The sequence below is a fragment of the Adiantum capillus-veneris genome, chromosome 24 (genome assembly GCF_014529385.1).
Source record: "Adiantum capillus-veneris isolate H3 chromosome 24, ASM1452938v2, whole genome shotgun sequence".
Classification (NCBI taxonomy): domain Eukaryota; kingdom Viridiplantae; phylum Streptophyta; class Polypodiopsida; order Polypodiales; family Pteridaceae; genus Adiantum; species Adiantum capillus-veneris.
The window spans coordinates 50,446,962-50,568,999 of record NC_140954.1 but is presented as its reverse complement, the minus strand read 5'-3'; the positions used below and the strand labels follow the sequence as shown (position 1 = coordinate 50,568,999).

The 122,038-nt window shown below is 43.8% G+C and overlaps 1 protein-coding gene across 6 annotated transcripts; it reads right to left on the bottom strand.

The window, feature by feature from the left end:
- Positions 1–6,027: 6,027 nt before the first annotated feature.
- LPXK (tetraacyldisaccharide 4'-kinase family protein) lies at positions 6,028–76,107 on the bottom strand. 6 transcript variants are annotated; one of them, XM_086499275.1, is made up of 8 exons: positions 75,836–76,105; positions 75,440–75,563; positions 75,005–75,334; positions 74,760–74,909; positions 28,823–29,080; positions 28,677–28,736; positions 6,672–6,752; positions 6,028–6,602 (listed from the first exon to the last, which is right to left on the bottom strand). In XM_086499275.1, the coding sequence occupies exons 1-8, from the start codon at positions 76,036–76,038 to the stop codon at positions 6,453–6,455; spliced, it is 1,356 nt and encodes a 451-aa protein (XP_086355401.1). In that variant the 5' UTR covers positions 76,039–76,105; the 3' UTR covers positions 6,028–6,452. The 6 variants fall into 6 exon arrangements, with proteins under 6 accessions (XP_086355401.1, XP_086355405.1, XP_086355402.1 ...); XM_086499279.1 differs by having other exon boundaries at positions 74,760–74,857; positions 75,208–75,334; positions 75,836–76,104; XM_086499276.1 differs by having other exon boundaries at positions 28,823–29,077; positions 75,836–76,103.
- Between the last annotated feature and the right edge of the window lie 45,931 nt (positions 76,108–122,038).

The window sequence follows — 122,038 nt, the reverse complement described above, 5'->3', positions numbered from 1 at the left end:
CAACTTACACATTCAAGACACTATCACGCTTCTTGGGTGGACCGGTGCTGCCCAAAAGTGCAGATAAAGTCATTCTTATGGACAAAGTGTTTGCTAGAGATTGTTTTGGTTACTGCCCAGGCTATACAGGTGGTCGGGCAGCGTATTACTACACCTACACAGCAATGGCACTAGCTCTTGGTATACAAAACCCAGATGAACTTTTAGAGTATGGCAAACATCTCATGATTCGTTACAAGGGTGACGTGCCAAAAAACAAAATTGAACCTTCAAAATCTTGATACACTTCAAGTAGCAATTGTATAAGATCATGTATTACATAAATTTTGTACAATGTCATCCACTCAGAGTATCTTTCTCTACTTGTGATTCACATACACCATTGTCTCTCTCCACCTTCGTTGACTTTCACGAGCTCCGGAGTTGTTGTATGCCATTGATCTTTTAACTTTTTGTTGTTGTAAATGTCTGATGGCTTGTGCTGTTGCTGAATTTGCCAATACTTCTTTTGCCTGCATTCGATGAATGATTCTACGATAGAACCATTCAAATAGTTCTCTCAAACTGTTAGCCTTGATTCGAGAGCCACCATGTCGTGTGTGCCTGAAATAAGCATTTCTCGCCATGTAATGAGACTTTTCCATCCCTTGGGTATTCCATATTGCCGGGTTCCCATACTTCTGTATAAAATATGGCAAATGATTGAAGATGATGTGCTGGATATGAAAACAGATTAGTTAGAATGTTTTACAGTCACATATTTGCACATAATAGAGAAAGAAATACATGATAATACCATGTAGTGAGTAATCTGGGTGTCTGTCCATGCTGTCTTGAATGATTTTTTCAGAAGGTTGAGATTTTCCTTGAACTTGTTCATATCACCTTGTGACCAGTCATCTTTGTCGCACATCAAAAATAGGATGTCTATTGATCGCCAAACCTCAACCTTCGCGTTACGAGTAGTTGGTTCGTGGTCCTTGACTGCAATATGTAGCTTTTTCCAGCTCTGATACTCTACCTTGCTAACATAAGATGTGTTATATATTTTTCCATGTTTTGTTAGCTTTGGATCTCTTGTACCTTGGGGCTTAGATAAAAACCTCCGTGCCTTCACCCCACCGATGGATGGTTTGCATAGGACATCCTTCTCAACAGTTGATCTCTTTTCATCCCGCTGGATTTTCACATTGCCACCATGAAGCCCCATATCCGACAGTACCATTTCTAAGCACTGCAGGGCTACTTGTCGTTCTGCGGAGTTCTTAATCTTCCAAGCAAACCCGATGTATAAGTAGACCAATTTCTCCACAATTCTACAAAGGGCATGCATTGTACAAATGTGGACATTCACAAGTGGTATTTTCAAAACCGGTCGAAAAGCAGGATCCTCAATGTGACGTGTTGGAGCTTTTCTCCACCACTTTGGGTCCATGACCTTTGCAGGCTCCATGCAGAACAAACATGGTGACTTTGCCATTGCACCCATTCCACAATTATACATGCACTTTAATGTTTTGAGGTCACCTGCAAGATGCCACTGAACTTGAAAGTCTCCCCTTCCATCTAGACGTAGTACCTCTCCTTGGTTAGTCTGTCGATCAATCACCTCCGGAATATTAGTTCGATGGAACACCCAATATAGAATCTCATGATCTTCTTTCTTTACCTGCAACACAAAATAAATGAGACTTAAGTAGATATGAACATTTGAGCTTACTTGAGAATCTCGCTTACCTCAAACGCACCAAGCCACCATATGTTAGATTCTGATTGAACACTAAAATATAAAGGATCATCACTGGGACACTTTGAGAGAGCTCTATTCATTAAAGTAATAGTAACACGCTCTAGCTTTTTCTCTTTAACAAGCTCACACTCATCCAGTTTTAACACAAAATGTAATACCCCACGTGACTCTTCAAATGTGATGTTGTAAAACTCCACCATTCTCTTCTGTAATATCCGCAGGTCCATAAAAATATTGTTGAACTCATCATATGCCATGTTTGCTCCATGGCCACTGTAAGTTGCTTTAATATGAAAGGGCTGTCCAAGATAGTCTCCCTGTGCCTCGTTAAGCTGAAGCCTCTCTTTCCAAACACTTGAGGCTGATGGTAGAAGTTTGGATTTTATACCCTTCCTAACAAAGATGGATGAGACAGACTTTTGGATAGCCGAATATCCTCTTTTGCTTACACCAAGTGAATCAAGTGTGCCTTGTATCTCTTTTGCAGGCACTGAGTTCTCTGATATAAAGCGGTCCACTACATTTCGTTGTAGGACCTTAAACTTCTTGTCATGTACTATATCTGCTGCCAGGCTTCTACTTATAAGTGGCTTCAATCTCTTTCCTATATTGGCTTTGGGGTCAATGTTTTCCTTGTCAGGATAGATTGAATCTCTACATGAAGACAATGCATAAGTAAATAACAGAAAATTTGCTTCACTAACACTATTTAGGCACATGAAAACAATGCATAACAAGAAAAAACAAAAAGATTACTTAACTAAGACAATGTAACCAACCAAGAAGCATCACCTTAATGCTCGGATTCTTTTCTTCAGACCTCCTGATGCAACCTGCAATGTTTCAAGATTGCACAATTTCTTCTTTCGGATACGACCACCCAAGATGGTGTCCTTCATTTGACAACTTCGCACCTTTCCTTTCAGTTCTTGTACCTCTATTTTATGTTGCAAAATGGTAACCTGATCTGTAGAATGTAAATGTGAAAGGCGAACAATCTCACATTGTTGAGCTTGGAGAATGCTCTTGTAAGTTTCAGCTTCTCTTGTAAGAGATTTACAATAACCCAGAAGGCCCTTTTCTCCATCACCAGCAAAGGTCAATAAGCTCGTAGGATTGACAAACGGTGGAGACGCATTAGTCATTGGATTCTTAGGGTAGAGAGAGCCTCTTGTCCAGATATCTATGTGTTTAGCTCCCTGAGGTCTGAGCGTGTCTATGGAAGCGGGAGGTATATGTGTGTTTGTTTTACTGCGCTTAATCAATGGTTGGTACTCATTGTCCAAATCAATGTGAAGGTGATATTTGGCTCGTTTCTGGGTAACATTTGTGCCATTTGAGGAGTGCGCCATTAACCAAATGTGCAGGTTTAATGGAAAGTGAATAGCGGCTGCGCCTTCGTCCCTCCATGTTAGCCTCATTCCCTCCATATTGACGAGGTTCATTCAATGCAACTGAAAAGAGGATTATCCCTCAATCACTACGAACGAATGTTCAGAAGAGTAAGGAATCTACTTAAAGTACGCTTTTTGAACTTTTACTATGAAAGACCCAGCTTTTTTATTTGCCATTTTTTCTAGAGAGAGAGTGCAAAAAATACATTTTCTTAGAAGGCCCTCCAAATGACCTCCGAAATTCCCTAATGACGATGTTCTAGGAGTATGCTCCAGAATAGTTGGTATGATGAGGAGTGTAGAGAGACAAGAGCCACACTCCGCTAGGAGCCACAAATAGCCTACCGATGACTAGACCGAAGGAAGAAAAGGACTTTTCTTGCTCTGTTAGAGGAGTTGTACCAGCTATCCTTGCGTCAAGACTCAGGTGAGGCATGGACATCAACATTCTCCCCATTGGCTATCACAGCAACCGAGATTTGAGGCGCATATGCAACATCTCTTTACACAATTCTAGGACAAGCATCTCTACCAAACCCTCCGAAGCCATGCCCACAAACATGCACTTTCTTTACCGCTAAAATGGTAGAAGGCCATTGACAAGATGAGGACCAGGAGACCATATTGATCATGATGGATTGATGGGAGAGCACTTTATACGTGCTAGAGATACGCTTGCAGAGCTTCTTGTAGTAATGTTCAACCGAGCCATGTGTGAGGGTTTTCAAGATACTTTGAGTATGTATACTATTGTGCATATCTTCAATATAACAAAACCCCATGATACTCAGTAATTATTGTTCTATCATAATTGGACACACATTAGTTGGGTTATATGCATACATTCTTGAGCAACGACCGAGTAAATGGGCAGAGAGATTTGGGCATTAAGCTAGGTAAGATCCAAGAGGGGTTTTTCTACTCTTGATCATATATTGATACTCATAGCTGTTATTGAGGAAAGCATTTCACAATTTATTATACCTTTATGGATTTTTGCAAAGCATTTGATACAATTCCCTGAGCTCGATTGATGCAAAGACTACAAGAGATGGGAGTATCTACAAAGCTAATATGGGTAGTCATGGCCTTATATAACATTTGTGGACAAGTTCATACTCTGGAGGGGTTATTTGAGCTTATTTACACCATTATTGGAGTGAAACAGGGATGCCCAATCCCCCCTACATTGTTTGGTTTGTATGTAGATGAGGTTTTAGATCATATCGAGAAGGGAGGTGATAGAGGAGCACAACTAGCAGGGACTTGGATCTCATTACTACTATGTAGATTATATTGTGTTGATCTCAGATTCACCACAGGGGATGCGGCGACACTTGGATGCATTGCACACTTTTGCTAGTGATAGCCGCTTTTCAGTGGAATGCAACCACACTTGGATGCATTGCACACTTTTGCTAGTGACAACGGCTCATCCATAAACCAGATATTGATGTTCACAACACTTTGGGTCAAGCGATCTGCACTAACCCTCACATATGATCAACAAACGGTTTAGTATACAGACTCATACACTTACCTGTGAGTGGTCTTTAGTGGTCCAAATGCGAAGTGACAACCTTCCAATCAACAATCAATAAGAGAAGAAGTAAAGGGACACCAAGAATGTGTCCTTCGAGCTTCCCAAAAATAACATCCCAATAAGTCGATTTCCAATAACCAAAAGATGGGGACAATGTGCGTACACAAATCTGGGACCATAAGAGCCCAGAGTTGTTGCTGCTCCACCAAAACTGGCAACAGCATAGCTTTCCGAGCCAAAACATGACATCTCAAGGCCAAAATACTTAACCCTCCAAGCCGCTTGGGAGAACACAGCTTATCCATACATAAAAGCCGAAGACCCTTCGTGCTAGACGAGGTCCACTAAAATACTTGACATGAGGGATTGCAAGCACAACCGAGACCAGGATAGCAAAGGCAAGTAAAACTGCACATAAGCCACAAGAATGCATTGGACAATCCTTAGACGTACATGTAGTGGCCACGTGGACAGTTTCCAATAATTTAACTTGGAATGCAAACGTTGGAGCACCCAATCCAGTTTCTGCATAGCCGATACATTCCAACCCAGTGGATAGCCCAAATGGCGAATCACAACATGCGGAGGAACAATCTCCCCAAGCCACAATATCTTATGCCAATCACACTCTTTTAGAGGCAGTAACTTGGATTTACGAAAGTTAACTTTGAGGCCTGCTGCCATTCCAAACAGGTGAAGAGTATGCATAATTTGTTGTATATCATCATAGTTATTGCGAGGCATAAACAAAGAGTCCTCCACATAGGACTGACCAGCAAACTGCCGTCCAGAAGGTAATGTCAGGCCATGTAATCTATTAGTGGAAGTCAAGGAGTCCAAATACATAAACAAGGGGTGAGTAGCGATCGCATAAAGCAAAACACTAAGAGGGCATCCCTGCCTTACTGACCGTCCCAAAGGCCAAGATTCTGTGAGACCCGTCCAACAAGCCTACTGAAGTGCTGTGTGCATACCGAAAAAGTACGACACGGAATAGCCTAGGCCGAAATCCAAGTGTTGCACGGTATCCGCAATGTAATCCCAAAGAATGGTATCAAATGCCTTTTCAATGTCAACCTGCACTAAATCAGCACCATCAATTCATAAATTGTCTTTTTTTCAAGTCAGGTGCCAGAGTTAAATATCCGAAGTGGGAGGAAACTTGAAAGGGGAATTGATGCCCCCTCTGCCAAAACTGTTACCTTTTTTATGTAGTTAATAAATGCAATCAGGAAGCATCGAAATATATATGCTCATTTCCCATTCTTCCACCCACACAAGTTCTACTCTGCAGCCCAAGGATAATTTCCGTTGATAAGGAAAGAGGAGGTGAACTGCCCGAGGCTAACTTGATACTTGAGATTCATGAACTATCAATAAGTGGAAGTGTCCTTGAAACCTGGTAGGGCAAAAATGGGTCCTCATGCAAGACATAAATGCATACTTTACAAGGCACTCACAATATGCATGATTGGTGCATGTCATCCAATATGCTGAAAATGTCAATTTTTTCGTCCCTTCACAGAAGCAAGAAGATAAAAAATGCTCGGTCTCCTCCCATATGCTGCAAATGTCCATTTCTTGTCCCTTGTCAGTAACCAAGAGATCGAGGCCACTCTTGAAATGCACCTGTTCTCAGTTGACTCTCTCTCTCAAAAAAGCGTAGAGTATGTGCTACCATGCAGTGATTGCTGTGCTATGAGCAACTGTAATACAGTACCAAGTAGCTTTTGGCATTTGTACAAAAACAGAGCATAATATCCCTTCACCCCAGCCACCGCTGAAGCTTCGACACAATCAGGCTACTAAAATCTTCTGCAGAACTCGAATCATCCATGATCTCTAGCGTCGACCGAAGAATATACACTTCATAATCCTCTAGTCTCCAAAAAAAATCGGGAGACCTTGCATAATCCTGTCAAAAATCTCATGACGAATCAAGCAAAACGACATAAATGTGAGAAATTACAAGTATATACTATACCTTTTCAGTGGAAACAATAACAGGATCATTCTCAAGCTTTGTTTTCAGTTCATGAAGTCTTTGCTTTATCGCAATGAAATCCTGAAAGGAATTTGTATCAAAACTTTCAACATCCCTGCTTCTACAAAGTAGACCATCACCACAATCAGCCCGATAAATTAAGCATTTGCATGCCACTGGTGTTAATCTTGGCAGAAAATTCTTGAATTCTTGCACTATTACTTGGTTGGCCTTATCAGAAGGCAGGCACAATATTGAGCCACTTGGCAATTTCCTAGCCATTGATCAACAACGGATCCAACGAGGTGTATACTAAGCAGCTTTTTTTACCCATCGTACGCTGGCATAGCTTTCCAAAGGTTAATTAAGTCGACTGCCCACGCTTTTCCCTGGCAGTTTATATCACCTGCACACAGCCGTCTAAGCCTCATCAAAATCTCTTCCTTCCGGTCATTACACCTGCAGACTGCAGCGTTTTACTTCAGCTGGAACCCAACATCAGCTTTTTGTTAAAAGAATCAAAGAGGATTGCGCTGAGCTTCCTGAGTACGGAGCTTGAGCATGAGGCGAGGAACGACACAGAAGCAATGGTGATGGTAGACACGGTAGCAGAAGTGAACGTGAAGTCGACACGATGGCATAAATCATGTCTACCACGATCGCCATCATGGTGTCGATCATGTCTACTGCAATCTCCATTGTCATCACTTCTGAGATTGACACGAGAGAAGTACCAAAGATGAAGAGACCATGACAAAGAGGTTGAATATGTGAGTTGTTTGGTATGCCAAAGGTCAAGTTCGACACGCATAGGAAAAAACCCGCTGCTGCTCACGCTCACACTCCTCCCTCGCCATCGCTAAAACCCCCCGCCCAGCAGCTCGCGCTGCCCCCTGCCCTTCGCCTTCGCTGCCCTCTACCCTCGCGCTCTCCCCGTCTGTCCCAGCCAGCCCCGCACAGCCTGCCTTCTGTCCCAGCCCAGCCCGCCCGCCCGCCCGCACAGCCAGCCCGCCTGCTCCCACTCCCGCCCGCTGCCCACCTGCGCTCGCGCTACCCCCTGCCCAACTGCATTCGCGCTATCCCCTTGCCGCCCTACATTCCTCCTGTTTCCGTTTTCCCCCTCCCCCCCTTTTTTCTTTCGTTGCTCGCTGGTCTACTCACCTGAGCCTGGCTTGGGTGTTTTTCCAGTGGCAGTGGCTCATCCATCCCCCCCCCCCCCCCCCTTGTAGCCTCTTCTTCGACGCTCTCGTTCGCCTTCGTCCTCGCCCGTCTTCACAACAGCAGACACTGATGGAGGATTCTGCTCCTCCAAAGAGGGACTCCACTGAAGCCCCCTCACCCGACCCCGCAAAACCCACCATCTGACTTGCTCTTTCGCCGACAGAGCAAGCAAGTTTAGAGGCAAAGGTGGCGCGCCTCCACGCCACCTCTGTTATTTGCAAGATTCTCGGCACCAGACCCAGCAGAGGGGAAGTGCGCAATCTCCTTCAAGCCCACCTTCTCGCAGAGGTGGGCAAGATTCTCGATGTTCAGCTTCTCGGACGTGGCTACTACCAGATAGAGTTTGAGACTCCCGAGATGGCATCCAAGATCATTGCGATGAGCCCCCTGGTCATCCGTGCAGTTCGAGGACATTTTCGACAGTGGCCCCACGGTTTCGACCCAACTACCGACGTTCTTGTCGAGGAGGCAGACCTACCCATCTCAGTTTGCTTCCCCGGCCTGAGGAGGGAGTACCTTTCGCTCCTTTCCAAGATAGGATCAGCGATTGGGACTGTCTTGGAGACACCACGCACGGCAGCCTCCGTAGCTGCCAAGGCGGCCGGCATCCCCACAGTACGTGTTCTGGTTCGGGACACCCACACTCTCCTGAAGGTCATCCTACTACCTCGGGTAAGCGGTGGTTGGTTCCGATAGAGCGTGGAGTATTCGGGCCTCCCGAACCAGTATTTCATTTGTCGACAGATGGGCCATCTTAAGAAGGCATGTCCACGGAGGAGACCCTGACCTACACCACAGGCCCAGCCCTAGCTCACGGGCTGGCCAATAGCAGCAGGCAGAATCACAAAGTACGCAAACAGAGCCACCCTCCGAGCCTGGGGCTCAAGCAGAGGAGGACTGGCAGCAGGTTCGTGGTCGACGTCGGCAGGGGCCACCGCGCCAACCTGGCACTCAAAGTGGTCCCCAGGCTCTTGCCCACCAGCAGTGGGTTCCCACGGGGAAGCATTCCGACCCTCTTCAGCAAGACGAGGTCCCTGCCCCAACCTCCACCTCAAAAGTCCCTCCTCCCCTCGAGTTCCCCCCCTCTTCCCCACCTCAGCCTTGTGGGAGGAGAGATTGACCTTCTTATGCTATAGGAGCATCATTTGTGTGAGAGTTACATTAGACGTTGTGGTCAACTTTTGTGTGGACAATATAAGACTTTTTGGTCAGCTGCATTTGGACCTGGAGGCATCTAGGGCGGGGTATGTATGACTATTGTGGACTCTTTGCAGCAGGCCATTGTGGGCAGAGGGATTATTGTGCCAAGCAGGGCTCAGTGGATCACTATGCAGGTTCAGGGTTGCCTCGTGGGCTTCCTGAACATCTATGCGCCCAATGTGGCGAGTGCACGTACAGGGTTTTGGTCTCAGGTTGGTCAGTCTCTACCGCAGGCAGAGCAATGGTGCATAGGGGGTGACTTCAACATGTTGGAAGACCCCTCTGACAAGATTGGTGGTAGCCATACTACTGTGCATGGAGTTGAGTTGGCAGCTTGGAGAGGTTTTATATGACTCTGCAGGTTTCACATGTGTGGCAGCATTCTAGCTTTGTGAGGCCCCTAGACAGCCTGGCCTTCTCTCGTTCGGACCGCAGAGTGGGAGGCATGAATCTATCTCGGATAGATCGCTTCTACACTAGTGACCATTTATGTGACTTGGGTGGGTCAGTTGGCATCCTGGCTGGGACTTCCTTTCGGACCATGCACCAATGATCCTCACAGTGACTGATAGGCAGAGGAGGGTAAGCATGATGCTACGCATCCCTGAGAGGGTCTTGCTGGACTCTGCGCTCAGAGAGCGAGTGGAGGCTCTTTGGACAGAGAGCTTAGACATATAGGATTCTCTTGCTAACAGAGTGGCCTCATGACTTGCTCAGCTTGGTCGACTCTTTTCTTTGGGAGTCTTCGGCTCGCTTGGCTATAGCGAGAGAGGAGCAGCAGCGTCTTCAACGGGGCGTTGCTTCCTTGCAGAGGATGCAGGAGCAGCATCCAGACAATCCTTGGTTGGAGGAGCAGGCTCACCAAGAGCTCGTTAGCACAAAGGAGAAGCGCCATGAGTTTGCTTTCCATCAACAGGCATCTTAGAGGGCCCAGGTGGGTGACAGAGTGACAGACGCTTTCTTTGGCAGTGAGGCCCAGGCATACGCATGCCAAGGTCGGTCAGTCGCGGAGGCCCGACGGGTCAGTTGCTTTCGAGCCAGAGGACATGCGTGCATGATCTATTGTCTACAAAGCCTCAGCAAGAGCTGCAAGATGCATGCAGAAAGCAGGTGAAACCGACCTATGGGGCAGTAGGCTTTGGCTTTCACCCGAAATTCTTTACTTTAGACATACACAGAGAGAACGTGCAAAGGGAACCTGTGATGGGAATTAACACCTAAGCATATACACGGCTCGGAAGCTAGAATGCCCGGAGCAGACGCCGACAACCTATAGACCCCAAAATTGGCGCCCCTTTCGGTATTTCTTTATACTTTGAGAGGGTAAATTACAAAGTAGAGTCCTGGGAATCCTTTACCTGTATCCCGCTAGATACTACTTGATTTGGCCAAATTTAGGTAGCATAACAGCCCCAAAACTTGCACGAAACCAATTCCCCTGCTAGAACTCACTTCCACTGACGTATACCCTCTGATTCCTGCCCAAAAACAGTAAATTCAGCACGTTGTATTTACTGATTTTTGCCCTGTTTTCAGCCCCAAACAGTCCCCTAGATGTCCTTTGCCAGTGGGGCACGATTCCCAAGTGTTCTGGCGTCCGTATGGCTGAAAAACAGTCAAATTACAACGCATAAACAGCGTTGATTTCGCCCCTGTACGGTGAGGGTATGACCCTCACCGGTGCCTGCATTGGAGTAGCAGTTAGCTACCCCTATTCCTGCTCAAGGAGGCTCTTGCATCCGCACAAAAGCGTGAACCCACACAGCTGTACATCAGTCAAATGAAGAGCCCTCTTGTGGGGCATCACATAACTGCACGTAGGGGGGGGGAGAGAGCAGTGTGTAGCATGCAGGGCATCACTCCTAGCACCACACTGTACATGAGAGGGAAAGAAAGCACTCCATAGCTCTTAACCTGTGACAAAAACCAAATGAGGCCTCTTCCCAGCTTAAAATTCAGCGCATAATTTTCTGAATGAGCCAAGTGCATGAAAATTTACCACTTGGCGCGATTACAAGCTTTTGCCCATTTCGGGGTTGCCGCCTAAAAATCTCCCGACTGGTTGCCCAGTTGACTGCGCGGCAAAGTTGTTAAATGTTCCCTTGGTCATACCGAAGGTAATGACGCGAACACATTTCATGGCCCAAAATAGCAGTTCCCTAATTTTTAGGAGATGCTTCCGTTGGGCTCCCACTGGTCATCTGACCATCTATCCTCATTGGGACCGCATCCAAAAGTGCAATGTGGCCCAACTGTCGGATACTTTCTGTTGGTAGTCCCAACTTGACTTTATGCCTTTATTGAGTTCACTTCCTAGTATCCACCAACTTGCTAAGTGCCATGGGGGAACCTACATGATCTTGCTCTAAGCCTAAACATCCTCTTACTATATGAATTCCAGTGCCGACCGCTTCCCGTCTGCGGGTGAAACTACCGTTCACATTGGCCATACAATGTCCGACCGTTTGCTGCTTCAAAAAGAGGGTCTCAAAAATAAAACAAGAATCATTGGAAAGAAACCAACAACTAAGGTTAGCAGTTGCCACGTCCTCGTGACATAGTTAACAGCTGCCACGTCCCTGTGACATACCCCCCCTTGAAATCGCAAACGTCCTCGATTGCATACCATAAATACACGTCACTGATGATCTTGTGCTATCAACACTCTTTTATCATCGCATGTATCCGCAAGAAAGGTCGTAACACAGATACAAATGACTTAATGAGACCTCCATACTTTTGTCATTTCCATCTATTACACTGAATTCATATGTACATTTGATGTACTAGCTCTATCATTATCCCTCCTTTGCACACGTTGGGTTGGGGCATAGGTAGGTTGTAACCCAAAGGCTTCAAGGTTCATGCTCTTCCATCCAGTTTGCATCCATAGGCAGATAGTTTTTGAACTTCACCAAATAACGTCTTGCAACCTGTTCTTTAGCTTTTTTGTCCTTATGTGCCAAAACTTGCTCAGGTACTAGGATCTCATTAAGTTCCTCAACTTTTGGCTGATCCTCATCTGGCATATCTTCTGGCACATCACCCACGAAGGGTCTTAGAAGACTCACATGAAACGCATTATGAATCTTCCACGCATCAAGCAATTTCAGCCTGTAAGCCACATCGTTGATCTTGCCGTTCCTTGCTCTTTCTTTTGCAAAGCGTGAAGAGGTGATGCTATCTCTGCAAAATTCCTGATAAACCTTCTACAAGAAGGAACGCAATCCCAGAAAGCTTCTGACATCGTGCACACTCTTCAAGTCTGGCCATGTCTTAATAGCTTCGACCTTTGCGGGATCCATTCTGACACCATCCTTTGAGACTATGTGGCCAAGAAAATGGATTTCTTCTAGGAAGAATTCACTTTTCTTAGGATTGACAAGTAGCCTGTGACTGCGCAGCTCTTCGAACACAATGGTTACGGCTATGCTCCTCTTCATTCTTCGAATAGACTATGAAGACCGTCCCAACAAACTGTTGATGTGAGCGGAAAATCCGGTCCATCATTCTGTTGAACGTGGCAAGAGCATTTGTTAGCCCAAACGGCATCACTAGGAACTCATAAAGACCAAATGTCGTTCTGAACACAGTCTTGTACACATCCTCTGGCCTTATACAAATCTGACGGTAGCCACTCTTAAAGTCTATCCTGCTGAAAATTGCAGCACCCTCTAAATGATCGAGAATATCATCAATCCTAGAAATAGGAAACCTATTCTTGATGGTATTCTTATTCAACGCACGGTAATCAATACACATGCGCCATGAGCCATCCTTTTTCTACACTAGGAGCATTGGGGAGCAAAAGGGTGAAGAACTAGGCTGAATCAACCCCTTCTCTAATAACTCCTCAACCGGGCCCTTAATCTCTTTTTGTTGCGCCGCGCTAACCCTGTAGGGAGGTCTATTTGGTGGGCTACACCCTCGCAACAAATCTATCCGATGATCCTCAAGTCTCTCCAGCGGCTATTGCGACGGTAATGAATCAGAGAAACAGTCATTAAACTCTCGCAAAAATGCTAACCTTTCTTTATCTAACACAGATAAATTTGACTAGCAATTATCTGAGACATCACGTGCAAAAATCAAGTACACAGAAAGATGATTCTTTATTACAGAAGTGATAGTAGAAGCAGATACAATTGGGACAGGCTCCCCTTTGAGCTTTACATCCAAAACATGAGTTTTGCCCCTATGCTGAAGGGTGATCGTCTTGCCGAAGGCATCCAGCACGCCATGCACTCTGAACATCCACGGAATTCCAAGTAGCACATCGCACCCTTCCAATGGCATGATATAAAATTCTTCAGTGTCTACATATGACTGAATATGCAGACGCAGCTTTCCAATAATGGGAGTAACACACTCTGAGTAGCTAGGACATGCCAACCCTGCCTGTGCTGTGTATCCCATCTCTTCAGCCCTGATGCCCAGCTTCATAGCTAACTCAGGTGAGATAAAGTTTGCTTTGGCACCTGGGTCAAAGAAGATAGAGTGTCGTCTGATCCCTAACTTTACCCCATGCCCTGCATAACTCACTGGCATCTGTATTGGGCCTGTCACCCACCATATATGGCACCAAACCTGCCATGGGTTTAGGCTTCTCGCCTTTCCGGTCCTCTTTATCATTTGAGTCAGCTGGTCTTTTCCTTTGTGGACAGTTGTTACAAGGCTGCTCGCATATAAAGCATTTATTTTCAGCCATTAGGACCTTTTCCTCGAGCGACTTGCGCACAAAAGGCTTCCTTTTCTGTTTCTTTGCCTCTGCTCCACAAGTCCCGGTTGAATCCTTGTCTTTGGTGGCCTTTTCTGACCCCTATGACACTTCACGAGCCGTTTTCACAAAGGGCTTCTTCGCTGAATTTTTCTTTTGCTGCCCTCCTTTCTCGTTGCTCGGAAACCCATTGTCCTCTCCTTTCAACAAGGCAAGACCAGTGTTAGCAACTTCCATAAGCTGAGTGAGGATAGTCACTCTGTTCTTGGTATAGTAATCGCGAAGCCCTTTAGGCAGCCCACAACAGTACTTCTCTATCTGCTCTATCTGCTCTGTCAATGGCACAAATCTGTTGGAGGTCACTGAGAGTAACGCTTTACAAAACCTCCGATTATACTCCACCAAGCTCTTGCATGTAGCCGAAGTAAGTTGGTGCCAATCTGTCATGACGTCGGCTTCAAATTCATTTGACAGCCAAGCAGATGCAAACATTTGCTTGAAGTAAACCCAAGTGGCGGGTGCCTGTCCTTGCATTAACAATGTCGTCCACCATGTAAGCGCATTGTCCTTTAAAAAAGTGGCAGATTTCCTGACCTTAGAGGCCTCTATAAAATTCCCTCCTACATAAGCTGTAGCAAACAGCTGGAGGAAAGTGAGAGCCTTTTCTTTATCCTCGAAGCCACTGAAAGTGCTGAACTTTACAGCTGCACCACCTTCTGTATAAGCTTTCGGCTTTTCCAGTGCCCCCAGTTGTCATAAGGAATGGTCTACAACATGGGCACTGTAGTAGGCATGATCGGCACATCTTGGCCATTAACATTTTGCGTCAGAGGTGCGATATCTGGCTGCTGTCCAAATAAACCAACCATGCCAAAATGACCCTGTGTGGCACCCCAAACTGGCCTTGGTTGCACTGAAAACCTTGCTACATGCCGATACTACCATATATGGGGTTTGGCATCATGCCTTGCATACCCCTGAACACTTTTCCTGGCATGTACGGCTGACTTCCAGGCGCATAACCAGCCATACTTTGAAACACTGATCCACCCCCGAAATACCCATGATGTACCGTGGGTGGTGGAAAAACTGGGTGCGGGGTGCATTGCCCAGTACCCAGTTCCCTGTCCATTCAAGACAGCATGCGGGCTCTGACAGGTGGCGGGCTGAACTGGCATAACCTGTGGAATAGGCGTTCTAGCCACCTGTTCAAGCACGCGAGGAACCTATTTTGGAGCCCTTGACTCCGCAACATGCGAGTGTTCTCTATCCTGCTGAGTCGCATGAAGTACTTGGGCTTGAGCCTCAACAAGCTCTGTACGCGGTGTAGGTTACCTATTTTGCTGTTGCACTGGTGGCGCTTGCAAGAACTCCATAAACCTTGGATTTTTCACCAGTTGCGAAAAGACATTCACCGCAGCAACTGACTGAGTCCTGAACGCATCATCCTCAAGTTGTCCAGTCATAAAGCCCTATACTACTGGAGGGACATTCACATCAACAGGAGGTACAGTCTGACATGGCCGTGAGCTCTTGCCAATCTCGAAGACCATAGGAGTTTCCTGCATGTCCTTCGAAGAGGAACCCTGTTCCATAATGCCCTTCCCTTTGTCGGCCATAGTGTAATCCCGCGTTCCTGTACTCTGTCTTTACCCAAAACAACCGAGGCTCACTTCTTGAGGAAAAAGTGATTGATGTCCCGGCAACGGAAACTTGAAACCGGCCCGTGGGGAAGTAGGCTTTGGCTTTCACCCGAAATTCTTTACTTTAGATCCACGCAGAGAGAACGTGCAAAGGAAACTTGTGACGGGAATTAACACTTAAGAACACACACGGCTCGGAAGCTAGGATGCTCCGAGCAGACGCCGACAACCTGTAGGCCCCAAAATTGGTGCCCCTTTCAGTATTTCTTTATACCTTAACAGAGGAATAACACCTGTGATTTCCTACGAGCTGTCCCACATAATCCGGGCTGAAATCCACCTGTTCTGGCCCGATTTCGGCAACATGACTGTACTGGGATGCTTCACAGACAGTATCCCCACGCAATAGATGACTTTCCCGAAGCATACGGACACTTTGCAAAACCTGGCAAAAATCTGCAGCACACTGAATTCTCTGTTTTCTGCCCCGAAAATGCGCCAGATCACCGCCACAGCAGTCCGCTCGCGTCCCCGGACCTCTTGGGGGTATTAGGGACTGTTTAGGGCCGAAACCCTAAACCTGCCAAAATACACAGCAGGCTGTAATTCCCTGTTTTGGGCTCCGTTTCGCGAGCCGGTCGCATCCGTAGCAAGTCCTCGAGCTCCCGCACCTGTAAGGCTACTTGCCCTTTGAATTGAACGAGATTCTCAGGTGAAACCTCTCCGAATTCACCTGTACCTACAGAGGATTAGCAACTAGCTAATCCAATACCTGTGCAAGAGGCTCTTGCCTTGGCAATCGTGCATGAACCCACACAATTGTAGATTAGTCAAATGAAGAGCCCTCTTGTGGGGCATCACATAACTGCACGTAGGGGAGAGAGAGAGCAGTGTGCAGTGTGCAGGGCATCACTCCTAGCACCACATTGTACATAGAGTGGAAAGGAAGCACTCCATAGCTCTTAACCTGTGACAATTGCAAAATGAGGCCTCTCCCAGCTTAAAAATCAGCGCCACTTCTTGATGCAAGAGGAAAGTGCACAAGAATGTGCCACTTGGCGCGTTTACAAACATTTTCCCGTTTCCGGGTTGCCGCCTAAAAATCTCCCGACTGGTTGCCCAGTTGACTGCGCGGCAAAGTTGTTAAATGTTCCCTTGGTCATACCGAAGGTAATGACGCGAACACATTTCATGGCCCAAAATAGCAGTTCCCTAATTTTTAGGAGATGCTTCCGTTGGGCTCCCACTGGTCATCTGACCATCTATCCTCATTGGGACCGCATCCAAAAGTGCAATGTGGCCCAATTGTCGGATACTTTCTGTTGGTAGTCCCAACTTGACTTTATGCCTTTATTGAGTTCACTTCCTAGTATCCACCAACTTGCTAAGTGCCACGGGGGAACCTACATGATCTTGCTCTAAGCCTAAACATCCTCTTACTATATGAATTCCAGTGCCGACTGCTTCCCGTCTGCGGGTGAAACTACCGTTCACATTGGCCATACAATGTCCGACCGTTTGCTACTTCAAAAAGAGGGTCTCAAAAATAAAACAAAAATCATTGGAAAGAAACCAACAACTAAGGTTAGCAGTTGCCACGTCCTCGTTGCTCTGGAATCACACCTACTCGAGCCGGAATTCGTCATAATTCCCGATTCCCTGACTCTCGAGCCGAAACCCGCTCCAGAAACAGTTTTCTCTCTCGAAGTATGAGTTCGTGAGCTTATTCTAAGTTATCAGTTACTTTCGCTGAGCAGTCAGCATCGCCGGAAAAGAAATTTCCGAGAAAAAGATCCTTCTATTAGTTAATGAAACTGCCCATGGGGCTACAACCACCTCTGCTAGAGAGGGCTACAACAATCATGATGGGCGACTCCCAATGAAAAAATAGCATATGTAGAATGAGGCTAAATCAGGAGATGGGAGGAGGGAAAAGCCACACAAGTGGACAGTAATGCCATCTGAGTACACCCTGGACCATGGTGAAGAAAGGCCTCGGACGCCAGAGTCAAAGGAAAGCCTCTCTGTGCACCCGCATGCTGTCAAAGCTGCCCTAGAGTCTCTCGAGCTGTCCTCTGAGAGTATGGATCAGCTCTAGCCAAAGATCCCGAACAGTCTTTGTTGGTGGTATAGGGCGAGCCTCGAAGATGCGGAGGCAACGGGCCCGCCAGATGAAGCAGAGTGTCAAGCCACTGATGAGCTCCCAGCACTCCTCTCTCTCACTGCGCCACTCTTGTGGAGTAAGCTCCGTGGCAGGCTGGAGTGTAGGTCGACCCCCCTGCATCACTATCACCCTGCTGGTGGAAGACAGCTCAAACTGAAGTGCCGGGCCCGTGAGAGTGGACCAAGCAACTACGCCCCAAGTGTACTGCCGAGCTGTGGAAAGAGCTAGCATCAACCGAAGAACACAAAGCCATACCTGCTGTGCCAAAGGACAGTCCCAAAGACAGTGACGTTGACTCTCCACAAGATGGTCACAAGCTGCACATTCGGCCGAGAGACCCCTATGAACAAGCCAACTCCCAACTGCTGTAGCTCTGTGTGCAACCAACCACTGGAACAAAGTGACTCGTCTCGGCTGTCTAGAGTCCCACAACCTCTCCCAAAAAGCCGCCAAGAACTCAGTTGTGAGACCCTCCTCCTGCCAGTGACGTGCTGCAACAGGACGAGCCTCTCTCTGTGTTGCCAGTATGTGATGTCCCAGGCGAACAGTGTACTGAAAGAAAGGGACACCTGGGTGGTCTGCACAGAAGAAAGGGTCCCCCCAAAGCCACTCTGCAAGATCCCACTGTACTCGTGCCGGTGGACAACTCTCTCAAGCCAACAGTCTCCAGTGTCCAGTCTCTAGAGCTGCTAGGTCAGGATCGATGACACAAGTCCTCCCACAGAGGCACACCACTCGGATCCTCTGAAAACAGCACTCTGCAACCTGTGGGGCCTCTACTGCAACTCAGTGTAAACATCCCTCACCATGTATCTCGAAAAACACGGAGCGTACAGTCTCTAAGCAAGCCCAAACTGAGATGAGGACCTCCAGTCGCGTGAAGGTCCCATCCATCTGGGCGCTGCTGACTCGAGAGATGTGAGCCACTCAGCTGGTACTGCCTCTGAGATGTCCTGACACATGCTCTGCACCCCTCTCATGCCCTGTAGCTGAAAGCCCTGAAGCTCCTCAAACAAGCCTAAAAACTGTAAACAATCACCTAGGGAGAGTGTTGGACCCTCTGCCAGGGGACCCCACGAAACATGAGGCCGACTACCATCCAAGTGGCCTCTGCTAATCATCGGGTTCCAAAAAAGGGGCTGTCTCACGCGCTCCTCCGTGCAAGTAGGTTGACGCTGCTCCAAGCCTCGCCGTAGATGCTCCCAAGATCGGAGCAAACTCACAGCGAAGCGGTCCTCCAGTCTCCTGCTCAAGCCAACTCTGTGAATCTCTGTGAAAATCCGTCTGGTCAAAGGTCGCCAGGGGCCTCCAGCCAGAGGCACCCTAGCACGAAGCCGCTGCAGCAAGAATCCTTCCAGGTCTCCTCCCTTGGAAGAAGTCCTCTGACGATGAACTTCCCAAGAAGGGCTCTGCTTTGTTGTGCTGGGTCTATGATCCCAAGCCCTCCCTGAGAACAAGGAAGAGTAATAACCTGCCAAGCCACTTTGGCCCGGGCTAGCCGAGTGTCACGCCCTGACCAAAGGAAGTTCCTGATCAGCCTCTCTACCTGACTGATGAAAGAACCCCAAAAGATCCAGCAAGAAGTGATGTACCACGTAGTAGCCAACAACACCTGGTTGGCCACTACAACTCTGCCTGCCAGAGAAAGTCGTGCGAAGCTCCAGTGTAACAACTTCCTCCTGATAGACAGGAGGAGGGGAGCAATCTGTTGCTCGGGAGACAAGTCCAAACCAACCTGACAACCCAAGTATCGAACTGTAGTCCTTGGGGGAATCCACCTCAAACCCTCACCCGGCATCCAATCAGGCATAGGAGCACTACCAACTGAGAAAGCCACTGTCTTTCTCCAGTTGATCAATGCGCCAGATGCGCAACAGAAAGTCTCAAGAGTCTGCTCACACCTGTGAAGGTTGGCCTCCTGGCCATCCAAGTACAAGGTTGAATCGTCTGCAAACTCAGCGTCCAATAGCTCATCTCCCTGAATAGGGAGTGCTAAGCCACGTAAACCAACCTGCTGCAACACCAAATACCTGCTCATCGCCTCAGCATAGAACAGGAAGAGGAAGGGGGCAAGAGGGCAGCCCTATCTGACCGAATGTGTGAGCGTGAAGCGATCACCTCTACCTCCTGACAAAAGTACCTGACGGTGTGTCTGCCTGTACAAAGCTGACACCCCTGTAATCCAAGCATCTGAGAAGCCCATCTTGCGTAGAGCGCCCTCCAGAAAGTCCCAGTCAACTCTGAATCTTCAAACTCAGAGCCTTGGCAAGAATTTTGTAGGCTGAGTTGAGGATGGTGATGGGGCGCCACTGTCGAATCTCATCCAAGGAGCCACCCTCCTTGGGAATGAAATAGATCAGGCCCTCACTCATGTTGGCAGGCATCTCTCCTCTGTGCAAAATGTACTGAAAAGCACTACTGAGATCTGGGCCAAGCAAGTCCCAGTACTCCAAGAAAAACTAGGAGTCAAGCCATCCTTACCTGGACAGCTACCACGGGGGAGTGCACTAAGAGCCGTTGTCATGCATTTTTTGGATAATCATGAAGTCACTAAGTCATGCCAAAAAGCTTGCCCACTAGCCTCATGTATATATGTGTACATAGCCCTGCAAGTTTTGGAAGTCGTCTTGTAAAAATTCATGTCCAAAGGTGTGATTTTGCCAAGCTTGAATCTGATGTTTTGGGTTGTTTGAGACTCCAAAATATGGTTTGTAATAAGTGTTTTGGCGGTGCTTTATAGCTTGTGAATCGGACTTGTACATCAGGAGTTATGAGCATCCGAAGCGGGCGGTCTCAACTTAAAAGGTGATTGCGGCCGAGGTGATGGACTTCGAGCCATGTGTTGCGGTGCGTCGGTGACCGGAGCAGCAAGGTATGCCTCGGGGAAAATTGTCGAGAAGTCCTCTCATGCTTTGGGAGAAGCTGGGAATTTTTGGGGAAGTTGGGAAGCTTGGGGAGAGTTGCCAAGTGGCAATGGAGTAATCCCACATGAGGGGAAGAAAGTGGAAATTGGAGGGTATAAGGGGGGGAGTGGGTACCCCCTAAGGTTGTATCAAAGGGGAAATTGGAGCTCTCTTGTCTTGCTAATGGGGCTCGTGGGTGTTGGGGGAGAGAGGGGGCGTCCATTGTGAGTTCCCATTGCCTCGACAAGCGCCTGGCCACCTTTTTGGTCCCCGGACACTTGCCCCCACCCCATTCCTTGGTCAAATAGTCACCAACATCTCATTTTTCAACCAAAAAAGGCCAAAATTGGACCAATTAAAAAGTGCCCAAGGAGAGAACCATGTCGGCTAAGAGGAGAGAGAAAATCCTTTGGGATAAGAGCCAAAAAATCCCCCTTTAATAGCTGCAATCCTCTGCACACCCTTTTTCCTAACAAAGGCTAGCTTTTTTGGAGCTTTTGAGAGATACCCTAACTTCAAAAGCTTGTAACTCTTTCTTCTGTTGTCGAAATCAAGCATATGGATACTCTACGGAGGTCTACACGGCACAAGCTTCATCTTTATGGTCTTGATTTTCATCAATTTTAATCATGGTTTGGGTTAGGGCTGTTTCTCACCCGACTTTACACGTGTTCGACATAGGCGTTTTCCGCAACTTTATGGTGTTTCCTTCCGACGGTGTGGTGTGTGCAAGGCTATAGAGGTTCTCATTTTCCTTCTTGTTTGCACGCTAACATCGTTTTGGTGCCCCCACGGAGGAGCAAGTGCTCCTATGCTCCAATTCCTGTGAAATATGTCTATTATGCAAACAGTGAATGTAAAAGGGATGTGGGTCCTTATGGACAACCGTTGCCTATGTATGTGCAAATTGTGGACAGCACTTGAGACGGTCGTATAATTGGATTGCAGCCTTTGGAGGGTCGTGAGGTTTTGTGAAGCCAAGCACTGGGGGCCGGGTTACCCAGTGTGAGGTGGATTAAGTACTGGAGTGACATTCCTTGAGTTTTCGACGTCACATGTAAGTGTTTTTGTGGCAATCAAACATGGCAGACGAGTTCCCACAGTTTCATGGATTGCCTAATGAGAATGCACAGACGTTTATTAAAAAGTTGGAAGTCAATTGCTTCCTGCGCAATATACTAGACCAAGCTAAATTGTTGCGGCTGCTGCAATATAGTTTACAAGATGAGGCAAAAGTTTGGTTACACAATTTTGAGGAGTTGATGTAGGCACAAAATCCAGGGGTGGTTTTGGACTACAATCGTGTAAAGAAAGCTTTCCTGGCACAATACCGATCCATTGAAGTACCTGATGAAGTTTGGCATGAAATTCTGGGATACACTTAGAGGGCTAATCAAAGTGTTGATGATTTTGTCATGCAGTTAACCCGTTTATGGGATAAATGGGCCCGGGCTTTGGGAAACGAGATCCCTCCATCCATGTTAAAGAAGAACCGTTTTGTGGCAAACCTAAAAGAAAGTCTGAAGTTCAAAGTTGAGTTGAAAAGGCCCGCCATCTTCGAGGAGGCAATCGCCATTGCCAGAGAGAGAGAATGGAAAGCTCAAAGACTTAATGAATATGGAAAAGCGGTCCCGAGCAAAATGATGGTAGCCCAAAGGAGGAGAATCAGGCAGAAACTCGAGGCCAACCTATTCAAAGGGCTGCTAATACCGAACAGTTACAACGAAATATGCAAGACATGATGACCGTGATGCAAGAATTACGACTTAGTGTTCTTGGTGGTGGAGGTGGTCGGGGTCGTGGACGTGGGCGTAGTAGAGGAATGGCTCAGGCATGTGAAGCTCAACCTAATGCGAATGCTGGTCGTGGACAAGGCGGCTTTGAGCCACAGGGGAGGTTCATCCCCACTTGTTATAATTGTGGTGAACTTGGTCATATTAGCACTTATTGTTCAAAGCCAGTAAGGATGGGAGGGGATATGTTTCCACTTCCTCAGCAGATTCCTAACAAAGCTAATGATTATGCATTGGATATACGGAGAGATCAAGGTACGGGACAGGAAAATCAAGCCTCAACCTCTGGTGGTCATGTGGGTATTGTGCGAGTCGAAAAGAAAGACGCAGATGTGTTGCCAGTAGGCAAAAGAGAGAGGGAAGGTTATGCAGCACCAGGGCCTAGCAGAAAGAAAGGGAAGGAGGAGGAGGGTGAAGATGCGAAAGCCAAGAGAAAGAGAAAGCCTCGTACACGATTTGAAGTGGTAGATTTGCCTTTAGGAGAAGGCCAAACAGCTTACGGTTTAAAGAAAGACCTGATTGGAAGGAAAATAGATTGTACTTTTGGACAGTTGATGAATATGGTGCCCAAACTTAAAAGGCAGTGGAAGTCATTAGTGAATCCAAAAAGAGAGCCGAAGCATGGACAAGTTAGAGTGTTGTCTGTGGGAGAGTTACCCGACATCTGTCCTGTGGTGAACGCTTGGCACAAAGGTGTGGGCATGGGAGAATCCTACATTGATGGAAGTGCTCAAGTTTGTGTGATCACACAGTCATGTGCGAGAGACTGGGTCTCATTACATGCATAAGCTCTGGGTTTCGGATTCGACTAGCAAACCATGCCAAAGTGAAATGTTTGGGAATGATCAAGAATTTGGAAGTCGAAGTCTTTAACGTGAAGGTTATGGTGAACTTTCATGTTATGCCAGCTGGTCTGGGAGCCTTTCCTCTCATTTTGGGACGACCTTCGTTGAGAGCTGTTGGTGTCGTGCAAGATTGGGGCAAGGGCACAATCGGTGTGCATGGCAAGAAGGGTGAAAAGAGAGTGTTTGATATGACTACCAAACAACCTATGGCACTTGAAGATGTGAGTGAAAATGATGAGTCTGAAACTACTAGTGATGATAGTTTTGAAGACACAGTAAGCAGCACGACTTCGAGTTCAAGTGATGAGGATGAAGTGTCATTCTTGCTGTTGGATGAGGAACAGAAAGAAATTAGTAAAGTGTTGCAAATATCAGGGAATATAAATGCTTCAAGCCGTTTAGAGCAACTTGAAGAGTTGATACAACCTAAACAAGAACTGCCAGTAAAGACAGAGTTGATCCAAAATATATTGAGTACTGATTTGATACAAGGAGAAAGAAGGGAGTACTTAGCAATGTTGGACAGATTTTCATATCTTTTCATCACCTCATATCAAGAAATAAGGGGTTTTGTTGGGGATCCTGTGAAGATCGAGTTAGTTGAAGGGGCAAAGCCAATACGGCAGAAATTAAGAAGGATGGGTAAGGAACAAATGAATGCTTGAAAAGAAGAAGTGGATAAGCTTTTGGATGCAGGGTTCATTGTGCCAGTGGATAATGCTAAATGGGTGAGCCCTGTAGTAGTCACCCCAAAGAAAGATGGGCGTTGGAGAGTTTGTGTTGATTACAAGCCACTAAATGCAATAACCAAGAAAGATCCTTACCCTTTGCCTTTTATTGATCAATTGCTAGATGTAGTAGCTAGTTTTGATGAGTATTCAGGATACTTTCAGCTTATCCTTGCTCCTGAAGACCAAAAAAAAACTACTTTTATCACGCCATGGAGTTGTTTCTGCATTTGATGCCTTCCTTTTGGGTTGACAAATGAGCCTGGAGCTTTTGAAAGGAAAGTGGATTGGATCCTTCCTTGGGAAGTTTGTCAAAGGGTTCATCGATGATTTTTGTGTATACAGTTCAAGGAAAGAGCATGTTCAAAAACTTGAAATGACTTTTGCAAGGTATGATAAATGCGGGGGTCAGCTCAATCCTAAGAAATGTCATTTGGCACAGCCACAAGTGAAGCTTCTCGGGCATGTGATTTCAGAAATGCAATTGAAGCAAATCCAGAGAAAGTGGAGGCTTTGTTGTTACTGTCACCTCGAAAAGATACCAAACAGTTGGCCACTTTCATACAAAAGGTTAAATATCTGTTTCGTTTCATACCTTTGGCATCACAACTATTGTATCCATTGCAGCAAACAGTTAAGAATGATCTCTTGGAATGGTCTCGTGATTGTGCTGATGTTTTTGACAAAGTTAAAAGAGGTTTTGAGTACGTTAACTATTATGCAAGCTCCTGACCGGGAAAAGGAATTTTATGTTAACCCATCAGTGGGAGATGATGCCATTGGGGCAAAAGGGGAAGGAATCTCAGTATATTTCATTATGCTAGCAAAGTGAAGACTCCTCATGAAAGAGATTTTTCTGAAATTGAATTGGTGATGACCAGTATGGTTTATGCTTGTAGGAGATCCAGACACTACTTGCTGCAAAAGTCATTCACCTTTCTTACCAGTTATTCATTGCTTCCCTAACTGTTCAATAATTCAAATATATCAAAAACAGTGATGAGATGGGTTATTGAGCTCCAGGAGTTTCAGTTCACCTTTTTGGTGGAGGAGAGTACTCGAGCTACCCTGGCAGATTTACTCACTTATAAAGGCACTCCTGTTTTGGTTAAATAAGAGGTGGTGCGGAAGAAGAAAGTCGAGACTCTTGCCATCTCTGATGCTTCACTGTTATACTTCAATGGTTCTTACCGAAGAAGTCATGATGCAGCTTCAGGAGGCATTGTCATATATGATGCACAAGGGAAACTTGTAAGAAAACAAGGGCTGAAACTTGATGAAAGAGTAACAATGAAGCAGAATACATGGCTCTTGAAGGTGGTTTGCATATTTGCTTACAATCGGGAATTAGACGCTTGCAGATCAAAGGAGATGCCTTGTTGATCGTAAAGCAAGTATTGGGAGTGTGGAAGAATAAGAATCCTAAACTGAAGAATTTATGCTTCAAAGTGAAAGCGTTACTTAAAAAGCTTGAAGCATGGAGTTTGCAGCATATTGAGAGGTCTCAAAATGAAGAAGCTCATGATGCTGCCCAAGAAATGATCACTTGTGTGTGTGTGTGCTAAAGACAGATGCTCCTTTATATCATGGAAGAAAAGTCTTATCAAAGGAGATGGATTTTCTATTGACAGGTATCCTACCTGAAGATTTACCATCCTCCAAAAAGTATGCGTTTATAAGAAAATCCAGGAAATACAAAATGCTTGATGATGTGCTTTACATGAAAGGAAGTGATTTAGTTTTGCATTGTATGTCCTGGAAAGAGGAAATTTACAAGATTTTGGTAGAAAATCATGAGGGATCTTGTGGAGGCCATTTTGCCATGAAGGTCCTGTTGCATAAAATTTTGCAAGAGAGCTATGTATGGCCAAGCATTCAGCGGGATGTTCATCATTGGTGCAAGTCGTGTTTGCCTTGTCAGAAGATGGGAAAGAGAATTTTAAAGCCCAAATTGCGACAAACAATTCTAGCTTTTGATGTGTTTGAAAAATGGGGTCTTGATGCTATTGGAACCTTACCTATGACTAGCAAAAGAAATGCTTACATCTTGACAACAGTAGATTATTTGTCACGATGGACAGAAGCCAAGGTTGTCAAACAAATTACCAGTAAAGAGATGGGGAAATTTGTTTATGAGCATATATGCTGCAAATTTGACTAGAGCTACTTTCTGATAGAGGACCAGGATTTAGAGGAGAGTTGTTTGATTTCTTATGCGAAAGCTCAATATACAGCACAGGTATAGTTCTCCTTATTATCCACAATGCAATGGTCTCAATGAGAGATTCAATGGAGAGTTGGTAAAGATCTTGACAAAGATGACCCAAACACATGGGAAAACGTGGGGTTCAAAGTTGCCATACGCATTATGGGCCTACATAACTGCAATCAAAACGAGCACCGGACTTTCTCCTTATCACTTGGTTTTTGGCAAGGAAGCTTTGTTGCCAATTGAGGTGGAAATTCTTGCACTTAAGTTATTGTCATTGGGAGATAAAGAGAAAACAAATGCTTGGCGGTAAAAGACTGTTGGATTTACAATGTTTGCAATTGGACAGAGTTTTAGCTTTGAGCTACTATGAAGAAGTATCAAAGAAGGCTCAACTAAAAGCCAATGAATGCGTGGAGGACAAGAAAATTGAAAAGGGTGATTTGGTGTTGCAATACAATAGTAAGTTGGACAATACCTTACAGAAGAAGTTTCAATTTAAATGGGAAGGTCCTTTTACTGTTGTCAAGAAGTTTGATAATGGCACATATCAGTTAGCTGATTTGAGTGGTACTCAACATAAATATCGCGTTAATGGTTATAGATTAAAGAAATACTTGGCACGTTTGATGACAATTGTGACAGATGAGATGCTATCAATAGAGGGAGACAATGTGGAGACATCTGAAAATGTAAGTGAGGTTTCTGGGGATGAAATGAAGCAGTTGTTCACCCTAAGAACCTCTGCTTGTCATGAATGACTAAGCAGGCAAGGGGGGGTTGGCAAGCTATGTCAAGCATTTTTTGGATAATCATGAATCGGCTAGGTGCCTCAGTAGAGATGCTCTGGAGTCTGCCCTCTCCCTATACATCGACGAAACTACAAGACCTTATGGCTGTACAGGCTCTGACTGAGATGAGGACCTCCAGTCGCATGAAGGCCCCCATACAGCGGGGTGTTGCCGACTCCAGAGGGGTGTGCCGCTCTGCAAGGATAGCCTTTGTAATGTCCCGGCACGTGCTCTGTGCACCCTTCATGCCACGTAGTTGAATGTCCTGCATCTCCTCCGGAAGAACTGAGAACTACAGCCAGTCGTCAAAAGTACGGGCTGGACCCTCTGCCATGGACCCCCAAGAGACGTGAGGCCTGCTACCAACCAAGTGATCTCGCTGTGTACTGACCAAGGGGTTCCAAACAAGTGGCTGCCTCAAGCGCTCCTCAATGCATGTGGGCGGCTGATGCTGCTCAAGGCCCCCCGCAGCTACTCCCAGGACCGAAGTAAACTCAGTACATGCGATCCCTCCACCTCATGCTTAGGCCTACTCTACGCAACTCTGTAAAGATCCAGCGGGTGGAAGGCCTCCAGGGGCCGCCTGTCTAGGGGACTCGGGCCTGAATACTGTGAAGCAACAACTCCTTCCATGGCTCTGTCCTTGGGAGAAGACCTCTGACCACCAGCTTCCCAAGGAGGGCTCTGCTCTGTCGTGCTGAGTCTATGATCCCAACCCTCCCTAAGAGCAAAATAAAGTAATGACCTGCCAAGAGACCTTGGCCTTAGCTGTCTATGTGTCTTCTCCTGTCCACAAGAAGTTCCTGATCAGCCGCTTCAGCTGGCCTCACACCTGTGCAAGTTGGCTTCGCAGCCCTCCAAAAACAAACCTGAGTCATCAGCAAACTCAGCATCCAAGAGCTCCTCGCCCCGAATAGGCAGCTGCAAACCACGTAGACCAGCCTGCTGTGATGTCATAAATCGGCTCATCGCCTCAGCATAGAAGAGAAACAGGAAGAGGGCAGCCCTGACGAACCGAGCGTGAAAGCAAGAAACGCTCCCCTCTCTCCCCTACCAAGAGCACCTAACTGTGTGCTTGTTTGTAAAGAGCTGACACTCCCCTGATCCATGCATCTGAGAACCCCATCCGCCGTAAAAAGTCCCAGTCAACTCTATCGTACGCCTTCTGAAAGTCGAGGAGTATCACAAGATCCTCTCCTCTGAGACGGACGCCTCCCAAAAGGTGATATTGTCAAGGATACTATGGTCCCTGACAAAACCAGTCTGTGTCTCATGGATAAGGCTCTCCAGAACGTACAAGTTGTCCCGTACATCAAACGTGAACAACGTTGTTGCTTTGTAATCAAACTTATTATGCCCTGAGGTGTCTTCCTGAGAAAAATTACTACAAGCAACTCAAACAGCCACAACAAGTATAACATTTGCCATAAACTACTCTCTGCCAGGTTTATGGCCAAAACCTTATGGCAAAAAGCCAATACAATCTCCTTTGTGGTCATTACCAAGAGTTCAATGGAATGCCATTTAGGAGGCATACAGCATCCTTAGAGATGCATGCCTCTCATTGAGAAGATACTGCAAGCAAGGGCCCTAGAGTTGTGGGTGCTTTTAAGACAAGTCATTTTTTGGTTATACTAGCCCACTGGTCTTTTGAATTGCACATGAAGCCGATTAAACCAACCGTCAAACCTAAATTTATTCTCTGTTGCCTTTCAGCAAAAGTATCAAATACAAGGAAGCCCATCAATACATTAGTTACTAAGAAAACCCCTTGACAGAAAGCTTACTGACCTTTACTTTGAAATGGTGGTGATCAGGAAAGTCCATTCGCTCTATGAAGAGAACTCCCAACTAAAATGACAAATTGTTATTATGCACTAACGGAAAAATCATATACTTTACAAGTAACTTAAAGCTAAAACAAAATAAGTAAAAACCTGCTGTAGAGTCAACATTAAAGATTCTGGGCAGCCAATACCAGAAATACATAGCACATTGGAACTCTTTAGAACACTCAATGGAGCTGACAAGTTGGGCCCTTTTCTGACTCCACCCTTGCCAATGCACCTGGTACTGTCTTTTTTAATGTGAACCAGAGAATGCGGTACCATCTCCGTACAAACTATGGGTACAGTTGTGGGCAAAAATGATTGCAACTTTTCCTTGAGGGAATTAACTTTGGTAAGTGGCACCTGCTATGAAGTCAAAAGTATAAGAGTGCATTTATATACACATATATAAATGCATGTATGTAGGTATGCGTACCTTCACACATGCCTGTGTGCTCGCATGCACGTGTTATGTGTGTTTAGAATTGAGATGCAACCGTATCCAGAGATTAGACGGAAATAAGCAATCACACAATTACAATCCTTCTTGCTAACCCTGCATTAGTACATGAAACTTTGCGTTGTTGATGGGGGTTCCTTCCTCAGAGTGAATAGAACTTAATGGAGAAAGACTTCTCTCAATGTGGATAGGTAGGTCTAGGCGGACACAAGGAGATCTGCTATAGGCAAGGATAGATTAGTGTATAGAGATGTAGCTCTGATAGAGAGAGTCGAAGTAATGATGAGAGAAAGAGCGAGAGAGAGGTGTAGCAAGAAAAGTGTCGTGCGCCCTACAGTGGGTGCTCCTCAGTGCAATATGCATGAAACCTCGCGCCAACCGAAAGAAAACATCACACAACAATGGAGCGAGCAACTCAGAGACACACAATAGACTCAGAACACCATGGAACTCGACTAGCTCATGGAACTAGTATAGACGCTGGCTGGCAGCACGCTCAGCTCCAAGTCCAGGACTCACAGGTACATTGGGGGTGTCAAGGCTCCAATGTGCAGGGAGAGTGCAGATGTGCAGTGCTGGACACAAGACACAAGACTCAAGACGCTAGACGATAGAAAGTAGATGAAGTGTACGACCACTAGAACCAACTACACATATATACAACCATAAAGAGCCACCAACGACTAGCAAAATATCCCAGTCCAGCTAAGTCTATCTCCAAAATGTGGTGGTGGTGATCTGGCCACAACGTCCACTAGACCACCACCCGTATCACTGCCCAGGTGAGAGTCCCTCCAGTGTGAACTCCAGAACAACAGTAACTAACTGCATGTCCTGTGCTAGTGACACTGTAGCCCTACTACAAGTTGCCCGCCACAAGATCACTGAAACCGGCCCGTGGGGTGGTAGACGTTGGCTTTCACCCGAAATTCTTTACTTTAGACACACACACATAGCACTTTGCAAAGGAAACCTGCGACGGGAATTAACACTTAATCACACACGGCTCGGAAGCTAGAATACCCCGAGCAGACGCCAACAACCTGTAGGCCCCAAAATTGGAGCCCTTTCCGGTATTTCTTTATTCTTTCAGAGGGTAAATTACAAAGTAGAGTCTTGGGAATTCTTTAAATGTATCCAGCTAGATACCACGTGTTTGGCCAAATTTCGATAGCATAACAACCCCAAAACTTGCGCGAAACCAATTCCCTTGCTGAAACTCACTTCCACTGGCATAAACCCTCTGATTCTTGCCCAAAAACAGTAAATTCAGCACGCTGTATTTACTGCTTTTTGCCCTGTTTTCAGCCCCGAACAGTTCCTTAACTATCCTCTGCAAGAGGGGCACTATTCCCAATGGTTCTGGCGTCCTTATGGCTGAAAAACAGTCAATTTACAGCGCATACACAGCACTGAAAACGCACCTGTACGGTGAGGTTATGACCCTCACCGGTGCCTGCTTTGGAGTAGCAGTTAGCTACCCCTGTTCCTGCTCAAGGAGGCTCTTGCCTCAGCACAAAAGCATGAACCCACACAACTGTACATCAGTCAAATGAAGAGCCCTCTTGTGGGGCATCACATAACTGCACGTAGGGGGGAGAGAGAGCAGTGTGTAGTGTGCAGGGCATCACTCCTAGCACCACACTGTACATGAGAGGGAAAGAAAGCACTCCATAGCTCTTAACTTGTGACAGGTTCTCAATGAAGCATCCCCCAAGCATAAATCGAGCGCCCCCTCTTCTACCCTTAACTTGTAATGCATCTGTGAACAAATAGATGCAAAAAGGGGAAGATTTCCATGGCTGCCAAAACCTGCGTATCGCTGAAAACGCAACAAAGCAGACTTGTAAACACGCATCTGATGCCTTCCAATGCTGAAAATGAGCTCCTTGGACCCACGCAAAGTCTTGGGAAGCTCAAAAATGGAGAGAAATGGCTGAAAGTCAAAGTTAACAGCCTCCAAAACTGCTCCCAAAAGTCAGTTACGGGTTCTGTTCTCCCAGGCTTGGTAAATTGACCAAAAAGTACCACTTGGCACTCATACATGCAATTTCCCCGCATTGGGTTTCCTGCTTAAAAATCTCTCAACTAGTGCATCAGTTGACTTTGCAACAAAGTAATAAAATATTCCCTTGGTTATACCGAAGGTAATGACACGACCACATTTCACGGCCCAAAATAGCAGTTCCCTAATTTTTAGGAGATGCTTCCGTCAGGCTCTCGCTGGTCTTCTGACCATCTATCCTCATTGGGACCGCATCCAAAAGTGCAATATGGCCCAACTGTCAGATACTTTCTGTTGGTGATCCCACCTTGACTTTATGCCTTTATTGAGTTCACTTCCTAGTATCCACCAACTTGCTAAGTGCTACGGGGAGACCTATATGATCTTGCTCTGAGCCTAGACATCCTCTTACCATACGAATTCCAGTGCCGACCACTACCCATCTGCGGGTGAAACTACCGTTCACATTGGCCATGCAATGTCCGAACGTTTGCTACTTCAAGAAGAGGGTCTCAAAAAGAAAACAAAACCCCTTGGAAAGAAACCAACAACTAAAGTTAGCAGTTGCCACGTCCGCGTGACATAGTTAACAGTTGCCACCTCCCCGTGACATACCCCCCTCTTGAAATCGCAAACGTCCTCGGTTGCATACCATAAATACATGCCATAGATGATCTTGTGTGATAAGCACCCTTTTATCATCGCATGTATCCGCAAGAAAGACTGTCAAAACATGTGTACAAATGACTGAATGAGACCTTCATACTTTTGTCAAACTGTACACTGCTATTGCACTGAATCCATGAGTACATTTGATGTGCTAGCTCTATCATTACCCCTCCTTTGCAGGCATTGGGTTGGGGCATACGTAGGCTGTAACCCAAAGGCCGCAAGGTAAAGCTACAATACATTTGGTGACTCTTACAGTTCATGCTCTTCCATCCACTTTGCATCCATAGGTGGATAGTTCTTGAACTTCACCACATAGCATCTTGCAACCTGTCCCTTAACTTTTACGTGTGCAAAAGGCTCTTGCCTCTGCAAACGAGCATAATTCCACAACACTGTAGCGTACTACCCATGACCAAGTAAGCTCAAATTTCAAGATGATTTACCAATGCGTCATAGAATCCAAGCAATCGCCTTAGAGTGTCACAAAAATACGGAAGCATAAACTGACGTTTAATTGCACTTCAAATACTCAAGAGAATTAGAGGGAGAGAGAAAACTTGACACTCCATTGGGGACCAGAAGATGGGCTGGTCCCCCCCCCATAAAGAGAATATCTTTATTACTAAGGGAGAATCTTTACAAGCACAGGAACGGGACATACGCCCGTCCTCTATTCTTTCTTCTGTTCTGTTCTGACTACTGACTGAGAAAGTGTTTCCACTTTCTTTCTGCTTAGGGGATTTCCCATCTTCTGCGAGACTGGTTGGAAGCTCTCAAAAAGAGTCTATCTTCCAAAACAGCTCATCGGAAGCTCTCACAGAGGAGAGTCCATCTTCCGTTATGTGTTGCCTTCATGCTCATTCATTCATGCATCGAACACAAAAGAGAAACAAGCAAAATGCACACGCACATGCTTGCTGTAATTTTCTGCACATAACCTGAAATTCTTACCTGTGCACACCCCTATGCCGAAACAGAGGTCTTGTTCGCGATGGAATCGCGCCAAACTTGATGTAGACTTGCGATAAGGAGAGAGAAGAGAATTTCTATGACTGATCTGCTGAAAACAGCCCTAATCGAGGTGATTAGGGGCTGAAAACAGAGAATTACAGCAGCCGCACTCTGCTAAGAGAGCGTCTACGGCAGCTTCTCGCGATGAAACTTCACCAGAAGGTGTCTATGACTGTGAGATCCCTTGTTCTTGACAATGGGAGCACAAGGCTACCACATATGTCGCAAGGGGCTGCTCTCAAGCTTCAATGGAGGGCTCCACCGCGTAGAGCACGCTCACATTAGGAGGGGTAGGTGCACTGCCAGCCCTGAAAATGGGGGAGGGGGGCTCCTAAATAGCCATCAGGGAGAGGGGGCGCTAGGAAGAGAGAGAGGGTGAGAGTGAGAGTGAGAGAGAGTTAGTTTGCATTGGTAAGTGTGCCACTTGGCACACTTACTTTAAAAACTTAAAAACCATTCAACTTTTGACTTTAAAAACTTCTAGCTCATTAATTAAAAATGTGCAACTAACTAACAAATGCTACCAATGATTCTTTTATGAGAACACCAAAGGTCTGCCGGCGCAATGCCGCACTTGCACTGCACCGCCTTTACCTGTTCACACTTGTCTGGCCGCCTGCCGGGGCACGGACCGTTAAATTTAATTTAACGGAACTTACCCTAAGGCTTTATTAGCTTTATTAGCCTTAGGGTCACTGTTCTAAGGACCCCATCTCATTCATGTGCTTGTACTGACGCGCGTATTTTTCCTGAGCCTAAAATCTGAGGCTACTGCTTACCCCTTTCTGAAGACCCGATTTCCCAATCACTAGGGCTTCAGGGTAATTTCTGCTAAGGTCCCTCTGAGGTGTTGTGGCCTGCATTTAGGCTCACCTGAGGCCTTAGAACTGCTAGGTCTATTCTGGTGTGCACACAACTAATTAGATAATTCTTTTCTTGTAAATAAATTAATTATTTACAAAGTCTGACTTAGTTACATCCCTCTTGGTTCTAAAAGGTTGACCTCAATTGTAGAGCGTCAACATAACTGTGCAAGATGTCAGGGTAGTCCTTGAGATCGGACTCAGTCATCCACTTTGCATCTAAAGGAGTGTAATTCTTGAACTTGACTAAATACTTTCGATGTAGACTCCCCGACTTGAGTTGTCTCTACGAGTGGTGTATTATCTGTTCAGGTTGAAGGATTTCCTCGGTCTCTTCGACTTCTGGAGGATCTTCTTGTACGGGCGCCACTGGAGGAGGTCCAACATAGGGTCGGAGGAGACTGACATGAAAAGGATTATGGATTCGCCAATTATAAGGTAAATCCAATCTGAAAGTCACATCATTGACTTTATCTGTAATTTTGAAAGGGCCGTAGAATCTATGGGAAAGTTTGACAACTTTCCCTTTGCCGACCCGCTTTTTCAATCTAGCTTTCTCAAACCGAAGCAGGACATATTGTCCTTTTTCAAGATTGAGATTCCTTCTGTGCTTGTCTGCTTTTCTCTTCTGTTGCTCTTGAGTACGAAGAATCACTTGTTTTACTTGTTGATGGGCAATATCAATATTGCGCACAAATTCATCTGCAGCGAAGATGTTTTCTTTGGTCACCATAATAGGAAGTAAGAGTGGCTTCCCGTAAATAATTTTGAAGGGGGCTTTACCAATTGAGGAATGTATGGTATTATTATACGCAAACTCAACTATTGGTAAGTACAGTTCCCATTCGGATTGTCGTTCCGAAACATAGCACTTGAGGAGATCTAAAACAGTGGCATTAGCCATTTCGCTTTGACCATCTGTTTGAGGGTGATAAGCTGATGAAAAATCAAGCTTAGTTCCCAAGTTTTCAAACAATGCCTGCCAAAATAGACTAGTCATGCGGGGATCTCTATCGCTGACAATAGTCTTTGGCAATCCATGGTGTTTAAAAATCTGAGCTAATAATATTCTAGCCATGTGATCAGCTTTGATCGTCTTCTTTACTGGAAGAAAATGGGCTTGCTTACTGAATCTGTCTACTATAGTCCAGATTGCATCATTTCCATTCTTGGATCGAGGAAGATCCGTAATAAAATCCATGGCAATACTTTCCCATGGCGTGTTAGGCACAGGGAGCGGCTGAAGCTTGCCATAAACTTTATGTCTGTCATATTTTACCTTTTGGCAGACTAAACACTCACGTACATATTTTTCAATGTCCGCACGGAGTGTTGGCCAAAAGAAATACCTTTCGAGGGCACTAGTGGTGGAAGCAATTCCCCGATGCCCGGCATAAGGAGAATTATGTGCTTCATCCATCACCTTTTGTCGTAAGGGCTGAGCTATGCATATTGCTTGTTGACGATAGAGTGTATTATCCCTGATAGAATAAAGTGGCTTTGAGTGACCAGCTTGAAGATCTGCCCAAATTGTGGCGAAGTCTGGATCTTGAGGATACATCTCGCTGAGAGATTCTAGTTCCTCATGATAAATTGTTGTTAGTGCATTGATCTTTGGACGCCTGGAGAGAGCATCTGCAACTGCATTCTTTGTTCCAAAAGTGTGTAAAATCTGAAAATGAAACATTGAAAGAAAGTTGGCCCATCTCATCTGCTTTTCTCATAACTTTCTCTGTGTGAGAAAGTAGCGAAGACTTTGATGATCTGTCTTGATAATAAAATCAGCTCCTAATAGATAGTGTTTCCAAATGGAAAGAGCATGAATTACTGCCATTAGCTCTTTTTCGTATATGGAGGCATGCAACTCTGCATCTTTAAGGCGCCGACTTTCATAGGCTATCGCGTGACCCTCTTGGTTCAAAACTGCTCCTACACAGTCTCCAGATGCATCGCAGTATACCTCGAAAGGTTTGCGAAGATCAGGGACGGTGAGAATAGGTCCGTGACTGAGTAGATACTTAAGCTTTTCGAAAGCTTGTTTTTGTCCAGACCCCCAATGGAATGGAATCCGCTTCTTTGTCAGGTCATGGAGGGGACCTGCTATCGCGGCAAAAGCTCGAATGAAACGCCGACAATAAGAACAGAGGCCAAGGAAACTTCGTACCTCATGTACTGTAGTTGGCGTAGGCCATTCTACAACTGCTTGAATCTTATCAGGGTCTATTCTTACCTGGTTGTGAGATACTATATGGCCCAAATAGTGGATTTCTTTTAGAAAGAACTCACTCTTCTTAGCATTCACAAATAATTTGTGTTTGCGTAATTCTTCAAACACTAAGGCGAGATGCTTATAGTGTTCGTCTTCCGTCTCTGAGAAGATTAAGACGTCATCAAAGAAAACGCCTGTAAAGCTTCTGTATGAGTGGAAGATTCTATCCATCATTCTGTTGAATGTAGCTGGTGCATTAGTGAGCCCAAAAGGCATCACTAGAAATTCATACAACCCGAAGGTTGTTCTAAATGAAGTCTTATGCACATCCTGAGGAGCTATGGGGATTTGATGATAACCGCTCTTCAAGTCTATACGACTAAAGACACTGGCTCCTTGTAACTTATCAAGAATGTCGTCAATCCGAGGGATTGGAAATCGATTCTTGATTGTGATCTTGTTTAGAGATCTATAGTCTATGCACATGCGGAATGTGCCATCCTTTTTCTGTACTAGCAAGACAGGTGAACAATATGGAGAAGTACTAGGCCTTATTAAGCCCTTCTCCAAAAGTTCGTTAACCTGCTTGAGAATTTCCTCTTGCTGCATTAGACTAACTCGATAAGGGGGCTGATTTGGAGGAGAACTTCCTGGGATCAAATCAATTGTATGATCCTCAGGTCGCGAAGGTGGGAGTTCATTTGGAAGTTCATCTGCAAAACAATCTTTATATCTTTCTATTAACTTAAGTCTTTTTTGCTCTAAAGAGGAAGAAAGTTGTGAAACAGACACATCTCTCTCTCTTGCAAAAATCAAGTACGTTGAAACACACTTTTTCATTTCTTTCTTGATGGCAATGTGGTTGGCGATAGGAATACGCCAATCACTTGCATCTGCAAGTACAAGATACTCCTTTCCTTTATGAGCAAAAGATAAGGTTTTCTGAACATAGTCAGGAATGGGATGCATCTTGTAGTGCCAAGGCATTCCCAAGATAACATCGCATCCTTCAAGTGAAGCTAGTAAGAAAGACTCTTGATCCTTGTAGTCGTCGACCTTTAGATTCAACTTCCCTATGATTGGAGTAGAGTTTGAGTTCTACCCTTTGAAAGCAGATTGCGCTTGAATAGAGACTCCAAAAAGATTGGGCTGCAAGTTCAGGTCGTCAGCTAGCTTGGTAGAGATGAAGTTGTCTGTACTACCAGGGTCAAACAAAATAAGAGCCCGCTAGTTGTTGATACTACCCCATGCTTTGAGAAGAGCTTTTTCTTTTCCATCCTTGGTTGTATTTCCCTCTACATCTGGGACTGCATTGGAAGAGGGTGGTTGTGGAGGTTTGGTAGGACAGTCACCCTTCATATGACCAACTTGTCCGCACTTGAAGCATCTTCCTTCACTAATGTATGTTCGCAACTCAGCAGGAGAGAGATATCTCCCTTTCTTGGGCTGATTTGGCTTTGCTTCTGCTTCGGAGGCGGTTCTTTTCTTCTTTTGAGAAGAAGTAGAAGAGGTAGGCTGCTCATGGAGAGCCTTCTGCTTAGCATGGTAAGTGCTTTGCTCCATCTTCCTGGGAGTACCCTTGTCATGTATTCCATCAGCTATGCGGGCTGATTCCATAAGTATCTACAAGTTACCTCGAGGGTAAAGCTTCATAGCCTTTTACAAGGCTTCATGCAAACCTGCTTCAAACTTGCGCATCTTCTCCGAATCGTCAATCTTCTTGAATGGAGTGACTTTCAAGAGAACGTCCAAAACCTATCCACATAGCGTGGAACAGTTTCGTTCTCTGACTGTGAAAGTCGATCCCATTCTTTCTTTACCTCTTCCTCATAGTCTGGAGGAAGGAACTGTGCGTAGAACTCCTTCTTGAAAGCGGTCCAATCTTGGGGTTTGCGATCTTCCAGGATAAGGGTTAACCACCAATTGCTGGCTGTGCCTTTCAAGTACAAACTAACATGGCGAAGCTTGGATCTTTCTTTAAAATTCCCTTCAGCAAATGCAACTTCAAATTGGCGGATGAAAGCCAAAGCTTTGTCATTATCACGCCGTCCATTGTAGGTGTCGAATTTCACATCTCTATCTCCCGACTTGAATGTTTTCTGCCGGTGGTGCTTCTTCTTATGGTGCTACTTCTTTCTATGCTTAGACTCCTTGGGGACAGGAGTCCTTTCCCTTGAATGTACTTCTTGCTGCGACGGATCATCGAGAAACATGTCTTCCGGAGAAACTATGTCTTCCAGATCCTTCATGAAAGAGAACTGAGGAGAATCAGAGGGATCCTGCTCTTGAACGTTTGGATTAAACCGCACATGACGTTCTGGAGATTTCTTCTGCCTCTCGTGCATGCGGGAAGTTCCAATCAAAGGATCTTTTCTTGGTTGTGGCGCCTTTGGGTTCTGCGGAATTTCTCCCGACCCCATCGGCATTTTCTCCTTCCCTTTTTCAAGAGTATGAAGAATCTTTAGGACTTCTGGATGGGAGAGAGCTTTCTCCAACTCTTCCACCTGCTGTTGAAGGAGAGAGAACTCTATCTCGCGTCCTCCCATTTCTGCAGTCTGCCAAGAGTCGTCAATCCCTTCAGGAAGAGAGAGAGGACCTTGCTCTGATACCACTGTCACAAAAATACGGAAGCGTAAACTGACGTTTAATTGCACTTCAAATACTCAAGAGAATTAGAGGGAGAGAGAAAACTTGACACTCCATTGGGGACCAGAAGATGGGCTGGTCCCCCCCCATAAAGAGAATATCTTTATTACTAAGGGAGAATCTTTACAAGCACAGGAACGGGACATACGCCCGTCCTCTATTCTTTCTTCTGTTCTGTTCTGACTACTGACTGAGAAAGTGTTTCCACTTTCTTTCTGCTTAGGGGATTTCCCATCTTCTGCGAGACTGGTTGGAAGCTCTCGAAAAGAGAGTCTATCTTCCAAAACAGCTCATCGGAAGCTCTCACAGAGGAGAGTCCATCTTCCGTTATGTGTTGCCTTCATGCTCATTCATTCATGCATCGAACACAAAAGAGAAACAAGCAAAATGCACACGCACATGCTTGCTGTAATTTTCTGCACATAACCTGAAATTCTTACCTGTGCACACCCCTATGCCGAAACAGAGGTCTTCTTCGCGATGGAATCGCGCCAAACTTGATGTAGACTTAGGATAAGGAGAGAGAAGAGAATTTCTATGGCTGATCTGCTGAAAACAGCCCTAATCGAGGTGATTAGGGGCTGAAAACAGAGAATTACAGCAGCCGCACTCTGCTAAGAGAGCGTCTACGGCAGCTTCTCGCGATGAAACTTCACCAGAAGGTGTCTATGACTGTGAGATCCCTTGTTCTTGACAATGGGAGCACAAGGCTACCACATATGTCGCAAGGGGCTGCTCTCAAGCTTCAATGGAGGGCTCCACCGCGTAGAGCACCCTCACATTAGGGGGAGTAGGTGCACTGCCAGCCCTGCAAATGGGTGAGGGGGGCTCCTAAATAGCCATCAGGGAGAGGGGGCGCTAGGAGAAGAGAGAGGGTGAGAGTGAGAGTGAGAGAGAGTTAGTTTGCATTGGTAAGTGTGCCACTTGGCACACTTACTTTAAAAACTTAAAAACCATTCAACTTTTGACTTTAAAAACTTCTAGCTCATTAATTAAAAATGTGCAACTAACTAACAAATGCTACCAATGATTCTTTTATGAGAACACCAATGGTCTGCCGGCGCAATGCCGCACTTGCACTGCACCGCCTTTACCTGTTCACACTTGTCCGTCCGCCTGCCCGGGCACGGACCGTTAAATTTAATTTAACGAAACTTACCCTAAGGCTTTATTAGCTTTATTAGCCTTAGGGTCACTGTTCTAAGGACCCCATCTCAATCATGTGCTTGTACTGATGCGCGTATTTTTCCTGAGCCTAAAATCTGAGGCTACTGCTTACCCCTTTCTGAAGACCCGATTTCCCAATCACTAAGGCTTCAGGGTAATTTCTACTAAGGTCCCTCTGAGGTGTTGTGGCCCGCATTTAGGCTCACCTGAGGCCTTAGAACTGCTAGGTCTATTCTGGTGTGCACACAACTAATTAGATAATTCTTTTCTCGTAAATAAATTAATTATTTACAAAGTCTGACTTAGTTACATAGAGAATCGGCAAGCAGCATGTCACCTGGCAGACCCACATCACTCCCGCAGGAGATCTAGTGGCTAATCTACCACCGTGAGACCTCTCCCTATCTCATCTTGGTTTATACTTGCAAACCCTAAAACGTAGCAGAAAATCAGCCCTGATTTGACAACTTTTTGGCAGGGCGAACATGCAGAATTTCCTGTCTGTCCTGTGAAGAGGAACCCTCTTCCATAATGCTCTTTTCTTTGTCGGCCATAGTGTAATCCCGCGTTCCTTCACTCTGTGTCTTTACCCAAAACAACCGAGGCTCACTCTTTGAGGAAAAGTGATTGATGTCCCGGCAACGGAACGATGAAACCGGCCCATAGGGCGGTAGGCGTTGGCTTTCACCCGTAGCACTTTGCAAAGGAAACCTGCAACGGGAATTAACACTTAATCACACACGGCTCGGAAGCTAGAATACCCCGAGCAGACGCCAACAACCTGTAGGCCCCAAAATTGGCGCCCCTTTCGGTATTTCTTTTTTCTTTGAGAGGGTAAATTACAAAGTAGAGTCCTGGGAATTCTTTACATGTATCCAGCTAGATACCACGTGTTTGGCCAAATTTCGATAGCAAAACAACCCCAAAACTTGCGCGAAACCATTTCCCCTGCTGGAACTCACTTCCATTGGCATAAACCCTCTGATTATTGCCCAAAAACAGTAAATTCAGCACGCTGTATTTACTGCTTTTTGCCCTGTTTTCAGCCCCAAATAGTTCCTTAACTGTCCTCTACCAGTGGGGCACTATTCCCAATGGTTCTGGCATCCGTATGGCTGAAAAACAGTCAATTTACAGCGCATACACAGCGCTGAAAATGCACCTGTACGGTGAGGTTATGACCCTCACCGGTGCCTGCTTTGGAGTAGCAGTTAGCTACCCTTGTTCCTGCTCAAGGAGGCTCTTGCCTCAGCACAAAAGCATGAACCCACACAACTGTACATCAGTCAAATGAAGAGCCCTCTTGTGGGGCATCACATAACTGCACGTAGGGGAGAGAGAGAGCAGTGTGTAGTGTGCAGGGCATCACTCTTAGCACCACATTGTACATGAGAGGGAAAGAAAGCACTCCATAGCTCTTAACCTGTGACAGGTTCTCAATGAAGCATCCCCCAAGCATAAATCGAGCGCCCCTCTTCTACCCTTAACTTGTAATGCATCTGTGAACAAATAGATGCAAAAAGGGGAAGATTTCCATGGCTGCTAAAACCTTCATATCGCTGAAAACGCAACAAAGCAGCCTTGTAAACACGCATCTGATGCCTTCCAATGCTGAAAATGAGCTCCTTGGACCTAGGCAAAGTCTTGGGAAGCTCAAAAATGGAGAGAAATGGCTGAAAGTCAAAGTTAACAGCCTCCAAAACTGCTCCCAAAAGTCAGTTACGGGTTCTGTTCTCCCAGGCTTGGTAAATTGACCAAAAAGTGCCACTTGGCACTCATACATGCAATTTCCCCGCATTGGGCTTCCTGCTTAAAAATCTCTCAACTGGTGCATCAATTGACTTTGCAACAAAGTAATAAAATGTTCCCTTGGTCATACCGAAGGTAATGACACGAACACATTTCACGGCCCTAAATAGCAGTTCCCTAATTTTTAGGAGATGCTTCCGTCAGGCTCCCGCTGGTCTTCTGACCATCTATCCTCATTGGGACCGCATCCAAAAGTGCAATATGGCCCAACTGTCGGATACTTTTTGTTGGTGATCCCACCTTGACTTTATGCCTTTATTGAGTTCACTTCCTAGTATCCACCAGCTTGCTAAGTGCTACGGGGGGACGTATATGATCTTGCTCTGAGCCTAGACATCCTCTTACCATACGAATTCCAGTGCCGACCACTACCCATCTACGGGTGAAACTACCGTTCACATTGGCCATGCAATGTCCGACCGTTTGCTATTTCAAGAAGAGGGTCTCAAAAAGAAAACAAAACCCCTTGGAAAGAAACCAACAACTAAAGTTAGCAGTTGCCACGTCCGCGTGACATAGTTAACAGTTGCCACGTCCCCGTGACAATCACTCACCGTCTCAGTGAGAAAGCGTTGAAAACTTCCATGTAGACCAAGGTAATTGAAAGAAGCGGCATATTCCCAATCGCAAAGTCATGGTGAGAAGCTTGTACGGAGAGGAGAGGGCAAATACACGGTACTGACATCATTCAATAGAAGCAAAAGAAGGGTTGTCACGTCAAGACTCTATCACAACACACGTGAGAAAACTGAAAGAACTGAACAAAACTAATAGAGAGACGACACGGCACGGTGTATTCTGCGCCCAGAGAGACTAGCCCCAAAGAGTGGCGTCCCTTTCAGTATTTCTTTATTATTAATGCTTCACAAAGTACAATGTCTAAGGGTCCTCTTCTCGGCAATGCTCCCAAGCTCATCTGCATGAGACTGAGGCCCTGGCACTTAAATTATAGGCCCTAGGCCTTCCAAAAGCGATACACATGAAAAGCTTCAAGTCTAAAAGCATCTTGGCCCAAAAGCTAGCGCTAGGCGGCAACCAGCGCGATTTGCGGAAATCTGTACAGGTGCCACGTCAGTAGCGTAAATCGCGGAGATCTGTACAACCTGCCACATCATAAGCGGGATTCGCAAGCGTTCGTACATCTGCCACGTCCTCAGCCGTCCACGCCAGTTTTTAGCCTTGTGACCCTTAGGCCCCCCTCGGACAGGGCCCCATAAGTTGGAACAACTTATAAAATTGATGAACTTTAATTTTTGGCCTCTCAGATAGGTTCTGCAAGTTGGTACAACTTCTTCAACATCTTTTAGTAGGGTTCTGACTCCTCTTTGTCCAGAGTCCTTCATGCCACGTCGTCACTTTGTAACATACCCCCTCTTGAAAGAATTGTAATTGCCCTCGATTAGCCTACAAAACCAACATAAGCCAAAAACCACTTCAGTAGACACTGACTCTAAGTACCGACGCACTAGACAACACATATCCAGTACTTGCACGAAGACGACAGCTACTGAACATTATCCCCGTCAAGATCTTAGATGAGAATAATGATTATTGTAACGTATTTAGCAATTACATCCAGATCTCACCGATCTCTAGCTGAAGTCTTGATTGGCTAAATCTTGTTACTATCATATACATATCACCCCTCAGGTGAACAAGACCGAAACGCTGCAGTCATTTCGTTTCAGACATACACTCAAACACTACACACATGAGAGAGCACATATAACAGATTCATTTTAGGAATTCCCATTTCAAAGTACTTCTTTTGATACAGGTAGCTGCTCTAGCTCAAGGGTCCACTGGCACCTCACCTTTGAAAGATCTCAAGAATCAATAGACTCACATGAATGCATTGTGAATCTTCCAAGAATCTGGTCACTTCAGTCTGAAGAATACATCATTATCTTCTCCTAAATCTGGATAGGGCCATAGTATCGCATACTCAACTTTAAAAAAAGTTTCTCCTTACCTTTTCGTTTCCTTAGGAGTGCCTTCTCAACATCCAGTCACCTTCTTTCAATTGCAAGTCACGTCAATGCTTGTTCGTTGTCTGCTTATGCAGTGCTTGAGACTTCTCAAGAGCCTTGCGCACCTTTGCAAAAGCAGGCAATATAAATAAATACCAAAAGGGGCCCCATGGTTTGGGGGCAGAGATATCTTGGGATGAAAGTCCGTCATTGTCTGTCTCTATCACGTGACACATCCAACCCTATGTATCCGTAGACCAGCTACAGCATGACCAGGGTTCAATTCAGTCAGGTCAGTCTAGAATAGGAAGTGATCAAGCACTTTTGTGAGTCTGTTCGCAGACCGTGCATGACCAATCACTTAGATTAGATGCATATCCTCCGGTTGCACACAGCATGATCATCAACATTCCCATCAGACTTCATCAGAATCCATCAGGGGAATTTTCCAGTGCATTAAACCTATTTTCCCTATTTTTGACATTTTTCACTTATTATTTTTAAGTGACTTTTGTTGGTAAGTAGATAGGGCAATTTTGCTAAGTTTGTATAAATAGAAACCTAGCGCTAGCACTTTTTGGCAGAAGAGACAGCAGGGACCTGACATCCACAATGCACCTTCTCAGCAAGACCCCCCCCCCCAGCGGATGACCTAGCGTTTTCAGCCAAGAACAGCCAGCGTTTTCTTCATTGCAGATCAGCCCCAGCGTTTTGCTTTGCAGACCAATCTAGCGACCTCAAACTCTGCAGATTCCCTAGCGTTTTTGCAGCAGGACAGGAAACAGCCTTAGCGTTTTTGGTTTGCAGAACAACCCTAGCGTTTTTGCAAATCATCGCGATCAAATCAGCCACAGGACCAGCGTTTTCAGTTTTCAGCCCTTAGACACCGCAGATCAAGTCCCGAACCTCGCAGATCTCATCTTCCCGCAGTAGATCCTCGCCGCACGGTCAGACCCAGAGAAGTTTACAATTTCAGCCCGGAAAACGCATATTTCAACATCTGCGTTTTCAGCACGTCCTCGTCGCATCATCGCCATCGACATCATCACCGACATAGAGTCAGAATTCAGCAGATAAAGATTTGCAGATTTCAGCCCCTTAGCATTTCCAGATTTCAGCCCGTCTCGTCATCATCCTCATCGTCGTGGACATCGTCGGCAAGTCCAAGCATTGTAGAGATTTGTGCAGTCATAAGTAGACCGCTCTCGCCATAGAGAGTGGGGCCTTCGAAGGAGGGTTTGACAACATTCTGGTGTCGTATTCTTCTCTCTCTATCTCTCAGTCTCATGCACCTTCATTCACAGTGTTCACCACTTTGTTTGTGTCCATTGCACTCTCTCACTAAAGGAACGGAAGGCTCTCCCTTCCGTAAGTAAAAGGAACCTTGAGCACAGTTCAGAGCACTTATCTTGAGCAAAGTTCAACATTCATTCCGTTGCACCTTACATTGGTATCGGAGCTTTGGCAGTGTTCTGTATCACTCAAGGAAAGAGCCACAAAAAAAATTTTGCTTGTTGCGGTCACACGAACCCAAGTTCACTTGGGCGTGTCGATTCCTAATCGTGTTTTTGAAGAGTGACAAGAATCCCAAGAAAGAAGGGCTTGTCCAGCCTCCCCTTGTGCCTCTTTTCACTCATTGAGAGCGGACCGTGCACTTAGCGGCCGGCCAATCGACATGAGGTGGGAAAAAGCAACCTTGGTGTGAGCGCAAGGCCGCCAAGGGGTGCGCCCACGGAAAAGAGCAGAACTCGGGTGAAGAGAAGATCCTTCTCGAACACAGATTACAAGCGAAAGAAGAACCTCAAGAACCCAAGAACCTCAAGACCCCCAAGAACCCAAGTTCCTCGTGAACTTAAGAACCCAAGACCACAAGAACCCAAGACTTCAATGGATGGTCATCACTCGAAGCGGAATGGACACTTCGCTTGGAGGTGATGAGCATGAGAGAGGCGAAGAAGAATTTTCCCCACCAGGAGGTTTTTCGACCCTCCCCCTTTCCCATCTACGCCAAGGATTGCACGAACTCCTAAGAAGGAGTTGACACAGTTGTTTATGGACAACAAGTTCAAACACAAAGCAAGAGAAGCAAAAAGAAAGGCCTACGAAGAAAGTATGGCAGCCATAGATCGTGAATACGACGCAAAAATGGAAGCCATAGAGCGTGAGCACGAGCGCGAGAACAAAGAAAGACTAGCAAGATTTGATCGCGAGAACAAAGCAAGAATGCAAGAGATGTTGCGACTCTTTTCTCAAGTGCAAGCACAGATGCAAGAGATTCGGGAAAAGGAGACTCTCTCAGTCTCTTCTTCTCCAAAGCATGATACACAGGATTTGCATGATGATTTGAATGATAACGATAAGCATGATGATTTGGATAACAATGACAAGAGTGATGATTTGCATGATGATCAAGATATGATTTCTCACGTGCATGATAATTTGCATGATCAAGATGTGATTTCTCACAAGCATGAAGATGATGTGATTGTTCACACAGATGATGTGTTAGTTGATACTTTTTCTAGTGAAGCTAACCTCCTTGCAGACTCGATCCCTCACGAAGAACCAATCTTGGCTTTCGAGTCGAGGTCCACAAAACCCCCTCAGGAAGTTTCAATCCCTCAGGAAGAACCGATCTTGGCTCTCGAGCCTAGGTCCAAAGTACCCTCACAGGAAGTATTATATGTTTGCATGATTAGTCAGCACGCATTATACGAGTGTTTCATTCGTGATCGTTTCCTGTATTTTAGTCAGCGTCTTTATGTGATCCCTTTTCCTAGGCATGACATATTGTACGTTGAGCACGTTTCACTCATGAATGAGCACGAATGTATGCAGATTGTTCATGAAAAGCTGAAAAGTATGCATTCAAGGAAGTTACATTACATGTCTCTTCCTTGGCACGACACAGTTGTAGAAAGAGCACATGAAAGTATGAGCACCAAGCATGGGCATTTCCGTTGTGAATTGCCACAATTGATTGAATTAGATCAAAAAAGAAAGATTCGATCTCATTGTTCGCATGTGTATGGTGAACTGGTTCGCACTCCGTCTCTCTGTTAATCTACATTGCATGCACAGTCTTTGAGGAAGACAAGATCTTTTCCACTCACGTTACATGGAATGGGTATGTTCATGTTTTTGTGTTGGAAGTGAATTCAAGAATTTTCAGCCGTGGAGATTCTTGAAGAAGAAAGAAGCATGACTCTAGACGAAGTCGAAGCATCGAAGGAGCCAAAGAAGACTGTGTCGTTTTCGGCGCGGCCCGGAGAAGCAAGCGTTGCAGACCTTTATGAAGTTCAAGTACCGCACGACCCACACATCAGAGTGGGCTGGCGAAGAGTCCCTTCCAGGATTCCGGATGCTATTGACGATCTCCCTCGACGCCATACAGTTCGGTACCAGTACCTCACTTTGAAAAGGAGGGGATGTCACATGACACATCCAACCCTATATGTCCGTGGACAAGCTACAGCATGACCAGGGTTTAGTTCAATCAAGTCAGTCTAGAATAGGAAGTGATCTGGCACTTCTGTGAGTCTGTTCGCAGACCGTGCATGACCGGTCACTTAGATTAGATGCATATTCTCCGGTTGCACACAGCATGATCATCAGCATTCCCATCAAAATTCATCAGAATCCATCAGGGAAATTTTCCGATGCATTAAACCTATTTTCCCTATTTTTGACATTTTTTACTTATTATTTTTAAGTGAATTTTGTTGGAAAGTAGGGAGAGCAATTTTGCTAAGTTTGTATAAATAGAAACCTAGCGCTAGCACTTTCTAGCAGAAGAGGCAGCAGGGACCTGACATCCATATTTTCCCTATTTTTGACATTTTTCACTTATTTAAGTGACTTTTGTTGGAAAGTAGGGAGGGCAATTTTGCTAAGTTTGTATAAATAGAAACCTAACGCTAGCACTTTCTGGCAGAAGAGACAGCAGGGACCTGACATCCACAGTGCACTTCTCAACAAGACCCCCCCCCACGGATGACCTAGCGTTTGCAGCCAAGAACAGCCAGCGTTTTTCTTCGTTGCAAATCAGCCCCAGCATTTTGCTTTGCAGACCAATCTGGCGACCTCAGACTCTGCAGATTCCATAGCGTTTTTGCAGCAGGACAGGAAACAGCCCTAGCGTTTTTGGTTTGCAAAACAACCCTAGCGTTTTTGCAGATCATCGCGACCAAATCAGCCACAGGACCAGCGTTTGCAGTTTTCCGCCCATAGACACCGCAGATCAAGTCCCGAACCTCGCAGAGCTCACCTTCCCGCAGCAGATCCTCGCCGCATGGTCAGATCGAGCGAAGTTTACAGTTTCAGCCCGGAAAACGCAGATTTCAGCATCTACATTTTCAGCGCAGCGTCGTCACCATCAACATCGTCACGGACATAGAGTCAAAATTCAGCAGATAAAGATTTGCAGATTTCAGCCCCTTAGCATTTCCAGATTTCAGCCCGTCTCGTCGTCGTCCTCATCGTCGTCGACATCGTCGGCAAGTCCAAGCATTGTAGAGATTTGTGCAATCATAAGTAGACCACTCTCGCCATAGTGAGTGGGGCCTTCGGAGGAGGGTTTAACAACATTCTAGTGTCGTATTCTTCTCTCTCTATCTCTAAGTCTCATGCACCTTCATACACAGTGTTCATCACTTTGTTTGTGTCAATTGCACTCTCTCACTAAAGGAACGGAAGGCTCTCCCTTCCGTAAGTAAAAGGAACCTTGAGCACAGTTCAGCACTCATCTTGAGCAAAGTTCAACATTCATTCCGCTGCACCTTACAGTCTCGTGTGTCGTGCATTTTTTCAGTTCAGTTGTTTTGAAGCGTCTAAAATTTGTTCAGTCTCTTCGTTTCCATTGGCACATGATGTTGTTCCATTTCAAGATTCTAGAAGCTTGCACTAGAAACTTCTTCGATAGGATTGTCTACCATAGTTACAGGGAATGGCCATTTTCAGGTCCCCGTTCCCCGTTCCCATCCCAATTTCCCGTTCCGGATCCCCGTTCTGTGTTTCAAACGTGAGTATCCGAAACACGGAATGGCATTTCATGCATGTTGTCGTTCCTCGTTCCCCGTTCCGGGTAACTATGTTGTCTGCATCATGGCTTATGTCCATCTATGTGGCATATCTCCTACACCATGTGCGTGTCATGCCATGTGGCACACTCTTTATTGACATGTGTCCCTCTTAACCTCCCTAAGCACTAGTATAAATGGAGGTCTTGGGCTACAAGCTTCTCAGTCTTGCCAACACCACTTGTGAGGCTCCTGCGAGGTAAGTCCTTTTCTAGTTCTTGTCTTGTAACTCAAGCCTTGTAATTAAGTTTGTTATCAAAAACTAAGTCGAATAGTTGATGCTAAGCCTCGAGGTAAAGCTCTAGTATTTGAGGAGAATCTACGAAGTCCGCCTCCTCCATCCATTGCATTAAGAGCCGGAGAGTTCTTGAACTTGATCAAAAATGGGTGGACTAGCTTATCCTTCACTTTCCTTTCCTTGTGTGCTAGGACCTGTTCTAGAAAGAGAATCTCTTCCGTCTCTGGTTGCTTGTCTGGCTCCTTGTCCTCTGGTAATTCACCTTTGAATGGTCTCAATAGACTCACTTGCATACATCGTTTCTCTGTTCTTGTATCTAGAAGTCATATTAAGCTTCGGAAAAAGCCTCTCCTTATTCTTCCTCTTCAATAGGCGTGCTTTCTCAAACCGAAGTAGCACTCAATCATTCTCCTTCAACTGCAAGTCGCGTCGATGCTTGTTTGTTGCCTTATTATGATGTGCTCGAGACTTCTGCAAAGCCTCCCATACCTTGGCAAAAGCAGCATCTAGATCATGTGTGTATTGATCTACTTCAAAAATGTTGTTCTTGGTGCTCAAAATTTGTGGAACTTTTCTAATACCCTCAACAATCTCAAATGGTGCCTTCCTCATAGACGTGTAAACATTGTTGTTGTAAGCAAACTACATTGGAGGCAAAATACTTCTCCCACTAATTCTTGTGGTCAGAGATGACTTCAAGAAGTCCAAAATCATTGAGTTGGCTATCTCCCATTGCACGTATGTTTGTGGATGAAACAATGACGATAATTTAAGTTGGGTGCCTGTATTCTCCACACTGCTCTCTAAAACAAGCTCGCAAATCTGAGGTCATTATCTAACACTATAGATATAGGCATGCCATGTTTTCTGCAAATTTGTGAGGCAAACAGTTTGGCCAAATGTTTGGCTTTACCTTTCTTCTTTACCGGTATGAAGTGTGTTGGGGTATAGGCGTATGTGCCTTGCCCGGCCGCCCAGAGTCTGGGCGCCCACTGACTTGTATACCTTATACATAGCATAAGTGTATAGGGGGCTGCTCACTCTTTGAGTCTCCCCACCCACATCGTGTCTGTCTCCTTCTCTCTCTCTCTCACTCTCCGTCTGTGGTGCTCCCCGATCCCCTTCAACTGGTATCAGAGCTATGGTGACCGAGGAGAGCACGACGGCTTTGAGAGCTTCGAGGCGATAGCTCGCTCGCTCTCGACGGTGGAGTTCGATCGTGGAGTTTCACGGAGAGCGATTTTAGCTTGAGGAGCATTGTCTTTGGAGCTTAGGAGCTTGGTGTGGTCAAGCTTGGTCGAGGAGGCGGTTGCGGCTTCCTTGGTGAGAGGAGCTTTTGAGCTCAGTGGAGCTCGTTAGAGAAGTGCTCGGCGGAGGAGAGCTTGACATTCGAGTGCTTGGATGCTGTTGTGGCAGAGCTCTTGCGTTGGAGCTTGCATTGAGAGGACATTGCATCACGCAGAGTGGAGCAGGAGCAGGTTCAAGACTGTGTGCAGCTCGTTTTTGCCATTTTCGGGCTCTAAAACACAGTTTTTTGCGTAGCTTCGTCATACAGAGTCAGATCTACATGATCCAGGAGTCTAGGTCAGGGTTTTGACACGCTCCGGACGCGATGGTGATGTCTATTTGCTGAAATTATGTTTTGAATTACAGCAGGTACAGCAGCAGGTTTATTTGTGCACTTTCGGGTCCCAAAAACACTGTTTTTGGTATATCTCACACACACGGAGTATTTTCTACAGCAACCAGCAAATTCATAGGTGTACACAGGTTTTTGGATATGCATTTGTCCAGAGACCCACTCATGCGAGAGTGAGCTATGTTGCCATGGTCTTGGCAGTTTATGTATGCCATATATGGATTTGTGTATTTGTTTATGGCTGAGATTATTTGAGTGGTACTCCGGCAAGAGCGGGTATGCTCATATGTATGACTTTGTGAGGTGATTCCGGTCGAGTTTATTCCCGGATTGGCCATCGTGGCATATATTATTGTCTCTTTGAGGTTTACTGTTGAGATTTTGCTCCAGTTACAAAGGAGACTCTGCCAAAATTTTGTCAGATATTTATGCGCGATTAAGTCATATTGACTTGTGATTTTGTGCAAGGTTTTGCACGGTTATTGGTGCAACTTTGCATCAGGTTTTGCGCCATATTTGCAGACTTTTGTTGATGCGATTCGAGCCAGTTTAGGGCTGACTTGTATTGACATTGCGGGAGCTCTATTTTGGAGTGTGTCTCACAGGTTTTACATTGTGTTTCTGGCCATATTGGTAGACAGTTTTCAGGTGTTGTTGGTGAGGTGGTTTTGCTATCTAGCTTGCTACTTGTGCTCATGGCAGAGACATTTGATCGATCAGATTGTGACCTCTCACAGATGCGCGTGTTTGATGGGTCAGACTTTGCGGCATGGAGAGAGTGTATGCTTGATGCATTGACACAGCGAGGATTGCATCGACCATTGAGTGGTGATGCAGGTAGACCTTCAAACATGTCTGACGATCAGTGGCAGGAGCTAGAGGAGATGGCACTATCTACACTCTCTTTGCACCTTGTGGAATCTGTATATGCTCTTGTTATGTATGAGGCTACTTCGAGAGCACTTTGGCGCAGATTACATGATATGTATGATAGATCTGAGTCATCAAGGACTCGTGTGAGACATGTACATTCACGAGCACGCCGACAGGTGACATGTTGGTATTGTGGTCATTCTGGACACGTTAGACGGCGCTGTTTTCGTCGTATGCGACATCGTAGGAGACATGACAGTCTCAGAGATGTATGTAGTGATGCCATGGACTCAGTTTCTTTGACAGTTGAGGCAGATGTAGTGTCGGAGTATACTAGTGACGGGGATGTCACTTTTACCTCGAGCTATGCACGAGATGCTATACATGTGGATAGTGCACTCCTTTCACAGTGGTTGCTAGACGCAGATGCTATGTTTCATGTCACGCCGCATCGTGCATGGTTTTGTAGCTATTCTAGCGGGATGCTTGGCAGTGTACGTTTGACCGATGGATCGGTGCATGCGATAGCAGGTGCAGGAGATGTGAGACTGTCATTACCGAGTGGTGCATCTTACTTGTTACGACATGTGCGCTATGTACCAGATTTGACAGTGAGTCTGATCTCGATTGGTCAGCTTAGAGATTGTGGATGTCAGATTTCGCTACGAGAGCGAGATTTTGTGATGCATTTGGGTTCGCTAGTGATTGCGAGAGGTGCCAGGAGTGGTACAGGTTACCCATTGCATGTGGATCACGCGAGAGACGGTGTTGTCTCTGTGATCACGCAACCAGGTAGAGAGCGAGAGAGCAGGCGAGTCTGTTGCTCATGGGTTGCAGGGTACTTTGCATGGAGTGCAGAGTAGTGAGCTCGTTGTGCACACAGTTGGGGCACGACTTGAGCAGTCACACAGAGAGGTGACAGAGTCAGACATGCATGCTTTGCTAGTGACTGAGCAAAGCAGAGAGTCAGTTGTGCGAGATACTTCTATGCAAGATAGACAGGTAGAGCGGTCTTGCTCTAGTGAGTCACGACAGGAGGACGTTGTGCAAGAGTCTATGCATACGGAGTTAGAGCATGAGAGCTCTAGTGAGTCACAGCAGATTGAGTGGTCATGTTTGCAATGGATGATTGCAGAGGAGGCTGAGACGTCAGTGATTATGCAATCATTCCTTTCTATGCTCGACAATGAGCATGGGGATATAGTTGTGCAGGATATGTCTTCCAGCAGACACCTAGAGCAGCTGGTTTGCTCTGAGGTTGCACGACAGGTTGATGCGTCTTTTGTGGACAGTCAGGAGATGCATGTGGCTGACACGCCTTGTCAGTCAGAGATGCCTATTGCCAGGGATATATATGTTGATGCATGCTCCGTAGAGCTAGCAGGGCCCGCTAGCATTGCATCGGCATTCGGTGGTCTCATGTATGAGATGCTAATCTTGAGACCGGATATCGCAGCTGCAGTGAGAGTACTTGCAATTGGGGTTGTCAGTCGTTTGTTGACTGATGATGGCATAGTGCACGAGGGAGATATGCAGGTATTACGTACATACTTGCAATACGTGTGCGGTACGTCTAGTGGTGTATGGACTTACACGGGAGCAAGACAGCCGGATGCACACGATCACAGCCAGCCAGTGGGCATCGGTTGAGAGCGGTTTTCTCTCACCTTTTGTAGTCTTTAGACTAGGTTCCCTTGCTTAAAGGCACAGTCGCCTTTAAGTGGGAGGTTGTTGGGGTATAGGCGTCTGTGCCTTGCCCGGCCGCCCAGAGTCTAGGCGCCCACTGATTTGTATACCTTATACATAGCATAAGTGTATAGGGGGCTGCTCACTCTTTGAGTCTCCCCACCCACATCGTGTCTATCTCCTTCTCTCTCTCTCTCACTCTCCGTCTGTGGTGCTCCCCGATCCCCTTCAAAGTGAACCTGCTTGCTAAATCCGTCGATGACTGTCCAAATACCATCATGCCCACTCTGAGTCTTTGGAAGATCGAAGATGAAATCCATTGCTATACTCTCCCAAGGTCGGTCTGGAATAAGTAAAGACTTTAGGAGTCCTACAGATTTATGCCTATCGAACTTGACCTTTTGACATATTGAACAAGTGTGTAAAAACTCATCCACGTCTTTCTTGAGCTAAGACGAATAGAAATACTTTTCTACCCCTTTCAAGGTAATCTCAATGCCTCGATGCCCAACAAATGGAGGATTATGGTATTGTGTCAACACCTTTTGTCTCAAATCTCGTGTCACACACATGGTTTTTCTCACCAAATAACCGTCCTTCATAGTATAAATTGAAACTGTCTCCCCACTCTGTATCTGGTCAAAGATGTCTACAAAATCGGATTACGTAGCATACTGATCAAGCATATCTTCAGAGTTCTGATGATATGCTGAGATGGCCGATACCTGTGGCCTTCGAGACGACGCATCTGCCACCAAATTCTTTTTTCCGCAAGGCGAGCAATCTAGAAATGGAATTGAGACAAAATGTTAGCGCATCGTATATGCTTATCTGCAAGCTACTTCTGGGCCAAGAAGTGTTGTAAACTTTGATGATCTGGAAATACTGTGAAATTTGCTCCAAGTGTTATAAGCGTGTCTCAAGCTAGAAGACAAGAACTTGAGACAATTAATCTACCAATGAATTAGCAGGTTGAATTTGGTGCGGTGCGGACTGTACAAGAGGGGAGTCACTCCACTCCCTTCAACCTTGTCACAAGTTGCCTAGAATAAAATAACGTCACTAATTTATCCATAAAATTTTAGGGATACTGACACGCTTAGAGTATTCTCCTGAATGACTTTATAAAAAGATGTACAATGAAATGGGAATTCCTAAAATGAGCTTGTTACATGTCCTCTCTCATGTAGATATTGAACGTATCAAAAAGATGAAATGACTGTAGCATTTTATCTCATTCACGTGATGGGTGGTGTGAATGTGACAGTAACAAGATCTAGTAGATCGAAACATCAGCGGAAAGATCAACGCCGTCTACATGTGATTGCTAAATAAGTTGCAATCATCATAATTCTCATTTGAGATCTCTACGGGGATAATGATGTGAATGTTCAGTGACTGTCATCTTTATGGAAGTGCTTGGATGTGTGCAGAGCCAGTTTTTGTCCTTTTGTTTGTTTTGCAAGCATAATCGAGGGCGATTACTCTTCTTTCAAGAAGGGGATATATCACAATTTAGCGATGTGGCATGGCAAAGCTATTAGGAAGGTTAGGAATTAAAACCCTAACCATAACCAACATGGGGTCTGTCACGTGACACACCCAACCCTGTGTGTCCGTGGACAAGCTACAGCACGACAAGGGTTCAGTCAGTTCAGTCAGTCTAGATTTAGAAGTGATCTGGCACTTTTGTGAGTCTGTTCGCAGACCGTGCATGCCCAGACACTTAGTGTAGATGTATATCCTCTGGTTGCACACAGCATGATCATAAGCATTCCCATCAGAATCCTTCAGGGGAATTTTCTAGTGCATTTAGCCTATTTTACCTATTTTTGACATTTTTCACTTATTATTTTTAAGTGACTTTTGTTGGAAAGTAGGTAGGGCAAATTGAGTAAGTTTGTATATAAGCAAACCTAGACTAGCACTAATTGGCAGAAGAGGCAGCAGGAGCTCCACCGCTCAACAGGCAACTTCTCAAGCAAGACTCCCCAACCTAGGCGATTTCCCTCAAGCAGATCCACACCACTGGCGTTTTTCTCATTCTAGCCTCATCGCCATAGAACAGCAGCCCTTGGCGATTTTCATCAAGGTGATCCTCGCCACACACCCCAACACTTGGCGTTTCCAGATCGCCCATTTCTAGCTTGGCGTTTTTCAGCAATGAAGCAACAGCAAATTCAGCCCTAAAAGACCAGCAGATTCAGCCCAAGGAACATCAGTTTTCAGCCCTACATTAGATGCAGATTTTCAGCCCTAAAGACCAGCAAAATCAGCGTTTTCCATAGCGTTTTCGGCAATAGCAGATTCCAGCCCATAGCGTTTTTGGACAACAGATAAAAGATTGCAGATTTGAGCCCTTAGGTCGGTTTCGCCATGCCCATCGTCATCGCCGACATAGCCTAGACTTGCATCAGTCACATGCATTCAGTTTGTACCAGTTTGTGCAATCATAAGTAGACCACTCTCGCCGACGAGAGTGGGGCCTTCGGAGGAGGGTTTTACAACGTCTCTGGTGTCGTATTATCTTCTCTCTCTATCTCTCAGTTTCATACACTTTCACGCACAGTGTCCATTCACTTGTTAGTGATCATTGCACTCTCTCATTAAAGGCGGAAGGCTCTCCCTTCCATAAGAACAAAAAGGAACCTTGGGCACATTATGGAGCACTCATCTTGAGAAAGAACAACATTCATTCCGCTACACCTAACATTGGTATCAGAGCTTTGGCAGTGTTCTATTTCACTCAAGGAAAGAACCACAAGAACCACATAAATTTTTTTTGCTTGTTGAGGTCGCACGAACCCAAGTTCACTTGGCCGTGTCGATTCCTAATCGTGTTTTTGAAGAGTGACAAGAATCCCAAGAAAGAAGGGCTTGTCCAGCCTCCCCTTGTGCCTCTTTTCACTCATTGAGAGCGGACCGTGCACTTAGCGGCCGGCCAATCGACGTGAGGTGGAAAAAGCAACCTTGGTGTGAGCACAAGGCCACCAAGGGGTGCGCCCGGGGAAAAGAGCAGAACTCGGATAAAGAGAAGATCCTTCTCAAACACAGATTTGCAAGCAAAAGAAGAACCTCAAGACCCTCAAGAACTCAAGACCCCCAAGAACCCAAGTTCCTCGTGAACTTAAGAACCCAAGACCACAAGAACCCACGACTTCAGTGGATGGTCATCACTCGAAGCGGAATGGATAATTCGCTTGGAGGTGATGAGCATGAGAGAGGCGACGAAGAATTTCCCCCACTAGGAGGTTTTTCCGAATCTCCCCCTTCCCCATCTACGCCAATGCCAAAGAGAGACAAGCAAAATTTGATTGCAAGAACAACGAAAGACAAGTAGAATATGGTCGTGCGAAGAAAGCAAGACAAGAGAAGGGCGACCAACACATGAAAGAGTTGTGGTGACTTTTTCTCAAGTGCAGCCGTACTTTGTACAGAATCAGGAAAAGGAGCCTCGCACTCCCTTCTTCTCCAAAGCATGACACACAAGATTTGCATGATGATAAGCATGATGAATTGAATGATAATGATGAGCATGATGATTTGAATGCCAATGATTTGCATGATGATTTGGATGACAATGACGAGCATGATGATTTGAATGATCAAGATGTAATTTCTCACAAGCATGATGATTTGCATGAAGATGACGTGATTGTTCACAAGGATGAGGTGTTAGTTGATGCTTTTTCTAGCGAAGCTTACCTCGTTGCAGGTTGGATCAATCACGAAGGATCGATCTTGGCTCTCAAGCCTAGGTCCAAAGAACCCTCACAGGAAGTATTATGTGTTCGCATGATTAGTACGCACGCATTGTACGAGTCTTTCATTCGTGATCGTTTCCTATATTTTCATCAGCGTCTTTATGTGATCCCTTTTCCTAGGCATCACATATTGTACGTTGGGCACGTTTCCCTCATGAATGAGCACGGATGTATGCAGATTTTTCATGAAAAGCTGAAAAGTATGCATTCAAGGAAGTCACATTCCATGTCTCTTCCATGGCATGACACATTCGTAGAAGAGCACATGAAAGTATGAGCACCAAGCATGGGCATTTCCGTTGTGAATTGCCACAATTCATTGAATTAGATCAAAAAAGAAAGATTCGATCTCATTGTTCGCATGTGTATGGTGAACGGGTTCGCACTCCGTCTCTTTGTTCATCTACATTGCATGCACAGTCTTTGAGGAAGACAAGATCTTTTCCACTCACGTTACATGGAATGGGTATATTCATGTTTTTGTGTTGGAAGTGGATTCAGGAATTTCCAGCCGTGGAGATTCTTGAAGAAGAAAGAAGCATGACTCTAGACGAAGTTGAAGCATCGAAGGAGCCACAGAATACTTTGTGTCGCTTTCGACGCGGCCCAAAGAAGCAAGCGTTGCAGACCTTTATGAAGTTCAAGTATCGCATAACTCACACATCAGAGTGGGCCGACGAAGAGTCCTTTCCAGGATTCCGGATGCTATTGGCAATCTCCCTCGACGCCATACAGTTCGGTATAAGTACCTTACTTTGAAAAGGAGGGCATGTCACGTGACACATCCAACCCTATGTGTCCGTGGACAAGCTACAGCACGACAAGGGTTCAGTCGGTTCAGTCAGTCTAGATTTAGAAGTGATTTGGCACTTTTGTGAGTCTGTTCGCAGACCGTGTATGTCCAGACACTTAGTGTAGATGCATATCCTTTGGTTGCACACAGCATGAGCATAAGCATTCCCATCAGAATCCTTCAGGAGAATTTTCTAGTGCATTTAGCCTATTTTACCTATTTTTGACATTTTTCACTTATTATTTTTAAGTGACTTTTGTCGGAAAGTAGGTAGGGCAAATTGAGTAAGTTTGTATATAAGCAAACCTAAACTAGCACTAATTGGCAGAAGAGGCAGCAGGAGCTCCACCGCTCAACAGGCAACTTCTCAAGCAAGACTCCCCAACCTAGGCGATTTCCCTCAAGCAGATCCACAACACTAGCGTTTTTCTCATCCTAGCCTCATCGCCATAGAACAACGACCCTTGGCGATTTTCATCAAGGTGATCCTCGCTACACACCCCCAGCACTTGGCATTTACAGATCTCCCACATCGCCCATTTCTGGCCTGGCGTTTTTCAGCAATGAAGCAACAGCAAATTCAGCCGTAAAAGACCAGCAGATTCAGCCCAAAGAACATCAGTTTTCAGCCCTACATTAGATGCAGATTTTCAGCCCTAAAGACCAGCAAAACCAGCGTTTTCCATAGTGTTTTCGGCAACAGCAGATTCCAGCCCATAGCGTTTTTGGACAGCAGATAAAAGATTGCAGATTTGAGCCCTTATGTCGGTTTCGCCATTCCCGTCGTCATCGCCGACATTTCCTAGACTTGCATCAGTCACATACATTCAGTTTGTACCAGTTTGTGCAATCATAAGTAGACCACTCTCGCCGACGAGAGTGGGGCCTTTGGAGGAGGATTTTACAACATCTCTGGTGTCGTATTATCTCCTCTCTCTATCTCTCAGTCTCATACACTTTCACGCACAGTGTCCATTCACTTGTTAGTGATCATTGCACTCTCTCATTAAAGGCGGAAGGCTCTTCCTTCCATAAGAACAAAAAGAAACCTTGAGCACATTATGGAGCACTTACCTTGAGAAAGAACAACATTCATTCCGCTGCACCTTACAGGGTCACTGGCTATGGGGCCTAAACCCTAAAAAAAACAAGCAAATCACGTATCCTGCTCTTGTGTAGCCAGCTGTACAGACATCCGCAAATCTCGAGAGCTACTGACGTGGCAAGTGTACAAAAATCAGTAAATCGCGGAAAAGATTTTGGGCAATAGTTTTTGGTCTGAAAGCTTTTGGGAACCACAGCTTCTCATGTATGATGCCTTTCAAGGCAAGGAGCCTTTAAATACGGTCTTGGGGGGCTCATTCTAGCATTACAGTTACGAAAGCAAAGCGAGAGCCCTCCCAACTATAGAACCTTTGTGAAGCAATAAAGAAAGAACTACCGAAAGGGGCACCAGACTTTGGGGCTAGCGCATCTAGGAATGGTGGTTCCGTGTCGACTCCTCTCTCTCTCTCTCTCTCTCTCTCTCTCTCTCTCTCTCTCTCTCTCTCTCTCTCTCTCTCTTTTTGGGAAAAGTCAGGGCTGTATATTACTGAGCACAATATAAACCCCAGCGGATGCCAAAATAGCCTATCATGTGGGGTGTACAAGCTGAATGTAAGGGTGAGAGCCACTATAGTGACAACTCGACTAGAACAATCTCATGGTGGTCTGTGTGATGAGTGGAGGAGAAACCACCGAGAAGAGTGGGGATCGGGCCCAACGCCGAAGGAAGGCAAAGCGACGAGCCTCGGCTGCTCGAGATGTACCTGAGGAAGAATCCCACTGCCAAATCAGGGTGTGAATGATGTCCAGCCAAATGGCAGTGAGGGTATCCTGAAGGAGTTGTGGAGCCGCACTGAGAATGTGAAGACAACGAGCTCTCCAAACATTCCATAGTGTAATGCTAGTGATTACTGAAAAAACTTCATCACGTGTCTGAGGATCCCCCTGCCAAGCAATCTGTGGTAACATAGCCAAAGTCCCTCGCCGATAACCAGTCGAGGTAAGCATAAGAGCTGGATCTGTGTCTGAGCCCTCGTAGAAAAGATGCGGTCCGGGCATCGGCATCAACCATGAGACAGAGCCCCAAGTGAGAAATCCATGCTGACTCTCTCTCTCTCTCTCTCTCTCTCTCTCTCTCTCTCTCTCTCTCTCTCTCTCTCTCTCTCTCTCTCTCTCTCTCTCTCTCTCTCTCTCACACACACAAATGGTGACGTGGCAGCAGACACGGACACACCTTGACATGTGGCAGCCAATACGGACGCCCGATAGCACGCTGACATAATGCTGACGTGGCAGTCCGGAATCTGCGGCGCTTTTCACATTGACACAGTGTACGGAATCCCTGGATTTGCGCTGAGATGCTTTTTGGGGCTTGATGCTTTGATTTTTAAAGCTTTTGGAACAATTGCTTTTAGTTTGAGAAGCTTTTAAGTTTAAGAGCTTTTGATTTTGCGGCTCTGCTTTTAGCATCCGTTGTAAGAATAAAAGAGCCCTCACGGCCTCACTTCTCAGAGCATCTGAACGCAGAGTCTGAGAGCGGAGGACCCTCCAGAAGTTGTACTTTGCCCAAAGATTAATATAAAAGAGATACCGAAAGGGGCGCCAGTCTTGGGACCAATCTCTCTAGGCACGGAACTACGCTGGGCCGTGTCGACCAAATTGAACTGTTATTTCAAAGTTGTGAAGTATTTAAGTGATCCTCTCTTGTGTCGCAACAGAATCTAGACTTGGGGTGTTCAAGTTCATTACAGTGGTATCAAAGCACGGCTGATTTCTCTTCTATCGGGAAATCCGATCCTTTTCTCGCGACACTTATGGATTCCAACAGAGATCAGTCGACTTCTTCTACATCTCAAAATGCGGGAGGAGATCGCAGAGAAGATTTTCATGATCAAACAGAGGAAGAGTACGGCCCACCGCAGCCTACTCAGTACGAACTTGAAAGGATGGAATGTCGACAGCAGGTTGACGAGGCAACAAAGCAGATGATTAAATTTGCTAAGGATCCCCAATTTGGAAAATTTTTGACCAAGCAGGCAATGACTGAAGTTCATACTCTGTGGCAAAAAACCACCCAGCCACCAATCAAACGAGCGATCAAGAAGCCTCCTCTCCAAGAATGTTTACTGAAGAAGAAATCCCGGATGCGTTCCAGGCCCGAATCAATTAGATTCTGGATATGAAAAAGCCGACGGAAAAGCAATTGAAACAACGTAACAAGGGAACTAATTTCCTCGGTTACTTGGGTCAAAAATCCACTTTTGAAAATGCCAGAATACAGAAAAAGCGTGTACGCTTCGAAGGATTGCCCAATTCGTCCTCATCTTTTGATAGCTCGGACACCTCATCTTCTTCTGTTTCAAGTGATGAGGACAGGAAAGACAAGAAACGACGGATAGAGCACATGTTTTATGCAAAAAGAAAGCATTTTTATATAGCCAATCAATATGATTTTCTCAACGACAAGGGCAAAAAGCCCAAAGAAATCAAAGAGGGAGGACAGGCAGTAAAGTTTGAGCACTTTTCAGGGTTTCGAGATGCTCCCAAGGCTTTAAGCCTTTGTCCAACAGTTTGACATAGCATTATCTGGAGGCCGCTATAAAGAGCACTCCAAGATCAGACGAGCGGCATCCTTTCTGAAAGGCAATGCACGGACTTGGTGGTCCGCTCTACTGTTAAGGAAACAAGCACCGACAAAGTGATTGAAATTCAAGAAACTCTTTATTTCTTCATGGCTCACACAAGAATACGAACGAGATGAGACGGGCACCACGTGCCAATAGAAAAGAACAGACTGAACAGACTCTTAGCACTTCAATAACAGTTGAACTGAAAGAGAGGGATGACATGAGAAACGGAGTGGCGGAATTCCACCCCAAAGAGTATTGGCTCCAAACTTTGGCGCCCCTTTCGGTATTTCTTTATATTGCATCAACACAGTACAAGCCAGTAATCCAAACACTGCACCTTCTCTAGGAAGCATGCCAGAGAATGAACCATGAGCACATATTTAAAGGCCCTTGGCCTATGGACAGCAGTCTACATAAAAAGCCTTCAAACTCAAAAGCTTTTGGTCCAAAAGCAATGCCAAAAAGCTGCCAACGTAAATCATGGAATTCCTACAATTGCCACGTCAGTAATCAACGCAAAACGCGGAAATCCGTACAGCCTGCCACATCAGCATTGTCAACGTAATTTCCGAAAATCTGCCACGTCATTAGTTTTTTGGCGCAAGTCTTTCTTTTGTGGGTCCTGCTTTATTTTAATCCTTTATGTCACTTGGGAACCCATCTAACGGGGTCCCCATAAGTTGCTAGGAGACTTCTTCTTCTGTTACTTGTTCTTCTTAGGGTTTAAGCCCCTCAGCCGGCATCTGTAAGTTGGCTCCATTCTTCAGGGCTTTGACACGTCAACAGTTTGTGACATCTCCCCTTCTTGAAAGAGAGTAATCGTCCACGATAACAGCATATCTGCAAAACAACTCAAGTTAGCTCAAAAAGTTCTGAGGGTCATTCCGAGGGACAATCAGTTTGCTCTTTTTGTTAAGGAGTTAGCTTCTCCTTTCAACTCTTTTGAAGGAGTTGGCTTCTCCTTTCGTCCAGATCGGAACTCGATATTTCGGCGTAGTAAAATTAGCCATCACACCCAAACCGCATTGATCTTCCACGGGTGTCTTGATGCACTAAAATTACATACCCAGGCAATCTCATCCAATTAGGAATATTCAGTGGTTGGCACATCACAATGCAACACAGATGCTCATATATGCATGTTACAAGACATAGAAACATAAAGCCGTCGATGAACACTCCCCCCGCAAATAACCATCCAGGTCTGGAGCCATGAGCTGTTCAACGACTCCCTCATCACTCCTTCCGCAAATAACCTAAAAAGCTCCGGGCCATGAGATATAGAGGCCTTTTACAACCAAACGCCCCCCAGACCGCAGCCTGTGTCGTTTGGAGGTGTTGAGAGTAACCACTGCTCAGACTTCTTAATACTCCTCCCGCATAACCATCCAGGTCCGGGCCAGGAGTCACAACAACAATTAATTTACAAGCATACAATCGAATGCTCCCCAGGCATCGCCCTGCGTCGTTCGGAGGTTTTCTAGCATACAACGGAACGCTCCCCAGGCGTCAGCCTGCATCGTTCCAAGGTTCAAACAATACCAAAACAGTATTTCTCACTTCTCCACCCGGGAGTAAAATCACCAATCAATGAAACCAGTATTAAAACTAGAGTCAAACATTTCAAATCGGCACCAAAACAGGTTTAAAACAGATATCATCCATTTCAAACAAGATCACCAAACAAGTTCTCAAACAAAATTCAAACTTAAAAAGCAATCTCGACATTAGCCGAGCTCGAAAAGTCGACTAACTTTCCATCCTGGAACAATGTTTCTTTGGCGGCGATGGTAGTCCCAAGATAGCAATCGCACCAAACCTCCAAGGTTATCAACTCGACAAGAGACATCTACTAAGAGATGTCGAGAAATTTCAAGTTATAATCTGCTAGGGTTTCCATGGCAAGCATTTCAGGATACCCCAGTCTGCCAGAAGTTGCACTCCGAAGGAAAATGTAAGAAACCATATAACTTCGGGCAAATTTTTTCTTGAAAGCTTGCCAAGTCCTTGGAAGTGTGCGGCTTGGTAGCTATCAACGTCTGCATGACACTACCTCTGAGAAAAACAGTGACTCGAAACAAATCTTGGATCCTTCTTTGCAAGTGATCTTTTTGGCTTATGCCCTGTAAGACATGAGCGGTGCGGACGAAAGCGCGCCCGATGCGCGATGAAGTAAGGGTGGGAATGGCTAATAAGTCCGGGGTCGGAGCACGAAGCTAAAATTTCCAATAAGCTTTGGAAGTGAGATCTTGCTCTGTCTGCTCTTTGGAAGGACCGGTATGCTTTCAGAAAAGCACACGCCTGATGCTCTGATACCACTATCACAAGACGGGCACCACGAGCCAATAGAAAAGAACAAACTGAACAGACTCTTAGCACTTCAATAACATTTGAACTGAAAGAGAGAGAAGACACGCGACACAGAGTCGCGGAATCCACCCCAGAGAGTATTGACCCCAAACCTTGGCGCCCCTTTCGGTATTTCTTTATATTGCATCAACACAATACAAGTCGGTACTGCAAACTCTGCACCTTCTCCAGGAAGCATGCTAGAGAATGAGCCCTGAGCACATATTTAAAGACCCTTGGCCTATGAAAAGCAGTCTACATAAAAGCCTTCAAACTCAAAAGCTTCTGGTCCAAAAGCAATGCCAAAAAGCTGCCAACGTAAATCATGGAATTCCGTACAACTGCCACGTTAGCAGTCAACGCAAAACGTGGAAATCCGTACAGCCTGCCACGTCAGCACTGTCAACGTAATTTTCAAAAATCTGCCACGTCATCAATTTTTTTTGGCGCAAGTCTTTTTTTTGTGGGTCTTACTTTATTTTAATCCTTTATGTCACTTGGGGCCCTATCGGACGGGGTCCTCATAAGTTGGTAGGACTTCTTCTTCTGTTACTTGTTCTTCTTAGGGTTTAAGCCCCTCGGCCGGCATCTATAAGTTGGCTCCATTCTTCAGGGCTTTGACCACGTCAGCAGTTTGTGACAGTCAAGACAGAATCTTTGGATTCTTACTATGAAAGATTTTGGGAAATTTTTCTACTTGTTTCATCCTTTAAGAAAATCAAATTTAAGGAGCAGATTGAACGATTTTGTTGTGGGCTTCCCAAAGAAATTCGAGATTATTGTCTCGAAAGGAAGTCCGAGTCTATACAACAGTTGATGGGACACACGAAGCGGAGATTTGCTATACATTCGGGTAAATTGACTTACCCATTAGAGGAACCTTCAACAAATCAGAGCAGAAACAATCGACGAAAAGATAGACGACCTTCATTGACAGAAAACCAAAGAGATGAATATTTCCAAGCAGGGAAGTGTTTTGAATGTGGAGAACAAGGACATATCGCTACAAAGTGTCCCAAAAGGGCACAAGAATCAGAATGACTGCCACATTGAAAGAACAGCAGGACGAGGCGATACTCATTCCAGACGTTGCTAAATTGGCTTTATCTGACATAAAAATAATTCTAAATGAATTATTGGATTTATAAGTGAGAGGGTTTTCTCGCTTGGAATACCAGGAAAAATAATTCTAAATGAATTATTGGAATTTTAAGTGAGAGGGTTTTTCTCACTGGAGACATCCGAGTACAGAGTATTCCTAGTGCGTCATTCAAAGTAATGACGGGAGCACTGAGAACGGGAATATCTGTAAGGCCACCACGAACGGGTACTTCTGATGTGTCACATCGGATGGGTGACAAGGAGCATCGGAAAGAAGTATCCGACCATCCGGGAACGGACATCTCTGATGCGTCATAGGATGGGTGACATAGAGCATCGTGAAGGAGATTGTACCGTAAGTTCGGCAAGAAAGGACTAGGTGATGGGTATTCCTGATGCGTCACAAGGTGGGTGATGAGTGCATCGGAAAGGGAATATCCATAGTCAGGAGGGAATTCCAAACTGTGTTGGTATTGTGCACAAGGAAAAGCAAGCACTTGAATGAAGATGGGTTCAGAGGAAACTTTGAGCAAAAACAGATGCTTTTTGAGAAAACGGGATTGCTTTTGGGGAAAGCAAATGCTTTCCCGCGAGGAAGTCGAGGAAATCTATGTCTGCATTGCAACTGTGCATGTGATTGCATCCAGGGACGCCTGGGAAGTGCTGTGAAAGCATTGTTTTACCTTATAAGGTTTTATTGAGTTTTTGGACAGATTCAGACCATTTTTAAAGGTGACCGGCTGTCCACTTAATAAGTGGGCAACCATCTGATAAATAAGGCAAGAGATCGGCCATCGTTTTTTTCTCTCTTTTTCTGGCGGAACAGCGCAAAAGAAAAAAAGAAAACCGAAACAAACGGCCGCGATCTCTACGCAAGCAGCAAATGCTCTGCTATTCGTGCCGTGACCAGGAGCTAGAAAAGCATCACATGCCCTCACTCAAAGGGGAGGATCAGTTTTTGCAAGGAGATGCTACTGCAGAGTTCACCCGCAAAGAAGACGTTTGCTGGTGATGCCCATGACTGCCCCAAGTGTACCCGATGTCGCCAAGACCTAGTGCGCGAGTTCCCTCGTAAAGAAGTGCTTACGGAGCGTGTTTCCATAGCGACAAGCTGCTGTTTTTCTCTGTTTTCAGCCCATAAACCTCATAGACGGGGCTGATTTACGAGAAGGAACTCGAGAACACACCTCTTTTGTGTGTAGGATTGGAAGAGAGGATTTTCTATGTAGAGATCTCTTCCGGGGAATTGCTTTTCGAGAACTGAGTTGCGTTTTGAGCGTCGAGACTTTGAAGGTAACGATTTTCATGTTATGATCTCTAAGTATTTGTTTGCAGGTGTACTTCCTCTTAGTGAGGGAGTAGGAGCAGAGAAGGGCATGAGCCTCTGCAAGAGAAAAGTGCTCTGAGGAACTAGAGCTAGATCAGCCCAAGGGTTTCATACCCAAGTTTGGGAAATAGATCCATGGATCGGAGAGAGGTAGTCTCTCGAGTTGTGATCCGGAAGTTGAGATTCCCAAGTAAGGACTTCGTGTCCGGGAAAGCAGAGTTGTTTTGCAGGAAGAGGACTCTGGAAACAGAGTCGGAAAAAAGAGTTGCAAGGATGTCATGCCCTGAGTCTGGAAGGTGAGATCCAGAGGCGAGAACCTTGGTTCTCAAGGATTTGGAATAAGGAACAGAAGTTCCTTGGAATAGGGTTTTGCCCTAGGAATCGGAAGCTGAGGCCACAGTTACCAGGGAACGGAAGTTTGGGGCCTTGGAACGCCGGAACGGCGTTCCGGCCGGCTGATTTTTTTCGGAACGGACAGGCGTTCCGGCTGGAATCTGTCACCGAACGGAAAGCCCGGAACGGGTCAGAACGGCCGGAACGTCCCCAAAGGCCATAAACGGCAAATTTTGAGTTTGAAAAAAATAGCAGTTAGGGCCAGCCAACGGCCATTTTCAGCAAGCAAAAACTTATATAATGCCCCCCTCCTCCCCCATTCTTCACAAATTCATCAAGCCTCAAGGCCCATTCTCCCTTGTTTGCTCTCAACTCTCAAGCCAAGCTCATTCTCCCTTGCTTGCTCTCAACTCTCAAGCCATAGTGTGGCGCCGCGGCATGCCTCAAGGCTCAAGCTCTCAACCTCTCTCTCTCTTGGGTTAACTTCTAAGTTCTAACCCTCAAGGGTCAAAGCTCAAGCTCTCTTTCAAGCTCTCACGGAATCAAGCGGCAAGCCTCTCTCTCTCAAGCCCTCTCTCTCTCAAAGTTCAAGATCAAGCTCTCTCTCTTTCACGAATAATCCATCATCCATGGCCTCTTCTTCTCGTACATTTGCTTCGAGTTCTGGATGGCATGGATCCTTGCATTGGCAAGATTTATGAGGCAATGGACCGCATGATCGAGCAGCTTGCACAGCTTGAGCCGAACGCAAAGCGATATGAGGAGATCCATGCGCTTTGCAGCTCGAGGTGGAATTCATATGCCTCTCCTTTACACGGGGCAACGTACATGGTGGATCCAGAGTTCCAAGGTGCAGGGTAAGAGACACATAGGGAAGTCATGAACCAATTTACAGAGATCTTGAACAAGATGGTTCTAGACAGAGATGGGCGACGCATTGTCAAAGATCAATTGAGACAGTACAGAGAGATGCGTGGGTCATTTGGCAGTCCAGATTCTTAGATTGATCGCAGGAAGATAGGTTCAGTGCTATGGTGGGAGGACTATGGCTATGATGGCCCTGAGCTTCAGAGATTGGCGATCCGTATTCTCAGCCAGTTAGTTAGTACCTCATGCTTGGAGCAATTGTGGAGTACCTTTAGCCACATTGCTTCCAAGAAGAGGAATCGGCTTGGAGTAGAGAAGGCTAATGATTTTGTCTTCGTCAACGCAAATTTGAAAATGCTTTGCAAGAGTACAGACAAACAGACAGATCCTTTTACACAGTGGGAGATAGAGCAAGAGGCTCCTCAGGCAGGTGGAGATGCACATCCACCAACACCAGGTACTTCATCTGTGGCTGAGATCGAGCCGGACCTAGACCTCGATGATGAGGAATGGGAGGATGTGCATGATTTACAGCCGGCTACTACGGATTGGGAGGCCTCTCAGGCTAGTGGCTCTTGAGTCTTGAGTCTTTGCCATTTATCCTTACCTTTTTGTATGGCTGCTTGAGCCTTGCCCTCTTTGCCATTTGTAGCTACTAGCATCTTTATGGTATTTGTCACCTTCAGTCTTTTGGTATTGTGGTCACTGGAGTCTGGTTTGCCCCCCCTTTGGTTTTTTTGTAGCACCTTGGCGGCCCTTGAGGCTTGTTACTATGTTAGCCATAATTAATTCCAAAGTGTTATCTCTGACTACTACTCTTGCAATTATTTGAGAGCATTGTGTATGGGCATTGTGTTTGCTCATTGTTGTATAGGTGCTATGTACTCTTGGCGCCGCACATCCCAATCAAGTCATAATAAGGTTAAATGGTCTTCGAATCGTGTTTTTTGTGGGTATTAGAGTCAAAGGACTCTAGTACTACTTGTATTCAAACACATAACGCTAAAAATAATAATATTTGGGTGTTTTTTTAGCCTCCCGTTCCACGTCGTTCCCGTTCCGGGCCCATTCCCGTTCCCCCCATTCCGCAGGGAGGCCCATCGCCGTTCCCGTTCCGCGTTCCGAGTAACTCTGGCTGAGGCTTTCGGGAACCATCAAATCTTATTCTAGAACGAACGTGGTAATACGTTCGATTCAAGTGCTTGTATAGACTTCTCCTCAGTAATAAAGATACTATTACGGGGGAGGACCAACCCATCTTCTGGTCCCCAGTACTCTGTCGATCTTCTCACTCTCTATCTCTCTCTCTATCTATTTCTCTCTATATCCTTTGGCTTCAGTAATAAGTTATAAATCCTATTTATCCGAATGTATTTTATATTGTTATGCACTCCCGTTTGTGACACCAGAACAACTTTTTGAATTAGTATTATTTTGCTTTATGGATTTATGACATGACTTTTTTTTGGAAGATAATTTTTAAATAAAACTGATGTTTTCTGAAAGAATCTGTTAATTCTAGAAAAAGAGCAAGATTAAGAATAAGATGGAGCAGTGACAGCTTCCAAATGAACCTGATAACGAATCATGAATCATGATTGATTCAATGGAATGAATGATTAGACCTCTCACGTGCACATCTAAACCTACGTGTACGTGGACAAGCTACTTCATGACAAGGGTTCAGTCCAGTTCAATCAACCTAGCTTAGGAAGTGTTCTGGCACTTTTGTGAGTCTGTTCGCAGACCGTGCATGTCCAGGCACTTAGAGTAGATGCATATCCTCTGGTTGCACACAGCATGATCATCAGATTACAATCAGAACCCATCAGGAGCATTTTTACAATGCATAGACCTATTTTTCCTATTTTAGTCATTTTTCACTTATTATTATTAAGTGACTTTTGTTGGGAAACTGGGTAGGGCAATTTTGACAAGGAAACCCTAGCGCTAGCACTTTCTGGCAGAAGAGGCAGAAGAGACCCAACGTCTGACAGGCACCTTCTCAGCAAGACCCCAACAGGAGGACCTAGCGTTTTTGCAGCAAATGGCCATAGCGTTTTCTGCATCAACAATAGCTAGCGTTTCAGCAAGATCAGCCCTAACGTTTTGCAGTTGCAGATCAGCCGGCGGTAGCAGATACATAGCAGTTACCATAGCATTTTGCAACAAATCAATTTCAGCCAACCTAGCGTTTTGCTCCATTGCAGATTGTTATTAGCAGATTTCAATCAGCCTAGCATTTTGCTCTATTGCAGATCGATAGCAAAACTCAGCCAAGTACAAGTTTCAGCCAGCGTTTTTGGGATCATCCACTAATGCAACAGAACCTTCAGATTTCAACATAAAGAACAAAGCGACCTTGCCCTGCTGCAGAGCCTCTTCACCGCATCGCAATCCTCGCAAGGAAGGCCCAGAATCCCTATCGTTTTTGCATTCACTTGCAAGTCTGCCAGCGCTTGCAGATTCAGCCCGGAACCGCAGATTTCAGCATCTGCATTTTCAATGCGGCGTCGTCGTCGTCACCGACATAGAGTCAGAACTCAGCAGATACAAGATTGCAGATTTCAGCCATTAACGTTTTCAGATTTCAGCCCGTCTCATCGTCGTCCTCGACATCGTCGGTAAGTCCATTGCATTGTAGAGATTTGTGCAATCAATAGACCGCTCTCGCCGCCATAGAGAGTGGGGCCTTCGGAAGAGGGTTTGACAACAATCTGGTGCCGTATTCTTCTCTCTCTATCTCTCAGTCTCAGCACCTTCATTCACAATGTTTATCCACTTTGTTTGTGATCATTTGCACTCTCTCACTAAAGGAACGGAAGGCTCTCCCTTCCGTAAGTAAAAGGAACCTTGAGCACAATTCGGAGCACTCATCTTGAGCAAAGTTCATCATTCACATCCGCTGCACCTTACATTGGAATCAGAGCTTTGGTAGTGTTCTGAATCACTCAAGGAAAGAACCACAAAAAAAAATTTGCTTGTTGCGGTCGCACATAACCCAAGACCTCTTGGGCGTGTCGATTCCTAATCGTGTTTTTGAAGAGTGACAAGAAACCCAAGAAAGAAGGGCTTGTCCAGCCTTCCCTTGTTTCTCTTTTCACTCATTGAGAGCGGACCGTGCACTTAGCGGCCGGCCAATCGACGTGAGGGGGAAAACGCAACCTTGGTGTGAGCGCAAGGCCGCCAAAGGGGTGCGCCAGCAGGAGAGAGAAGATCTCGGGAAAGAGAAGATCCTTCTCTAACACAGATTGCAAGCTAAAGAAGAACCTCAAGACCCTCAAGAACCTCAAGCCTCAAGACCCTCAGGAACCTCAAGAACCAAGTTTCTTGTGAACTTAAGAATCCAAGACTTCAATGTACGATCATCACCCGAAGCCGAATGGATACTTCGCATGGAAGTGGTGAGCATGGGAGTGGCGAAGAAGAGTTTTCCCCCCAGGAGGTTTTTCCAACCCTTCCCCTTCCCCATCTACGCCAAGGATTGTACCAAATCCGATGGAGGCTTTTGTCAAGACGATGAAGGACAGGAAGAAGTTACAACAAGAAGCGCAACGCGCCGCCTTCGAGCGCGAGCGCGAAGAAAGAAAAGCAGAAAGAAAGGTAGCATTTGATTGTGAACACAAAGAAAGAATGGCAGCCATAGCACGTGAACACAAAGAAAGAATGGCAGCCACAGAGCATGAGCACAACGAAAGAAAAGCCGCATTGGTCCTACTCTTTTCTAATATGCAGGTGCAGATTGACAAGAATCGGGAGAAGGAGACTCTCTCAGTCTTGTCTTCTCCAAAGCACGACACACACGAATTACATGATAAGGATAAGCATGATGATTTGCATGATCAAGATGTGATTATTCACGAGCATGATGATTTGCATGATAGTGATGCGATTGTTCGCAAGGATCATGGTTTAGTTGATACTTTGTCTAGTGAAGCTAACCTCATTGCAGATCCGATCGATCACGAAGAACCGATCTTGGCTCCCGAGTCGAGGTCCAAAGAACCCCGACAAGAAGTATTTTGTGTTCGAATGATTAGTCAGCACGCATTGTTCGAGTGTTTCATTCGTGATGCTTTCTTGTACTTTAGTCACCGTCCATATGTGATCCCTTTTCATAGACATGCCATATTGCACGATGAACACGATTCACCATTTGCACTCTCTCACTAAAGGAACTGAAGGCTCTCCCTGCCGTAAGTAAAAGGAACCTTGAGCACAGTTCGGAGCACTCATCTTGAGCAAAGTTCATCATTCACATCCGCTACACCTTACAGGACCACTCTATTCAGTATAAACTCAGGGATGGATTAGGATCCCCGGAAATGATTCTCGCACACGACAGTACTTGAGGTGAAAGATTTCTCGCACACGAGAGTGCTTGAGGCGAATGATTACTTGCACACGACAGTACCTGAGTCGGAAATAAGAAAAAAAAAATCTCTAGAGATGATCGCCATATGGGATTAGTTAACCGGACATCAATTGAAGTCTATTCAGTATGAACTCAGGGATGGATTAGGATCCTCGGAAATGATTCTCGCACACGACAGTACTTGAGGTGAAAGATTTCTCGCACACGAGAGTGCTTGAGGCGAATGATTACTTGCACACGACAGTACCTGAGTCGGAAATAAGAAAAAAAAAATCTCTAGACATGATCGCCATATGGGATTAGTTAACCCGACATCAATTGAAGTCCAGAATGAATCTAGATGTGGTTACTAAATACATTGTTGGCAGTCATGGTCTGAGATTTGGAATGAATGTTTCTGTGATTGATTTGTCATGTGATGTCCTGTGATGTCAAGTGATGTCCTGTGATGTGACTATCGATTGGTACATGTGCTAGATGTGTTGTGCCTAGTGCGTCGGCACTAACAGTCACTGTCTGCTAAGACAGTTTATGGCCTCTGTCTGTTTTGCAAGCGTAATCGAGGACGATTACAATGCTTTCAAGAGGAGGGTATGTCACAAATGGTGACGTGGCAGCAGACCCGGACACACCTTGACACGTGGCAGCCAGTACGGGCGCCCGATAACATAATGCTGACGTGGCAACCCGGAATCTGCGACGCTTTTCACGTTGACACGGTGTACGGAATCCCTGGATTTGCGCTGAGATGCTTTTTGGGGCTTGATGCTTTGATTTTTAAAGCTTTTAGAACAATTGCTTTTAGTTTGAGAAGCTTTTAAGTGTAAGAGCTTTTGATTTTGGGGCTCTGCTTTTGGCATCCCTTGTAAGAATAAAAGAGCCCTCAGGGCCTCACTTCTCAAAGCATCTGGACGCAAAGTCTGAGAGCGGAGGACCTTGTAGGAGTTGTACTTTGCCCAAAGATTAATATAAAAGAAATACCGAAATAGGCGCCAGTCTTTGGGGTCAATCTCTATAGGCACGGAACTACGTCGGGCCGTGTCAACCAAATTGAACTGTGATTTCAAAGTTGTGAAGTATTTTAAGTGATCCTCTCTTGTGTCGCGACAGAATCTAGACTTGGGGTGTTCAAGTTCGTTTCTCTCTCTCTCTCTCTCTCTCTCTCTCTCTCTCTCTCTCTCTCTCTCTCTCTCTCTCTCTCTCTCTCTCTCTCTCTCTCTCTCTCTCTCTCTCTCTCTCTCTCTCTCTCTCTCTCTCTCTCTCTCTCATTCATTTACATCTACATCCGGAGATCATGCTACAGGGGATTTTTACTTCGCCATCGCCTATGTATCATATATTACACCCTCATTATGGGACTGGATGGAGCTAGCTAGTTTGCATTGCATTCTTGTACACCCCTCTGCATATATTTCACATACCCTTAGTGTTAGTGCTCCATCTCCCACCCCACTCCACTCATCACTCCTATCCTACTAGTTCAGTCCTATTCTATTTTATTTCATGTTATATTTTGTCCTTTTTCTGGTCACCCAGAGGGCATTGACAGTTGTACATCGATTTTGTCTCATAGGTTGAGTTCGGCCTCTAGTAGACGTTAATAAAGCTCTCTCTCTCTCTCTCTCTCTCTCTCTCTCTCTCTCTCTCTCTCTCTCTCTCTCTCTCTCTCTTTTTTCAAGTTCAGTTGTTGCAATTTTCTCACGTGTTGCTGTAGATCTCTCGCTTGGAGTGTACAAGCCTATTATAGGTGACACCAATTGGACTTCTACCAGCATCACTCTTTGGACCATGTGGAAGGCTTGATGCATAGTTACACGGAACGGGAACGGGGAACGGGAACGGGGGGCTCCGGGACGTTTCTGGAACGGGGGGCCCTCGGGGTGGCGGAACGGGAACGGAGGCCGGAACGGTAGCCTTGAGGGAAAGGGAGAGGGCGCCTTGAGGGAGAGGGTGAGGTAGAGAGCTTGAGAGAGAGAGGGTTTAAAGCCCTTCTTTATATAGGAGAGGATGGAAATAACACCCCCCCAAAAGTTCAAAAAATCTGCCCCAAACTGTCATTTTTTTAAACTTTGGTGTTCCGGATTTGCCGTTCCGCGTTCCGTATGCCATTCCGGCCGTTCCGGGCCCCGTTCCGCCTGCCGTTCCGGTTATGCCTGGGAAGGGAACGGCGTTCCGGTCCCGTTCCAGTTTCGAGGAGGCGCCAGGCTTGGGAACGCGTTCCGGGAACGGGAGGGCCCCGTTCCGCCCGTTCCCTGTTACTATGGCTTGATGTGCTCATATTCTTGGCTCACTGTCTTTCTCTACATCCACCATTTTGACAGCCATTTGGAAGCTGTTGCATACTCTTCGCAGTCAGTGGGATACTTTATCAAGCTCCTCCAGTGCAGCAGAGCAGCATACATGCACCTTTCTTCACATATGGGCGAGATCGTCACTTCTTTTCAGTCAGGACCAGGCCCACATCACATGGCATTATGCCCCTCCCTAGTGGTTCATTTTACACTCATTGTACACGCCACCTTGACGTTTACATAGCTCTCACATTGTCCTCTCGCTTTTGTACTTCCTCTGGGTGATAGGCCATTGAGCTTCTCCAGAGATCTCTTTTGTACACAGAATACAGCCCCTTTTCTCGCCCAAAAAGAAAACAAAGGGCCCCCATCATAAGTGGTTCAATGGTGGCCAACCTACACAAAATCTGGTGAACATCCATGGAACCTAAACATTAGAGAAGCTTCACAAGGCCAGGCACAGCCATAAAGAAGCCTTCTCTCTCCTAGGAAACCCGGGAGATGACCTCCAAAACTTCAACAGCAAGCAGGCAAGCTAATTCGTAATGAAGGAACTGTATTTGACAAGAGGCAGCGATCGAACAGGATGTATGCATGAATATTTTATAGCGAATACCAGCTGTTACGGCATGCCCCACATTGTCCCTACAGGGTACTTAAGGACATAGACTTTATCAATGCGTGCAGTCTTAGGCCAAATGTGACACCTTAAATGAATCTCCAACCAAAGGTGTCATAGGTTGAACATAAAAACACAATAAATATGAAGAAAAGCTTCTTCCAGTGCTTAATCGATGATACTCAACTTATCCTGATCATCACATAATCAAAGAAACACTTCTCACCAGGTTGGCATGGTGTATAACGACGATATCTGCTCTACACAATGCTTCTAAAGGTTCTCGCAATGGACCGCGAGGTACTAAGCTTCCATTCCCAAATTCTGAAACAGCATTCACCATCACAATTTCGATGTCTCGACCTACTTTCTGATGCTACAAGTATATCAAAAAAAAACGAAGCCTCGTTTCTTCAAATTGACATTCTTCATTCCCACTTGTGCACAAAACGCTCATCTCATAACTTGTACCTGCATGCCATCATCCAGAAGAATAATACCCATGCCATCTTTATGCTCTCTAAACCCTATTTTGCGTTCCAAAGATCCAGTCTGAGGCTGCAACCAACCATGTGGTGCAAGTTTGGCCATATCCATATGTGATAGATCATGTGGTGGTTTATGGTTCTTATGAAAGTTCAGATGTTCAATTGATCTGTGTATGTCACGTATACCTCTCACACCATGTTTTTTGAACACTGCTTTTGCAGCTTCCACTCTGTCACGGCCTACACCAATTTTTGCTTGAGTGCCTTGCAAATGGCCTTCAAGAAGTTTCACTTCATCTCCACCTCCATAACCCTGAAAACAACTGCCACTTGTCATGTAGACCATTTCCTCTACAGAAAATATGCCCACCAGCAAGCAAGCTGTCTTCTAATGAAGGAAAACCGACAGCTTTGTTACCCGTGTTAAAAGAATTGGAGGAATAGCACATTCCAGAAATTTTGAAGCAAGGTACTCAGCCATAGGGGTCTTGCCATTGCCACCCCATGAAATGTTGCCGATACTGATTACTGGAAGAGGCAGCCTAAGGAAATGCAAACCAATCAATCAAAAGCCAATGCAGAATCAAGAACAAAATACATGTTATACTTTTCCACTTGTTGTTTTAGCTCTACTAGTTGCTTTGCCTGCACTCTAAGGCACATTGACAGTGTTTTTAAAATTTTATATTTTTTTTAATCCTCTTGTCATGGCCCGGGAGAGCAATATGCCTATGTGGGCTATCGTTCACGCACTTGTGCCAGGCGAGAGTGAAAGAGGGTGCCATTCTAAAGAGAAGGGCCAACGCAGAGTTACCTGGTTTGCTTGAGAATTCGCCATTGGTAGAGTTTGCATCGAAATGCAAGTATGTAGCCGTAAAGGAAGCTGGTGGCAGCGAGGACAGGTAACAGGGATCTTTCAAGAGCGGGCAGGAGATGCGTTTCTTGCTTTGAAGTGTTGGCAACTCGGACAACCGCCTTTCTCACACTCGTGAACATCTCATGCTTCGTTAGCTGCATTGTAGTGTACAGTGCATAGGAGAAAATACAGTGTTGGCAAGTCGGCTTTCTCACCCTGGTGCATTAAGAGGTTTTTTTCAAAATTTGGGCTAATGTTTACTATTTTTACTTATGCTACTAGAGTGCTTCGTTAGCTGCATTGGAGTGTAGAGTGGATAGGAGAAGATACAAAGATGACAATACAACGTAGATTAATACTTCTAGTTCTGTCTGACATGTTTACTGCTTAAGATAGAGTGAAGGAGAGAGCGAGAGAGAACAAGATTAAAGGGATTGGGGAGAGAGAGAGAGAGAGAGAGAGAGAGAGAGACCTTGTGCTTATCGGGTGCTGTCGTTAGTACATTGTAATCATAATGTTTCGTATACAACACGAAGGCCTCTCAAAAAACCATAAAGTGGATTTGCATTTTTGTACTTTGATGGTTCTAATCATAGTGAAAAATATTAGTTTTTACTATGCAATGTTGGTCCATTCTTATGTTAGAAAAAAAGAAAGAAAACATGCAAGTTTCCTTGCGCGTGAGAGTTTGCAAAGTCCTCCCCAATTTTATATAATATGAGGGAGTGTGCCATTCCCACGACAGCATGCAATTTTTTGTGTATTCGTTCACTACGTTAAATGTGGTAGAGCTTACTCACCGCATGTTCTGATGTCCCTAGTCAATACACGTAACTTGCCTTTGACCTCTCGTGTTGTCTCTACTCCTAAAAGAGGATAAAATCACTATACATAGTTTATTAAAGCCCAAGCATAGGTAATCACATCTAGAGAGGATATGTAGCTTCACAATCAATGTAAACATGATATATACTCACTCTTGTCCACTTCTGTAAGGGCACCACCTTTGGCATATATATCGAGCAAAGCACCGCCAAGAACGACATCTTTCTCAACAATCCCTGACTAGCAATCTCCTCATTCACCCATGTCAACAACTTTGAAAGGGCACAGTCTTTTAAGGTACTTGCATTCAGAGCAAGAGGCATTCACATCCCAATTCATTAAAACAATCCAGAGATGTCTTAAAATATAATACGTAACTTTACCAAATGATTTTCTCATATTAAACTGATCATTTAATATGGGAAGATAAAAGGGGAACAAGAGTTAGGATATAGATATGTGCTTCTAAACCTATCTCAATAGGGGACCAAAAGGAGAAATGGTTGCTTCTCAATAGGGGTCCAAAAGGAAACAGTCTACCAAAGAGCAATGTGCAATAAGTACTTCTAGATTACCTCAGCAAGGGACCAAGAGAAGAGATGGTTACATCTCAATAGGGGTCCAAAAGGAGGTAGTCTATCAAAGAGAAACTTGCATCTAATGGAGCTTAAAAAACCTTAGGGTTAGCTTCATTAAAGACCTCCAAAAGTTAGTGTTAAAAAGTCCTTTGACCTTAAGCAAGCTAGGGCTAGGGAATCCTACCCAAGCATGAGGTGCTTGTCGGCTTGCTAACTAAAGTGCTTAAAGTGTTTGTGGGAACCTTGCCCAAGCTTGAGGTGATTCTCATGCTTAAATGACTAAGGGTTCTTGAAGTGTTCAATTCAAAGATAAACTCTCAAGAGGCATAAACGGTTTCCATGCTTAATTGACTAAGTGCTTCAAGTGTTCAATTCAAACCAAATGTCTTAAGAAGCATAAAAGACACATGTCAAAATCCTTCACATGTGGCCCTCATGATGTGCTCGAATCCTATTGGGTAGGCTTCAAAGGGGTCCAATGAGAATTTAAATACATAAAAATAAATAATTAAGTTCTCTCTCTCAATGAGGAAAAAGAGGACACATGTCCAAATGATATAATTAAATAATACGAGAGAGAGAGAGAGAGAGAGAGAGAGAGAGAGAGAGAGAGAGAGAGAGAGAGAGAGAGAGGGTGGACCAAGCTTGAGAGGGGGTATACTCTCCCACACACACCCACATTCTCTCATTGTGTGGAGTGCAAAGTGCAAGAGCTCCATCTCCTTCTCCAAGCTTGTTGAGAAGTTGAGAGCCTACACCAACAATCTTGGCTATGGAATGCAAATCCAACCAAGAGCCATGCTTCAATGCTTAAGCTTGCCATCTTCTTCATCTTCATTACATGCTATTATGTTATGCTAATCAAGAAGAGTGATGATAAGTGAGGAATTATTTCTTTCTCCTATGAATGATTCTACTTTCTCTTCCCTACCCTCATTCCCCGCTAGCTCTCTCCACCTTCGAAGGTGTTTAAGGCCTTGGGACTGAGGTTTGGAATAGTTAATGCTTTTTGAAAAGTTTATGTTATGCTCATGATGCATGAAGCTTTCCATCTTCATAGCATCACCAAGGTCACAAGGAACACAAAGAGTCTCTCTTGATGGGAGAATCTATAATACAAACGACTTTTGGAGGGGGGACCGGCTCCAAGTAAATCTGGTCCTCAACTATTGTCATGTTCTCTGATACTCTCTCTCTTGCAAAAGTATTGTTCATGCAGTTAATCAAGTACTATGTTCATGTTGCTACCATCAACTTAGTTCACCCTCTATGTTCTCAAAGTAACCTCACAAAAATGCTCACTCTAATTCTCTTAATTCCGCTATTCTCGAAGTTCATAGGCCATTTCCATTACAAGAGCTTCCTTGCCACAACCATGTTGGGCATTCCTACAAGAAGAGGGTACCACAATTGGTATACATATGGACGCCAATAACAACATCTTTCTCCAATAGTCCTTGATGGCTAGCAATTTCAGTGAGAATTCTCTCACCCATGCCAATATCTTGCGTAAGGGCCTTCCCTTCATGTTTGGCGACATGAGTGAACAAGAACATCAAGATTCCTTGCCACAACCATGCTGGGCATATCCTACAATCAACCCGTTCCAAGAGGCGGCATTTTTGGACACAATTCTTAGCCAAAAGTTATGGTGCTTTCATAAGGGCACCACATTTGGCATACATATCGATTGAAGCATCGCCAACACGACATCTTTCTCTAATAGCCCCTGACTAGCAATCTCAATGTGGATTCTCTTAGCCGTGTCAACATCTTAGGAAGGACGAGGCTTTCAAGGTGCTTGCATGTATAGAGAGGTCTTTGCTTCGCATCTAGCTAGAAGAACCCAGAGCTTCCTTGCCACAGTCATGTTGGGCATATCCTACAATTAATGTGCTCTCAATGTGCTCCAAGAGACATCCAAGGAAGAATTCCCATCAAGAACTTATGTGCTTTGTGATGGCACCACATTTGGCATACATATCGAGCATACATACTCTCACCCATGTCAACATCATCTTGTGGAAGGGCATAGGCCTTAAAGGTTCAAGCATAGGTGATTGCATGCCTTTCCTCCAAATCCAATGAACTATAGCATAGAGCTTCATTGTCTTGTGTAAGGCCAGCACAGATGATTGCATTTGGAGATTTTCCTTCACATCTAGCGAACAACTATTTAAACCGCTACTATGTGGACTCAAAATCGGTGATGCTTATAGGATTTCAGCAACCGCAAAGACCTCAAAGCTTCTTTTCATACCTGAGAAGGGAGGCCTTACCTTTGCATCATGTGAAAACATCATGAATTATCTCTCCCATGTAAAGGAGGCCTTTGAGGTGAAAGCAAAAGTGACTGAATCTAGAGAGAGACCTTGCCTTTGAAGCTGGTGAAAACAGTCCACACCTTCCTTTGCCCTCGTCATGTTGGGTGTATCTAGCATTGGAGAGAGGATTTCCATCAATACTTTTTGTGCTTTCATGAGGGCGATGGCATTTGGCATAAAAATTGATCAAAGCACCACCACGCAAGACATCGTTCTTCCATACTCCTTGACTAGAAATCTCATCATGGATTCGCTCGCACATGTGAAGGTGGCCTTCAAGATATAAGCAAAAGTGATTGCATCTGGAGAGAGGCTTTGCCTTTGGAAATTTTTTCACCCCAAAGCTTCCTTGCCATAGCCATGTTGGGCATAGTCTGTAATCAACGCATTCATGATGATGACAATTCAGGGAGGATAGCCATCAAGAACTTTTTGTCCTTTTGCGATGGCACCACATTTGGCATACGTATTGTGTAAGAAGTGGAGGACTACTGCATGCTCATCTCCACCTATCCTTGCCCCTATATAGACCCTTGGTCCCTGTTTTAGGAGCCCCCTTAATCACGCATGCATAAATTAGGACCGTGCCCCCCTATCCAAGTCCTACTTTAGGCCTCACATTACTCCCCCCTTGGAGAATCATTTTTGTCCTCAAAAACAAAATTGATGATATCTTCTGAAGAACACTAATGTTTTCCACAATGGCATCTCTCTCGAGTCGTGACTATCCATTTGATTGATACATGGTTCCCTGGGAGGTTAAATGAAATCAAGAAGAACCTCTTGATCATTTACATTGTTGTCCCTTTATAAATTCCTTATATCCAAAATTGGATGAATAAAATTGTGTGTAGATTCAATTATAACTTACTTAGGTACCTTAAATGAGCTACCACAAGTAAGAGGTGTTTAAATGAATACCCAGGTTTTAAACTTTTTCAAGGTGTTGGAACACATAAGAATGCCTCTTCTCAGATGTCTATGAAATTGACATGCTAATATATCTCATCAGCATAGATTGGGTCCTTGACTTGCTATTATTTCTCCATCAGCAGACAACCCCACCATAAGTAGTGATCAAGGTTGAAATCTTGACATAAACATGAAGGGACTAAACCTAGTTGCAATATGCTTTGCATCATGATAAACAAACTCCAAACCAAAGAGGTAATATTTCCTCGTTAACGTATGCTCTTAGCATATCCTTTAGCACTCAATTAATACTTGCAAACTGCCTATCCGACTCTGGATGACGTGTATAACTGATATTGAGTTGTGTTCCTCAATTGTTTAGGAACAATCCTCAAGAAATGGTTGGTAAATGTGGGTCACAATTACTCCCAATATTGCTAAGTAATATATATAATCAATACAGATTATGAATAAACAACTTGGTTAAATTTAGAGATTAAAAAGAAAACTGAATAAACTTAACAAAGTTTAATCAACTTATCTACAAGCACCGATACCGAGCCATCACCTCATATGGTGGTTGGTAGACCCACAAGGAATCTCATAGAGATACTGCATATGTGGTACGAAATGCTTCATAAGCTTTCAATTTCATAAATTTGCATGCCACTCCAAATATGTCTTTGCTTAACACTAGGGCCCATAACACCTAGTGTGCATGCATTTAGCAAAAACTGATCCAAACCTGCATTTTTATGACTATAGTTGCCAATGCTTATGGCGGAGGCTATGCTCATAGTTCACATGAGAGGGGAGGGAATAATATGTGTAAATGAATCTATAAAAAGAAACTAAATACTTCCTGTCCCAATTACTTGAAAGCCTTGCTAAAAATTTTAAACCATAATAGAATGTGGAAATTAAATCACATTTAGGTACAAACAATGATAAACTTTCATTAACAATATATAGCCTTGCAATACGTGTAACAACCATCCATTAATGTTATTTAATAGTACTTGTAACCTTAACAAGTGTTACTAGGTATCTGACAATTTTTGGACACTGATTAAAAAATTGTAAGGATCAAATTATAATAGCCATACTACAATGAATGTGCCTTGCTTTTGTTTACTAACCCAAGCATAAACTTCAAAAGTTTTGAAATTTTTAATGCTTTAGTTTTTTTGCATAAGCCTTGCTCATGAGTGGCCTCGTATAGAGCCTTGCTCCTTAGTCCAAATATAATTACATCTATTTGAATAGAGGTAAAGAATCATGACCAACCTTGGAAATGTGGGAAACATCTTGTAGAGATAGTTGTACCTATTCAATGCTTATTGTGCATGGCCAATCCACTCTTCACTTTGTTCTTGTTGCTTAGTAGAGGTTGTGAAAAAAGGAAAAAAATTGACTTCCTCATCTTGGATAAAACTTACCATGCTTGACCGCAACAAAAAATCCCTCAGAAGCACAAATGGATGCCGAAGCTTTAAGATTGGAAGTTTTAATGAAGGGGGTCTACCCAACCATTTCATTACATTATGCTATTGACTTTGGAGAGAATCTTTCATAGCACACAAGGTTTTCTAATCATACATCAAAGGTCCTTCATCAAGAAAGATGAAATCAGACAAACATAAATGTTTCAAGATCTACATGCTATAGATCTGTGAATAATCAATCAGATAAATGGTACTTTAATGTACTATTATCTAAGGGGGACTAATGATAGAGCCATTTTTTGGCTATCCATATTTTCCATAGTGAACTACCTCACCAAATCAAAATCACGTAAACACTATGTCTATCCTCACCTTTTCACTCTATATAGGCGTGTGTGAGTTAGAGGACTTTCCCAGTATCTCCTTGAAAACCCTCAGCTAGCTAGTCATTAAGCTAGTCGAACCAAAGATAAAATAGAAAATAAAAATAAAAAATATATTATGACCTATTTGTGTATAAAAATTTCATTGTTTGGAGGACCTAAATATAGGTACTTTTATTATTATTATTTTGGTATTTATTTAAATATTTATACCTAGGTGTGCGCTAGTTGCTTAAGTATGCTATGTACATTGACTCACCATTATCATAATTTTTCTTACTAGTGTGCATACTCTTTATGTAAATAAATCTTCTCATCCAAGCCTCTCTAAATTTTGGTGTGAAGAAAAAATCACAAAAATACCTTTCACCCAATCATTCCTTTTTACTAAATTAGTATTTTCCACATGCATTTTCTCTTACTTCATGTAGAAAAACTTACATCACTATATACAAATGAGGACCCGTCACCCCCTCATTCAATTCTCCTATATTTTTTTATCTTTTATTTTATGTTTATATACATGTGACACTATTTTGGATTCCATGAATTGTTTATTGACTAACTTGTTTTTCCCATCATATATATATGAATAATCCTAAATCATGCATGTTTTCAAACCCTTAAGAATCTATTAGGTCATGCTCTCATGCAAGGAGGGGCTCACTTTTGGTGCCTTATTCAAATTCAACAAAAGGAGGGCCACTAGAAGACTTTTAGAGTGAGAAATAATAGGTATTTTGGTGAAATTTTTAGCATCCACTTTCACTTTGATTTTGAAAACATGATCCAAGGAAAATTTTAGCCCATATGCTAAAAAATATCCTCAAATGTTTTCATTATTTAGCCCATATACTGAAAAATATCCTCAAATGTTTTCATAATTTTTGGAGCTACCACTAGTGAGATATGATTTTTTTAGTGGACCCGAGTATGCTCACTTTTTCTCAAAAGTCACCCCTAGTCTCCTCTAACCTCCGTTCACACTTCTACACACACATGCACTCATTCCTCTCGATCCCTCACTCAAACATGCACCTTTCATGTCCTTTCTCACCCTCTTCACCATCACCCTCCCCTCTCATCTCCATAGCTCTCAAAGTAGTATTGTTAACTCAATGCTTAACTTTTGGAGAGGAATATCTCCTTTTAGAGATGACATCACAAGGCCCTATTTTGAGGCCATTCCATACAAAGGACCTTAGCATTTATGGCCTCAACGAGAGGTCGTTGCCAAGAAGCCAACTTTCACTCCTTCCAGCTATCTAAAACCTGCAAAGATTCATTACAACTTGCCCTATTGGCCATCGATTCAACCACCCCACAACTAAACTATGGAAAAATTTGCAGTTTTTGCAAATTTCACATGTAAAAGCCAAAATGTAGCAAGTGCATTGTAATTGTTTATAGGTTTTTTGTGAACATTTCCACCGACCCAAGTCTCTCCTCCCCCCAGATTTACGACCACCACACACTGTCATTGCTCCAAAATCTAGGCATGCACCTGACCTCTTCTTGTTGGCATTGCTTATTGTCCCAAAGCCTACAGGTTGCCTATACTCAAGGTCACTACTATTGCACCCTTCGTGCAAGGCCTCCCTTTATATTCAAGTTATTTATCAATCCAGTTTCACTTTGCATGTTTGTCTTTCTATTGTTTTTTATTATAAACGAACTAAGTGATCATCATTAGCTTAATGCCTAATCAGTGGCACTAACATTGATCCACCTTAGTGCATTAGGTTTTGTTAGCAAAACCCAAGTAGCCCCAAGCCATAATTCACACAAAAATATTTTTAGCATTTGTATAACACCCTTGAAAACCACAATGTATGACCGTATTTGAGCATTGTGGGTCAATCTTTGTAGAGGATTAGATACTACCCATTCAAAAATATTGGGTAAGACCTTTCTCATACCCCTCAACACACATGCGTTCAAGTGCACCATCATGCGAGGGGAGAAGAACACATAGTTCAATATGTAGGGCTTTCACACATGGCAAGCCAAGACCAAAGGGTACCTAATAAAAACTTTCAAGATACTTGTAAGACCAAGGGGGGCATGGTTCTATGCTAAGCATACATGTTGAGGGAAATCCAAAAAATATAGGCTACAAGCTTATAAAAAAGTGTGTTTGAGTGAATAAGGACATTCACTAGTTCCCATTGTCCTTTCAATGGTATCAAAGCAAGTGAGACTCTGGAAAAGAGGGGTGAGGGGTTTCCTGCATGCACCCTTGTGGGGAGGAAGGATTTTTTATAGGCTTTCCTGCATGCACCCTTGTGGGGTGTATGATTTTTTATAGGCTTTCCTGCATGCACCCTTGTGGGGAGGAAGGAGGTCAAGGGCACAATGCCATGGCAAGGTGTTGAATAGTGCAGGTTTGGTAAGGCGGTGAATACCACATGAAACACCTTTTGTATAGAGGCCTGGGTGGAGAAAGTCAACTTACACGGATCGTGGTGGGGATGGCTTCAAAGAGAATTTCCTTGTGTGAGGTTTTATGTTTCATGAGCATGGCCAAAGGATGCATGTAGCATTCCCCACAATATCCTCTTCCTTTCTCAATGCCACCAAAAACGAATGAGCCATAGTTTTCACCCCTACAAGGAATGGTTTTCGATAACTAAGCCACTTTGGAGCATCCAATCATTTGAGAATTTTGCAAGGTCTGGCATATTCGGTGCATAAACAAAGTGTAAGATTGACCATGTTTTCTACATTTTTGTATTGTTTCTTTAGTGCTTGCAAAGTTGTAGATGTGCATGCTTGGCAAGGTCCTCGATAAGGCATTCTACAAGACTATCTTAGCAAGGATATATCGGCAAGAAAATGTGGCAGAGAATTCACAAGATCCTCTGGAGCTAGAAGTTCCCATTATGGCCTCAAAAACATGAAATCAACAAGAGCTCCTTTGGAGCACTCATAGCTTGCTTGTAACCTTTGGCTCCAAGCTTAGCATGGGTTGAGGAAGCTTCCTTGATTTTGGAGAGAGTGCAGGAAGAAGGTTGAATTTGTAGTCCTCATAGCTTGCCTACAACCATTGGCTCCAAGCTCAAGGGAGCACCATATGGGCAAATCAAGAGCTGAGAAAGCCACCTCAATTCTGGAGAGTACCGAGAAAGAAAGTTAAATTCAGCAATTTAATTTTAAATTTCTTAAATTATACAAAGTTATTCAAACTTTAAACAATATAGGCACCAATTTCGTATGTACATCACAACTTATATATCATTAGATTAATTGGGACCTGCAAAGTTTGCAGGTGTTGTTACCATATACATGTGGTAGTGACGTGTGTGAACACACTAGGACCGCCGGGGCATTTTTTCCCTCTTTAGGAGGTTTTTCCCCCCGTGCATTGTATATACGCCCATCACTCTAGGGCTATCCATCTTTCCATTGCACACTAAGTAACACACTCTCTAGTGTGTGCCTTGAGCTTCCTTCGTCTTCTCCAAGCTGTGTGTGTTTCTCTGCAACCCTAATTCCAACAATTGGTATCAGAGTAGCTTGCGTCCTCCCTGGCTTAGTCGCCAACTGCTCCAACACACGCCTGCTCACTTTCTCCGATTTCAGTGAGCTTTGGCAAGCGTTCGCAGGCCGAAATAGGCTCATTTCGGCCTCCGTTTCCACTACAAGCAGTACTGCACAGGCTATTTCGTCATTTTGTGCAGAATTTTTGTCAGTGCCATTTTCTGCAACACAGGTGCCTTATAGTCTTCTACGGTTTGTGCTATATAGCACAGGTTGTTCCCGATCCATTTCTCCTATTATCGGGCAATTTTCACATCAGGTGCAGCATTTACCATGGCTGACAACAACAACATAGATGTGTTCAAGATGTTTGCTGCTAAGACAGGTTGGATGGGGACAACTACCCTATGTGGGCTTATATGATGCAACATGTTCTTGTGTCAAAGGGTGTCTGGAACATTGTGCAGGGCATTGATGTATGTCATAGTTATTAGGATGTAGGCGATGTTGAGGATGTTGCAGGTCTTGCTGCAAGGATTGTAGCTGTTAGAGTTGTTTTGACTATGGCAGAACAAGCTCGTTGGGATGTTAAGGATCCGCAGGCTCATGCATTGATTGCGTTGTCTGTGAAGCGCACCATTGTTCCTCACATCCGTTCAGCAAAATTTGCAAAACAGGCTTGGGATATTCTAGCAGGTCTTTATGCAAGCCGCAATGAGGCTAAAATTTCTTTGCTGCGTAAAGAGCTGGAGTCGAAGATTATGCATGAGGAAGATGATATGGACACTTTCCTTGCTAGTGTCAAGGATATCAATGAGCAACTTATTTCTGCAGGTGAAGTTATTTCAGACAGTTCCCTTGTGCAGACTATTCTTGATGCCTTACCAGATTCTTACCAGACTTTTGCTAGTACTTGGAGACTTATGACCCAAGGAAATCCAGAAGTTGTCAAGTTTGATGCATTATGCACATTGTTGTTGCAAGAGTCACTTTCCAGAAAAAAAGGACTAGATAGCGTGCAGTTGAACAGGCTTTTATTGCTTCTCAAAGAAAGGGTGGTAACAGCAATGCAGCCACTTCTTATGGTTCTGCTGCGAGTGGCAAAAACTCATAGAAAATGACACATGGACTTTATGTGATTTGTCTCTTGGAAAAAAGGCCATTGGTACGAAGTGGGTTTACAAGTTGAAACACAAGCCGGATGGTGAGATTGATCGCCATAAGGCTCGACTTGTTGCAAAGGGTTATGCACAGCAAAAAGGCATAGATTATGAAGAGACTTTTGCTCCCACTTGTCGTATGACTACTGTGCGTTTTTTTTGTGCATTGGCAACTCATTTTGGTTGGGATGTACATCAATCAGACATTGTTACTGCTTTCTTGAATGGTGACATATTTGAGGAAGTTTATGTAACGCAGCCTCGCGGTTTTGTCATAAAAGGACAAGAGGACAAAGTGTGCAGATGTAAGAAGGCTTTGTATGGGTTGAAGCAATCTCCTCGTGCTTGGTATGAGAAAGCTGACACTCATTTGGTTAAATGAGGCTTTCATAACAGTCCAACAGAAAGCACATTGTATGTAAAGCGTGAGGGTGATGTACTTCTCATTGTGGTTCTTTATGTTGATGATTTGCTGATCACTGGACCAAATGAGAGACATATTGCTGAATTGAAGGCTGATCTGAATGCTACTTTCACGATGAAAGATTTGGGGTTGTTGCATCATTACTTGGGTATATAGTTTAAGCAGTGTGATGGTGGTATTGCCTTGTGTCAGAAAAGTTACATAGAGACATTGCTATGTAAGTTTGGACTTGAGGATTGCAAACCTATTGCCACTCCCATGGAAACAGGTTTGAAGTTGAGTCTACATGATGCTGGCGATCCTGCTGATGTCACTCTTTACCAAACTGCTGTTGGCTGCCTCATTTATGTATGAAACACGAGGCCGGATATTTAGTATGCAGTCTCACAGGTCAGCAGATTTATGCATAGCCCAGGGTCTAAGCATTGGCAGGCTGTCAAGAGGATTTTCCGCTACCTTAGTGGCACTTTACATCTTGGCTTGTTTTATCCCAAGGGGGAATCATTGCCGCCAGACTTACATGCTTTTTCGGACTTAGATTGGGCTGGTTGTTTTGACACGCGAGTGTCCACAAGTGGTTTTTGTTTCATGCTTGGCAGTTCATGTATATCATGGTTGAGAAAGAAGCAACCTATTGTGGCCACTTCGAGTTGTGAGGCTGAGTACACGGCAGTCTTCAAAGCTACGGTTGAGTGTGTATGTCTCAGACACCTTATGGTTGATTTGGGTGTTGGACAGGACACTGCCAACACTATCTACACTGACAGTCAGAGCGCATTGACAGTTGCGAGGAACCTAGTTTTTCATGCTCGCACAAAGCACATTGAGGTGCATTACCACTATGTCAGGGAGAGGCTCTCAATAGGAGAGATCAGCTTGGCTTATGTGCCAACACAGGACAACCTTGCAGATCTTTTCATAAAGGCATTGTCTCGTGAGAAGCTTGAAGCTTTCCACAAAGCTTTGTGCTTACTCCCCTTTGTGGACTAATCCTGTCCTCAGGGCATGGCACTTCCCTTTACTCATGTGCCAGCTCTCGTTCACCGCATCACTCCAGGGGGGATTTGTTACCATATACATGTGGTAGTGATGACACACTAGGACTGTCGGGGCATTTTTTCCCTCTTTAGGAGGTTTTTTCCCCGTGCATTGTATAAACGCCCATCACTCTAGGGCTATCCATCTTTCCATTGCACACTAAGTAACACACTCTCTAGTGTGTGCCTTGAGCTTCCTTCATCTTCTCCAAGCTGTGTGTGTTTCTCTGCAACCCTAATTCCAACAGGTGTTATAGAATTAATATTTTATTATTTATTGCAGCTGACAAGTGGAAAAGACTAGACCGAGCTAGGCCTATGCAAAGGGAAATATATATTATTGTACATTTTATTATTCGAGTGCTCTTTATGAGCTTTGGCCATTTATGATCGGCCGGTCAGTTTGTAATCACTTTGACCATTCAAGAAATCTATAAATGAAATACATGCAAGAGGAAAATGGTCACTCTTGCACGGGGGGAGATTGCACCCAATGTCCGCATTCTTCTTCTTTCCTCTCCTCCCTTCTCTATCATCGTGGCGACGTAGCACTACGTTCTAGGAGGTGCACCTGCACGTGCTCTCTCCCTCTATCCCACTCTCGTTCTCTCTTTGTTCGTGTGCAACGTTGGTTACGTACTCGTGGATGTGCCAGGTATGCGGTTCCGTTTGCTTATGGCTTGCAATACGTTGTTTGCTCTATTTTGCAGGGCAGCCACGCATCTGTAGCAGTGGTATCAGAGCCAACGAAAACATTCCTGTTAGTGTTGGAAACGCAGCAACAATGACATTCCTAATCAATCAAAATCCACAACTAAGTCTGCATTACTTATTAGTGATGCTTGGTTTGATTTTTTTATTTTTATTTTTTTTATAGTTCATAGGATTGTTATGTAATTCAATTACAATAAGATTAAGCTTTTTAAGAGTTTAATCAAGATAAATTAGCATATAATGAAGAACAAGATTATAGAAGGAGGAGGAGAAAAAAAAAAATCTCACTTTTTCATCCACCCACTGTAGTAAACAGCTCCAAATTACTAGCATAGATATAGAACATTATAATAGATGATTTCTATCTAGAGAGTTTAGCTAGAGAAGAGAAACTGTAAAGAGATTATTAGAAGTAGATGGAGAAGTGGAATTGTTGAATAGGGAGAGGCACAAGATTATTTTTCTTCCTTCTAACTCTTGCAGTAGGCACCATCTCCAAGAGATTAATTACCCTTTTTGACAAGGGTCACTCTTGGTTTTATTACAAGGGAAACAGAGGAGCAGTCACAATTGTCTCTGCCTCTTTTGTTGCCTCTTTGCCTGGGATGCCCCTACATCGTGAATCCATGTGACCACTCATGGAGCGGTATTTTCACAGAACCTAACCAGTAGTGGGTCGCCTCTTGTTTGTGGAGCTGCAGATCACGAAATCCACACAAGAGGCTCCAAATCTCTCTTTGTCTCTCTAGAAACCGACTGCTTGACTCTCTCTCCCCCTCTCACTACAGGGACCGTTCAATAACCCTTCTCTCTCTTTCTCAACTGATGGCGGAGCTGTGTGCCTTACCATGCAAACCACCACCCCCAGATCGCATGCAACTTCTGGCAGTCCTCATCGTCTATCTCCTTCTCTATCTTTCTCACTCAGTCGAATTCACCAACCGTCTCATGTTCTCTCTCTTTCGTCGAGCATGCAACTGCCCTTGAACTCTCTCTCATCTCCCTCTGGCCAACCGCCATTGAACAGGGACATCTCTCTCTTTCGACCAGTTCTCCGCGCACTTTTTCTCTACCCCATGTTAGGCGCATGCAGGTCCACTGGCACCCACAATCTTACTAGCTTATGGTGACTGCCGTCACCACCTCATTAGCCCCCCCCCCCCCCCCCCCCCCCCCCCCCTTTTCATCCCCCTCTCGTATGCTACCATGCAAGGTAGACCTTGACCAGCACAGGGTGGTGAAAATTGCAATACACACTAGTCTGTCCCTCGCCAAACCTCAATCCCTCCATTTCTCAGCTAACGACGCCTACCCAACCAACAATCAGCTCTTTCACTCTCTCCCCCCTAAATTCGATTAATCAAGGTTGCCATAGAGATAGCAGTTTGCTTAGTTATTTTGTGCTTTGCTGCATTCGAGGTGCGGAGCACTCTCGTCAGTAGAGTTTACTTCTGTGGGTTTGAATTGTTGAATTCGGGTTGAGCTTTGAAGTGATGGTTGCATTAACTGTAATGAATGTAGTTTGTTACACACACAAACGTCCTTGAAGTCTTGAAATGGAGAGTGGCGGCCGCGTTTACATATTCCCCATCCAATTAGTGAAGCAGGATTCGAGTTGTAATCATACTTGGCGCCTTTTTTACCTGCAATCTTTTCTTCCCAGTTCGACCGGATCGGGTGTGAGCTAAACTCTGCTGCTGGAAATGTTGTTTGTGTGTGTGTATTTGCGTTCATCTCTCTCTTCATCATCAGCTCATGATTTTGCACTCATTTTTCTTCTCCCTTTGTTGATACTACATACGTATATTATGTACTCGCAATACTCCCTCTCATCACTCTCATCTATTTTACACGTGAGGAACACATTTGAGATTCAGTCCTTCCATTGTTTCTTTCTTCTTGATCTGCTTCCATTATTTTTTCTGTTGATACGCTACTCTATATCCATAATTCTCTCTCTCTCTCTCTCTCTCTCTCTCTCTCTCTCTCTCTCTCTCTCTCTCTCTCTCTCTCTCTCTCTCTCTCTCTCTCTCTCTCTCTGTTTTTGTGCTTGCATACAATCCTCCTGCTACGCTGGTTATGGCTACATAATATTTGGAGGCAGAAAGCAAGGGTGATGATAAGCAAGATTGAAATAGGTAGAGCCGGATGCTAACAAGAATGAGAAGAGAGCAAGGCTCAACAACCATTTTACTGAGTTTCTTCAAACTTTTCACATATGCAGCTGCCTACGTCTATGTGCTGATGACATTGGGGAGATTGGGAGCATTTGGACAAGGCCTCACCTTCTTGGTGTTCTTCCTTTTTTTTGGTAAGCTAGTTGATAGTTTTATTTCTACCTGAGCTACTCTCTAGAAAAACTGTAGAAGTAGTGGGCAAATATCTATTAGATTTGGTCTACCTCAAATATCTACTAGATTTGGTCTCCATCGGCAAAGGCATCTTATTGGATGCATCTTGGCCAAAGAAAAACTATCAAGATCGATCAAACTCAAGTATTTTGAGGCCATTCTCAGTCAAGAGGAGGGTTTCCTTGACGTGAATGCTCGCTCTGGCATGCTAGTCAATAGCATTGCCAAGGAAAAAATGTTGGTGTAAGAGGCTATAAGTGAAAAGGGCCCTCTGTCCTCTCGGCTATAAATGACAATAGAAAGAGCTGTATCTAGGTTTCCCCACTTGAGGGTGAACGGTTGTAATTTCAAATTTCATTTCTCTTGTTCTTACACGACTTGAGCGCAACACCCGTTATCACCATCCTCAAGCGAATTCCAATTGAGGTTCCTATGATGTCATTGTGGTTTTGAAAGTATATCTTGTATATATATTGTAACTTTCCCACACTCTTGTTCTCTATCTCTCCCTTGCGCGCTTGAGTAATGGACTCACAATCATTGTATCTCCTCAAGCTCATAACCAACGCTAAGATTTGTAGGTAGCAACAGCCGTTGTGGGTCACTAGCAAGGCTCAAGTTGTTAGGAGCGATTGAACGTCTCTACGAGATTCTACTCTTGAGAATCAAGTATTGTCAAGGGTTAAATCACCTCCTTCAATCTCACAATTACTCAACAAATATATATGTTTGATAAGGATCACACCTCCTCTACTTCAAAGACATTGGCCGAGCTCCCTACTCCTCGGCACATTGTCTTTTCTTTAAACACTGAGGAGAGTGCAATTGCCAAGGGTCCTACCATTTTAGTCCAAGTATGTAGCACTCAAATCTGGCAAACACAGGTCTAAAGTTATGTTGATAACACCTAATATTGTAACTGTGATAATAATATTTTGTTCTTACATTAATGACATGCTTGATGAGGTCGGTATCTCACTAGGGCATACCACTACGGAGATAAAAAGTCTAGCTGTCAAAATGACTATACCAATATGAATAGTTTGTCCCATTTTGGCAGGGTTAACCTTCTCTATTTTCAACTCCAACTTTACATAAATTTTATTGTTAACAGCTTTTAAAATGTTAATGGAAAATGTTAATGCATCTAGTGTACTATTAAATTATTCTTGACTCTAACCACAAATATATATATATATATATATATATATAAAATATCGTTTTTATGCTTTATCTTTGAAAAATACTTTTGCAGATAAAACCAACTACAATGCTATCTTATCAGAGAACCTCGAGATGTTTTCACATCTCTATACCCGAGCACCTTCACAACAAGCAACAATGCCATCGGACACTTCTATATGCTAAGTCACACTACTATTCTTTTTACGTATTTTAATTGACATGTATTGATTAACCTTAAACAGGATGGCACGTCCTTTTATTTCATGCTCAATTATTTATACAAACTTAACACATTTTGGAAATGTTTACTATACTTTGGTGCGAGATTGATAGTTGCATCTCTCTCCTACTTGTCCCTCTCTCCCCACGCACACACTGGTATATATATTTTCAAAAGAAGTACATCGTCAAGGTATGTACATCTAATACCTCCCTGTTTTTTTTTCTTTCATGTTATCTTTTGAGCTACTAATCCAGACACCTCTCATATTATGGCTTGAGCTTTGAATTAAATGGAGTTTTTATTGAGAACATTTGCTATTAAGCTATCTAGATACTCACAAGAGCTGAGCAACTTTGCATTAATCAACAACAGTTTGTAAGTACTTTGATATACTCCAAAGTGGTATCTAGCACATAGTAAATTTTTTTCTCCTTTATGTCTTGTCTAGTCCATTGGTCACAAGCACACAGATTCACCAATTTAGGCAATGTGTACACACTCATCCTGGTGTAGATTCGCCAATTTAGGCAACACCAATTGTCTGTGTAGGTCCGCAAATTGAAGCAGCAAACCGATAAATACAGATTCATTATTTTAAACAAATCTAAATGCAGATTCGCCAATTTAGGCAGCATTAGTGCAGATTCGCCGATTTAGGCAGCACGTCTTATTGGTGTAGATTCACCTATTTAGGAAACACCAATCACAAAATCATACTGGAGTGGCTGGTCACCACTGTAACTGGTATGCTTTTGTTACCCGGGTATACAAAATGAAGGATATTTGGATTTGGATTTGAAATTGGATTTGAAATTGGATTTGAAATTGGATTTGGAATGGGTATATGATGCTTTTCTGTTGCGACAATATTTATGGAATTGGACTTGCAATTGATGAGAATTGATTATTGAATGATGAGTGTGACCAATGATATCCTGATTCATCAGGGTATGACATATACTCTTTATTCTAGTGGTATGAGACACTAGAATAGGTAGTATGTGGATGACGGCAGACATAAGCAATGTTGTTTAATTTTATGGATTTTTCTTTTACTATTTGATACAGATTTCTAATCATTGTTTTTGACAAGTATTGTTTGCAAATTTTTATCTTCGCAACTGAGGACAATTGCTTTCCAACGGAGAGGTATGTTATAGACTTAATATTTTATTATTTATTGCAGCTGACAGGTGGAAAAGACTAGACCGAGCTAGGCCTATGCGAAGGGAAATATATATATATTGTATATTTTTTTATTCAAGTGCTCTTTATGAGCTTTGGCCATTTATGACCGGCCGGCCAGTTTGTAATCATTTGATCAGTCAAGAAATCTATAAATGGAATACATGCAAGAGGAAAATGGTCACTCTTGCACAGGGGGGAGATTGCCCTCAGTGTCTGCGTTCTTCTTCTCTCCTCTCCTCCCTTCTCTCTCGATGTGCCGGCATAGCACTCTGTTCTAGGAGCTGCACCTGCACGTGCTCTCTCCCTCTATCCCACTCTCGTTCTCTCTTTGTTTGTGCGCAACATTGGTTACATACTCGTGGATGTGCCAGCTATGCGGTTCCGTTTGCTTATGGCTTGCAATAAGCTGTTTTCTCTATTTTGCAGGGCAGCCACACATCCGTTTGTAGCAGCAGGCCACTCATCGGGCAACCCGAATCAAGTTACTTTGTGATGTTAATTGCCTATCAAAACATTTGTTAGGTTTCAATGCAAGTCATTCAACATCACAAGGTTTGATGTGCTTTGTCCAAGCCGACATAAGTTTTGAACAGCTGTTGGATTCTTACATGAATCTAAATTCTTTTTGCAATGATTATCGATCATAGAGTCTATGGCGTTGTGTACACAGGATGTTGCAAAATTGTTAGCATAGCTACTTCATTTCCATTTTTGATTTGATCTAATCATGTAGTTATCAATTATTATGGTGGAGCAAGGCTTAGAAAGAATCCTAGTCCTAGGCGATTCCAATCATTTGTTTATTTATGCATGTTGCATATTTGACGGATGCAAATATAACGGCTATTTTCCATCACCACATAAGGTTTAAAGGAAAAACATAATGTAAAGCAAGGTTTTCTATTTTATGTTTATGGCATAGTCTCTTCCAAAGTTTGAGATATGCTATCAGCATACGAACTTGGGGGGGCTTTTCAAGCGTATTTGACGAATTATCTCATGGGGTGCCAAGATGAACCACGCCAAGGGTCTTACAAGATACGTAGTAAGGGCTTCCAAAGGGAAATTAAGCCTCAAATCCATGCCACAAGCATGCCTCTATAGATGGTCAAACTAATTGAAGCTGGCCCTTGCTAGTACCATGTGGGGAAGCAAGCCTTCTACCCCATGTCAAAGCCCTACTCGTTGAAATAGGATCTACAACATGAAACCAAGGGGCTGAGGAATTAGCATTCTTATGATACAAGTTCACATTTTATGAACTCAAATCGTACTTGAATGTATCAATGCCATTTCCATATAGTGCAAGGCACTAAGATTATTGGCTAAAAACATAGACCAAATACTTCACTTGTGGCCAAGATCTTATCAATCTAGTTTTTATGAGTTGAAGGCAAGCCATGCCTATAAGATGGACTTAATTTCACCCAAGTAGTTTTTACGCTTCCACTATATATGGTGCAAGATACTTTGGTAAGGACATTGTTTCCATATAACGGTCGGATATTTTCTTGAAAATTGCTAAGATGGATTGAGATGAAGGTGGTATTTGCATGCACTAGAGTCAAAGGATTCTTTAGAATCAGTAAGATCTTGTTTGTTTCAATGATCTTTATTGATGATTCTCTTGTTGAAGCTATTGCAAGAGTTACCCATAGTTGTAAACTTCTAGTCAATAGCGATTGAGGCTAGTATATCTTCTTGTACTCATTGCATATTACTACATTGGCAAACACTATATATTTCATTGGTTCTATGCACAAGGTGCACGTAATAAAGAAGATGATTTTCTTTTGCATCATATAGGTATAGCGTGGCTATCAAGCAACTAGTTCATTCGATCACATGACTTTTCTAACAAAGATTCAAGGTAGGAAATATCTTGTTTCCATATCTTTGAACTTGCATCTACACATTCACGATTGAGTTATGCTCATCAGTAAACATCTCTCGTAGATCTATGTAAGGCATAATTTCAACAAAAAAATACCCCAAAGAATACATGGTATGACTACTTTCTTTTAAGCTTTGAGAATCTTTCTCTTCTTCAAAGGAGATATATGATTATTTTAATGATCCAATTGTGAATAAGATTTCAGTTTGACCGGATCTCCTGCTTAGTCAATAGAATCACTTGCCTCTATAGGAGCACCCCTTTTTGGGTACAACCCAACTTGTGAATGAAAAATCACTCAATAAGTGTTGATGGTCACTTATGGACCCTTCACACACATGATTTTAAAGAATAAGTTCTCCACTACCAAGGGGTAATAGATCATTTCACTATACCAATCTACTCACAATTGCTATTGGTAGCAATGTAGTCTTTGATGGTACCCATCTACCTAGTGGATGGATAGGGCAAGTGGAGACAGGTGGCCAGAGCTAATGTAAGTAGGTACTTATAATGGAGGAGAACTCCTCATCAGTCAAGCGAGAGAGAGAGAGAGAGAGAGAGAGAGAGAGAGAGAGAGAGCTCCTCTCGCATTGGCCACGGCGTCTGCTCCTCTTCATGCTACGTGTGGTAGAGTCGGGAAACTCTCGGCAATCATTCTGGGCGCACAAGGTGATGATGTGGTAGGGGAGGGCCCACGGGAGGCATTCGCACTGAGGAAGGGTCTCTCCCCCCCCCCCCCCCCCCCCCCCCCCCACAAAACCTTTTATTGAGGATCAACTCACACAAGGGAGCAACGAAGGCACCGTCGTTTCCCCCCCTTGAATAAAGGGAATTCTCATGTGCTAAGAGATAGAGAACAGATCACACGTGTCATCGTTGACCCCCCCCTCCCCCTGAATAACAGGCACACGTGCACACTCCCAAAAACACGTGCTTTGTAAACAAGTATTATGAGCAAGAAGAAGCCATCATCGTCGCATTTTGTGTCAATTACCCCTTCTCTTTTTTTCTCATGTGCACGTGTTTTTGGGAGTGTGTTCGTAGGTGTGCCCCCCCCCCCCCCCCCCCCCCCCCCCCCCCCCCCCCCAAGAGTGTGTGCAAAGAGAGAGAGAGAGAGAGAGAGAGAGAGAGAGAGAGAGAGAGAGGGAGAGAGAGGTGCGGTGTGAGTAGAGGGAGGTGGAGTGAGTAGTGCTGGGTGAGTGTGCTTGATTGCAGAGTAGCAGAGAGTGTGTGAGTCTATGGAGTGTGTAGACTAGGCCCTACTAATGTGAATGGTCTTTTTTGAAGGTGCATTTGGGAGGACGGGTGTGCCATGAATACCTTGAGCTACACAGAGGATTTTTTATGTGTGTTGCATGTGTTTCCCATTCCCCCTCTCCAATGCCAAATTTTGCAGTACATGAAAGCAGTGAGCTTTTTTTGAAGAAAGACAACAGACTCTGGATTTTGCAAATTTGATGCAAATGATTGATAAATTATCAATCAATGAAGACGAGTCAACCCAAAAAGAAGCGGATGAAGGTATGGGAGCAGCACTTGATCGGATATATGCTACATACGATGTTTTTGATGGGAAGAATGTAGAGGACTATCTATCTTTTTACGGATTTGAGATGCAACTCAGAGGTGTACCTGATGATTGTATGATCATGGCATTTTAGGAGATGGTAAGTCGAGATCCATATGAGTATATGCGAGGGCTATTCAAAGCATATGGGGCTTACTAGCAGACTTTTGAAGAGGTTGTTTTTCATTTTTTTGCCTCACAATTTGGAGGAGTATCTTGTTCATACAAAAGGATGCTCTAGAGAAAATAGGTAATCCATTGTTTAAATAGATGACAAGCTTTATGAGTGACCAGGGATCTATTAGTGCTAAGCTAGAAGCCATTGTCAATGCATGTCTACTTCAAGATGAGCAACTAATTTATGCTAATGATGGACATAATTGAAGAAGTTTATGCTAGTTTGGAACTTTTAGATTTTTCCTCAAAGGATAATGCACTTTGGCAAGACGAAGGGCCATCAAAAGCAGAAGTAGAAGTAGATGAATTTTTTTGATAGAAACCCATGCTAATGACTATGCCATTAGCAACCGAGATGATGCAATTAAAGAAGCTATCAATGGATTTGTCATCTGCTCACAAAGGAATATCATACTTACAAACAATTGAGGTGGTCAGGGGCGGGCAACAAGAGAGGCGACCTCTAAATACCTCTCAAGACTCCCATGCTGCTCAATTGGGGCTGGGGCAACCACAAGCAAGGAACAACTACAAACCCACATCCAAACAAGTGAAGGTGCACCACCTAGTTATGGTATGCGAACTAGGATGCAAGAGAGATTTTGTCACACCCAAGAAGATGCGCCACAAAACACACACAAAGCAATCTCACACCAAGACATACACCAAATGGAGCAAAGGAACTTGCATAATACCTTGTTTGTGACTTGCAAATGGAGATGGTTCGTTATGATGCTATCATAGAGCTTGTACGAAACTAACTCATGCTTAGTAAATGCTACACATTTCCAACACACACACACACACTGTCTTAGGGTGTGGGAGACCTCTCACCACAATACCCTCTTACAATGGACAAAAAATTGACAATGAAAACACACTAAAACACTTAATAAAACAAGATCAAATGATAGAAACTGAAAATACACAAGTCACCTTGAATTCACCAAATCGTATTGCACAAGTGGAAGGATGAAGATTTGAACGTCAAATCACGTCTTTGATGCACCAAACTTCAATTTATTGATGATGGAGGAATATATACAATAGTAGTTTTGAGATTTTTGAACTCACGCTCTCTCACTCGCAATGTGTAGCTTGAAAGATTCTCTCACACCAAAAGTGAAGCTCACAAAGTGGTTGCTACGCCTGAGTCTCTCCTCACGCGTAGAGTGTTGGGGTGCTATGTGAGATATTGGAGGTCATTTACAACAAGGAGAGGGGCCTATTTATAGGTTGGAGACCTATCATTAAGATTATTGAAAATCCTAATTTACAAGATAACAATCAAGATTATGATTTTTTTTTAATATCAAAACATTACGGGCCTTCTTTGTGTGCTTGAGTCGTGGATGTGGGCTCAAAAGAGAGCATTATTGATGGTAGATAAGGTGAAAATAGAGTTTTAAGGAAGGCAGGGGAGAGAGAGAGAGAGAGAGAGAGAGAGAGAGAGAGAGAGAGAGAGAGAGTTACCATGCACATGTAGGCTTGAGGTGAGGTGTCTTTTATGGTTAGGTCAATGGCTATTTTGTGTTAATATGTTAGTGGTTAGTGTTAGTAGTTTGCAGTTAGTAGGATGGGGTAAAATCACATTGCATATGCACTCAAGGTGCATTATATGATTTATACAATGATAAAAAGTAAGAGAAGGATTAGAATATACACAATTTGATGGAAACCACAAGACAGAAAGGGAATTTTCCACCTATCTCCTTCAATGAATGAGAGATTGTAGAGCTCTGTCGGTGTAGTTCTTGTGACCATGGAAAATTTGAATTTTCCATGATCAAACTCTTCCTTTTGTAGAGCTTGAGCTTGGTTATTTGCTGATTTTTTCTCTTTTTGTGATAGGATGAAGAGGTTATGGTCATATGACACTACAACACTACATGAAGATATCGACGCATATATATCGACGGCCATGATTTTCCACATGTATATCGACGTAATTAGCGTGCGTCGCTATATGCGTCGATATACGCGTCGCAGTGTGCGTCGATATACGCGTGGAAATGCTTTTTTGCCACGCGTATATCCATGCATATAGCCACGCGTATATCGATGTGTATATCCACGCGTATAGCGACGCAAAAAATTTGGGAGAAAAAAGCGAAACCCGCACGCAGGGGCCATTTTTGCCTGCTCAGATCTTGGACGAAACCTGCTGCGCAGGTATTATGTCCATCTCTGCCCCCCCCAACCCCTCCCTCTCTCTCTCTCTCTACATCGTGTGTGTGTGTGTGTAGGAAAGAGAGAGAGAGAGAGAGAGAGAGAGAGAGAGAGAGAGAGAGAGAGCGGTGTGTGTGTGTGTAGGAAAGAGAGAGAGAGGTGTGTGTGTGTGTGTGTAGGAAAGAGAGAGAGAGAGGTGTGTGTGTGTAGGAAAGAGAGAGAGAGAGAGAGAAATGTGTGTGTGTGTGTGTGTGTAGGAAAGAGAGAGAGAGAAATGTGTGTGTGTGTGTGTAGGTAATCAGAGAGAGAGAGAGAGAGAGAGAGAGAGAGAGAGAGAGAGAGAGAGAGAGAGAATTAATGTATGCTTAGGAAATTAAAATTAAAGAAAAAAAATTAAAGAGAGAAATGAAATAAAATGTTATATTAACGTCTTCGAAAGGCCAAAGTGACCTATGAGACATGAGACAAGAAAGTTACAATGTGATGGATCTGATACAAAGTCAGAGTAAGAAGATGACAAAATAAAATATTATGGAATCATAAACTGCTGGGTGTGGACTAAATGGCTAAACCCGCTAGCTGAGATAGGCAGATCATAGGAGATCCAGCATCTGTCGCTGGCGGATGTCATCAATCTCCTCCATGGTCAGTAGTCTGACCGGGCGTTGTGCATGTCGAGCCAAAGTGACCTAGCTAGATCCTCTGATGCAGCCTCTGTTGATGTTGTGTAGTCCTCCACAGTCGTGGGCGTCTAGATCTCCCTAGCTCAGTCGCTCGTTCGATCAGTAGAGAGATAGGGAAGTAGAGAGAGAGAGAGAGAGAGAGAGAGAGATAGGAAATAGAGAGATAGAGAAAGAGAGTTATATATATATATATATATATATATATATATATATATATATATATATATATAGAGAGAGAGAGAGAGAGAGAGAGAGAGAGAGAGAGAGAGAGATAGGGAAGTGGAGAGCGAGATAGGAAAATAGGAAAATAGAGAGAGAAAGAGAGATAACGAGAGCGAGATCAAGAGAGAGAGAGAAAGAGAGATAGCGAGAGCGAGATCGAGAGAGAAAGAATGAGAGATAGGGTACGTAGACAGAGAAGAAACTATGGAACTAAAAGAGGCAAAGGGGTTTTGCCTGCTACATGCATTGCCATGTACACCTAGTAGTGCACGTATGTGTCTACCCATATAGGATTTGACCAATAAAGACGAGATTTTGATCCGGTGGTCCTGATCTCCGTACACCTCGGTCCAGAGGTGTACGGAGATTGGGCAAGACTAGAGAATGCGAGGTAGTTTACATTGTGAGGAGTATATATATATATATATATATATATTAAAACAACATTCATAATCATTGTAGATGGCAACGTCATCAACTAACATGGAGGAAAAGATTGCATGCTCGTGCACGCTCTGCAAGTATCAAATCCTGCGCAAGCGTAGGATATGTAATGAGCATGTGCACAAGTACAGAGAGTTTGCTAGAGAAACCGTACATAATCTGCGATACGACTCCTACGGAACGGGCATTGATTTCTGCGACATAGCACCTACATCTGAGAGAGAGAGAAAAAAGATTATGCGTGAAGGTCCGACCAATATAGAGCCACGGATGGAAGCAGAAAAGGGCTTACAGACAGAAGACGACGACATGGAGGAGATGCTGGATGCCTTCTTCCAGACAAGCGAGGAGAACGCGAACAAAGCAGCACCAGAAGCCGTGCGCCTATCTCCTGAAGACATGTTGAGGAAGTTGGCACGTCAACCAATCTATGAAGGCGCCAAAATATATGTGCTTCGTACTTGTCTGGCGTTTTTGAATCTTCAGTCAGTGTACGGGTGGTCAGATGCAAGCGTCACTGCTTTGTTTAGGTACGTAATTTACAAAAGAGATTTTCCGATTGCAACGGTGATGTGCTCGGAGAGCTTTTTAATTTAATGTGGCTTAAACAGGTTATTGCGGGAGCAACTTCTCCCGGCTGGCAATGAAATGCCCCCCTCTAGGCTAGACGCAAAGCAACTTCTGACCTTAGTTGGCTTGGACTACAACAAGATTCATGCATGTCCAAATGATTGCATTCTTTTTCGCAATGAATTCGCAGATTGTCTATCGTGTCCTAAGTGCGGAGCAATGCGCTACAAACAAGATGCAGTTGGCGAGACAGTGCCAGCTAAAGTGTTGCGGCATTTCCCTATTATTCCTAGGATAAAAATCATGCTTCGTTGTGGTTCCATTGCAAAGTTGATGCGATGGCATTCTACGAATAGATCCACTGACGCAACATTTAGGGTGCCTGCTGATTCAAGGGCTTGGAGGCACATTGAAGATACCTGGCCACATTTTAAGAGTGAACCACGCAATTTGCGTTTGGGCATGGCAATGGATGGAGTCAATCCATTTGGCTTGAGAAGCTCGTCATGGAGCACTTGGCCTGTGTGCCTTATCAATTACAACCTCCCGCCGTGGCTTGCCATCAAGAAGGGTCATTTGATATTAAGCTTGATTGTACCTAGTAAGTTCAAGGCAAAAAACATGGATGTTTATCTAGCTCCACTAGTTGACGAGCTCCAGGAGTTATGGCATGGGATCGACATAGTAGATGCGGTTGAACCAGTAGGACAACAGCATGCAAGGAGACTTCTTATGTGGACTATGCATGATTGGCCAGGATACGGAGAAGCTTCTGGTAATGGTTATTGATTTACAAAATTCTCCCTATTCGCAAGCCCTTTGCCTTGGCCTGATTCATGCTTTAATATATGCAGGGCTAACAACTTCGGGATACAATGCATGTCCAATTTGCGGGCAGTCTTTGGATGTGCGCTATTCTCCCTCTCTTCGAAAGACAATTTATCAAGGCCACCACCGTTATCTTCCAGATGGCCATCACTTGCGCGAAGGTCAGCTTGGTTGCGTCGAATGTCGTCCTATGCATGTACAAGAGTGGCGTCGCTGATGGGAGTAACATGAGGGGCAACCTGTTCCAGGAATGAAACGTTTGTCCATTCTCCATACGTTGCCGTACTGGGGTGATCTACTAATTAACCATTTGATGGATCCAATGTATATATTCAAGAATGTGGGAGAGCTCTCGAGAGCGACAATGGTTGTTTGTGGTTCAGGTTGCTCCAAGAAATAAACAAGTATTTGAAGGGCAAGATCTCCTGGAGGAAAGTCAGTCAGACGACGTCCATACTACTGTGACATTAGATGAGATGGACGAAGGTATGACAGAGGAAGCTGACAGATATACGAGGGATGATGCAGACGAGCCAGAATTGACACTTATAGATGAAGATGCAATGGATGAAGACAATCTGCCAGAACGAGTTGGGACAGAGTTATGTTTGCAATTAGAGATAGACGATGATACGGTGCAAGATCTTATCGATGATGCCTCACTCGTCGAGGCCTACGCCTGTAAGTGTTTGTGTGAAGACGTTGATTTAAAATTATGGTTATGGTTATGGTTATTGTTATCTGCATTATGGTTATGCTTTTAAGTTATGGTTATGGTTCGTTATGGTTATGGTTCGTTATGGTTATGCTTTTAAGTTATGGTTATGTTTCGTTATGGTTATGCTTTTCAGTTGGTACGGTACTTATCTTTCATTGGCCTTAAATCTCATGTGAGATCCTACATGGATAGCATGTAGGAGGCGTATACATGATATGTTTTTTTTTGAAAAGTTTATGTAAAAACAAAGGGAACTCTACCAAAATTTCTGCGCGTGGAAGCATGGTTGATTTTGGTACTGCTCGCTTTCTTGGGCAGAGGGCAGGAAGTCTGGTTGTGGCTGTGTCCATCTTTTAACTGGGCATAGGCCAGGCTACCTGCCCTCTGCCCAAGAATTTTTTTTTCTGTTATGGTCGTCGCTATCTGCGTCGTTATGCGCGTCGCTATCTGCGTCTATACCTGCGTCGCTATCTGCGTCTATATCTGCGTCGCAAATAGCCACAGGTTCACAGGGATGCGAATATTGACGCATATAGCGACGCAGTGCGTCGATATCTGCGTCGATGACAGCTTTTTTTGTTGTAGTGTGAGTTTGGTTTTAAAAAGAGAAATTGAGCTATATGTGTGTAGAGATAATAATTTTGAGCTACGGAGTAAGGGAGAGATGGAAATGGTGAAGAAGATGAAAGAAGCCATGAAAGTTGCAGGTTTGAGTGAGGGATGGAGAGGAATGAGTGTGTGTGTAGTGTGTGGAAATAGGAAAGGAGGTGAGAGAAGACTATGAATTACTTTGAGAAAAATGGGCAGATTGGGGTCCACTCAAAAAATCCTATCTCACCGATGGTAGCTCCAAAAATTATCAAAATGTTTGAGGTGATTATTCTGCTCTTGGTCCATATTTTGTCTTCTAACCACCACCACTTCAAATTCGGAGTGGAGATGGATATACAAAATCCCAGCAAAAAGCCTATGTTTCTTCACAAAAAAAATCTTCAATGGCCCCCTTCTTGTTGAATTTGCATAAGACTCCAAAGGTGAGCCTCTCCTTTCATTATAGCATGACCTAATTGATTTTTAGGGGTTTGAAAATATGCATAATTGTGGATTATGCATAAATATAATATATGGATATGATGAAAAAACAAGCTAGTATATATAAACAATTAATGGAATTTAAAATAATGTGAGCTATATATAATATATATATATATATATATATATATATATAAAGAGAATCAAATGAGGAGGGCCTCATTTGTTCTTATTGATGTATATTTATTTACAAGAGGTAAGAAAAAATACCTATAAAAATTAGGAATTTAGTGAAAGACAATGACTGATGGTGGAAGGTATTTTTTTTGAGGTTTTTCCTTGGAGTGGATTCACACCAAAAATAAGAGAAGCTTGTTTTTATAGAGCACATAGGTAAGAAAGATCATGTTAATGGTGAGAAAATATACATACCATACTTAGGTAAATAACACACACATAAACATAAATATTTAGGTAAATAACACACATACTTAGGTAAATAACACACACCTAAACATAAATATTTAAATAAATACCAAAATAATTATAATAAAAATCCTTATATTTAGGCCCTATATACAACGAAATACTTATACACAAAAGGTCCATAATATGATTTGGCTTTTATTTTTATTTATTTATTTAGCTCAACTAGCCCAGTGACCAGCTAAGTGAGGGTTTATAAGGAGATAAAGGAAAAGTCCCCTAATGCACACACGCCTATGTACAGTGAAAAGTTAGTGATAACCACAGTGTTTAGGTGATTTTGGTAGGGTGAGGTAGCTCACTATGGCAATTTTGGATAGCCAAAAAAACTCGACAATCATTAGCCCTCCCCCAGGATGATGGTACATGAAAAGGCATATTTTCCAAATAGAGTGCTTCTGAGTCCTCTACGATATCTGGTCCCTTGATAGGATTTTTATTGTGTGGCTTCTTGTCACACTCATGCTTCATGTAAAAAACTTACAGGAGATAGTAGATCTTTGACAATTCTTTGGTAGAAGGCGACTCAAATAGGGCTTCAGACGATACCCGTTTACCTTCCTGGAGTGCTCTTTACCATTCATGTCCATAAGCTGATAGTAACTTGAATTGGAAGCCTTCTTGACTATGTATGGCCCCTGCCATCTAGTTTCAAACTTGGTATCAAAACAATTATCAAGTCGATTGTCATACCTTAGCACAAGATCTCCTTCCTTGATGCCTTTGTCGTTTAGTTTCTTGTCGAGCTTTTCTTTTGCTTGTATAGCTTTCCTCTTGTAGCACTCATAAGCTGCTTCTCTTTTCCATTCAAGCTTCACTAATGTAAGAAGTCGATCCATCCATACCTCTTGATCATCTTGTGTACCTCTGCTATAAAGTCGCATTGTTGGAATGTTGAGCTCGATAGGCTACAAGGCCTCTTGACCATACACCAAGTGAAACGTGAACTCTGTTGCCTCCCTATATGTGGTTGGATATGCCCACAAGGCACCATCCAAGAAGTCATCCCATAACTTTTTCTTGTTTTGCACCATCTTTCTAATGATGCCTGCAATGACACCATTAGCCTTCTCCACCAAACCATTTGACTGTGGGTAGTAGGGTGTGCTATGATGATGTAGAATGTGAAGCTCTTCACAAACTTCTGTGAGTAAAAACTTCTTGAACCGTGGACCATTATCAGAAGCAATCTCCAGAGGTGTGTCAAATCTACAATAAATATTAATGTAGACAAACCTGCTCACTGTTTTCCCATTTATGCTTCCCACACTTTGAGCCTCTACCCACCTAGTCATGTAATCTACATCCACTAGAATGTAGAGTTTACCATTTTTTATTCTACGAAGAGGACCCATAGCATCAATGCCCCATTTTTCAAAGGGTCCATTTTTAAGGACTATTTGCCTCGGGCCATGCACTTGAGCTTTCTATACTTCTCAACAGTCCTAGTTTCATTTGCATCAAAGGTAGCAGGTGCACCCGCCTCCTCGACTTTTATTTTGAGTATGGGAAAGAGACCGGCTATGAACCTTTCCTTCTTAGGAACTCTGCACCATCACCAGGGTTATCAACATTTCTCACCCATACAACCCAAAGACGCAGAAACTCTTGTTTATACATGTTTATCTCTTGCAATTAGTCCCTAATTTTCAATATAGGCTCTTATAGATTCTAAAATCATCCACAACTGCACTCATTTCATGCGGTTTGAGCCTCTACTGGTATTCCTTTTATAGCTAGGATCTCGGCACTTTCCTGGTCAACCCTGGAGAATCACACACTCTGACAAACTTTCAGTGAACCCAATGTGAATTTGACTAGGGTGGACGGGGTCAACCAAGGCAAGAAGCCAAGAGAAAGAGATGCAGCAAATTATGGGACTAATGGCTAGTATTTTGCAATAGTAGTATGCAAGTCACGTACAAGTAATGAATCAAAATTTGGTTACTAGTTTGAAAACCAAGAATTGGGAATTGCAAAGCTGTCTACAAAAGGTAAATTGGGTGCTTTTGAAGATCAGAATCTCACAAAAAAAACTTAAAGTATCAAAGTCAGTAATGGGAAAAAGGTTATTTGAAGAGTCAAAAAGCCAAAAGCAAGAGATGTTGCAGTAGTTAGCTCTTGAAAATGCCAAATGTTCAGTTTTTTAATAACCAGAGTATCTTTTATGGCCACGATATTTGGAGTGCTACAAAGAGAACCTAGAGTTACATGGAGTACCAAAAGAGAAAAGATTGTAAAGTTTGACAGGTGTGATTCCAGATGATTTTGAGAGAGTTCAAGAGCTTCAACAGGAAAATATCCATAGCTGGAGCAAGTTTCAAGCTATTGTTATTTGAGAATGATGAGATCCAAGTATGTACAAAGATGATCTGGATTGTGTTGATATGCCTAACTATATAGAGGTTTGCAAGAAAATTCAGGCTAAGCTTGAAACTTTTGTAGATGAGTGTTTTCTTGAGAATGACAGGCTATTATAGGTTAAATATATTGAAGAACTTGTCAGAGCTATCTATGCAAAGCTCAGAATTGTGGATCCTTTGCCAATGGCTGAAGCTGAGAACTCACAACGTCTAAAAATGCACGACGATTTAAAGAGTTTAGACACACATGATGACTTACAAGGTTGGAAAAGGCAGGAATATTTATAGGGTCTATACAGACATGAGGATTTAGAGGGTGTGGATCTACATGAGCATTTACAAAGATTGATTAGATTAGACTTACAAGGCTTGGATGTGCAAGAGTATGGGTTTGAAGATCTACAAGGTGATGAATTAGAGGTGGTGCATATTCCTTCTTTAGCTACATTTTGTGATGCAAAGGTCACAATGTAGCAAATTTGTCCTATACTTGATGATGCCTATTTAGAGGGGCTGCATGATGCATTGCAATTGTTTGGTATCACATATTATTGGATTTATTATGCTGATGACATGGATAGGGAAGTAGATGCAATTTTCAATATGCAAGCTAAACTTTGTGCTACAGAATCTTAAAGATGTTTCAATGAGAGAGAGGAAATTGAAGAGCAGCCTATTACAAACGTGGCTACACTACAAGAGGTTGTGTGCACTTGTGACGCTGTTAGCGACGAAAATACATTGGGTTTTTATACTCCTCGACGTCGCTAAGGCCGTCGCTAACAACATCGATACGGGAATGTCGCTATGGACGTCGCTATAATGGTCGCTATATGCGTCGCTATAGCCATTGCTATATAGCGAAGATCATAGCGACCTTTACAGGCCACCTATAGTGACATTTATAGCGACGCTGCAGAGCCTTATATAGCGATGTCCGAGATAATTTTTTTTTGGTGGCACGGCATTGAATGCCCTGCCACCACATCAACCATATTGAATGTTTCAATAATTGAGTAAACTAAAATGAATGCAAGATAAGCCCAGATTCACCTTTGAAAGAAAGTGCAAGCTTAGATATAGACCCAAAGTAGTCACCCACAAGACAATATAACCATTAACTCCATCATCCATAGTATTTTTTGCAGAATAAAGATACAAAACTGACAAAAGTAAATTGATGAAAATAAATCAATGACAATTGTACACATCATAGGCAAAATCACTTGATTGTTAAACTTTGCAAATGTAATAGTTACAACACCATTGTCATTATTGAAAATATACATGGTTTTTAAAAAGACGTATAAACGTCATCTCATGATACATATGAAATGACAAAAGGAAATTAATGCTATCTAGCTATGGCTAGACTGACGTCGTCTAATCAGACGTCTCATCGCGTCCAAGCGGCGTATCTGTCGGATTCTGCAAAAAAAAAAAACAATAAGACAGCTTTTTGTAAGTATAAACATATAATTTTTAAAACAATACAACAAATAGAAAAGAGTAAACTGTAATACTAACCATGCCGCCCTGGGAACTCAGAATGTCCATCAGGGCGTTTAAGCCCTTCCTACCTGCGTACTCACGCTCGTACAGTGTGGGGTCACGTCCTGTCATCCACCACTACCAAAACATACAAAGAATCCATTATGTTAGAATTTAAAAATCCCTAAACCCTAAACTATCAAACCTAAAGAGCAATGCAAAAACACTTACAAAATCGACCTCAAATGATGCTCACCCGCCGCTCCCCAAGTGGTAAATGCTCCCTGCCTCTACTCGCGCTCTGGCTGCCTCCTTCGATTGCTTCCACTTGTCGGGATTCTCGCGTGCTGCTTTCTTCGCATTCTTCCAATCTTCTTTGGCCAGCCAATCTAGTCTGTTCCACCCATGCTTAATTGCTTTTTGCACTTTGGAACGCTTGTGCTTGCAGTATTCGCGCATTCGAACCTTCATTAGGTCTTCATTGAAGCGGTCATCCCTTGTTGAAACGGGAAACTTGTCATGCAGCATGCTGATGACTCTATCTTTTAAATCACTTGGTACTTCACTCCACGTGTTTAGTATGTAGTGTCTAAACATTTGAGAGCAAAGACCGCGCATGCGCAAGATCACCTTCTTGCCTTCATCATCCAAGATGATGCCGCCGTTGAAGTTGACGGAGTAAGTCAAGCCCTCTCACCGATGACGCGTGAACCTGGGTGTCCTGACAGGGGTTTCTAGCGGCGTGTTGACGGGGGTACGGACGTCAGGTGTCTCCACTGGAGTCTGGGCCCTGAAGCGAGGAGTGTCAACTGGAGTGACTCCTGGAGGAGTAGCTAGTGATGTGTAGCTGCTAGGAACGACCGTCAGCAACGCAAAACCTGGTGTAGATGGTGATGCTTTGGCTGGTGTGGGGGCGGGCAAAGAAGGGCAGGGTAAAGAGCCTCATCGAACATGAGGCGGTGTCGAGGCATCGGCGGCGGCATCCCCACAACAACCGCCCACCGCCACCACTAGAGTGCTGGTGCCTAGACGAGTGTGAAGATCGTCTCGTTGACACCGAAGCTTCAGAGTGTGCTGAATTCTCCAAAACAGAGGGAGACGCTAAAGGAGTAGGAATGCGTGATGGTGTACCAGAGCAATGACGCTCCACGTACCACTGTCTTTTCTTGGGTGACAAAGAAGAAAGAAACTGCTCATCATCCCTACCTGCATTAAACACGCGAACATTTAAACTTAATATTGAATGAATAAAGACGAAAACATGGACAAGTAGAGAGAGAGAGAGAGAGAGAGAGAGAGAGAGAGAGAGAGAGAGAGAGAGAGAGAGAGAGAGAGAGAGAGAGAGAGAACTCATAAAGGGGGAGGGATTCCTGTGTAGAGAGATTTTGCTGAATTTCTGTGAATTTGTAAAAGCACTGCGCTCCGGGTGTGATGGAGACTGAAGCTGCACCGCGAAGGTCTGCTCATAGAAGTTGCTTGTCCCACCATTAAATCTAATTGATCGGGTGAAAGAGACGCTGAGAAGCAGTAGTAGTGCTTCTTAGTGTCTCTTTCACTAGATCAACTAGATCTAGCAGTGGGACGAGTAGCATCTATATTGAGCAGGCCAACTTCGCGATTGCAGCTTCAGTCTCCATCCCACTCGGAGCACAGTGCTCGTCGTCCCTGCTTGTGAGAACATACCTAGAGAATACATACCTAGAGTGGATGCAAAGACCATTAAATACAATGACGCAATGATGCATATAGACAAAAATGGACAAAAAGCCACATGAATACAATATACATTAGAAAACGGGGCTAAATTGTTCAAATACAATATTTATGGCTTTAAGAGGTCTCTCTCTCATCCTCGCAAAGCTCAGCATAACTTCCTATATCTATATAGAGCTCTCCATTTAAACAGATGTCCTCCGTTTCATTTTGTAGATCCTCTTCATGCACCCCATAGAGAGTAGCAGGTTGATGCTCGTCTGGCACCACCTCAACGGCTTCTCGCTGAGCATCTTCTCCAATCTCCTCCATTGATGCTGCTGTGATTGGCACATGGTAGCCTTCATATGTCCGTGCACTACGAGGGGCTACCTCTATGACGTACCACCAGTTTGATGCAGACTTTGTAGGATGAAATATCACCTGCCAGAGCCACATAACTTACATGAGAGCTTCCAAGCACATAACTTCTAAAATTGGATGTTAACTATTTACATACTTATTGGATTGTGAAGCATGCAAAATCGGTTGATTTTAGCCTTTAGATCTTCCATCATCTTCTTCTCAACATCAAGATTGCAAATGAAAATCCCAGATATGCGCTCATCATTCGAAGATTTATTCTCCTCATGCCATGATGCTAGGGCGGCCATGGACTTACATTCGAAGAAATGCTTGATGCGAGGAAGCAGAGGAAAATGTCGCAAAACCTTTTGTGGAATTTTTGTTCCGTGGAGATCTACTCGATATCTCTCGGAATCACATTTTGGACACTTCTCTATGTCTATGTATTCCCCTCTGAAAAGAATGCAGTCGTTAGGACAAGCGTGGATCGAATTGTAATCGATCCCCAAGTTTCGAAAGATCTTCCTTGCTTCCTCTCTGGAATCTGGCATCACATTATCAGCTGGCAGTATGTGCTTTTTGAGCAATCTACACAACAAAAAAAATACGGTACAATTGTGTAAAAATCTATCAGATCATTATACATCTAGATTTTTTTCTTAAAGTAAACACATTGTAATAGATCATCTGAAAAGCGCTGTGACGCTAGTGTCACCCCATCCAAACTTTGTTTGCATGTAGAGAAGAACCATGAGTGCCTTCAATCTAGACACACATGCTCCATCATACAATGGTGTATCGGCTTCACTTTTCATATCATCATAGATAAGCCTTTCTGAATCCATGATCGTCTCAATCATTTCATTGATCTTGGGTCTCAAACATTGCCTTGTTGGGAATGTGGTCTGCATGATCATCCCCTGAGTTGTCAGAGGCTACATCTTGTGGCCTCACATATGCTGCTTGACCAAAGCACCTGCGAACACGTCTTTTGGGTTGCAAGATTGCTTCCTGTTGGCCAGCGTCAGAGTCCGACGAGTTATAATTGGAAACAACTCGATCTATAATAGATGGATCGAACTCGCCAAATTCATGAACGTGTTGCAAAGAAATGCGTCTTGTCCGTCGCACAGCATGCTTGCATTGATTACAAGGACATAAGATCCTCGTTGAGAGATAGGTGTTTCGGTTGGATGGCCCCACATCCTTGTCACTACTCATAATGAGGGTAAAAACCTTATAACCTGGACAACAAATTTAATCTTCTATTGGCATTCTCCGTCTTTTATCTCTCTCTGTCTTTGTTCACACTATAAACTACCTCAGATTCTCTAGTCATGTCCAATCCCCGCACACCTCGGTCTAGAGGTTGCAGGAGATCAGAACCACCAGGTTATAATCTCGTCTTTATTGGTCAATGCCTATATTTATGGGTACAAGAAATCTACACACCCACGTCTACTTGATAGTACATGTAGTGGACAAAACCCCTTTGCCTCTTCTCTAGCTGTAGCATTTCACAACATCTTAACATCTTTTCACAGTAGATCTTTGTTCGAGGGATTACTTAACACATTACATGTTGACCTCCAAAGTATCATGCCGTTGAAAGATTTCTAGCTTAAGGTCGCATCCGTAGAGAGGAAGAGAGGGATCACCGTTCGTCTAGCTCTAATTTTTTTAGCGTAATCTCAAAGGTACACTCTAATATAAAAACTCAATCCAAAATCTAATCTTAAATCTAACCCAATTGAACATGTGGTGATTTGCTCCATTGAAGGGTAAAAGACATACCAATGGGTCTACTAGTTGCATAGATGTGAATGGGCCTCACTTTATAACACAATTTTAAATTTCAAATTCATCGTTTGCTCTCTCTCTCTCTCTCTCTCTCTCTCTCTCTCTCTCTCTGCAGTAACAGTCGAACATGCATGTGGAATTGTTGGTCCGCATGGTCCATCGAACATAAATCTAGATCTAATTTTTGCTTAAACTCAAAATAAACTTAACTTTAATCTAATCTAACGTAAATCTAAATCTAACTAAATAAACCTAAATCTAACTCAAAATAAACCTAAATCTAATCTAATCTAACCTAAATAAACCTAAATCTAATCTAACATAAATCACCTAATCTTAAACTCAACATAAACATAAATCTAAATGTAGTTTAACGTAATCTAATTTAAATTTTAACATAATCTCTTTCTCTCTTTGTTTTCTCCCCTTACCTCTCTCTTTCGTCTTCTCCCCCCCCCCCCTCTCTCTCTTTGGTTTTTTATTCTCTCTCTCTTTCTCTTTGTTCAACAGGTCTTGAGTTCAAATCCTCATCGGCTAGATCTTTAAGGTCTCTTGGGATAGTTTCCTACGACGTTAAAACTCTCTTCTTCTCAGGTGTGTGTGTGTGTGTGTGTGTGCGTGTGTGTGTGTGTGTGTGTGTGTGTGACAAAACAAAGAGGAAAATGATATAACCTTTCTATCACCAAAGTGTGGTACATTGATTATGCCATTTTCCTCTTGAATAACAGGTCTTGAGTTCAATTCCTCGTCGGCTAGATCATTAAAGTCTCTTGGGATAGTTTCCTACGACGTTAAAACTTTCTTCTTCTCGGGTGTGTGTGTGTGTGCCAATTAAAAAGAGGAAAATGGTATGACCTTTCTATCACCCAAGTGTGGTAGATTGGTTATGCCATTTCCCTCTTGCATAACAGGTCTTGAGTTCAACTCCTCATCGGCCAGATCTTTAAGGTCTCTTGGGATAGTTTCCTAAACTCTCTTCTTCTCGGGTGTGTGTGTGTGTGACAAAACAAAGAGGAAAATGGTATAACCTTTCTATCACCCAAGTGTGGTAGATTGGTTATGCCATTTCCCTCTTGAATAATAGGTCTTGAGTTCAACTCCTCGTCGGCTAGATATTTAAGGTCTCTTGGGATAGTTTCCTACGATGTTAAAACTCTCTTCTTCTCGGGTGTGTGTGTGTGTGTGGATGGGTGTGTGTGTCTGCCAATAAAAAGAGGAAAATGGTATAGCCTTTCTATCACCCAAGTGTGGTAGATTGGTTATGCCATTTCCCTCTTGAATAACAGGTCTTGAGTTCAACTCCTCGTCGGTGAGATCTTTAAGGTCTCTTGGGATAGTTTCCTACGACGTTAAAACTCTCTTCTTCTCGGGTGTGTGTGTGTGCCAATAAAAAGAGGAAAATGGTATAACCTTTCTATCACCCAAGTGTGGTAGATTGGTTATGCCATTTCCCTCTTGAATAACAGGTCTTGAGTTCAACTCCTCGTTGGCTAGATCTTTAAGGTCTCTTGGGATAGTTTCCTACATTAAAACTCTCTTCTTCTTCTTCTTCTTCTCTCTTTTCTCTCTCTCTCTCTCTCTCTCTCTCTCTCTCTCTCAATGTGTGTGTGTATGCATTCTTTGTTTATGCATGTGTGTGTGTGTGTGTGTTTTGTTTATGCATGTGCTCTCTCTCTCTCTCTCTCTCTCTCTCTCTCTCTCTCAAAAACAAAATGTGTGTGTGTGTGTGTGTGTGTGAGAGAGAGGGAGAGAGAGAGAAAGAGGGGAAGGGAACATGAGAGAGAGGAGAGGGAAGGAGCATACCTGGCTCTCCTTCCTCTCCACGTGTATGTGTGTGTGTGTGTGTGGAGAAGAAAGAGAGAAAGAGAGAGAGAGAGAGCGCGGGTTACCTTTGCTTGCTTGAGCGCTGAAAACTCAGATATGAGATCTGAGTTTTTGGGCGCTCTAAGTTTATTTTTTACCCTTGTCGGCGTCGCCATGGGTGTCGCTAAGTTACAAATAAACTAGCGATGCCGTGGGTTTTCACTTTTGAGCGTCGCACTGCGAGCGTCGCTAATGTGAAGTACCTCTTGTAGTGCTAGTATGCATGTCATTGTGGAAATCCTAGTTTGCAGCTTGAGATGTGCAGGATAGAAGAATCTTTTCAAGCAATAGACCCAGGGCTTATGTGCTTATTGGTCAAGGATTTTCAATGATTCTCAATTACGAATGCTAAGGGTACCAAGAAATATGGTTTCATGCATGAGCTAGTTTATCCAGATGAGGCTATGTTAGATTTTGATCATATGCAAAATAGATTTAATTTTTTTGATGCTTCTTGGGAGTCAAATGAGGGGGGTTGTTCCAGACAATTGATGTATCCAGATATGCATGACCATAGTTCCAATGCTTGAGGGGGTGAATTTGCATTACCAATGTTGCTACGTGTGATAGATGATCATGAGTTGAGCAAGTTGCATAGGGAATATGGCAGTATCCTGTCAAGACAAAGATCCTAAGGAGTAAGGTTTGACCTAGGGGGTCAGGGACCTAAGCCAGGGGCTCGGACTAGGCCAGTGAGGACTAGGGATCCGTATTATGGCTAGGGCCAAGAGCTGGCCTATATATAGGGTGGTAGGGAGGTGGATCCAGCATCTCAGTCTCCTAGGTCTCATATTGGTATCAGAGCTCAAGAGAGGGAAGCTATGGAGGGGAGAAGAAGAAGGATGTGATTCTTTGCAGGGATGCATGCTCTTTCTCTCTCTCTCTCTCTCTCTCTCTCTCTCTCTCTCTCTCTCTCTCTCTCTCTCTCTATGTCTTGGTCAGGTAGCAACATGGGCATGGCCTCTTGGGTCAAGCAAGGTGGGCTCAATAGAGCAAAGAAGCCCATGGGAAGCACGACTTCCATTGGAGGAAACCTCGGGGTGAAGGGCTGTCGGAGCGGTTGCTTGCGGCGTGGAAAGGCCATCTGCATGAACTTCCCCTTGCATGATCAAGAAGAGGATGTCAACAAGAACCATATAGAGGGATTGGAGCTTATTGGGTGCATGCAAGGCTGTTGAGGAGAAGCCATTTCATGGCCGTGCTCAACTGAGCAGCACACAAGGTGCTATAAGCAAAATGATCTCTGCCAACGTTGGCTGTGATCGTCCATTGCTATATGTTTGCCAGCGAGTTCACATATGAGAAGTGCATGAGCACCCTAAGGGTACCTTAAAGCCACCTTAAGGGGCATATACCACATCGGTAGCAGTCAAGGACGAAGGGGTGTATGTAGCAGTTGAACGTGCATGGACAGAAAGGTAGGATGCATGGTGTTGAAGAGCATGCAAAAAGTTTAAAAAAATAGGAAAGCATACAAGTTGCCGGCATGGACAGAAAGGTCTTGAACCATGCTGTCAACTAGGCCGATTTGCTCGAACACCTCGACCATGTGATCAACATGACAAGATGAGTCGCTTCATTAATGAGGTATGCAGTTGTATTTGGATTTGTTTGAATATGCTGCGGCGTGGCTATGGCATGTAAAGGATATGCGCATTTCCATGGATGTTTTTCCATAATTTTGCAATTATGGCACTCAAGGAACAAGCAAGGCTTTTGATAATTACCAAAAGCACGTGCTTACAAATCTCACGGAGATTGGAACGGCCTTGGATCACATTGATGAAAAACACAAGGTTGTCTACTAGTACATGCAGCTTAGGCATGGCCTATGCCTTATGAGGCAAACGTATTCGGCAAGGCCGATCATTAATTCAATTCTAAGAAGCCAACAATAAAAAATGGCTAAGCTCAATTCACTTTTGGCAAGACACATTCAGTGAGATTCATTTGTGCTATCTAGAGAAGGGGGAAAGCAAGGCTTTCAGGAGCACGGCTCCATATATTGGATGCATAATCACTTCTAGGTGTTGTAGCTTGCCAGGGAGAAGGCAACATAAGTATACAAAGCAGTGGTAAACACATTGATACCCACAGCTATGAGCTGAAGCCAATGCGATCACCACACATACATAATGCGATCACCCTTGACTTTCGATGCCAAGGGCACTTGGTAATGGTTTGCAATTGTTGACTCTTGATAGCTAAGGTATAGATGCTATCTCTATCAGTATTGAGAAATCTCATGATTCTCAATATGTTGCATGGTTCGGCAAGGCCAATTCTCTATAAAATTTTGACAAGGTTGATTCTTCTCGACTTGGACACATGTGTGTCAACAAGCATACATGTTTGCTATGAGCATTCAGTATCAGTTCTATCTCATCTTATTGATAAACTTCTAGGAAGCAAGGCTTCACTCTTAGACATATTGCATAGCAATTTTTGACATTTGGAATATGCTATCATCATATGAACTTGTGAGTCTTTGCAACATGTCTGCATGTTTTCTCACTAGAGATTGGATTAAACCAAGCCAAGAAGGCATGTGTAGGACATCCTACAGCTCTCAAGGTAATTGCATATATGGCTATGAGCTACATTCGAGCACACTACGAGAAACCTACCCACAAGTGGGCGACAAGGTTAATCAATTTCAAGTTATGTTTGCTTTTGTCTATGTTTTACTTTTCATTTTGAAAAAGATCTCCATACTGTGCAAAGCAAAGTGCTTGGGCAGACTCCATAAGAAGCCACTATACAAAGCAAAGTGCTTTGCCTGTCTTCATGTGCCAAGGTATTATCAATTGACTTCAGATCAATGATAATGGCACACATATTTTGGCACTATGTGGTTATAAGCTTATAGTTTACGCAACGGCGCACTGTGATGTATCCATGCCAGTGTAATCGTGCAAGGCACGTATATTAGCGGCTCACATGGTTGAGACTGTCATTGTAGCCAAGTCTTATCATTCCATTTTTTGATATGTTTGCATCACATACTAATATGATGGACGTACAACACCCATCATTGCATACACTTCCACTATATCACTAGCTACTCTATCAAGGACGAGCTCAATTACAAATGTTTTAAATTTTTTTGCGTTTATGTTTATTCACATGCAAAGTGCCATACATATGCACCCTGATTATTCACGATCACATACATGGTAGGTGAGTCAAGATGTGGCTACGGAATCTCTCTCTATGAGAGCGTGGTATACGTACATTGTTGTACGCTTATAGGATAAGCTACCACACAATCATTTTTTGCACAGAGACATAGGTAGGAGGAATTCAATACCATAGCATACGAGATTTTCCTCAGTCCAGAATTCTCTCTCTCTCTCTCTCTCTCTCTCTCTCTCTCTCTCTCTCTCCCCTTCCTAATTCTCTGTAGGGTAGGTGAAACTAGGCATACTTTTTCTAAAATCTTTCTATAACAATATGATAACCGGAAGGGCTAAGAGCCATCTCTTTTTGAAGGGTTAAGAGGGAGTGGATGTCGTACCTCTTTACACGCACAAGATGAATGATAAGGATCAACATGAAATTTTGGGTTTTGGAAATATTAATGTTGTTGAAATGAAAAGGATAAATCTCTATATTTGGCACATTATCCATGGTCTATGCATGACCTTATGTTTAAAATTGAACAAAGATATACATATCCAAATTGAGATTGTACCTAGATAAAAGGATTCATTGACACGTTATTTCAGCTAACCTATGAGGACCTAAAATTCTATGAATTACACGTTGGAGTTGTAGCTTTGTGCTAACAATTAAGTGTACCTTTTGCCTTGCAATATGAATGAAGGGGTCATTTGTGATTCACGCAACCTACTTGATTACGCTAAAGAATACTTGAACGCTAAAGGCTATGTATTCATGCAATATGAAACAATAACTTACACAAAGCCATTCTCAGTGGGGCCACCAAAATTGAGGCGGTCCGGGGCGGGCAACAAGAGAAGCACTAAGCACTCCTCAAGGCTCTCATGCTGCTCAATTGGGGCTGGAGAAATCATAAGCACACAAGAAAACAACAAACCCACATCAAAACCCAAACAAGAAAAGGGGCACCACCTAGTTATGGATGTGAACTAGGACAAAAGAGAGTTTTTTCATGACCAAGAAAGGCACAACAAATCACACGCCAGTGATTCACACAAAGATGCACGACAAGTGGACAAAGAATGACGAAGAGAAAAGGGAGGGAGAAAGGAATGGCGTTTATGCAATACCCAGTTTGCAACTTGCAAATGGAGGTTGTTTGATACAACTCTATCACAAAGCTTGCTCAAAACTAAAGCAATCTTTAGTGAATTATAACCATTGCCATATCACACATATTATGTTAGGGTTGTGGCGAGACACCTCTAATCACCATACCCTCTTACAATGAACAAGAACTTGGCAATGAAAGACACATTAAATCACTTTCACAAACAAGCTTAATTGACACAACTTGAAGATACAAATCACCTTGAATTCACGAAAGCACATTGCACAAGTGTAATGAAAAGTATTCTAAAGCCAAAACAATTCTATGAAGCACCAAAACCTCAACTTATTGATAGTAAAGAGCAAGTACAATAGTGGTTTGAGATATGGCACTCACACTGTCTCATTTTTGCAATATGTAGCATCAAAGCTTTCCTTACGCAAAGTGTAAATCTCACAGAGTGGTTATAAGTCGCTCCTCACGCATATAGTGTTGGGTGCTATGTGAGAGATAAGAGATTAAGAGAGGGGCTTATTTATAGGTTGGAGACCCCTTATTAATGTTATTGGTAGTCCCATTTTACAATCTAACAAATCGAAATTATGATCTTTTTTTGAATATCAAAATATTGCAGGCCTTCTTTGTCTGCTTGAGTCATGGATGCGGGCTCAAGAGAAATTATTGATAGTAGATAAGGTGAAATCAGAGAGTTAAGATATTGGTAGGAAACTATTAAAATACCACTATGATACTTGCATTGTACCAGTGTGATAGCTTTATTGTACTATCATATATGTCTTCACTTGTGTAACCTTGGCACTCTTAAGTAAAGTTCTCATTTTTTGTAAGTGGAACTCTTTCTCTGGTTCAAAGAAAAACACCTCAAAGCCATTATTTGCGAGTGCACCTTTGACTACTCAAAGCCTTACTTTCTCCACAAATTGAATGATCGATATACATGTTGTTATTGAGAACGGAATTTTTGAGATGGGGCTCAACTCAAGGCTCCCACCAGACAACCACTCCGTGAGACCCTACACACGCATATTTCTTAGGGGCACCACCCTCTTTTATGGAGAAAGAAGAAAACAAAAAACAAACCATATACAACACACACACACACACACACACACACACACACACACACACACACACACACACACACTCACACCTTCCTTATGTGCTTCAACACAAAATGCCCTTCAACCATTGAACACACACTCCTTAAGCAATCCCTTTGAACACTGCACAAACTCACATACAAAGATTGACCTTCACCATATTAGTGCTCATATACTTCTAAGAAAAGCAAGCACAAAACCTCAAAAACTCAAAACACCATAATGCACAAATACTTGACAACTCCTTTCCTTTCCCAAAAGAAGAGACTACTTACACACATAAGGCGGCATGCATAGAGAGCTCTTCTCCATCTATGCAGCCCCAAGACTTACTTCCACACAACATAAGGAGAGAAGCCAAGCAAATAGACACCATGGTGCACAAAAGCTTTCTCAACAAACAAGCAACCCAATGAGCACAAAATATGAGAAGCTGCCAAGATATGCTTACCAATTTTACATGCGTTTAGAGCAAAAGTGTGACGACGACACCCCAATTGCAAAAATTTGTTTGATCAAACCATGAGATAGATCATTGAACTTGATATCCTTGCTCTCATATAGAATCTATAATCCTTATTTAGGGATGAGTATGGTAAGAGAAATGTTTGCAAGAGAATGGTAGCAATAGCATATTGATGCTCTCTCTATGGTGCCGCTTATGATAGCGAGCTTAGGAAATGGATAGGGAGACAAGAGGAGAGAGAGATTAGGTCTTCCCTAACCTTAGAGGAGCTTATTTGCAGCAATGGAGTAGGTGTGTGTATTTTTGTGCTTGCCAAAGGGCCTTTTTATAGCTGTACAAGACCTTGGGTTAGGTTAAACTTGACTAGGGTAGGTAATTAACCATAGTTAGGTTCCCTTTTGACCATTCCTTCAATTATGCAAATAAGGGACTTATTTTTTCATTAAAAATAGCCTTTTAAGTCGTGGAGGCTCCATAAGGGTTGATAATGTATGTGGGCCCCACCATGATGTCCCTCCAGTGGCTCCTACAGAGTGTCCCCATCCTGTTTGTTGTGTCTCTGGAAGCATCTTGAGCCGACCCCTCCACATGCAAGTGGTTTTTAACTCCCCATTGGTATTTTAGAATGTTGGAGAAGTCAAGAAAAATTTTCACCTTTGTGGTTTACCTGATTGTAACTTTGACCTGCAGTAACAGTGTCCGCAGCACCTTGTTTTCACCATAACTTTCAGCCTGTAACTCAGAATTGGGTGCTGTAAAAGGCAAAGTTGACCTTCTCAAAGTGTTTAAGCTGATTTTGGAGTGTTCCTCAAGTATACCCACGAGCTAAGGCGTTCAAGATGCATCCAAAACACCTTTTGAACCAAGTCTCCTTGTAGGGGGCCCTTTAGCATGCATCCAAGGTGTAGCATGCTTTTTCAAAAGAGAATCCACCTTAAACAAATGAGGTAGGCTCCAATAAAGTTTGATTTATTGGGGATATACATTATATTTAAGATTTGTTGACCAGCACAAGTAAATGATCCAAGAGTTGGGTCACATAGTGGTGGGGAAGGGAAGGCCTACAAGGTTAACCCTACCCGTGAGAGAAGATGGGTAAGATAAGTGCCCATAAATTATTTATTTACAAATTATGGGATGTAGATAGCTATTTAAATTATTAAAGGTAATAAGTTAAAAGAATATGCAGTAAAAAAACTAGGAGAGTAGAATTAAGTTTACTATTTACATTTAGCATGAAGAGAGAAATATGATGTAAATGCATAAAGATCTAAGAAGGGTAAGGTGTTTGTATGGAAAAAGGCTATTACGGAAAGAGAGAATGAACACTAGGTTAAAACTTTGATAAAAAATATATACATTTGAGTAGAAATGTAGTGCAAATGCAAGGTTACCATTTAACGCTACTCATATTAGCCCTCCCCCTTCATCGAGGATCATTCATGCTCCTAGATGAAACAAAAGAGTTTTTTCCTTTTTGTTTTCTTTCTTTCTTTTTTTTTAAAAAAAAAGGAGGAGTGATATACACTCTTTTACTCCATTAGACCTGCTTTTCATTACCTCAATTCCATAAATCGGAGATGGGAGGGTTGCCTTGGGTATGTTGAGATTCCAAGGCTGGTTCTTCTTTGCACATCAAAGCTTTAAAAATAGGTGGAGCATTTGCCAAGCCGAAGGGAGCCATGCCAATTTGGAGCTTAGACGATGTAGGTAGATGACTTCCTATCAACGGATTGATACGTT

Bases quoted from the DNA above. Each gene is read 5' to 3' on its own strand.
- LPXK (XM_086499275.1), bottom strand. From the start codon at position 76,038: ATGCAGCTAACGAAGCATGAGATGTTCACGAGTGTGAGAAAGGCGGTT. The intron at 75,564-75,835 runs GTAACTCTGCGT...GCATTTCCTTAG, and splicing joins CGAATTCTCAAGCAAACCAG to GCTGCCTCTTCCAGTAATCA. The intron at 75,335-75,439 runs GTAACAAAGCTG...AGTTGTTTTCAG, and splicing joins CTCCAATTCTTTTAACACGG to GGTTATGGAGGTGGAGATGA.